We start from the raw sequence: 111,373 nt of genomic DNA on the forward strand, positions 1-111,373 counted from the left end.
AAATGGAAAGAAAACTTTGAGGAAAAACAAAAAAAAAACACTTTTTACAAAAAAAAGAGGAAAAAAAAGTGCTTAGGCTGCATCTTGTCGCCTATCTGCACAGCACCTCCTCAACATGCAGAAGAAGCATGCCTATAGGCCTGACAGTCATACAGCTTCAACTGTTTTGCTGCAAATAACTCTGAATTTGACTTCAATTCATCCTCCCTCTCACTCTTGTCCTCCCTGTACCTCTTCCTCTTGCTGCTATCCATATATCCATTGTTGTTGTAAAGAAAATAGCATTTTTAAAACAAGCAGTTTGGTGTTTACGGTCATTTGGCATGTGTATTTCTTAATTGGTTCAATTGTGTAGCATTTCCAATGCAGTGTATTGAAAATGTGTCTTACGTAAGTAGTGTCTTACTTAGAGAACCATGTGCAGTGTCTTGCAAAAACTGTCAAGATGAATTGCAAATTGGGCGCAGAGCTGAAAATGCGCTTAGAGTTTTGGAGATTTGAGCTGAGGTTTTGCTCTTTGGGTGTCAGTTTAAATAATGATGCTTTATGAGTCATTTTAGTGTGTTAGCAACTAAAAAAAATCTGTTGCAGCATGCACCTGACACTAAAATCATCTGGCTTGTGAGTGCTTAGGAGGAGCTGGAAAATGATGCTATGGAGAGGGGAAGGATGAAAATGGATGGATGGATTAACATAGATTTATACTGAATTAAATCATAATTCACCTTACAAATGTAAAGTGGTTTAGCTCTTTACTTTACTTCTTAGTTCTCTCATATGTTTATTCTGTACAGCATAACATGTAAGGCTCCATGATACTTCTGCAGTCCTGATACTATGAGGAACGTGACTCTTTGCAACAACCTTGATAAGATCTTGGCCAGCCAGTGTAACTGTTTTCGGTCATGCGGACGTTATCATTGCTATGAGTAAATATGGAGGTGGACTTTACTGTAAAGCACTTTTATAAATATGTAAACCTATTAAATCATACATTATATGGATTTAAACAATTTTATACACAAGATAAGTGCCTGAAGTGGATTTTACCGGAGCAATTTTCTAGTATGTTTTAGCTTCTGGATGAAAAACCTCAGGTTCACTTGTTTCCACTGCGTTTCTGTAGCTGTTTTTCTTTGTATTAACTTTGTATTGTTGCTGATGTTTGAGGACATTGAGATTAACTCAAATCATAATATGAATTCCTTGTACACCATTCGTGAAAGGAATCAGTTCTGAGCTTATGCATCACTCACTGTTAAATACCTCCAAACTAGAAGTTAAAGGTGTCAGTAAATCGTATGGTTTTGGGTATATATGTTTGTTTGACTGAAGGATCCCCATAGCTGATTGTTTTGTACTTTGGTCTCTGTTTAGGACTGTGTCTCTCTGGTTGGATCTCTGGTAATTTTACAGCAAAAGTCTCGCTCTCTTCAAAGGCATCCTTGGCACTGTCTACGGAAAGTCTTAAACTTTGTGGCACACAATTTTTGATGTCCTTTGTTGTTACATCTTCTCTTCCCTTTCCGGCCTCCTTGTCTTTTTCATGTGCTTTACTGTCTGTGAGTCTGTTTTCAGTTATAAGGGATTGTCCTTCAATTTTGCTAGGAGGAAACAAATAAGTTCTTATTGGCACAGATCCAGGGTCGAACGCAGTTATAGAACTATCAGACTTTGGTGTCCCTGTTCCATCCAAAGGAGTTATAGTTTCTGGGTGCAGTGCGGATTGAGTCTCATCCGCAGCATCTATTTCAAATCTGCGAACACATGGGATAACGTACTTGGGCGTCTTTCTTTGAATGTTCATAGCTATTGTTGGATCTTCCACTGCACATTCCTCCATTGGTTTAAGGCTTTCAAGTTCCTCAATCTTTGGCTTTATTTGACATTTCCCTGCAGGAACTGCAGTGTCACTTGGATCTTTCTCTGCTCCCTCCTCCATAGGGTTAAGGCTTCTATATGAAGAACGTTCCTCAATCTTTGACTTTATTTGACATTTCCCTGAAGGAGTTGCAGTATCACTTGGGCTCACATTTTGTAGAGCTCTGTGGCAAACTTCGATCTTCCTGTTTGGTATCTTTTCCAAGATTGGGCTTTCTGATTGTTCCAGGGAATATAGTTTTGGAGAAGAATCTACACAGGTGGACCACACAGGACAGCAGGTCACGATGGTCGCCACATGCAACATCACCTCGTCTTCTACCTGTTGAAGAAGCCTGCAAGGCTCTGTGAGCATCGTCTCAGTGACAGATGTTGAACAGAGCAGCTCTGGATGTCCATATTTTAACTTGATGGTGATGCTAGTTTCTTCAGCCGTAGTCTGAATTTCATCATCCGCTCTCCTCCAACCCTTACTATTGTTAGTTTGCTCTATAAGGTTCAATGAGCAATGGCCTTCAGAGTTTTGACCTGATTGGTGGCCCACTGTTTGCCTCATTTGCTCTGTTTTCAAGTTATCTTTTTCTTCCATGTTTGAGTCTACTTTTGTCAAAAGATCTATGGCCTGATCTGGTCTTTGCTGTTTGTTGTTTTGCCCATTTGAAGATTTATTTCCTTTCAATTGATGTCCAACAGATTTACTTTTCTTCTGTTTGTGTTGGTAGTGTTTGTGAACAGGCAGATCTGGTGCCTTACGGTGCTGTGTTTCATGAGAAGATACCCTCAGTTTTATATTACTTGTCACCTTCACTCCTGCAGAAGATTTTTCATGTGAACCTCTTAATTTTTCAGATCCCCTACATACAGTGGCAATGTTCTCAAACCTCTCCATTAATGAAGATAGGAGTATCCCTTTTCCAATGAGACTTGGTTTGATTGGCTGTTTCCGCATGTTTTCTCCCTTTTCTTTCTGCTCTGCTGCAGCAAACTTGGCCACAATATCTCTGACACTGCCCCCACATGTCTTCATTCCTTGTCCTCTTCTAGTCCGATTCCTCTTGTGGATGTCATACTCACTGTCTCGGCAGTGGTTCACATCAGCTGTCATTGCTCTGCCGGGGAACAGAGTTCCTACTTCCTTTTGGTGGGTGATGGGAGGTTTAGGTGTGGACCGTATGAATTTTGATTGGAGGAGCTGGAATGTGGTAAGATGTCGTTGTATCAAGCCTCCTGTTTTTTTATCTCCTCCATACTTGCTTGGCAATCTGTCTTTTTGTCGTTCTGTACAGCATTTGTCAGGAATTTTAAAGCTGGTCCCAGCACTCATTCGCTGGGCCATTGTATGCTCTTCAGAAGGCTGAAAAACGATGCAACTTATCTGAAGTTCACTTTGCTTCTTTGAAGCCCCAACTTCCTGATCTGGCACACCTGTGTAACTTTCAACTACAACATCAAACCCTGGCTTCTCTCCATATTTGTTTCTGGTGGTCCTCATGGGCAGATCCTTTGTAAGGTAATGCAGGAGACTCTCCAGAATCCCTCGGAGCACACGACGACAGTTGGGGTCTCTAATCAACTTCCTCAATTTAGTGGCATCAGGGCTGATACTGCTTTTCCCAGAATCTGGTCTATGGAGAATAAAGGACACGCAAAACTTAATCCTTGTAGCAATCTGGATTTCAGCATACCTGAATAGTTAGATAGCAAAGTTGAAGGATGATTGGCAAATCAATAAATTAGTGTCAGTGTTGTATGCATAACTGTAAGGAGGTGTGTAATTACATCAGTCAGGTCACTTATAACTAACAATGTGATGAATACCAAGCAAAGGGTTTTGAGTTTTTCAATATGTGTTTTAATCAAAATGATGTGGTCTGCAATTGTATACAGCTAAATTCCCACTGAGACTTTTAACAGAACTAAATAATTGTATAAAAAGGATTGTTTCAATAACGTTTGAATAAATTGTACCTTGGAAGAGCATTTTATTGGTCTGGCACTATTTTGAGAATGAGCGTAGTAAATAGCCATGGTTTTCAAATATTGCCCCATAAAACTGGTCTGGTCAGTGATCTCAAAATAGGTCGATGTTGTCTCTCACTTATTAATCTTCTAGCTCAGTGATATTTGAGTGAATAAACTTCAGCTGTAACTGGATATACCAGAAGTCCTCCCAACCCTGCAGCGAAGAAGAGCAGATGAAATGTTCAGACTTGACGTAAGGTGTTCAAGCAGCGTGAACTTGTTACTTGTTATTAGTGCAGGGGATTGCAGAAGAGGGTGGTGTAGCAATAGGATAATATCTGGTAGCAAATTAAGATAGGATACAAGCTGCTCATCAAAATTAATTTTGTAGTTAAGATTTTTAAAAAAGACAGGCACTTCATGCATGATAAATATCTGAGTCCAGTTTAATATTCACATCATATATTCACCATGTAATTGCTAGGAACTTTTACAATATAGTACACTAATATTATACCTGATAAGAGCATCACAGTGCAAATAATAGTTTATCACTGAATAAGATAAAGTTAATACTATTGCACAAATCAATAATGTTATGCATTCAAACAATACAAAAATGCATATGCAAAAACTACTGAAACCTACTGCAGAGCAATACCTCTAAAATCTGTTAGTTAATTAAAGGTTTGCACAATGTTTTGAAGGAATAGGTCCTCAATGACACGACATAACCATGTGCTTTATGTTAATGCAGGTTAGCTTTAGAAAAGAGAATATGACAGAGAAGGAAACTATTGCATATTCATTATGATAGGTTGATAAGTTTACTATTGTCTGTTAAAATAAAAGTTAAAAAAGCAAAATACTTTTCTTTTCCTCAATGTTCTGTCTTAATAATGTGGAGACCATTGAGTTATTCCTCCCTGCCATCAATTGAACATGAAAACTATGCAACTGAGGGTAGATGTAGCTCCAGAAAGATTATTAACCTGCGAAAAAGATAACTCAAAGGGTGGGGGGGACTCCGGGCAAGGAAAAGACATGGCGCCCCTATAGACTATTGGGATAATAAAGAAAGGGAAGTGTGGGACAAAGGGAAGCAGCCTTGTGCAGTTCCCCTGATAGCCAGTAGGGTTCAGGCCAGTGTAGAGAAGGATTACTTGTCTATGCACTTCTCTGCAGATGCTGCTTTGTAAAGCTTTTCTCCCAGCTCCTCCAGGCGCTCTCTTTTTTCCAAATCCTGGTACAGGCTTCTGGGAACCTGACTCAGGCCATGCATGAGGCCATAGAGACAACCTGCGATCAGGCCTGTGGCTTCACTTTCACCTACAAAACAAAGCATTTACACACAAGTCACTGTGAGCAGGCTCTCTATTTATCTATTTGTGTTTGGAAATGTCTTGCCGGCACTCACCTCCATGAAACATAGCTCTTTTACACAGTTCTGCCCAGTCACTCCCTGCTGCTAAGAGGGCATCGTAGGCTATCATGGGGGCATCATGACCTCTGCGGCCCGCACGGCCCTCTGAGCTCCAGCGCTTATAAATCTGTATGAATGAAGAAATTCAGTAACGACACAATGTTCCTGTAATGGTTTCTGTACGTTTAACTGTACCGGTATGTGTATTTTCTTGTCTGAGAGAAGGAGCATTTACCTTGTCTGTCTCCTCAGCATCATAGCGATCAGGGAAGGCGGGTTTGTTCTGTTCTTCGTTCTCTATCGCTCTCTCTTCAAGGTAAAACTGCCACTTGGCCTCAAAGTAAAACCAATTCTCCTGATACTCTGCACACAATCAGATATAACTAGTTTCAATTGATAGTAATGCTCTCTTAGTAACATGTAAGACAAATGAAAGTAAAATTCTACTTATAAAGAAGAAAGATATGTTCATAACTGCTTTTGCTATGTTTTTTACATAGAAGCCTCACTTACAATAAATCCACCAAGCTGCAAAATGTTGTCCTCATCCCTCACTTACAAAGACAGAAACAGAATCTAACCTGCCATGTGTCGAATGGTTTTCCTGCAGTAGTCCTCTGCTTGAGGGATGACCTTCATGAGCTCACGGCCCCAAGTCACAAGAGGTTTCCCCTGGATGGCATAGGATGCAAACAGTGCCGTTGTCAGGGAGCCTAGGAAACCTGAAGCCAAAATAGACACCAACGTGTCAATTGTTTCTACTGACATCTCCAACTCACCAAAGTATTAAATCAATGATCTTGTAGTTTGCAGCACAATAATCAGTCTGTCTGTAGTCTAATCAGAGTTTTTTGGAAAGGTTAAAACGAGCTGACATTGTCACCTGTGGGGTGGTTGTGGGTCATCCTTCCAATCTCAATGCTGACCTCAACCAGGCTGTCGATCCTCTCAGGTTGCCAGTATCTCATACCAACACACATTGCTTTGGCAGCTGCCCCAAATCCAGACCCTGGACATAAAGTAGACATAAATGCACACATCCAGAACGACATTTTCACATTGTATAGCTCTAGTGATTCAAATTAGACAGAAACAGAATAATAATCACCAACTATTTTCATAATCAATTAATTGTAAAATTAATTTGGACTTTTTTTGAGAAATTTTGAGAAAAGATGGACATTTCCATCCATTTTAGAACAACAAAAGAGGTATCAGGAAAATAATTAGCAAATATATTGATAATAAAAAAGTGTTAGTTGGGGCCCTACTGTTGTTATTTTAGGGGAAACAATCTCTACAATCTCCAATGACCTTTTTCATTGAAGGGTGTATGCCAGGCGAGCAGGAAGTTGTGAGGTTTGAGATGAACACATCCCTCCACTGTGCCCGGGTCAGGTGCTCTGCCCTGCAGTGAAACCATGGCTTCAACATAGAGGCGCACCAGCTCCCGGTACAGGTCCTCCAGACACCAATAATCTGGACACACAGACATATAGGCACACACACAGTGACTGAGAGTCAGTCAAGATTGGCATGCAAGGCGAGATGAGTGGCGCTGCAGAAGGCTAAGTTTAGCCTCAGCCTGCCACACCACAGATTAGGACCAGCATGCCTTCAGAGCGAGTGGAGTCACTTCCACACACCATGAGGTCAACAGGGATCCACGAGCAGAGCCTACAGCCATCCTGCTAGAAATTGTTTATGTGTGTGTGTGAGAGAGAGAGAGAGAGAGAGAGAGAGAGAGAGAGAGAGAGAGAGAGAGAGAGAGAGAGAGAGAGAGAGAGAGAGAGAGAGAGAGAGAGAGAGAGAGAGAGAGAGAGAGAGAGAGAGAGAGAGAGCCCATGATGACAAAATAGCATCAGGATTTTTGATGAAAGATGGGGACTATCACCCTCTTGACTAGATTTAGTAAATTCTGTTACATGGACATAGAGCAAAGACATAACAATGTATACATTTATCAATAAAGGTGTGTAAAGAGGCAGCTGAGAAATAATGATTATTTTTACACATTGTTTTTCTGGATGCTGGTAAGATATTTGGCAAAGCAAACACTCACATTTGCAACATTCATTCCACTCCATCATATATTGTCTGCTGATGTGTGAGTGCGTGTGCAGGCATGCTGGATTGTGGCTAAATAGGGCTTCCTAATCTCAATGGGTGTCATCACTATTTCACAGGACCACGGTCATTGACTTTGAAGCGAGTCTGCAGCCAAACTTGATACTGGTAGATTATGGAGGAGTCTGACCTGCTATTGTTCTGTTAAGGAGAGCCTTTTCCAAAGTAGTCTATTTTGGACTTTTCTGTCCTGGCAACACCCTGCGGGAGCTTGAAATGATGTTTGAGTGATATATAGTAAGGCTTCTACCGAGATTATTTCTTGGATGACCAGTTGGGTGATGGGTTATGGTATGTCGGCAGGTTTTGTCTTTCAAAAATGTCCTGCCAGTTAGTGATTAGCAGCTTCCATTGACTATACAGAAGAAGCTATTCTGGTCCTTAATGAAAACAGTTGTGATGTTAGGTCCGTATTTTATTGAACAGATAAAAAACTACAGGTTTCGGTTTTGTCTGTTTGTATTTGGGTTGATTCTGATTTGATATTTAAAATTTAAAAACAGAAGAGATTAGCAATTGAGTGTGTAGTCATGTTATGAGTTACACACCTTTATCTGCCTCTTAGATAATCATCAATCCTTTGTCATTAATTCTAAACATACCTGTTATTAATGCTTCTGCTGTGGTGATGTGCATCAGCGTTGCATCACTCAGGGGCCAGTTTTCTGTGTCCAATTTCTGGGCCCCCAGTCCCCCCAGAGATGCCAGCTCCTCTTGGATCTGCTTGCCTGAATGGCAGCTTTCCCAGCGGCCTTTTCTGTAGCCCAAAGCATCACCAACAGCTCCCAGAACCATGGCAGCCTTGAATTTCTCCATCATACTGGACAGCAATGGAGGGTGTTCTCTTGATCGAAGCGGTCACTGCTCCTGGGATTTAGACGGCTCCTGGCACAGACTAAAGCTGAAGTACTACCTCCTTTTAGCTGGACTTCTTCAGCACCTCAACAGACCTGCGTTCAAATTTGCTTGCCCCAAAACATCCTGAATAACAACCTCGTCGGCTCTCACAATATGAAGATTTTCGCTTGATGTGGAGCTACCACCTGTCTCCACTTCAATAAAAGCTCTCTTCCCACCCGTGGAGCTTTGTGCAGCTTCTCAGTACCAAGGGTGGACGTGAAAACAAACACACACGAAAGCATCAAGAGTTTCTTTGTGTTGGGCGGCCGGGAGTTTCAGCTGTGATCAGGTGTCTCCTAAAAAGGCAATCCCCCTAGCCCCAAAGCCTGAAAGCTGGAAGGCTGGGTGTGGAGTGGTAATGGGGGCTGGACGCACTGGAAGAGATGCTAATGTGCTGCTGGGCTGGAGAGCATGCTCGTCAGCTGGTGTGGACCTTGTTGACATCCCAGCTGTCCCAAGGGAGGAGGGAAAGAATGGAGCATCATCCCCGCTCCATTAGCTGGCCTTCTTTATTGTTGAAGCTCAACTCTCTTATCTTTATCAAACTAGTACAAAACTGACTAATTACTCGCCTCCTCTGCAGTTATGTGCAATGCATCCATGAGATCCCCTCCCGTGAGTTATTTTATTCTTCATCTTAACCTAACTAACCTTTTTTGTAACATCTGTCATTTCCAACCATCCATTTTTTAAAATGTTTAAGTTATTGAATGTCACCCTTAACATATTCAGAGAAACAGTAGACATTACCAGAGGGGACACTGATGATATTCTGCAGGAATGCAACCTGATAATGAAACTGTTACCAAGCTGACATATTACACTGTAAACACAAAATCAGGAGTACGGACATTATGTTTGAATTATTACTGCAACCTTCTACATATCACTAGTGGTATCATAACATTATTATTGTTTACATTTTACAGAATACTGCTTTTCAATGAATAACTAATTAAAAACTAACAATATACATTGCTGACATTCTTGCTTAACATTAGTAAAATGTTTTGTTGTTTCGACTTTTATATTTTAGCTTTATTTCTGCATATGCCATGTCCTGATTCTTCTTGATTTTCAGAAAAATATGAATCTGGGGATACTGATTTCAGCACAACACAACCCTGCTGACCTATGCAATATACTTACTTGGTTACTTTTGTACTTGGTAAAGAGAGGCACATCTTCACAAGGCTCTTTAAAAACAACATGCTTTATTCACAACTTTCTGAAAGAAAACAATGAACGATATGCTTCTGTGACAAAACATAATATTCTGTAAATACCTGTTTCCTTGCTGGCAACAATAATACTTTTTGTTTTGATAAGAATGATCTCCATGACTTGACACAATGGACCAGACATTTGACAAATAAACACGTACCAAATGTACCATGTGAGCAAACTGAACAACTTGAACGGTCAGAAAGTTATACAGGATATTTGATTCCACCAACACATTATGACACATGTACCAGCTGCTACAGTGACTGTTTTACAGTCATAATAAAGCTGTTTCCTTTGCCACTCAATTGTCAGGGTGTAAAATAATAAATTCCCATCCCGATCCACTCTGAAAGTCTACTTAAAGCACCCCACATTAGTTATGACCTGTGCCTACATATATGCAAACCTCAACACAAGTTTGTCTACTTGTGAAAAACAAAAGGCATTCATTAAAACTGTAGTTGGATTTGAAATTTGTTAACCGGTAATTTATCCTCATTTAACAACATGGAAAAAGTGTTCTTATGGGGACAATTGGTAGAACTAGATGGCATAATTAGATGGCAAATAGTGATGTAGGTGGAGGAAGCCACCTGTTGCTCACTGTTGGAGAGGACGACTGGTACCTGAGCTCTACCTTCTGCCACACTCTTTAGCCGAGGAAAGCATGGTGCATTTATCGTTTATAACTGCACTTAAAGAGCAACACTAGATCTTGTTTGGTGGAAAAGCATTGCACCCCTAGATGGCAGTGCAAGCACTGTTAAGCACTGTTCTCAAAGTGACACGTTTTTTTCTGTACTTAAACATGCCACCATTGCACTACAGTCACTAATTCATGAAAAAGAAAAACACTAAAACTCAATCAGTGTAAACTAACAGTTAAAATACCCTTAGCTTGGATGTAGATGTTTATTTTAAAAAGTCTAGTATGTTAGTGAAGCTACAGTCAAGTAAACTGAGTAGCTGTGTACAGTACTGCCTGATAAAGAAAATCCTACAACAGAAAAAGTGTAAATCAGTGCAGTTTGCACAGTTGGCAAATCACCTGGCTAATAGAAAACAGTCGATGTGCCAGTCAGTCTCTCTTTGTACAGCAGTTCACACACTGCAAAACAAAAGTCAAGTATTTAAAGCAGTAGCATTTAAAAAATGAGGATCTAAACGCTGTGTCTGTACCAATCATGATTATAAATGTCATTACCTGTTTTCTCAGATATACATTTTTATTTCTTTAAAACGGGATCTTTCTTATTTCTATTGGTATACAGCGTTTTACAACTGTAACAACATGATTCTGCTGGTGCTGAGCCTGAAAAGCATGCCGCTCTGTCCAATACTAAGTGTGAATACAAAATGTTGACTTGAACTTTTCCTCTCTGGCTAGTTAAGGTGAATCATAATTTCTTAACTTCTAATCATCATAAAACCAAATGAAAATATAAAGCATTGTATTGTAAAGGAGGCCATATGTTTACCTCCCTTAAAAATGGTCTCACACACACACACACACACACACACACACACACACACACACACACACACACACACACACACACACACACACACACACACACACACACACACACACACACACACACACACACACACACACACACACACACACACACACACACACACACACTTTCTCTCTTCTCTCAGTGTGATTGTTAGAGAGCTCCACACTCGCAATCTCAGTGAAAATAATGTACACTACTATGTTTTACCCCCCTCCTCAACATCCATGGCACTGTTTCACACTAGCTGACATAAACATGCAGATTTGAACGGACTGTCCCATTCACGATTGACAATGTAAGAGGCCACATCCTACTGCATCTATAGATTAATCTTCTGCGTGTGCTGAGGGTTCACCGTTACCTTCCCTCCTGACTGTGCCGAGGGTGCAGCTTAGTGAAAAAGTCAGCAGCAGTTCCAAGCCACACCCATTGTTGATGAGTTTCAGGGTACTCATCATTTCCATATTGCAATAACAAAGTCTGTCCTTGCCAAAAAAAAGAAACGTAATTAATATCTCTCCTGTTGATTCCCCTCCTGTTTTCCTCTTGCGCTGTTCCTGTTCAAGGCCTCTTATGCAGTTTTAGGAACAATCTTAACATCAAGCTGCAGACAGGCTTATTGAGAAGTACTCTCTTTTTGGCTCATTTGTATGAAAATCCTCATTCAAAAAAAGAAGAAAATTGGGAGAAACAAAAACTCCATTTGCTGCATGAAGCCGGGACAAACATTATGTCATGTTGCGCTTACTCATCACAATCGGCCGAGCAAACTCCACAAAGTCGTCTATGAGGACAGGCCACGCCCCTGAGAGAGAGAACAGAGTAGTTAGATCTCAAAGTACTTTTAGTCGTCAACATACACAATGATCATTTTAATGCAAGCAGTAAGATATATGGCTCTTGACAGGATGTTGGCTGTAGTCTGGGTTAATCATTGGGACTTACTGAATTATCGGTAATAAAAGTTTAGGTACCAGACTTCTTCTTCAGTGTTGAATTAACCACTAGACGTGTTCACATAACTTTATCCTGCTTTAACAAGCTTACCTTCCTCATCGTAGTTTGACATGTCGTCTGTGATCATATTGCCAAAGTCAAGGAGGAGGTTCCACGTGTCTTTAGGAATGGAGCGTTTGTGATGCTCCTGAATGCAGCACAGTGAAAGGAACAGTGAGAGATACACATTATTACAAAATCAGAAAAAGTGTACTCTTCAGCTTTTATGAACTTTAGTTGCTATTGGCAACCCAAAAATGTTTTGAATGTAATGGTTATCTTTGAGTCTGTTGTTGATGTGCTCTTCTTCATTTGTAAATGAGACGGACTGAATATGCTGAAAACTATTCCGAATCTATAAAATGTTCTTGCTTACCACCAGGAAGCGGTTCCAGAGATCCAAAAACTTGAAGCGACCAGTGAGAACTAGATTCCAGTAAGCGACAGCCATCTCCAGGTCTGAAACAAAAAGTAGAATAAGACTTTTAAACAATTTTTTTCAGATAAAATCTGTAAAACTAAGAGTAACACACTTTAATGTTTAATGTTTTGTTCTTAAACTTACCTAAACCTTTCTGGCCTGGGTTTTTGGCAAAATTGAAGGTAAACTGGTAGAAGTCTTTGAACTTCCCAGTGTCTTTCAGCTCCTGCTCTAGTCTGGGAAGGATCGCCTTGAGTTTTTCAGGACTGTCACAGCTAAATGAGACATGAGGAATCATTTAACATTTTAACAAGATTATATTATATTTCGGGCTCATAAAGACAACAGTTCTAAAAACGTCTTCCCATTTTTATTATCAAAGCATTGAAATGTTGAGAAAAGCGGTGACTTCTCTAATCAAATGTTGTAGATTTCAGTAGCAGTGTTGCTCACCCTAGCTCAGCCATGCCATCCAGGAACTCCTTTCTGCTGAACTCGCACTGCGTGGCCGCTCTGAACTTCCATGCCACCACAAGGATGCTCACGCTAGCTGGATCCAGGATCAGGTCGTCACAGAACTGCTGGACCCCATCAATGCCTATCTTGTTTTCATCCTGCGGGTCTGCAAACATAGATGCCAATGTGTAACAGACTAGCAATGAAAACAGTGCTAAAATGTACTTTAGTTTTGAAACACTTACCTTTGTATCTGTTGTAGAGCTGTTCCAGCTTCTTGCGGTCTACAGAGGTTTTCATGGATTCTTTGTAGTATAGGTCTGGATTTTGGAAGTAATTATCTGTGGCGACTTCTAGTTTCCAGTCATTCTGCGTCAGGCAGTACACGGCTGTCCTCTCCCCAGCCTGTGTGAAGGACATGAACTGCCGAACCTTGTCCTTCTGCGATGACTTCAACTTGTGCTGTAAAACAAGCAGGCACAAAAGGAACATTAAGTTGGGACAGAGACCGGCAAGCATTACAATTTTAACAGAGATATAATGTTTTGTTAAAAGGGAGCAGTCTTTATCATCTCAGTTCTTATTGTGTTTTAATGGCACATATTAACAAAAAAAATATTTTATGCTATACACACAACCTGGGGGCGGCAGGGACCTGACGTTGTAGACAGGTGGTAATCCAGTGGAATGGTAAATGGGATGCACAGATATGCATGTATAGTTGAGACTGCACTTCCACAACACTCAGCCTAAACTTTCTGTAATTAATCTGTGCACACACAGTCGGATGTGTATAAATAACACGTGCTATTGGACTATTACATCTGATCAGGACTCATATCATGCGTGCAACAGCCTATATTAGTAAATTACGGGAAACAAAAACGTCCACTTTATAGTCCACCGCAAGGTCCCGTTAGTTTACAAAAATACCTCCTCGGGTTCACTTAATCTCGACGGTCATCGTGAGGAGAGGACGTCTTTGCAGAACTGCAGCCCTGACCCACCCGATAATCAAAACAGCAGATTCACGGTGACAGAGCAGTGTATGGTGACCCTGGACGTTTTGCTCATGCATGCTCTCCTGACCCGGTGCACACTACAGGCGAGTTACTAAAAAGGGAAAGGTACGTGCGGCAAGTGCTGGAGTCCGGATCTCAAAATACCAACAACTGACCTTCCATTTCCCTCATATTCCCGACATACATCACCCTGGCTATGCGACACTTGGCAGAGGACACCCCGATCTCCCGTATCGGTGTGCCCCACTTAACGGTAGTGTCATACGCTATCGGGTTATGGACTTGTTTAACAGAGCTAGAGCATATCACTGTTTTCTTATTTTTATTCTACCTACCATTTTATCACACGCTGTTTTGGCCCACTTGATATCCAATTACCCTGGTGCGCATGCGTGAAAAGAACTGCGCTACTGTAGAGGCACCGTGTTCATGGGAAGTGTAGTTCCGTAGTGCTGTAATACCACAGGAGCCGTGTTTTTCAATACTTTAATGCATTGAAACACCCCTGTTTCGGCTGAATACGCCTTTATTCTCAAAATACTTCTAATAAATAGTATGTAAACAAAAACAAAGTCACGTTAAAACCTATTTTTACCTCTGTTTACCACCACATTAAAAATACAAGTTTTGAGCAGGACTGTCGATGAAACTCGTCTTTGAGCTTATGTAAACGGGTTTGTTGTTGTTGTTTGAAAAGTTATTGTATAATGTTAAGCGAGAGGTAAGACCAATACAAGTAGAATTGACCAGCTGTCACAATGCACTTGATCGAATAAGAAAACATAACATCTTAAAAACTACAACTCCCATATTAACACTGATCAAGATGTTTCGGAAGTAACTTAATCTTAAAATAAATCAAAGTTGAATCAGAAAACAATGCAGCAGCTGTTTAGTTTCGGTTAACGTTAAAAATATACACTGACACGTCTTGATCAGCTGTATCTCATAAAAGTTGCTGAGACGCGTAGCTAACTTAATCAGCTAACGTTAGCATTGTGTGTTAGCCTTAGCCTCGGTGTCATGGGAGTGTGTGGACTCAGCTGGCTGGAGCTGGTCTGACAGCTTTAAGGAATCTGACATTGCTTAACTTAGAGCTCCAGAAGAGAACACAGTTTGAACTTTGTATACATCTTTTTTTAAATGGTCCAACTTTAACAGGGATTTTGTCGAACCTACCTGGATGAAGTTACGCTAGCATCCAGTTTGCTAGCACGAATATTGTTACAAACTGCTTGAGGTCGAAGTAAACATGAAGTTGGTCGCAAGCCGGTGAACGCCTGCACCGACGCTGGCTTCAGCTATGTGGCAGCAGGGGAGGAGGAGGGGTGTCGATGGTGGTGGATGTGGTGCGGTACAACAGCATGATTGTTCCCTTCTCCTTCTCCAGCTTCTCCTTCAGTCATGGAATACAGCTGAACACCCGGAAAGTGCACATATTTCACAGGTAGTTACTGGCTTTTCTTCTTTCTTTCTTCTTTCTTTCACTTTAAGATGTGTTTGGGACATGGAGCTAATTCTTAATTTCACCTCCCTATGGCGTTTCCTGAAACATCAGTCATGTCTGGGCTGTGTGTTCTGGTTTGTATGATTTGACGCTTGACTGCCATGATTTCTATGATTTTCGTTGAAGGGAACTGATGATATAGTATTTACCATTTGGCATGCAGGTGTTTGTCTTTATATTTTTGAATATGTACATGCATCTTCCAGTATTAACCTCCAGTTATCAAAACTCGACCACCATTCAAAACTTCAGTGACGATCTGTGGTGGAAAGTTAGTGTAGAAGCATTGATGTAATGTAATCAGATGTTTTATTTAAGTAAAAGTAGCAGTACTACAGTGAACAAATACTGTGACAGTACAACCCCTATTCAAAATGATACTCAAGTAAAAGAGCAAAAGTTTTGGCATGAAAGTACCAAAAGACAAAGATATCATAATGTTCAATTTCAGATTAATATATTTTTTGGATTACCCAATTATAAGATATTGATGCCTTTGTGCTCCATTACGTTATTATTGTAGTTGGCAAATGTGTAGGTACTTTTAACTAGTTTTAATACTGTGGGGTATCTCAACATATTAATTATCTTTTCATCGATTAATAATATCCAAATTGTCAAGATTACTTAATGTGTAGACCCCACCACTGCTGAAAAGTACTATACTTTTTTTTGGTTTTAAGTTCTTATACGAAGCTTGATTTAAAGATTTCCTGCCTATTCCTTTAACCACCTTACTTTTCAGATTACGTTTTTATCCACAAACCAGTTTTATTATCACTACATTGTAATGCATTATCATAGATTAATCTATAACAGTATGTGAATTGTGCTGTTGTTTTCTAGAAACTGTAGCAGGGTGGATGCAGTCCTGTTGAAGAAAGGAGCAGTTAGGAGAGTAAATATCCGTCAACTTGACACATGCTCTCAAAGGTTGGGACCAGTATACGTGCATACAGTCAATTAATTAGTTAGCATGTTGTCAGATAAAGGCAGGGTGTGTTTCCTAAAATAGGCTTTTGTATTTAAAGCTTGGATAGGAATGCATTGTCATATTAAAGGATGTGGAATAACACAGGAATTTATATCATGTGACATTATCATTATCAAATCTACAGTGAACTACAATGTGCTAATAGCTACTTTAACGCATTTAGTAGTACAGGCTATAGATCAAAATCTTTAGCTGTCTCTTGAGAAAGAAAGAAAGAAAGAAAAAAAGAAAGAAAGACAGAAAGAAGCACAGAGTACACAAAAGCTCAGAGTAACACACAAAAAGATGATCTATTTCACATAAAAATACTTTTCAGACTTTCAGACCCTTTTTATGGCAGCTTTAGTTCAGTCTGAGGCTGCCTCATGGCTTTTCGTCAGACTCAAGTCCCTTCTTCAACACATCCCATAAATGCCAAAAGAAGCTGTTTGTTCTTCTCTCAATAATTCCGCCTTAATTTACTTAACCTTAAGAATGATCCTGACATCGCCATTACACTTTTTTAATTATAGTAGTCTCCTCCGGAGGATTTTTCCTGGTCATCATTGTAGCATACATTCTTTTTCTTTTCTCTTCCGCAGATCTCTTTTTCTTCATCGATCTTCACATACAGGTGAAGACATAGGTACAGTTTTGGATGCAGCTTGTATGTTGGCTGCTGTGCGTTGGCACGGCGGGGGCGCTCGCTGTGTTGCACAAGGACCAGGTGGCCAAGAATGCCATTAAGCTTTATCTGGGCAAAGGAGGGACACACGGCCACAGCTGGGTGAACAACAACTGCAAACGGCTTGTGGGGCTCCTGAGGCAGAAGAATGTGGCTGTCAGGAAGCTGGCGGCTGCTGCTGATGCTGTTAGACGTGATCGGACCCTTTCAGAACCAGAGAGGCTCTTCCAGGTACCAGACTGAGAAAAAATACCAGATGAAACAGAGCATTTTGCAAGCTCACTGCTAAATGCCACTTAAATCTCTAACACTGGTACTTAAAACAATCAATTTATTGATCAATCAATTTATTGATTGTTTTAAGCTAAATCAAATGCATTTGTTTCTCACAGTTAACACAATTCATGCCATTTCAACCCAAGTTATCTGGATCTATTTAGAAAAATATTTCTCTTAGCCAACCTGATGAAGACACCTTAATTTCTCTCGTCTTTCTAATAAAGACCTTATTTCAGTACAGAGAATGCCAGATATATAATATTAATTTAAATGACTGACCGGTGTCTCCCTATCTGCATGCAGGTTCACACCCTGGAGGTTTTCCAGAAGGAGCTGAATGAGAGCGAACACCTGGTGTTCCAGGCGGTGCACAGCCTGCAGAGGGCGCTGCAGGGAGACTACAGGGATGTGGTCAATATGAAGGAGAGCAGCAGACAGAGGCTGGCCGCCCTCAGGGAGGCAGCCATAAAGGTGAGGCTGCATGCATTGTTTCAACACTAGATAAAACATTTTCCGTCAAAATTATGATTTTAATGCAAATTGTTATTTAAGTTATTAAGTTATTTAAGTATTTGTAATCCATTTGTCATATCATGATGATTTAAAAAATGTCCCAGTTTGGGATAAATAAAATATTTCTGATTCTGATTCTGATATAGCCTACTGTATAACAATACCAGACAAATATTATGATATTGCTGCCAAGCACATTGCCCAACCCTGAAAGGCAGAGTTATATCATGTGTAATTGTATCCTTTATGTCCTATGAGTGTCTTCTGTTTTGTGTAAACAGGTTTGTATAGTTTTTGTTTTTACACACCCATCTTTTTAGGAAGAGCAGGAGTATGTGGAGCTGGTTGCTGCTGAGAAACACCAGCAGGAAGCTGTAAAGAGTGCATTAGCTCAAAATAAAACTCTATCCATGCTGGATGAGATCCTTGAGGATGTCAGGAAGGCAGCAGACCGGCTGGAAGAGGAGATCGAGGAGCACGCCTTTGACAATAACAAGGAGGTCAGAAAACAAGTTTAGTTGCATGATATAATTCAGACATCTGGAGATTGAATGGTCATGATTCCATCTTCAGAATTTAAGTAATGTGTAAACAATGAAGGGTAGTTTGTAATCTGTGACTCATTTAATACTCTCTGTTTGTGTAGATGAAAGGAGTAAACGTGGAAGCAGTGTTGAGGGTGGAAGACGAGGAGAACGGAGGGAAGAGGAAGAACAAGTCCAAACAGAAGGACGTGGAGGATGACCTGGGACTGAGCATGCTCATTGACTCTCAGAACAACCAGTACGTCCTCACCAAACCACGAGACTCCACGATGCCAAGAGCAGACCATCACTTCATCAAGGTCAGGGCCTGTACCAACATTTTATTGCCATGTTTTTATTAGTGATACTGCATTCTGCCTTGACCAATATAAAACAATTACAAATGTGGTTTGTTGAAAAAAAAAACATTTTTCTGGAAAATCTGTGACCCCTCATTCAATTCCTGGAAAGTGCTTAGGCCGGATTTTATGGGTTAGGTTAATAAATATGAATAAAATATATATATTTATATTAAAATATTATTTGTGTGTTGATGTCTATTCCATTTATTTATTTTTTATTGAAATTATTATATTTTCCTTTAAATTATTTCAATGTTAAAAGCTTTGTGGTGGGGAAAGCAGGGTGTTTAAACAAAAACTGAACTGTGTGTGCAGGACTTGGTGTCGGTGGTGATGCTGTCGCTCCCCTGTGGCTGGATCTGCTCTCTGGTCGGTCTTCCTCCCATGTTTGGATACATCATCTGTGGGGTCCTGCTCGGCCCCTCGGGCCTCAACAGCATCAAGGTGTGTGTGTGTGTGTGTGTGTGTGTGTGTGTGTGTGTGTGTGTGTGTGTGTGTGTGTGTGTGTGTGTGTGTGTGTGTGTGTGTGTGTGTGTGTGTGTGTGTGTGTGTGTGTGTGTGTGTGTGTGTGTGTGTGTGTGTGTGTGTGTGTGTGTGTGTGTGTGTGTGTGTGTGCTGGATGTTGATGTCACTGTTTGTTTTGCAGTCTATGGTCCAAGTGGAGACTCTGGGGGAGCTGGGTGTGTTCTTCACTCTTTTTGTGGTCGGTCTGGAGTTCTCACCTGAGCGATTACGGAAGGTAAACCCAAGGCTTTTAAATCTAGGATTGATAAAAGTTAGATTCAATTTAAATGTCAACCTATTGTGGTTAAAGGATATTGTTTGGCATTTGATCCACATGTGTCTCTAAACATGTGAAACTGTCTTTACCTTGCATTAAGGGACTTTATACGTAATGTTTATTCCCACTACCATCATTTTTTCCTAATATTCTGATGTTACTTGAAATTGGCATTATGCCTATTGTGTAAGTCAAGGTACATGAGAAAGCACCTAAGCATGACGTTTATGCCCTCAGATGTTTAGTTAGATCTTTCTGTTAGGAGTTTAAATTGTTAAATATATTTGTGTAGTAAGCTGCTTCATAAGGTGTGCTGATATATACTCTATGTGTGTGCTTGTGCTTGTAGGTATGGAAGACATCAGTCCAGGGGTCCTGTTACCTCAGTCTGCTGATGGTGGCAGCCGGTTTGTTGTGGGGTCAAGTCCTAAATATTCGACCCACCCAGACTGTTTTCATTTCCACCTGCCTGTCCCTATCAAGCACTCCATTAGTGTCCCGCTTCCTGGCGGGGGGGAGTAGGGGGGAAAGAGAAAAAGAAGGTAGGTGTCTTTGTGCACGTAGATAAATGTAGAGTACTGCAAGATTGGTTGTAAACCAACCTGCAAATTCACATTGCCCTTAACCTTGGTGGTTCCCTCGGAAAACAACTAATGGGATATTTTTTGTCTGGTTTTGAATTTGAGCAGAAAATACGCTTTGATGATTATTAAAGCAAAACCCCATGACATCATATCATCATAGTGTCAGGCGTGACTTTCGACCTGTTTTGCTCTGTAGGCAGCTGTGTTTGTCCAATAAGCCTAAATACAGAAATAATTGAAGAAGAGATCTCACCTAAAGCAGATGTGGAACGGAATTTAGTCACACTACATAAAAGTACAGTACACACACTTTAACAATCGACATAACGTATTTAAAGAAATTCTTGAACACAGTGATCATTAATGTGTGTCTGTGAGAAAGGTGAACTGGACTACAGCAGCGTTCTACTCGGGATGTTAGTGATGCAAGACGTTCAGCTTGGCCTCTTCATCGCCGCCATGCCAACGCTGATCCAGGCACAGAGTGGAGACGTGGAAAGGTCAGATTTTTCATAAATGTTTTTCTGCATGTGCCCTCTCCTCAACAAGAAACACAAACCGCTTACTTAAATTTGCCTTCTCTTTTGTGAAACACAGCTTCCTTTTGGGGAGTCTGCGGGTGTTTTACCTCCTGGCCCAGATCCTGGTGTCTCTGGCTGCTGTGCTGCTGCTGTGCTTGTTACTCAAATCATTCCTGATTGGCCCCTTTTACAAGAAACTGCATGCTGAGAGCAAAGGCAACAAGGAGATCCTCGTGTTGGGAATGGCAGCTTTTGTCTTTTTCATGCTGACGGTAGGCACTTTGTTTTTGATATGTGTTATTATCTGGCCTTCATTTCTCTACAAATGTTTGATATTCCTCTTACACTACATCATTATTTAACTCTTTTGGAAGATACTGTTTGATTTTTTCTCTCTGATTGATACTGTAGGTGACAGAGTTGTTTGATGTATCTATGGAGCTGGGCTGTTTCCTGGCTGGAGCTCTGCTGTCCACACAAGGTCACATGGTCACCACGGAGGTCATGGGATGCATCGAGCCAATCAGAGATTTCCTCGCCATCATCTTCTTTGCCTCCATAGGTCAGATCCAACATGACAATTTAAGACAGATCTCAGCTTTATTATCATGTAACACTTTTAGTCAGACTTTGACTGCATCATCGCATGTGTTTGCCGCAGGTCTCCACGTGTTCCCGACATTTGTGCTGTATGAACTCACCATCCTGCTGGTGTTAACTTTCACGCTCGTCATTATGAAGGTGCAGCACTTTTCTTTCCGTTTGCTAATTTTCTTCTCCGGTTATTTGCCACACTCTCAATCCTCCTTCTTTCCACTGACTCCTCTCATAATCTTTCATCCCAGTTCATGATGGCCGTACTGGTGCTCTCAGCCATCCTTCCTCCAGGCTCTCGACACATACGGTGGATCGTGTCAGCCGGTCTGGCTCAGGTCAGCGAGTTCTCCTTTGTCCTGGGCAGCCGTGCTCGCCGTGCTGGCATCATCTCCAGAGAGGTCAGTGATGACTGAATTTAGATCCGTTATATAGCTTTCAGACAAAAAGAGCTCAGGTGATTGTAGCCCTGTGCATTTTCATATTTACTGCTGGAATTTTTTATTTGCTGTAATTATTGTTGATATGTAATTTCCTGATGTGTTAAGCTATATATGTATTTAGTTATAAATACACAACAGTTGGAAAACAAACAACATTTGTTTTCGAATGTAATATTCTTTTCAATATTCCTTTAAAATACATATAACATTAAAATACTCAGAGGCTGAAACATGATGATATTTTCCATTTTATCTGATTTTCACAAATGCTCCAGGCACGTTTTAAAAAAATGTTTATCTAAAGGATGTTTTGGTTTATATATTCAGATTTTTAGATATGTCCACTGAGGTTTCTATGTTGTTGAACGCTGAGCTGATCAAATTGATTTCATAATGTATGAATGTTTATCTCAAAATAAGGGTTAATCAATCCTCAGCTGTCCATATACGTATATACCACATGTAATATAAGAAAATAGACAATCTAAAGTTTTTTTTCGTGTCTCTGCTCAGGTGTACCTGCTGGTTCTCAGTGTCACCACCCTCAGTCTGCTGCTGGCCCCAGTGCTGTGGAAGGTCACCACACATAAATGGGTTCCCCGGGTCGAGCGCAAAACAATCACATGACCACATCGGCTTCTGGGAAAAAAAGTTCCTGTGCAACTCCTGCAAAACTGACAGCGAGGAGCAAGAGTTAAGTCTTATTTGGCCTTTCAGAAAGGCTGGACCAAATCCTCGTCTTCCTCTTCATCTTCTTCTTTATTAAACAGACACTGATTCCTTCATGCCACAAACATAAAACCTGGACCATCCAAGTACTATAACCTTAAAGTGTTTGAAGGCTTGTTTCATTGCAGAGGCAAAACATATTTCCAAACATATTTATAAAATAGAAACACCTCTGAAACCATCCTCTCTCCGTAAAAGCTCAACATCATCTGTGACTTTAAACAACCGCTCATAGAATCAGTTCAGTGGAGAAGCACAAGTCCTCGATATCCTTCCTAATGGTTTGAATTGTTTTAATGTACTTCTCAAGCATTATGAAGAACAAACTGAAACTTTCCCTCTCTACTGTCCCGAAATTCCACTGAACTCCCATCTATCTCAGTTGTTTTTGCACTTTCAGCTTTAAGTTTTTCTAATTCCTTGTAACAATCAATGGCTCTTTTTACATTGAGTGAAATGTTTGCTTAAATAGGGAAACGTTTTTGTATAATTTATTTAACCTCAATGTTTTCTACATATGACCTTCTGAAGTATCCTTCTCTGACTTTTAGATTATTCAAATGAAAGCTTCAAATCCTTACTGAAGTGTTTCTGCTGTAATAGATGGTACTTGTAATTTATTGTAATCATTGTACTACTGTGAATTTAGCTGTGAGGAAACTCTTAGTGTTACCTAAAAACGACATCAATTAATTTTTACAAAGACCATAACGGCCATTATTCATTCTTCTTTTAGGCTCTCCATTTTGGTCAAATCTATGTAAACTATGATATAATTCTGATTAGTACAAAGTAGGAAATGGAGATAATTGATTATTAGAGAGCGGATCACAATAATAGAACATGCTCACCAGTATTTATGTACTGATGTTGCATTAAAGGAACGTCTTGCACTGGTTACCATTGAATGTCAAACGTGTGTGCCTGCTCAACAGTGCTCTGCACTAAAAGCAAGCATTCATGCTGTAAGTGTCTGTGTCTTATCCTTCATAATGTGCAATGTGTAAGTGTCTGTTTTTATGAGCTAGATACATTTTATATTTTGTTATATATTTAACATTTTCCCACAGTGTGTCAAATCAGAGGGGTCTTTTTGTCTTTTCTTTGTGTAGTGGATGGGGTTTACATTCCTGTGTTGTTGCTCATGACTGACTGAGCATTTATTTATTAAAAATAAGAACACATGTATTTATTTCATTGATTTTAGTCTGTATTCACCCTGTTGTCAGATTGCATTACTTTCTCTGAAGAACATTTTAAAAATCCTGATTTTGGTCTATTCTTCGATATCCTAATGTACCTTGATATGAAGTAGTTCCTTATTTGTTGGTGATCTTGATACCCGTGTTTCCTTACCTTTTGGTTTTTATTTCTTTGTTTGAAGTTTTTAACTCTGTCCAATTAGTCAGTGAGCTGAGCTGATACACAGTCTTTGGTCCATGTATCGTGCATGTCACCAAGGTCTCTGGAATTTCTAGACTTCCCTCCGTCCGGCCATAAAGCTGTAATCTTCTAAATCTTTCTTTTACCTCCTTACTCTGCCGCCAATACTCACATACATTACCTCCCTCTCTTAACTCCCTGTTGGATTTTTATTGTTCAAGTGCCTTCATTTTTTCTTCTTTATTCATGACATATTTTATAAATGCTGCAGACATATACTTTGCAGCATTTAAATATATGGCAACTTTCAAAGACAAGACAATTTAAATTGCATTTGTGACATAAAAAAAAACAAATCTAGTAGAAAGCTAGACTTAATGACTATATAAATAAATGTCACTTCAGTATGTGTCTTCTATTCCAGTGTATCCCAACCTTTTTTCTGGCTTGTGTTGTGACCCATTCATAATAAAAACAAGGTATCTTTAAGAGTCATGGCTGTAAAGTAGACTTCTTTAGAGTGTTTTGAATCCCAAAGATGTCAAAAATTAGCATCCAATAATCTGAAGAACCTTTTTAGGTAGTTTATTTATTTAAAAATATATTAATAACTGGTAGTTTTGGTTTTGGTGATGCAGACTGGTGTCCTACTTATGTTTACTCAAGTACTCCGATTTTTTGATTGTGTTCTTGAATATGAAGCGAAGAGGACGAGCAGACAGATTGTTAAATTGGTACGCCTTCATCAGGTTACATGACAATCTGAAGATTTAAAGATTTTTATTTTTATCATGTGAAATCATAAGACAAAGAGTGTCATGAATCACTCAGCAAATAACAATCATGTTCATAAAAGCACCACAGAAATGTAACAATGGGCCTACAATGTTTAACAGAAGGGGTTTGAAGTTTGTTATAAAAAGGATATTTCCGGTGCTTGATTATTATTGAACGTGTTGTTAAATACAACACACAGCTGACCACATTACAATAGTTACACCGCAACCTTTTGGTATATGAGTCTAAAATAAGTTGTTTAATAATAGAACCTATGAGTTTCCTATGAGTCTGTAGTCAGCTGCTCTATCTCTGATACTGAAAGGTTAGTTGTTACTTATTTCTCGGAATCTTCTCATCTGTTTCTCATTTTAATGCCTTGAGGTAGAAGATAACTTTTCCCTCGTAGGGGTCGTGGAAGTTTTCGTAGCTGATCTTCTTTGAGACCACTCTGCACTGGATCTTAGCGTGCTTCCCTCCGACCAGGCTAAACCGAACAGCCACCAACGGGTTGACGTAGGAAGGCTGAAGGAAAAAGAGACAATGCTTACCATTCATTTATGCTCATGTGCTTGAGTGATGTATTAAAGTATTCAATTCTGAGGACATCTACAGTCAGAGTTAGATGAGATAATCAAAACAACAAGCTATGCTATAATCTAGTTAGCTTGAAGAAAGGAAAACGGGAAACAACATTCCCTAAAATAATCTTCAAGTAGCAAATTACAATGCCAGTTTGTTCATATATTCTTTACCATTAGTGTTATAACAACAATTTGTTATGAGTTGTGTCAGGCTATCCATGTCCCCCTGTTTCCAGTCTTTGTGCTAAGCTAACCACCTGTTGTCTGCAAATACTAATGTAGTGCTTCTTCCTCCCAACTACAACATTTGAAGATTGTACTCCTATTTTTCCTGTCAAATTGACACATGAGTGACGAACTGTTGCCTAAAACCTTTGAGAGAAAACATTTGTTATTTGAATAATCAGATTTAACTCACCTGTGCCAGTCTCCCGTAGTAAGGGAAGAAAGAGGGATCCATATTTCCATTTTCAGGGAAATACTCCATATTGGCCACGTTTTCTTCCCCTTCCTAAACACACATAGACACAGATACAGATACAGATTTAGTCATATTTAATGGGGCATCACCAGAGGACTACTACTCAGCCTGGGCTCACTGTTGTATAATGTCTGAAGTGACCCTGGAGAAGCTTTGCCAACTATGAGAAAATAACCCTGAAAATATAACAGAAGGTCCGTTATAAACTAGGTTTGTTAAGTTTGAAAATAAAGAAAACAAAACTTGAAGGTTTTTAGGAACATAATTGCATGATGGGAAAGGTAGGATCAAATGTTTTTTTATGGCTTGGCTCACACTGGGACTTAGCAGTCAGCATATCTGTGCCTCTGCTGCATTGATTATGATTATAATTTGTCTCTCAGGAAGTCTTCCAACTTTATGGAAGTGTAATTGTAAATCACTGGAGTACCCCTGGAAATGAAACATATTTAATGCTTGCTGTTAAAATCAGTACATAGAGTTGTTGCTCACCAGTACAGTGCAGTTGACATAAGGGGGACCGTCAGTGCAATTAGTAGGCAAAAAGTTGATGATCTGCGAAGACAAACATTAACCATTTTAACATTTTTAATGTACTGCAAGATTCAGGTTTTCCCAGAAGGGCTCAGAAAGTGTTGAATGTATTAAACTTACCCTGTTCATCTTAATGATGACACAAGGCATGGAGCAGTTGTAGCCAAAGGTTGGGTCCTCAAGTCCTGAGCAGGGTCCCAGCATACTTTGAAGGAAGGGACATGAGAACTTGGTATGGTGAGGGCCGTTGAAGGTTTTCTGGATGAAGTACTTTCCCTTTGTGCAGTTAAAATTGTTACACTCAAGCTGCTTGGTGTCATTGTAGGCTGAAAGAGCGAGACAAAGAGAACGATTAAGATGTCTTGTTTGTGTGTTAAAATGTATGTAACTTTATAGAAGCTTTCACAGAGTAAATACTAACGCTCCAGGAACTCATTGAGGATTTTTGTCATCTTCATCCAGCTGGCTTTGTCTGATGTGTTGTAGGTGATTTCAACATTTTCCTCCCCATAAGTGTCCGGCCACACCATCACCCCTGAACAGAGAAGCAAAAAGAGAGATCGTTATTGACGTTTCATTTAAGTTGTTGTCATTGTCTAACTCCTTATTGATTATTTTTTACCCGGAGATTTTAGTCGGTCTTGGTAGTCCGGTGTGTACGGATCCAGGGTGTACATGAGTGTCCAGATGGCCAGACAGAAAAGGGAGGTCATCACCACATAGAAGGCCACATAATACAGACTGATGTACACTGTGGAGGACAGAGGAATTTTGAAATTGTGGTTATGAGAATTTGACCAAGTGTTTTGGTGCAAATATAGTAAGAGAACTTCAAAAGCACTGCAAAGTCACGAAACACAACAATAGAAATACTGAATGTACAAAATATGCAATGTGCTCTACGAGACAGGAGGAGAGTTACATGTTCATGGCAGTGTTGCGTTTCTTTTCTCCATATCCCTTTTTATTTTGTAAAATTTCCCATTTCAAAGCCCTTTTTTGATGTTTTTTCAGTGTGTACATTAAGATAAAAGAGAAGAAAATCCTTGTATTTACAGTAGCACTAGTTAAATGTGATAACACTTGTGACACAGACTAAGTTAAAATTAGCAGAAGTCAAGGTGTCCTCTGTCTACGGTATGAGCACATTCAATCTGATTGTGAAATAAAACAGAGGGGGGAAAGACTCTGACAAAAGAAAAGAAATAAAGCTTATCACCGTAGCAGGCTTATCTCTCTGTGCACACTTGCTGAAAACATACACCTCGCTGTGGTGATATTGGAAGGACAGAAAATGTCAAACTGAACTGTACACACAAGTATAATTGTCTCTGTTTAACTGTGTTACCCATTATGCTGCAGAATGCATACTTTCATCATAAATTTGGCTAACATTAAAAGCTATAGTATTGCCATGTCCACCACACTGCACATCTATATGCACATAGAAATGGGTTTCAGTAATCTTTCCTTTTTATCTTGCCCATGAAGGTATCTCTTCCAAATATGAAAAGAGAATAAATAACTTTGGTTAAAAGCTGCTTTAAATGCGTAATAATACGGTTAAAAGTTAGCCACTCATTATATTAAACTAAAACAACACAATACACATATGAACACAGTATTATTATCATAGTTTTGTTATATTATATTGTATTCCTACCTTTTAGCTGAGCCTGAAATGTAACATGTCATTGCCAACAATTATTTTACTGTAATTGTGGTAAATCTGACAAAACATAACTAATTATAACAGTTTGGCAAAGTTAACAATATATATATATTTTTTTTTACATTGTCTTCAACTTGAATGACTTTCTTGTGTTTAAAGTGATATTAAGCAAAAAAGAGTTTTCAAAAAAAGCTGTTTTTCAGTCATCGTTGTTGAGATAAATGATTTCCTAAATGTTTGGAGTCATTGGTCAACAGCTATGCAAAGTTATAAAATATGGCAAAAAGACAAGTAGACTGAATGAATGACACTTATGGGCAGTGGTGAAACTACAGCGTTATAAATGATACTTCCCTACCTTGTATGTAATACTGAGCCATTGCACTGTTTTATAAATGGTGTTTCAGCCACATACAGTTTATTTTGGATAACAATCTCATAATTACCCCATTTCTCTGGTGTTCTGCCCATTAACTTCCCTTCATCTGAGTTCCAGACAAAATGGCCAAAGTCTTCACATCGTTGCCCACAAGTCCTCTTCTCCTTCAAGGCGGCCATGATGAAGCTCTGTGCTGACCAGGATCCACAGCAGACTTCTCCTTTCCTTCACACTGATTTTAACTTTTTTCTCACTTACAGTAATATGTGTTTCTCCTCTCTCCTTCCTGTTCCTCCCCAAAGATTTTGAGGCACCTTTGTGCTAATGTGTTGTTTTTTTTCCCTTTTCTATTCCTCTTTTACAGTAGTTTCAGCTAAAACTGACTCCATGGACGCTGCTTCAGATTGTGATGATGAATGTGTTATCTGTTATTCCCTATTTATAAGGCCGAGATAAGGTGGGCATGATGCTTGTAGGGAGGCTGAGGTGGGCCAACGAAGAAACAGGTGAACTTCCTCTGACGTCCTTCACTCCTCACAGAAACCTAAGGATCACTTTGAACACCAAACTGGTAAGAAAGTCAAAAACCAAGGTGAACAACTGCATTTTGATTTGCTAATATTTCAAATGAATGACAGACATGAAGAAAAACCTGCGTCTGATTGATTCCGTACAATGTAAAAAAGAAGACATTTTAAAGGAGTAGCTGCAGTCTGTGTTTCACAATATTAGATAATCTGTAATATAATCAACAAAAAAAAATCAGCCCATCACCAAAATATTTGATTTGAGTTAGATTTGATTTTACTTTATTTATCACAGGGTTTTATTTTTAGTGGGGTGTTACAGAGAAACACCAAGAGGGCGGGGAGGCTACTTTGAGTGAGACCATGAATGTAATGTAACTTGTTTAAGAAGGTGCATGACACTTTTCTCTTACAGGAGGGGTGTTTGTCTATAAAAGTTTCTGCAGTGAAGAGAATTAAGCCACAGCTCATGGGGAAGGAGATTTGTGGGCCTTTTCGTATATTGGGAAAAAGGAATTTTTGCAAGAAATATCTGTGAATAAAGGTGGCAAACCTGCACCATACACAGTTTTAAATGCAGCCATTGTAGCTGTATTTATGCTAATGTAAATGAGAGTGGTGTCAAATTAAGATCCGTCACGTTTTTCTTTTAAAATGATGTCCCATTCTTGGCCTTCTGAGGTCAAAATACATCCTCCAGGCTGTATGAACACACTTTACCACACACATGTCACACATGCAGTACACACTGAGTCTTTGCTCTTAACACAAGGACGTCTTTCAGTTAACATGCCTCTACAGGTTTACGACTCAGAGACGTAGTGCCGCAGGTCAACATTGGTATCTGTGACGTGCACAGCTCTTGACATTACCCTTGTATGTGTTTGTTTTCACAGGTAGCGTTCGTTTATCTGACCTTGGTCTGGCTGTGAACCTTAGGCCATGATCAGTTTAAAATCAAGAGTTACGTTGGGACTCCAGGTAGGCTACAGATGACGCAAAACCCAGAAAACTGGTCATAGTTGCTCTTATAGATCTGTGACGAGACACACACCCCAAATGTTTTTTTGTAATTAATATATGACATTAACCTTCACAGTATGGATGCCATTAGCCCAACGAAGTATGCTGCCATTTTCAAAAGAGCTCAGTGGTTCGATATAGGAAATATACCTCAAATATATTAACATTAATTCATAGTATATACAAAAATAGTTATTATCTTCCATTTTTTTAAAGACACTCCATATTGGGATTTTCTTTTGTTTTTCTAGATTGATTGGCTATTGGTGTACGGCTCAGAGCAGCTTTATGCTCTGGTTTCAGGTGCATCAATTTGAATGTTTGGGAGAAACTAGTTAGAGTTACGTAAATGAATACCAAAATACATGTTGTTGTATTTAGTTAGAGTTGCCATTAAAAAGCTTTTACTCAGATTTAAGCAGTAGCAGCTGTACTGTTCATGAAGGAGCATCAACATAATTGTAATTTTGCAGGGGATTTTTATCCGAGCATTTTAATTTGAATAGATCAGTAGTTTTAGAAAGTTCTTTAATCTCACCTACAGGTTTCACACTTCTGGGCTGCTGAGAGGAGGGTTACTGCTCAGATTACTCTGTAGATTACTCCATTTTGAAGGTCAATCTGTATGAGTGCATGGCTGCCAAAAGACCATTCATAACCCAAGGAGAGAAGGTAAATATACTGACAGGTTTTTTATATTCTCAGTGAAACATTGAAACTTGTTTTATAGCTTAAGTAAGATGTGTCATTCAACAATTGCAGGCATTCTTATATATTTAACTTAATTCAAGCCATTAAAGACACCAGATGTGTAGATGTAATGTGGATAGTTGTTATAAAAGACACTCAATTAAGGCTAAGTGTTTACAAGGTTTGTATTTACAAGTAAGTACCAGTGGAGGGCGCTGTACACTCACATACCATCCACTGTGCAGCATCATGACCAGTCACATTACAGCCTGTAGACATTAAACACACCAAAAACTCACTTTAACCACCATTTTCATTATTATTATTATAACACATAATATAAATAGTATAGCACAGCCCGTAGACTGGATCCTGTTTTAAAAGCTGTACTCAACTTATGTAAGACAGATAATTTAATAATTTATCAATGAGGTGAATACAGGAAGCTGATTGGTCTGTCTCGCTCCCTCTCTCTCTCTTGCTCTCCCCCTCTGTGTCTCTCACTATCAGACATCAGGAAAAGTTGAACTCGCCTGTGCTCAGAGTCAGCTGTAAACATTTATATGAAGTCGTACCTATTTATCATACAGATGTTAAAATTATAAGAAGTGTGTTTTTTGTGCAGTATGAAGAATCTGTTTTGATTCAACCCCACCTTGACCAAAACAGAGGGTCTCCTCAGCTGTCTCTTCTGCTTTTTATTCATTTTTACGGACACTTCATCAGGATTGAGTCAAAATGCAGCAACCTGAACCCCAGCAGACAGCTCAGCAGACAACAGAAATACTGGATCCAGCAGGTAGAAACACATCTTCTAACCTGAAACTCAGTTACAGTGTCATCTTGTGTCAACACTATTTATGTTCTTTAATTCAACGCATATGTTTGTTATATGTCTACAAAACAACAACACAGGCTGAATACATTTAATTGGCTCATTAGTTGTGTTAGAAATACGTTTAATGCTTCTTCTCGGATCAGACACTCATACTGTACTTGAATTTATCATTGAGTTGACTTTTTACTCCACTTCATTTATTTGACAATCTTTTTATATATAAAAAAAATGTAATACAGTAAAAGATGCAGTAGTAACGCTTTTCTGTAGTATATAAACTATCTCAAATTGTTTTCATGTTGACAGATTACAACATTATGATGCTCTTACATGTTATATTTATAGAGAGGAACCATTCTGCATTATCTTTACTTTTACCTTTAATAGTTTAAGTATAGATTTTGCTACTAATGGTCTACTACTGTATTTTAACTTAAGTAATTTTGAATTCAGGACTTTTCCCTATAATGGAGTACAGATGGAGTAATGAGATATATTTAACCCATGTTGTTGTTTCTTGTTGAGTATTTCTACCACTGATTACTGATTACCACATAGTTCCTGCAAATATGAAACATTACTGGTGCCACAAAATAAAATAAAGCCCCCACAAAAAATCATGCAAACCTTAATTATAAAAAGCAATGATAAGAATATTATGATGTAAATCAGACCACACAACAGCATATAAAGAAGGTTCAACACAACCAGCTATGAGTACTTTTACTTCTGACACTTTTAGTATATTTTTCAAAATGACTTAAATAGGATTTTGAACGAAGACCTGAATATTTCTTTAACCACTTGTCGAAAAACGTCATCAACAGAGGAGTATAGGGAAATCATTTCAATATGTGCATGATGTCGTGAGCAAAAGGAGGTTTGCATTTTACAATCAGAATATGGTTGAGAAAGGCATGTTTTTAGAGAGCTCTTCTGTTGTCCATCCCCAGTTCACTACCTGCGTCGGAGGAAGACGGCCCTGTGGGTGACGGTGTCTCTGCTGGCTCTGGCTCTGGTGGTGCTGACTGTGGGTCTGGTCTCTGCCACGCGCACCGATAACGTGCCTGTGGCTGGATATTACTCCGGCATCACCGTGAGTCTTTTCACCTTCACGATCTCTAAATTGTCCTGACACTGTAAATGCATTCATGTCTAAAACCTTGTAAAAGCGGTATGATTTTGAGATAAGGTGCTGTCCTTTTTGTAAACGTTGTTTATTAGTTTAACATTGAACTGAGTTTTGGAACAAACCCTGCTCCCGCTCCCCCTACCTTACTTTCCTAGACCCTTCCTTATAAAAACAATAACAAATCATTACAACAACTGATTAATCACAAAAAAATGAACAGATGACATCAAGCCAAACACACACACATACACACAACAACATAGCCCATGCTAAATAAATATACAAACAACAAAACATTATAAAGCCTTGACTCTTGTACTCGCAATGCCAGCTGTGTCTCAATCGTGATATTTTAAAAGAAATAAATAATGTAATTTTAAGATTGTTGCTTTATGTTAGGGGATGCGTTGTCTTTTTAATCGTGTAGATGTCCCTCTCTCTTTGCATCTCCAGCTGAGTTTTGGAGCGTTTTTGGGCATTGTTGGCATTCACCTGGTTGAAAACCGCCGTCCTATGGTGAGTCTGTTCCTCTGTCTCTCATGTCACTTTTGCAACACATTTAAAATCAAACTATTATTAGGACTGCATTCATTGCATCCGTTTGACACATTCATATTCTTAGAACCCTTAACTATACAATGTTCAATTCAGACTTCAGAAAATGGCTTATTGTTCGATGCACGGTTGGTATTATATTTATTAGCAATTCTTATTACATTTCTATTTCCTTTAAAGACAGCTGGCCGCTTTGAAAGAAAAGCATGGATGACAAAAGAGGTCTACATTTGTTACATCTCACTATTTGCAGAGCAGTAATGTTCTTACCTTGACTCTTCTCTGCTCAGCACCAAACAACTGCTACTAGCTGGTGAAAAAAAGTGGAGCATTTAGCAGCTTAAATTGAATTAGTACCGTCCAAACAGAGAAATGTTTGCTAAAAGCTTGTGTAGCTGCACCAAAGTGGCCAAAAACTGATTCAGAAGATCGTTAATGAGTGAATTCAATGTGATTGTTTACAATGACAGCTGGAGTTGTGTATAGCTTTCTGGTTTTGCTCTCAAGGTGACTTGTGTCAGCTTTTTTGGCTTCATGACATTCATCTTCTAAAAATGAGGCATTGTTCCTGGAACACAGGACATATATACACAATAAATTAGGGATAATGTTACAGACTTTATGAATTCACTAAATTGTTTAACGGGAAATTGCTCTATTATGAGCAAGAAGCAAATCCGATTACTCGATGGCGGCCATAATGTGTTCTTGTTCCTTGTGCCCGGTTCAGAGGATGTGACTGGATTTGTGGACGGGGGAAGTGGATGTGATTGGCTCTGCACTTCTATGACAAGTGGGCAAATTGCATTAGTATTGGTCTGTTCTGACAGGGCTGCTTTATTTCAGATGGGGACACAGAGTACAGACACTTACTGTATAGGTTAACCAAAGACCTGGCCCCAAGGATTATTGACTCTTTGAAAATCCTACATTTTCTTAAATAACTAAAACCGAATTAAAAAACAAACAAAATCTGCATAAACAGACTTCCAACTGGCAATAGTCAAGAGGTCGACAAATGCAAATGATTGTTTAGAGCCAGCGGAAACCGGTACCTGGAACTGTTCCTCTGTGTCATTAAAGTATAGTCAGTATCACATTCGCAGGACATGAAACCCAGCATGAGACTCACCGATTTCCTGAGAGGGCTGAAGAGGACACCAGTGATACAGAAACTTTAGCAGATTGCGAGTCCTTGTTAGCCACCTCTGAATTATTATGTGGTACACATCTAATTGTGTTAAAAAAAGGAGTTGAGACTAGAGTGCAATATGGAAGTTTCTTGATGATTCATGTCTCATTTGATCCTCAGTAGGAATAATTAATTTGTCATTTTACAAAACCAATTAGCAATCATCATATACTAAACACTATTTAAATGTTGATGAAAATGAGGCAGGGAAAAAGAAAAAGAAACCAAAGATTCAGTTCAAGTTTGAGGAAATAACAAAGTGTTTACCAGGAAAATACTCTAAGAGAAGCTTAAAGAAGAATTTGTAAGGTGTACTAAGTCCTTCCATAAAAGGTGCAACAAAGCTAACAGGAGACTCAGGAAGATGTCTATCAATGTTCTAAAAAGAGGTCTAATCAGCCGGATTAACTCTAACACCTCTGTGGGTGTAAATGGCTTTTAAACTCAATGCCTCCCCCCTCAGAATTGTATAGTTTATTTTTTCAGTGTATTTAACTGAATGTTGTTTCAACATGACCAGGACTTTGAGGATGGGGATTGATAATTTGCTATTCCATTGACCTTATAGTAGTCCAAGTGAAAGCTAACATTAGCAGCTCTGTTCTGCTCCATTGGTTTTGATCTAGTTTAACCTTTAGACTACACTTACAGTAGGACTAGTTACTTTAACCAAACTTTTAACATAGTTCAGCAAATACAATTTCCATAAAGGTTATTTTGCCAACTTGAATACTGTTACACAGAATACAAAGCAATCTAAACTGATCTCTGTCTGCGCTTATAAGCTAAGCAGCAAATGAAATAGTAAAAGTAAATCTGCCTCTGTTACTATTGTAGACATTAGTATTAGCATTATACCGTGTGAGAATGGAAAGTGTAGCATCAGTAAGGGGGACTAAACTGGTCAATGAAATATATTAAGCCGAGAAATATTAAACATTAGCTAAAATATAGATTTTAAGATTGATGAAGCCTTGAAATTCAGAAACAACTATTGATTATTATCACCTCTGGGCACTGCTCAATGAATTAAAGCAAACAAAAGGAAAGAAATGTGAACTCTCTTCTAAAGAATGCCATTTTCAAGACACTTTTCATGCGTATAACAACACGGAGAAAGAAAATGATAGAACCCGCAACCATGACTGGTATATCAGCGTGAGTTGTGAATTTTTCATGTGGCGTGCAGGGTGTCGTTGTCTTACGTTTCGCTACAGTGAACCGAATCTACTCGTCCTGCACAGATACACTCCTCAGAGATGTTTACACCTGTGGAGAGGCAGTGTCTGTGTGCATACAGCTGACCTAGCTCAGAATAAAGCATCAATATGACAGGTTTAATGTTTAGGAATATTTTCTGCCGGCTCTCACTCCTTCTTGCCGTTGTTTCATTTCTTGTACTGGGAGCTGTGGTTGTAAATGTGAGAGGGGAAGACATTTACTACCAGCTGTTTCTGTCTGCCTCTCCGGCATCGCTCCCAGGTCTGTGCTTTAAACTTTAATGGTGAGATCGTTGGTATACGGTGTCTCCTATGAGGCACATGTGGCACAACGTTCCTCTCACACAGGTGTCTTCTTCCCATCCTGTGTCCGAGGCTCAGCGCTGTAACACGAGAGCAGGCTGGCAGAGCGAGGCTGCTCATTAAAGAAGAACTAACCACCCTGCCATTAATGCCCCGACATCTGAGAGCTCTTCTTTTACTTCCCGCATCTCACAGGCCTTCTCTCCCCTGACATCACAAAGCGGCAGATGGAGGGTTTGATGTTGTTTAAACTGTAAACACTCAGAAGGGTGACAACTTTAAATACTGCAGCCAGACAGAGATTACAGAAATGAACAACTTTAAATCTGTGCCTTCTGTTGAAATGGACTACATCAGGTTAAAATGTATTGGTTAAACACCTTTGATACAGTCTAAAGTGCTCTACAGGTGACCAACGGAAAACAAAGATAAACTAGTGCACAGTAAACAACTAAATAACAAATAGTACAATTGTCAAATATCTACAATATTGTTTAGTGGATCTTGGTTTTTTTTTATTTTTTAGGATAAATGCTTGTTTGTGTTTTAAGGTAAATGGGAAAAAAATGACATAAACAGCCAAAATGTGTGGTTTGTGGTCAAAACTAAGCTAAAGATTCAGTCATTGAGTAATATACATACAGTAGACAATGACAATGTATTTTTAACTGAGTGAGAAAAGAAAACATTAAGACATATTTCACCTTTAATGTTCCAGCACATGAATCAGTATTTAAAAATAGTCTAGTTGTCACTATTTGCTTAGAGGGAATCTCTAGATTTGAATGTAATGTGAAACTGTGCTCACATCACATAGTATATTCCCATAGACCCCTCCTCTTAATGAAGGTGAGGTGTGTTGCAGTTTAAACACATGAGACATTTGTCATTTTGTCTCGTGTTGTCCTCCACCATGTTTAAAAGGATGCTAGAGATCCTTTCAGTAAACTCTCCTCTATTCTGCTTCTCCTAAAACAGGCCATGTCTAAACACTGATAGATATATTTTATGACTAAATGCTTCATGTAGCTCATGTTCTTTGTTCTATAGTCACTGCCTGTGTCTCACAGACGTCCTCTTGATCACCTTCAGGGAGCAGAACAGCCTAACCTTTGAAGGGCCGTATTTTACCCAACAAGTTTCTTATTACCATGGTGTCCAGCTGAGGTGTGATTGGTCACTGGACCACTGAACAGGGAAGAAGACCTTGCAGCGGTCAGCGACTTTAGTTACATTACCTGATAGATATCTTAACTGAAGTCATAAAACTCCTCTTGCCTCTTCATCACTGATAGATCTCCTTCTCTAAAACTAAAACATCTTTGTCTTATTGGTATTTCGCTCTGTTTTTCTGTTCTTAAAGTGGCTTTACTGGACATTTTTATAACAACGCATCAATAAAATCATCTAAATCTGCAGCTATTAGCTTATTAACAAATCTCAGCGCATTACTTTTCTGTTTGTCCCACAATTTGACTGTTTTGGCTCACTCTCACAGCTCTCATAGCCTTGTTTTCAGCATTGGTACAGCAGGTCGCTGTTTTAGATAACAAAATCATACTGAAATCCACACCTTCTCAGCACCAAGCAGCAGACAGACACAGATACTAGCTGCTCGACAAAGTGGAGCATTTAGCAACTAAAGATATATTTCCATTACGAGTATGTAGAAAACAGAGCTTAAAAAATAGTTAATATTGGACTGAGACTCATCTGGTGGACGCAAACACAAGTGTAATTAATTTCTAATATGGCGCCATAACCTCTCAATTTGTAAATAAGCAACTGTTTGCTAACAATTTTGCAATATTAAAGGTTAAGATATGTCTGTTATAAATGTAAGTTTAAATAAAACTGTATTCATCCTGAGGGAGATTAATTTAAGACAATTAAAAGTACTTATTCTTTAAATCTGACTGATCTAAAATTACAGAAGACAGACACTAAGTATTAAAGTACCACAAAGTAGCGTTTAACTGTTGTAATTATATTGTTTTTTTATTTTGGAATATAAAGACAGATACATTGGAAATAACCAAACAAGATACGCTGTAAATACACCACAGCTGAGACAATTTTTCAGTACTTGAGGAAATGTAAAATGTTACTTCACACGCTTCCTCTTAAACATTTCCTCAATGAAAGACTCCCGAGAGCAGTCAACCCTCTACAGTGTGGCTGTGAGTGTTCATCATTCACAGTTTTAGATTTTTCTCTCTGCTTCAGTTGTGTCAGGGGAGATTCTGGGTTTGGACGGCAGTGTGTGTGTCGAGGTGTTTTATGTGCTGGCAGCTGGTGCTAGGGTAATGTGAAGTAATGCAGTTGTCAGGCTCTATTGTCTCTGCTGCTGGCCTCATCTCTCCCTCGCAGCCCATAAAAGCAGAGTCATTTAAACCGCTAATGAAGTGGAGAGTCTGGGCCAGGGGCAGATAAAACCCACCCTGAGAAAAGCTTATATCCTCAACCTGGCTCTTATTTCACTTTGTTCAGGGAAATTCATTTTTAATACCCGTTTCACCACGCCTTGTGTTTTCCTGCTATGTATTGCGAGACACTTGATGATTAAACAGTAAGAAAAATGTTGGAAAATGTAGGGCTTCTGATCGATTAAATCATCTGATTATCACCTTCTCTTCACGACCATCAGCTGTTAAATGTTTTAAACAATCCCACCAGGAAATGTCTTCTGGAGGAAAAGGATTTTTTGAAAACTTATAAGAAAAACTGTAGACTTTAAATGAGAAGTGTCATTTCAGGAAAAGCCTCCAATTAATCAAAACGGCAAACATGTCATTGCAGGATTGTTACGTAAACTGTACATTATAAAAAACTAAAATTGTTTTGGAGCCAACTGCTGTATCTCATATCCCACCTTAGAAAGAAATAAGGACAGAAAGGGTATGTTTAATCTCCTGCCTTAGTGCAGCAGGTTGCATCCTGAAGGAGTGATTGAACAGACATCTGACCATGCTCAGTGATAGAGTTCATGATCAGACATCTGTGATCAGCCAGCTGTGTGTGTGTGTGTGTGTGTGTGTGTGTGTGTGTGTGTGTGTGTGTGTGTGTGTGTGTGTGTGTGTGTGTGTGTGTGTGTGTGTGTGTGTGTGAGAGAGAGAGAACTTTAGCAAAATTGCTGTTTCTTACAGTAATAGCTACATGGAATCACAGGTGTGTGTCACAGATTTGAGGCTGTTGATCAGTGATCAGATTGTGTGTGTGTGTGTGTGTGTGTGTGTGTGTGTGTGTGTGTGTGTGTGTGTGTGTGTGTGTGTGTGTGTGTGTGTGTGTGTGTGTGTGTGTGTGTGTGTGTGTCAGATTGGGAGAATTAAATTGACCTTGCTGGTACAAAAGGCCATCTCTCTGTCCTGTACGTCGCCTCTGTGATCATAAATTACCCACAAAGCACCTCTACTTTGGCAGAGCAAGACGCCGTACATTTCTTTTATCGTCCTGAAGCCCAGACGCTGCAGACGACCAATCAGGACACACACATGTAGAAAGCTTACATCAGGGAAAGACACTGAAGAAAAGGAAATTAAACTGTGAGAAGAAAAAGTTATACATGCAGAAAGGATATATAGTATTATTTATACTTATATAATTGTTTTATTATTCACTCTATTTTTACCGCTGATCTCTGTGAACACTAGGCTACTTTCATGGCTATTTACTTTGAAGTAAAGAACAATTAAAAATATTTTTTATATTTTTATAAATGATAGATGTTTGTTGTTTCAACTTGGGATTCCCAACTTATTTATGGACCTATTTTCCTTGTTTTCACATTAACCTAGTCATATTGTTTGTTCATTATGAATGCTCATTCTTTTACTTTGAAATATGCGAGTGTTTCTTTCCATTCCATATAGTTATGTATTCAACACAACCAAAATCTGATAATGTCACACATGTATACTGACTCGTGATGAAACTGACGTAAGTTTTCAGTCTTTGTTCCAAAAAACTCCTCCTGATGTCCCTCTCTTCATATCTTATAGCTGGTGGCAGCGATCATATTCATCAGTATCGGAGTGGTCGCCTCTTTCTTCTGTGCCATTGTGGACGGGATCATCGCGTCAGAGTTCATTGTAAGTAAAAGATTCATTTAGCTGCCTGAACCGAAAAGAAAGAAATACAACAAACACATACACATGCCCAATCAACACATCCTAAAATGAACAGAGAGAAACACATGCTGAAACCGGTACACGCACAACAGGGAGATCCAGAGTTTTGCCGACACATGAGAGAGATCTGTCAGTACCAACACGACACCGGACTGAACTCAGGATTACCCAGAGAGCAGCCAGGGAAATATTCAGTATAACAGGGCTGATTAAATGTATCCAAGTCAGCAACATTTATCTCAGTCACCGAGAACCCTGAATAAAGTTTAAAAAAAGTGAATTCTCATCCTCTCATTTGTCCCACTGCAAACATGTTACATAATATCTGCATTTAATTATTTCTATTCATATGAGGAGGTTTCAGTTACTCCCGAACATTTTATCGTTCAGTACAACATAATTTGTTTCCCCCATGGCATCAGACAGGAGACGATTTCAAACTGCCTACATCTTAAATAACTCCTAAACTTAATGAATGTTCTTAAAATGTTGAAATTTTATGGGAATACACGAGAATGCAGAGAGGTCAAATAAGCTCCCTACTAGATATCTTAGATTGCTCTCGGTGTTTGGACCTGAACACCTCAGTTTATCATATCAACACCCAGCATTTGAATGAGCATCTTAATGACTGTGGACCAGAGCATTGAAAAAGCTGGCATAGTCACTGATATTGATCAACAGTGCTATCAAAACCACTGCAGATATTTTATTTTTTGCTCATGGGACAGTAAAAGTCATATTTATTGCACCTTCAAGGTTTGGACAATGAAAAAAAGATTATATTACCGTTCATATTATACAAAGCCAGTGAGGTTTAGTGCTGTAGTACTGTGGTTGGGTGCTGCTGAGGGCTCCGAGCCGCCAGATGTTGTAAACCCTCAGTGCTGCAGTCACACAGAAACTACACAAGGATGGAAAGAATAACACAAACCAGGGTTCTGGCAGAGTGCTTCATTGAAACCTTTAAGTCACAGTGTGTGTTCTACAGTTGATATTGGCGTCTAATCTTGTTTTTGTCTTTTCTCTCTTTTTAATATATCTAACAAACAGGACACAAGACCCTTGCAGGAGGACATGTGTGACTTTTATGCCAGTGGAGCAGGTTACGCCTACGACAGCTACTATACTGAGGTGATTTATACACTGTATACATACTCATTTTATCACGTGCCATTGTCTGGTGTGTACAAACATACCAAGATATCTCCCAGTTAAATTAACAATCTAAGTACCTATCCTTATCTAGCCGGCTGTGTGTTTTCATTATTCCTCACACACACTGCTTTATCTTCAAAGATGCTTTAAATGCATTTTAAGCTGACATTATTCCGCAGCCTTTTGATTCTCACCAAAATCATTAACAAAGTGAGTAGTGGCATCTAGTGGTCTAATAAGGTTACTGCACTGAAGTCAGACATCAAATTAAAAGTTCTGAAAATAGTTTAAACATACGTTGAGTAAAACGTTTCTTACAAATGATTAACGCATAAATCCTCTGACGCTGCAGGTGACGTGTCGTTCCTTTGACAAAGCGTGCAAACTGAAGCTGAGGAGCAACACATGCTACTGCTGCTACCTTTACAACTGTGCCAGGTGAGACACACCTGCTGCATCTGCGTGTGCTCGTGTGTGTGTGTGTGTGTGTGTGTGTGTGTGTGTGTGTGTGTGCACACTTATCCACTTTGCACAGGAACAAGTACAAACTGACTGATTCTGACAGGGTGTCCTCCACAGTGTACATGTTTGACACTTTTTAATACTCGTGGTTATACAGAAGAGAGCAGTTAAAACAAAACCCCAGATTTCACTGCTGACTGCATTTACAGGCGCCACTGTTTGATAATCAGTCTTAGAGTATGTAATTGTGACACTTTTTTGGGGCATTAAGGATGTTCCTATTCTGCAGCCAACCAGATATTGAGTTTTCCATGAGCTCTTCAACACACCAAAAAGGTCTAGCTTGTCTAAACGAGTCCCTGCCTTATTAGCTAGAATGCTGCCTGGAAGTTTAAATGAAATGGGAAAATGCGATGGACATTGCGAGGAATTCTCAAAAGGCAAAATGTCTGCTGTGGAAAAACACCTCTGCATATTAAAAACACCTGCTTGGTGATCCATAACAAAAACATCCTCTTCTCTCTGCCTCTTGCAGCACGGAGTTCCACAACCAGTACTACGAGTTCACCGGGGTCAGCAGCTGCTGGGATGTGATCCACCTGCAGCGCCTGCTCTGGGCCACCGTGGTGCTAAACATCATCTGCCTGTTCCTGGGCATCATCACCGCCGCCGTGCTCGGAGCGTACAAGGACATGGTAAGCAGGAGAGTAAAAAAATAGTACTATTCAAAGTAAGGGGCTAAGAAAATGATTAGAAAGAACATCTGATGCACAAAAGTGATTATTTATACTGGAATGGTTTAACTTTTGACTCTTACTTTACCAATGCTTGTTTTTTTAAATACTGTTATGTGAGTTAAGTGTGCAGGTATCTATTTGAGTCGCTACTTCCCTCACTACCATTTCATTATGCAGTTTTACCGCTATGATGTTTCAGAGACATGAAAATCTCTGATCTGATTTAATTTATTTAATGGTCCTGGTGTTAGGATTGATGTCCTTACAGAACATTGAGTAGCAATCATAGTTCATTACTTCCTTTATAATGTGTGCATTTCATGAGTAACTGGTGCACACTCACTCACGTTTGCCTTTGAGCTTCATTTGATAATTTGCCATCTCATCCAAATCATTTTTACTGTTTCCTGCAGCAGAAGCCTACTCCTCAGATGGCTCCCAGCCCCGCACCACCCCCCCACATCCTGTACAACCCAACGCAGCACATGCTGACCTACGCTGGCTACTGCCCATCAGGACAAACTCTACCCACTTACCCCAACTATCCAATACCCATGCAGGTAGGAGCCCAAAACAAGATTTAACAATTGTTATGCCCTTTTTTTTTTAAACAGAAGGTATAACATGGATTTGATTTCAATTAAATAAAGCTGCTTCAGTTTAACGGGTTCTTGCATGCAGCCTCAGTGTCATTGGGACATGTTAATACTGAGCCATTGTTGATGTTATTATTGCTTTTGACAAGTCAACATTTCTGCTGTAAAAATGCAGGCGTACATTTTTTACACAAACTGTAGTTTTAAACAATCGCTTCAAATCAGCAGATACAATGTCATTTAATAATATCATGGTTATTTTGTTTGAAATTAAAGTCACAGATTTATGGATACATTGCATTTCTGTGTCTGCTATTAAATAAATGAAACTACACAAAGAATAAAAGCCACACCTCACATTAAAGTGAACTAGGGTATTTTTGGCTCTAATTCCACATAGCGATGCAGGCTACCATTCCCTATCTTCCCCTGTCCCACAGCATAACAGCAGCTATCAGCCCCCTGCCACTCCTCAGATAATCCCTGAGGGGGGGCATGCCTCCAATCCTTGCCCATCTGAGGAGAACCAGAGCCAGCCACCCTCTCAGACCCCAAACCAGCCCCAGCCTCAGGGAGCCACCCAGGAACCAGGGGGCTACATGCTGACACCCAACGCTCCGGCCCTCTATGGCTCCGCCTACAACCCCTTTGAAAAACCTCCACCTTATGCTTGCTGAGCCCCTAGCCAAACACCTAGGGCATGTTGAAGAAGAAATATGTAGACCTTGTCGGACTGAAAGTAGCACAAGACATTTGAGAGATGACCTTGGAGAGCAGACAGTGGGCTTCACTCTGTACTGATACATGCTATGTTTTCCATGTTTGCACTGAGGAGATACAGATGTATAGCTATGAAGTGTGAATATACAGACATGATACATACAGTATTTCATGTGTTTTAAGGGAACTCTTGGGAAATAAACAAATTTGCTTTCTTGAAGAGAGTAATAAGATTGGTACACATTTTTATCTCTAGCTAAAAGGAATCTATGGCTACAATATCAAACGGTGCAAATGTTGGGAAACAGTTTGTCTGGATATAATGGAACAAAATCGACCAAACAGCACCTCTTAACCTCACCAACTATTACTCATATTAGTTTCATCTTTACAAAAACATTATTGTAAATTGGTGATGTGATTATTTTGGGGCAGTCGTTGAAATTAAATAAGCATATTTCCCAAAATGTCACTCTTCTTTAAGTTTAGAGCTGGCCCTCCCATGCTAACCTGTTTCATAAATAATAATTGTATCGTGGTACACTTGAATGCGATCTGATCTTGATAACTTGTGTAGATTGGACAAAAGGTCTTATTGTGTATCGTCTCACTAAACTACTGTATTAGTAATTCAAAGGGCTTTCTTGAAACGTGAACTGGAGTGTAAATGTTGACACTGATGTTGCTGTTATTTATGTTTGTGTGAATTGTGTAATGTGCACTTTAAAGTCAGTATAATGTATTTATCATTGATTATGCATGATGTTAAACTGCTGTGGGATGGGATTGTGTAGCTGCTATAAATACATAATGTATTAAAGAGGTACCTTTAAGAAATATGTATTCACTGATGCATAATAAATGTGTAGTAAGGGCATCATTGAAATCTCTCATATAAAGTTAGTGTTACACAGTTTGGGAAGTATGATTATTAGTTTGCTTTCCAAGAGTTAAATAAGACGTTAAAGTGAATAATTGTAACTATTCATTTTAACTGTCACATTTTTAAGAATTATCAGCACTACTTTTAATAGCAAAACCAGATGTTGTAATTCACCGTAAAGAGACTATATATGTAAATCAAACTATTCTTCCTCAAATAAAGTTTAAACCTTTGTTCGCATTAAATAAACATGTTTCAATTGTTTGTTTTTGTTTAAAAACCACATTGCAAACGTTTTTTTGAAAATACAATTTTACTCTATGATGTTCATACAACTGCTTTTATTTTTGTTTAAATAGCATTTTCACTGTAGAGGAAGGTTGAAACTCAAAAGGCAGACACCTCTCACCATTGTACACATACTGGCAGTTAGTGAAAGTGAAAAATGAAAACTAAAGACAAGTTCAATATACAACACATGATAAAAAATACAATAAGTCCTGAAGCTCTATATTCTGGCATTCATTCTTCAGAAATCTGGAAAATGATACATTACAGAGGGAAGTAAAATAACACTGGAGCCCTTTTGGCATTCTCAGACAATGCTCCTGACATTCTCTCTTTTAATTGTGTTTTCATTTGCTCAGCACCTATCAAATCAAATTAAAAATTGAGTCCCCAAAGATGTACGACCCTTGGATCCATGGATATTGCTCTGGCAGACTCCCCCTTCCGTTTTCAAGATAAGAATTGTGTCTTTGTTACCCAAATGTTTTTAGGAAGCAGATGAAGTGAAGAGAAGTGCAGAGCCTCAGATTACTGGATCAAATTAAATGTGCAGGAAACCTCAGTGAGCAGAAGGTAGTGTTTTTCTGTCTTCTATAAAGCATTGTACAGTCACATTATTTACATACTCAGTATATTACAGCGCACTCTTTTTACTCTCAGTAGCTTGTGTCGTGCGTTCAATTCAGTGCTCACTCTCTCCTAATGGAGAGGGCACTTTCCCGTCTGTGCTTCTGAGACTAATCTATCATCATGTGAGGATTATTGAGAATCAGGGTGTCAGTCAAATCTTTAAAAGACTGTCGTACTGCAGAATGCACAGGTGGAAATGCATAGTGTTTTAACTGCAATGCAAAGCATTATCTGTTTGTGTGTTACAGTACTGCACCTGTGTGATATGATTCACCTATTTGGAGGGAAGCTGCTGTGAAGTTTGGGTTGGTTGTTCTTTGTAGGCACACGGTTGATTTTTAAGGTTGCAGGCAGACATGGAGTGCTGCTTTGGTGGGGAGGAAATTGGCTTCACGCGCAGTCCATTGCTACCTGCAACAATGTGCAAAGTTTTCTACAGAACACAAAGTTGTGCCTAACACCAGGCCGCCCTGCGGGGGTGACAGAGGGGGCTGATCTTGTAAGGAACAAATAAGGTGGATTTAGTCCCCAATCAACCCCTAAAATCATGATGAATCAAACACTCTCGGAGATCTGAGCAATGTTCAGTGATTTCCTTTGAATAAGGGAAGCCGATGAAACGCTTATGATCTGGTCCCCATTTTTTTTCTACATGAGCGGGGTCGTTGTGTAGAGTGGAAGTAAGCAACATGACCGCAGCTCTATCAGCGGAGTTGCCGCAGCAAAGAGTCACTGTGCCTACAAAGTTCCCGTCAAACCTGCATTAAGCACAGGACGCCAGACGTAGTATGCTGACCCCAGACCAACCATTGGACATAGCTTTAGATAAGGCCCTGTGTGTTCTTATGGGCTTACAGGCTGTGATGCATGGGCAGTATTTCAGGCAATGTTGTACAGGGGACATAGATGATTGGCTTATTAACTCCTTATGGAGTCATTAGACGGAGAATACTGTGAAAATCCCTGCCAGTGCCTGTAGGCAGCAGTGTCGTCACAGTAAAGGGACATGGGGGATCCTGGTCTAAGGCTTTAGCTGAACCACGAAACCTGGCATAGCTTTTATGTGTGTTTTACCTTCCAATCAAAATCATCTCCCCACTGGTCAAAGCTTTTATAAATATATTGGAAATAATCCCCACTGCCTCTATGAACTGCTAATGCATCATTTGCTCTGGTCACTGGCGAGAGTCCAGCAGGGGGCAGGAGTGCGAGCGGATGTCATTGTGTTTGTGGATGGCCTGGTCCAAGTCCAGAGGGTGTCCGTTAACACTGACCTCCATGCAGCCGCTGTAGGGCGCCGACACCAGCGTGGTCACCAGAGGAACATCTGAGGGGAGAAACAACAACATGTCATCCAGCAGAAAACAAGATGCACTGTGTAGGACACGTAACTTTCCAGTGTGTGGACAGTATTAGTCAGCATGTTGAATCAGACTCAGTAAACCCTAACACGTAGCGCTTTCATCAAGTATAGAAGTATAGATCCATACGAGGCTTATTTTTTGTCGATTTATAAATGGCACACATTTGCATAATGATGCATAATTACCAGTCATGATTTATGCGTATTTTTATTAACTGAACAAGACGGTCTGACAGAGATTTTAATCTTTACCTCATTCAACTGATCTGGTTAATTAAAACTGGATATTACAAGGGTTGTGTGCCTGTGGAATTAAGAAATCTAAATGTGCAAAATGTTATCTTGCCTAGTTCTAGACCACAATGTACTGACTTCAAAAGCATGAATAACCTACACTAGAGTGCATATGTGTGTTCTTGCTATAAGACGGTATTCTTACATACTGAAAAGAGAAACATTTCCGAGTATTATTATTATATTTCACTGTGCCAATTTTGAACCCTCCACTGTAAGTGTGTAGCATCTGTACAACACTTTCCGCAAATAAATTGCTACATACTGCATGAATAACATCCTGTTAAATGTGTTTATAGTATGCGTGTATCCTCACCAGGAAGGCCTCCTACAAAGATGCTGGACTGTGAAAAGATGTCAAAAGGAATATCAGCGTCTTCACTACGTCCAGACTTGCTGTCGACCAGCAGCAGGGTTTGGTTTCCTGAGATCGTCACCTGGATGTCATGACTGTCCCCGTCACACAGGGGTGCAGGAGAGTTGGCAACAATGACATCACCTATAGACACCAGAATATACTGAAGACACATAAAAGGTTGGTTAACAGATCAAACACAGACAACAATCATACACAAGTTGAGCTTTTAAATACTTACATCTCGCCATTCATCGGTGCCGGGATGGTAGTCGGCCAGCACGATGGAGAGAGGGACTCTGTCCTGGTGAACAAGTGCAAACAGGACTCCGATGGCTGAGGTTGGACGCAGGGTCAACTGTATGCTAAGGTTCTGGGATTCTGTAGTGAAGATAACAGGAAGTAGGAGAAAAGCAGGCCATGGACTTTATCAACAGAAGTATGGCAATGATGGGAACCGACAAACACTCCCCCATTCAAATTAAACATCAACTACTTAAATAAAAAGCAATTAAGCTCGGACGTGCGGAACACTCCCATACCTTCATACACTGCACCACAGCTGATGTTGAAGAGAGCGAAGCCTGTGCCGGGGTAATACGCTCCAGGAACCTCGGTGCTGAAACACTGCATGTTGTCATTGGACCGAACGGTTTCTTGTATGGAAGTATCTTCGCCTGTCAACCACTTCCACTCCTTCATACAGCCGTCCATACGGGGGTTCACCTACGCAAATGTAGTCAAAACAATCTGTCAGTATATATCACTTTAGCAATCAAAACAATCTCAATTTCAGCCCTAATGGGTGTTTCAAACTTGGATTTTCTTCAAATGCTAAGGATTCAAAGAGAAAGATGTACTTTTATTAATCGAGAATTCTGCATTTGACCCATCCTAGCATTAGGAGCAGTGGGCTGCCATATGTACGGCGCCCGGGGAGCAGTGTAGGGAACGGTGCCTTGCTCAGGGACAACACAGTTGCACTTGGTCTTTTGGGGACTTGGACCTTCCAGTTCCCAGGCCAAGCCCCGAACCACTTTGCCACCACTGCCCACATTCTTTCTCTTTCATGAAAACTTGGCTACTTTCCTATCATCATGCTGACAGAAAGACAAATTGAGCAGATTGCCTCACTCCTTCCACCGAAGTGAAAATATACAAGCACATAGAAATAAACACCTGATTGAAGAGGCCGTCCTCTCTGAATGGGACTCCTCCCACGGTGAGGTTGAGTTCATGCATGCCTTTCTTCAGCGTAAACAGATCACCATTTACTGCAATCTTCATGACGGCTTCCCTGTCAATCTTAATCACCAGACTCCGCCCCTGCTCCTCCACCGAGATCTGAAGAGAAAAACAAGACATTCAAAGAAGCGTTCGGCTGTTGAAGCTAATGTAGAAGCATGTTACTGTTCAGAAACGTCTTACCTTTCTCCACTGGCCGTCACTGACGATGGGTCCGCTGCTGGTGACCCTGCTGACTGTGCCGTATTTCAGCTGAAGCTCCAGCCGCCCATTGTGCATTGCCAGCACGATCCAGGAGCTGTTAAGGTGACCCCCGGCGAAGAAGATCACCCCTTCAGGGTCGTAGGTGCGGAAGTCAAACTCTGCAGAAAAGCTGGAAGGTGGGGAACAGTTTATTTCAATTATTTTTTGTACGACAAATATAATCAAGAATAAAAATGAAAAAAGAAGAAAGACCAAATCTGAAGAAAAACCTTTGAGTGACCAAAATAATTGTATCTGCTATCCACTTGGCGCAGAAACAAGTGGGCGGCAGATACAATTAGACCTTTATTTCTAGCTGTAACAACTTTTCAGGAACTCCTTTCCCTAAAAGACATTAAAACAAGAGACTGTTCAGCCCACTGTTGACTTTATTACAAACATGCCCATTAAATAACAAAAATATCATCAAAAACTTAATGATAGGCCAAATCTCCAATTAGTTCATCTTCTAATGCATATAAATCATCAAATATGCAAAAAGTTAGGCAACAGGTTTGGAGTTTAATGCAGTCTTGGGCAGCATTGAGATGCCAGAGAAATACTTTAAGGAATAAATAAATCACCCATAAAATCTTGTAATACTTGAAGTCAATTCTTTAGGACCTCCTTAGACTGGTCTTCTCAGGACTTACCAGCAGGTTACAAGAAGTGTATTTTTAACCACTTATCTGTTTTCAAACTTACGGTAACTAAGGCATGAGTGCAGAGCTGATTTTTGTTAGGAGACAACTGTTGACAGTGTTGAGCATCGTTCTTACCCAGTTTGAATCCGGCGGCGGAAACGCAGCCTCACCACTGGCACGCCGCTGAACATGCGGCCCAGGTAGAGCGAGCGAGAGTTCCTCTTCAGAGACGGCGACATGCAGGGGGTTATCGGCTGTGAAAACACAAACAGAAAACTGTGGATAACGCATGCTGCTACATCATGACAACCATTGGATTCTTCAATTACTTAACAAATCAGGAATGGAGTAAATGGTTCATATTGAACAACATAAGTTGATGAAATAGCTGGTTAATATTGGCCACAGATCATGTGTTTCACCTTACAGCTCCTGAGGTCCTGGCCCAGCTTCATGCCCTGACGACCATCACAGAAGCAACGGAAACTCCCCGGCGTGTTCAGACACTCCTCTGCACACACACCCGCCTCACACTCATCCACATCTGATGGGGGCAGAGCAGGTTGATGAAGTTTAGTAGAGGTGAGATAAAATATGTGTGAGGTATATAAGCTACAACAACAGAGAGAGTTTATGTGTTTTCAGTTCAATTTGTGAAGGAAGTCAAAACACTTAAAGAGCCAAAAAGCATTGAGCGTTAAAAAAACATCAATGTCTTTTCTGTCAACATATCAAGGAATGCAAACAACATTTGAGTTAAGTGGTGTTGGACGTTGACTGGGTGGTATCTCCCCGCTCCATGTACAACCGTACATGGCCATGAGCGAGTTAGCTAAAAAAACATTAGGTCTCAAGAGGAGGGACAAAGAGGTTATGAAAAGTCTGGTTTCCACAGCCAAGCAAAACTGAGCAGGAGTGGAAAATGACTTTGCTTTAAGTCAGTGAGTTCTTATTTAATATTTACCAACAGACATAATGTTGTGGTTATTTATCTTAGAATGTCATCTTATCGAATAACAGACAGTATGGCATTGGTCTTGAATATTCTTCCATTCTTGAGTATGATAGTGTAGCGAGCAGTGAGTCTTTGCTGCTCGGGACAAGGTGAGAGTAAACTTGTTTGACATACAGGACAGTATCATATTTGTACATGGTGGGCTCTTAAAATCACATTTACTAAGGTAAGTTGAATTCGAGGATTGGGAATGTTGCTCAATGCATATAAAGCCAGACTTAGTGAGTCAAAGGTGAACACTTGTCTCACCTATGGCATATCTATTGTGTTGGTTAATTCTGATTGTTGTCCTTTAAATAACCTCATTCATTTCTGCCCTGACCACATTTGAAATGAAAAAGGTAGTCTGAAAAGGTCTGTGTACCAGACATAGGTGAATCAGAGTGGTCACTGTATTTTCCTGGGAAAAAAACTGTTTTCTAAGGCAGGGAGAGCATGACCTGTTACCCAGTTAAACAGAATGTCTCCAGATATCTTTGCATTCCTTTCGTGACCCCACAACACAGCTGCATCAAGTCCTGCTGCGGCTGAAGCTGCTCCTCAGTCAGTTATCATGAAACTATGTGTGTTTGTTTGTATACACACTTACCAACACAGCTTTTGGTTTCGTTGTCGTAGACATATCCGATATCACACAAGCAATCATAGCTGCCCTCCTTATTCTCACATCGCGCTGTTCCACACACACCTGGGTCCTCACACTCATCCACATCTGAAGGAAACAAAATGAATGTCAGTTGGCGGTTAGAGTCTTCTTGGAATCAGGACCAAAAACACTATACAGTCGACTCCTCAGCTGGAACGATAATCTGAGCTGGTTATTTGTGCCTTTATTCATTAGTGTCAGAAATATAATTTGTCAGAAAACGGGAAAGTGGGAAAATAGAATCAGCCAAAAAAAGATTGCTGGTAAATTCTCGTTGTGATTTGTTAAAGGCAAATGGCTTGTAGCGTTGGAATGTGGCAGTTTGGCTCCTCTTTGTGTTTCCTGCACCCGGTGATCCCTGCCGCTGATGCTGAGAAATATGTCATTTATTTTGCAAGTTTGTACACAGCACCCAAACCGTAACAATACAAACCCGGAAGAACATTGGCAAACTTTCCCCTTTAGCTATACTTGAATCAAAATGACCTTATTAAAACACTTAACCCAAAGCCGCTTTAAAATTAGGCCAACAGATTCATTTGTTTCAAACTGTGGTAAGTACACTATTTATAACAAACAAATGATATACTTGTTAAAGCAATATGTATACAGTAAAATACAGAATCTGTCACAGTAAAATGAATATTTACATTAAAGACACAATTTTAAAAGCAATTAAATGCAAATGTCAATGTGTCTTAATCATGGTTCATGGGTTTAATAATGATTCCTTGCAAAACGTGAGTTTGTAATACTAGACCTGGTGAAAATATATTATCTAAACCATGTATTCTTTATGGAAATAAAATTATAATTATGTCACGGGAGAGAAAAACACTGCCATTGGATTACTAAAGGGGCCGCAGCCACAGACATTTTCCAAATTAGAAACTGGATTCAAAAAGATTGAAAGATAGACTGATTTGAACAAAGTGTTGTTTCCATCCATCTTCTCCCGCTTTTCCGCCAGGGTCGCGGAGGTAACAGCTCCAGCAGAGAGCCCCAAACTTTCCTTTCCCTGGCCACATCCACCAGCTCTGACTGGGGGATTCCAAGGCGCTCCCAGGCCAGTGAAGAGATATAATCCCTCCACCTGGTCCTAGGTCTACCCCTCGGTCTCTTCACAGCTGGACGTGCCTGGAACACCTCCCTAGGGAGGCGCCCAGGTGGCATCCTCACTAGGTGCCCGAACCACCTCAACTGGCTCCTTTCAACGCGAAGGAGCAGTGGTTCTACTCCGAGTCCCTCCCGGATGACTGAACTTCTCACCTTATCCCTAAGGGAGATGCCAGCCACCCTGCGGAGAAATCCCATTTCGGCCGCTTGTATCCGCGATCTCGTTCTTTCGGACATGACCCATCCTTCATGACCATAGGTGAGGGTAGGAACGAAGATGGCCCGGTAGACAGAGAGCTTTGCCTTCTGGCTCAGCTCTCTTTTCGTCACAACGGTGCGGTAAAGCGACTGCAGTACCGCTCCCGCTGCTCCGATTCTCCGGCCCATCTCACGCTCCATTGTTCCCTCACTCGAGAACAAGACCCCGAGATACTTGAACTCCTTCACTTGGGGTAAGGCTTCATTCCCTACCTGGAGTGGACAATCCATCGGTTTCCTGCTGAGAACCATGGCCTCAGATTTGGAGGTGCTGATCCTCATCCCAGCCGCTTCACACTCGGCCGCGAACCGATCCAGTGAGTGCTGAAGGTCACAGACCGATGAAGCCATTAGAACCACATCATCTGCAAAAAGCAGTGGTGCAATCCTTAGCCCACCGAACTGCAAACCCCCTCCCCCACGACTACGCCTCGAAATCCTGTCCATGAATATCACAAACAGGATTGGTGACAAAGCGCAGCCCTGGCGGAGGCCAACCCTCACCGGAAAACGGTCCGACGTGCTGCCGAGGACCCGGACACAGCTCTCGCTTTGGGAGTACAGAGATACTGGATCAGGATGGCCCTGAGTAAAGACCCCCTCACCCCATACTCCCGCAGCACCTCCCACAGTATCTCCCTGGGAACCCGGTCATACGCCTTCTCCAAATCCACAAAGCACATGTAGACCGGATGAGCGTACTCCCAGGCCCCCTCCAGGATCCTTGCGAGAGTGAAAAGCTGGTCCGTCGTTCCACGACCAGGACGAAAACCGCATTGTTCCTCTTCAATCTGAGGTTCGACAATCGGCCGGACCCTCCTTTCCAGCACCTTAGAGTAAACTTTCCCGGGGAGGCTGAGTAATGTGATGCCTCTGTAATTGGCACACACCCTCTGATCCCCCTTTTTAAAGAGAGGAACCACCACCCCGGTCTGCCACTCCTTCGGTACTGTTTCCGACTTCCACGCAATGTTGACGAGACGTGTCAACCATGACAGTCCCTCAACACCCAGAGCCTTCAGCATTTCTGGGCGGATCTCATCCACCCCCGGGGCTTTGCCACTGTGGAGCTGTTTAACTACCTCAGTGACTTCCCCCCGTGAGATTGGAATTGATCCCCCTTCATACTCCAGCTCCGCCTCTAACATAGAGTGCGGAGTTGTCGGATTCAGGAGTTCCTCAAAGTGTTCCTTCCACCGCCCTAACACACTATCAGTTGAGGTCAACAGCGCCCCATCCTTACTGTACACAGCTTGGATGGTACCCTGCTTCCCCCTCCTGAGGTGCCGGACGGTTTTCCAGAACAACTTTGGTGCCGACTGAAAGTCCTTCTCCATGGCTTCTCCGAACTTCTCCCACACCCGCTGCTTTGCGTCGGCCACGGCTGAGGCTGCTGCCCTTCGGGCCTGTCGATACCTTGCAACTGCGTCAGGAGTACCCAGGGATAACATATCCCGGAAGGCCTCCTTCTTCAGTCGGACGGCTTCAATAACCACCGGTGTCCACCAGGAGGTTCGAGGGTTACCACCCCTTGAGGCACCTAAGACCTTGAGACCACAGCTCCCCGCCGCAGCTTCGGCAATAGAAGCTTTGAACACCGCCCACTCTGGTTCAATGTCCCCAGCCTCCACAGGGATGCCTGAAAAGCTCCGCCGGAGGTGTGAGTTGAAGGCTTCCTGGACATGGGACTCCTCCAGACGTTCCCAGTTCACCCGCACTACACGTTTGGGCTTACCAGGTCTGTCCAGAGGCTTCCCCCGCCACTCGACCCAACTCACCACCAGATGGTGATCAGTTGACAACTCCGCCCCTCTCTTCACCCGAGTGTCCAAAACATGCGGCCTCAGATCCAATGATACGATTACAAAATCGATCATGGACCTTCTGCCTAGGGTGCTCTGGTACCACGTACACTTATGAGCATCCTTATGTTCGAACATGGTGTTTGATATGGCCAATCCATGACTAGCACAGAAGTCCAGTAACAAACCACCACTCCGGTTCAGATCAGGGGGGCCGTTCCTCCCAATCACGCCCCTCCAAGTGTCTCCATCATTGCCCACGTGTGCGTTGAAGTCTCCCAGCAAGACTAAGGAGTCCCCTTCAGGAGCCCCATACAGGACTTCTTTCAGGGTCTCCAAGAAGGCCGAATACTCTGAACTGCTGTTTGGTGCATAAGCACACACAACAGTCAGAGTTTCCCCCCCATGACCCGCAGGCGTAGGGAGGCGACCCTCTCGTCCACTGGGGTAAACTCCAACAAAGCGGCACTCAACCGGGGGCTTGTGAGTATCCCCACACCCGCTCGGCGCCTCACACCTTGGGCAACTCCGGAGAAGAATAGAGTCCAACCCTTATCCAGAAGTAACGTTCCAGAGCCGACGCTGTGCGTAGAGGTGAGCCCCACCAGATCCAACTGGTAACGCTCCACCTCCCGCACAAGCTCCGGCTCCTTCCCCCCCAGAGAGGTGACATTCCACGTCCCCAAAGCCAACTTCTGTCGCCTGAGTCTGGTCCGTCGAGACCCTCTGCTTTCACTGCCACCCTTCTGGCAGCGCACCCGACCCCATCGTTGTTTCCCGTAGGTGGTGGGCCCGCGGGACGGAGAAGCGGAGGTGTTGCCCACGTTGCTTTTTCGGGCTGTGCCCGGCCGGGCTCCGTGGCAAGCCCGGCCACCAGACGCTCGCTGACGAGTCCTCCTTCTGGGCCTGGCTCCAGAAGGGGACCCCGGGCTTCCTCCGGGCCGGGTATCCTCGCTTCCAATTATGTTCATTCATGAAGTCTTTTTGAACCAATCTTAGTCTGGCCCCTTACCTGAGACCAATTTGCCATGGGAGACCCTACCAGGAACACAAGGTTCCAGACAACACAGCCCCCAGGTTCATCGGGGCACACAAACCTCTCCACCACGATAAGGTGCTGGTTCTCGGAAACCAGCACCTTATCAAAGTGTTGTTTGCAGCGACATATTGACATGAACAATGGAAGACATGCTCACCATTACACATGTGGCGTCCGACCAACATGTAGCCTCCGTGACAGGAGCAGCGGTAACTGCCCATAGTGTTGTTGCATATGTGGTCACACCCTACGTTTGTCTTGCTGCACTCATCGACATCTGCAAAAAAGACCATACAGTACAGTCAATGCAGGAAAAACATCATCATGGGCTGTGAAAACATTAGCTTATTTGGCTTCTGTTCAGCTTTTTCAGGACCATGGTGTGTTTAAACGGTTTTGAAGTTTACTTTTGAAATACTGACCAGGAGCACACAGGGTAAAGTTTGATACGGTTTGAAAAGCTCACCTAAATATTCTATTTGTACTTTGTTAAACACTTCACAAATAACTTACACCCTATGTCATAGTGGCTGTGTAGCAGCTGAGTGTTTAGGAAGAGTGCGGTCGTCAAGTGGAAAGGCTTAGCCCGAGTCAAACTGAATCTGTCGGGGTTTCCTCTCGCAGTAAGGTGGCAGGATGAGTCACAGTGGAAATGATGCTGTGCCATAAACCAACAAGTCTTCCTCTCCCTCAGTGTTTCTTTTTGTAGTTCCTGCATGTAAACTTCATATTTGTCAGCTCAGAGTCCTTGCTGTGACATTCAATGTAAGCCTGTTCTCATATCCATACACAGTGACTAGCTTTGACCTCTAATGAGACAAATAGATTGCTGTTTTGAGTTCCCGCACACGCAGCTCATATTGACCTGACACACAATTCACACATCATTATTAGCTGCAGCAGTAACAGTTGATATTAAAGAGGCTTGTCAACAACAGCAGCTGCAATTGCAAGATAAGAGTGAAAGATAACACTAGGTTAGAGTTCTAAAAGGTCAAAATAAAAACGTTCACATCAACAGAATTAGAAACAATGAAATTATTTGACGGTAAATGACTATTAGAAGCGACGGGAAGCCAGATCTTTCTATCAGTATACAGGACAGGCTGTCAGAAGCAAGGTTATGAAATGTATTGAGTGAGGCTGGAGATGACACAGAGTGACAGTGCAAGAATTCAACCTTGGCCGAACTATAGCACAGAGTGTCCAAATGTTTATAGCGATGTCAGTACCTTTCTCACATCTGGCTCCTGCCCAGCCTGTGAAACAGTGACAGAGGAAGTCGCCCTTTTTGTCCTCGCAGCGCACTGTACCTCTGGGATTACAGGGAGAAGGAGAGCACTGATCCGGTATATCTTCAAGTGAGAGAAAAACATAAACAAGAACACACAGAGAGAGAAAGGGTTATTTCTGCTTTAAAATTGAGTCTAGACAAACCAGATGCATACAGGCATTATAACAGACTGGATATTGATACCAGACAGAGGAAGGGCGTCTCTTAGGTTCTGCACATCAGGAGTTCAATATAAATAGCTTTAAGCTGGCTAAGCCTTCCAGCCTGATATGCACTGATTCCGTCCTTCCCAGCATACCTGTCCTCTAGCTAAAAACAAACACATGGATATTCAACTCTTTTGAATGTCCTTTTTTTCCAAAACATATTTTCACTTGAGCCCTCTCTTTCATGCCAAGGTTGTGTAAGTGAATTTTTTCTCTCCCAAATGCAATTTTGTTTTCCTAGCAGCCGAGTGTGACAGCTCGACATGTCTGGGCATGTTCGCTGGATATCATAGAGAGCAAAGGACAGTGTGTGGAGAGGATTAGGGGAACAGGGCGGAAATAAGCTCACATGTGAAATACAAAGGCACAACTTTACCAATGAATGATTCACAACACTGTATAATACATGCCCTTACTGTAATTAGTTACTGACATTTATTAACAATTCACATGTGTTCTTTCAGAGCCCATTGACAGCAGGCTCAGTCTACTAACATGAGTGCTACACATAGTGGCAAAATAAAACCATTATAAATTGCATGCTCCTGCTGTGAGATGTTCTGGAGATACATTCTAATGACTAGTGGATAACAACACAAACAAGAGGTGGACCTAACAAAAGGAGAAGAAAAAAGGAAGGCGATCACCAATTAGAAACAAAGAAATAGGAGAAAAAAAAATCTGTATATATGTCACCTTCTAAGGGGAGGGTAACCGCAGGACTCTCACTAGTTTTGTAGGCGTAAAAATGTAAAGATCCAAACAGTGCGACTACATTTTATTATATTTAATAAAGCAGACACTTTGGGCTACCACAATGGCAATTTCAATAAGGCCCTGAAGGTTTACAGGAGCAATTCTTGTCACTTTCAGTAAATGCGAGGCCATGGGAATATTTGTGTTTGATGATTGTATTTTCCGCAAAAGACCCCGAAAACATTCAAGTGTGTAAACCGCAGGCTAAGGGAACAGGGAGGAGGAGAAGGAGAATAAACATTGTCTGCTGTGCTTTTGGTATGTGCAAATATGAAGCTGATACTGTGTGTTTCCATAACATGACATCTAGATGAAGTATTCCATAAAACGAATAAGTGGAATGTCATGATTACTTTAAAACCAGTGTACCACCCACCATGAGTCTGCAGTGAGGCGAGAGACAGATGGGAAGAGAGCTGCAGTGAGAGAAAGAAAAGGGATGGGAGAGAGATAGCTGCTGAGCTGTCGTTTCATGATGCTGCAGTTGAGTCATGAAACCCCCCCTCGAGGTTCTTCAGCCAATAGCAAAGAAACCGGTTGCTCTCTCGTATCCTCATGCAGCAGAAACCCCGTGCTCCATTCACGTCAGTCCTTTCTTTTCACGTCACTGCTCCACTAAGCAAGCTCAGGAAGACGCTGGTGCAGTCACGCAGAGAGAGGGAGTATGTGACGACAAAAGGGGTGTGTCACCCATTCACCAATCTGCAGCATCACTGTAGCAAAGTGCTGCAATATTACTCACCGACACCTATACATCACACAGTTCACTCAGGCTACTTCAAAGTCACATACTCAGGTGTCACGCTGCAAGAACTGACCTGGAGTTGCCTAAGAAATTCAGCATTTCTTTTCAGCTGCGTCCTTTTCTTTTTCTGCCTAAAGAGTGTGCCTCAGTGTGATGCAGAGAGGTGATACTGCAGTGCAGCCCAACCCCACACTGGAACTAGGTGCCTCTCTCTATACATAATACTACTTACACAGCACAGAGAAAAGACAGACTGAAAGGTGAGAAAAAAAGACTCCCCTCCAAAATACATTGGTAGACAGATAAGACGGCATAAAACTTACTATGGACACACGTTATCAGATCCTGTTTCTTCTTTTCAGCATCTCCAAACTTCTCCATACAGGCTAGACAGAAACAACAATTAAAACCAAAGGATTACAGATATAGTCTATCAGACCAGATGTTTTAGATATAGTAGATATGAAAAGATTTATGCAACTTTAGATAACTTACCTAAATACTTGGGATAGAAGTAGTCCTAAATCAGGGGGAACATGTGGAAAGAGAAGAGGATAAAGTGACACAGGCGTATAAAACAAAAATCTAAACAGAACAAAAATATTTAAATAAATGAATACGGTTAGTACGGGAAGTTCTGCTAATACTTGACATAATCTAGGATTTGGTTTTGCCTCATGCCTCATCTCTGTGCTTACACTCAGGGGAGTGCAAAAAGACTCATAAACAATCATTAATTCTGACATGTGTATGTGTTTAATGTCTAGAGAAAGATTACAGTATGATTTATCTGTAATCTGTGTGTGTGTGAGCTATCTCTAACGGGTGCAGCCCTTTGCCAAAGGCTCCCTGAGAATTCTCTGCATTCCTGATAGTAGTAGCATCCCTCCCTCCTCCTGGCTGCAGTACTTCTCTACATGTAGGTCAAAACTTGGGGATGGTCTACCAATGGCAAAAATGGCTATGGAGGCACAGAGACTTTGGTGACCCGTTGCTGTAGAAGGAGCCAGACGCAGCAGGATCCTGTGAATGAGTTATTAGACACAAGTCATATGAAGCTAGGAGCCTTTTACACAAGTCTGATTCTAACTCAGAATGCATTAACAAATTATTTGCAGAAGGCAGTCATATTACCAGTTTGGGGCAATTAGTAAACTTGATCCTGACATAATAAAGCAGTTCTTTCGTCTAAAACATGAGAGCCCAGAAACACTGCATGCTCGCGTGTGTAGCTAAAAATAATCATGAGTATCAGGAACACCCTCTCCCTGCAGAGCCAGAAAGCTGCAGCAGTAGAAGAAAATGCAGAGTCAGAGACAGGCACTCTCAGAATGAATAATGCAGTTATGAATGAGACTGCAGCTTTGTGGCACGACATGGTATAAGACCACAGGCACATAATCACAACTCTGATAGTGATGTGCGTCCAGCTGACTCAAACTCACCTGACTTCCCCCTTTCCCCTGAACCCAGCTCAACTTTGCTTTAATCCTCCCTCCCTCAGCTTCCATGTCAGTCCACTGTGCTAATCTTATGATTAATCTCACATTCATCGATTGCCTCATTCACTCTTTCGCCGCAATTCACAACACTTCCTGAGTGCCGCCCTAATTACTGGAACACCAGCACATTGCTCACAAACAGGTAACGTTTTTTTTTTAATCCCTCACTTATAAATCAAGTAGTCAGAAAATAATAGATTCAACACTGTCAGGATACACTTGTTGACCTTATGTCTTAAAAGCTAACAATTCAAAGTGGTTTGGGCAAGAATAACATAATATAACTACTCAGTAAATACAGAATGTCTGTAGTGAACTTGAAGTACATGTTTTCTTTCACATTACATCATTTCTATCTCTGGGCCAGTATGCATATTCAGCATATGTTTCACATATTCAATTGGCTGCCGTCTTCACATCAAGGTTTCAAGGTTTCAAGGTTTTATTTGTCATATGCACAGCAGATACAACGTATATGTTGGCAATGAAAATCTTATGTCACATGGATGGAGAGGCAACTCTTTGCATTTATTAAAATGGAATAGAAACTAATCTGCAATATAGGGCTGTACATACTGTGCAAGTATAAAGAGAAGTGCAGTGTATTCACTGAAATTGTATTTCATAAACTAAGGCTTAGCCACGCTGATTCAGTGTCTGTCACAAGAGCAAACAAAATGAAGAGGAAAACATGCCAAGTCTTTGACATGTGAATAGTATGTGCACTGACAAGTATCAGGACTCATTGGAGCATGAACACCACGGGGCCAGACAATGAATCATTCTGCTGTTGCATTACACGTCATGAATTGACTGTCATTATCAACTTCCTGTCAATAATCAACATTGCAAAGTGACATTACGGTTCCATTTCAATTGGTAATAGTGTAGTCCAGACCTTCACCGACGACCTTTTAGGACTGACTAAATGCAGAGGTTGGACGTTATGGTGCTATAATTGTGTTTTGTTTTCTGCATGCAACCTAAGACTAAATACAATAACTTTGTAGTGGCGGTGTGGTGCAACAAACACATAATATACTCACAGTCTCCGGGTCGTTCTCAAACACTTCTCTGGCCTCCTCTTTGGAGCACTTTTCTTCCACACATTCCCTCTCCAAGTGACCCTGCTTCGTCTCCTCGAAAACTTGATTTGCTCTCCTGTGTCTGCTCAGAAACTGGTTTGCCTCTTGGGAAGACAACGAAACTAAAAAAAGAGACCCCAAAAGAACATATTAATTAACCTACAAGAGCATGAGAAGGTCAAACAACTCTGGATTTAAGCTTTATATTAGCCCTCAAAAACAAAAACATTTGAGAAAGGTTGCGAAACATCTACCGTTAATAACATCATCATCAGCCACACATGTCAAAGGGGACTTAGCGAGCTAGCTAGCCACCTAGCATGTGAGTGTTTACTTACTGCTGTCGGACCAGCGGACAAACAGCAGGATTAGCAGGGCTGCCGATGCAACGCACTTTGTCGGGGTCAGCAGCATTGTTTCGCCGCTGTGTCTGCTCCAAGCTTGAGAAACTTTCCTCCTGCTCCCTTTTAAAGTCCCACTATCCCCCTCTGTGTGTCTCTCAATGTCACCGAACCAAGGCTAAGAGCGAAACACACTGCAGGTATTCAGGTACTTCCGAACGTTGCTGCTTAACGTTTTGATGCAAAATCACCTAAACTGTCGTGTGATCCACCCGCATGTTCTTCATTAAACATGTGAACTAATCGATCGTTTTCGTTTCTCTGCGGTGCAGTGCGTCCCCCATAGCGGTCTGTACTTTATTTAGTGACCCTCCTCTCTTGTGTGAGCCCTCTCTGGCCGGGCTGAGTCCCCACTCTGCGGAGAAAGACAGCAGCAGCACGCCTCTTCTGCTTCAGGAGGGGGAGCAGCTCTGAAAAGTGCAGTCGGAGTTTGTAACCATGCCTCCCTCACTCCTTCAGAGTGTGTGTGTGTGTGTGTGTGTGTGTGTGTGTGTGTGTGTGTGTGTGCGTGTGCGTGTGCGTGCGCATGGGTTGTGCGTGCGAGTGGGTGTGTGTGTATAATCTCTGCTGCACAATGTTCAAACATTTTCTTAAATTTGTCGTGTCGATTAAAAACTCATAGATCAAAAATCATACTTGAGTAAAAGCACAAAAGTAACTTAAAGTGCCAACAGTAAAATTACTCATTACACAGATAATACATTTCAGAATCAAATATATTTTATATACCTGGATTAAAATTAGTTATAGATGATTTTGTACATCTTTAATTTTGTTGCAATAAATGTGGGATTCATTTCAATTGCTTGACACACAATAACTCATATCTATATTAAACTACCCAAAATAATGTAAAGTTGTTCAACTGAAACGCTGCTTACACATTAATGCATCAATAATTTATCTAGCAATACATATAATGACAAGGGGCTTGCAAGGGGCCATTCTGCTTATTGAATATTGTTAATTTAACTGATGCTCTCAGTACGAAACTTTCAGTGCAGTCATTTCACACAGATTACTTCCTTTTCCAAGTAACTGTTCTTTCAGTTTTGTTTCCCCTGAATCTTTTTTGACTAACAAATCAGACTCGAGTGCACTTTTCATTTGACTAATTTCTTTACAATTCAGCCCTCATCAGTCCTCATTGCTAATCTGCTTGCTTCTCTTCTGTATTCCCACTCCACTCTCTGTCAAGAGGACATATAGATGCAACTTTAAAATAAACACTATCCAATTACTTTGACTAATTTTATTAAAACAAAAATTAAACAAACACAACACTGAACATCTACATTCAAGTTATATTAAAAAGATGGCTTGTTTTAAATAAGTCTGATCACAGGGGCAAACCAGGAGAAACCTGTATATGAGGACAGAGATGGTTGAAGTTATAGATTGTCTTGTAAGACCTAAAGTGATGCAGGAATAAGTCATAATAGGTTAAGATGTACTTCATTGAGTACATCTTATTCTTATTAATACCTGGAAACAAGTAAGCATTCTCTGCATAACACTAGCTTAAGGTATTTTCAGGTTTTTTTCCAAATGATATATTACATCAGTTTGTACACAATACTAACCCAAAGCAACACCTCAGGAAGTCAGATAAATGCTGAAAACGGAAAATGAAAAGGCATAAGGCTTAGCTTCTCCTCTGTGGTTTCATCGCCACAACCAACAACCACAATTTGTAGTTGTCTCCAGACGTTTGCCTCCACAAGGGAAAAATTAAAGGGAATTTAGAGTCAGTACCGATACAACAAGGGAAAAGATGCAGGTGGTCTCAAAGCCTGGTCAAAAGTGACCATTTGTTTATTTTTCTACACAAAACATAACCATCTCTTTTGCTCAACAAATGGTAAGCATGCCTCAGAGCTCAGCACTTTTCAAGCGTTTCTTGGAAAGCATTTAATTCATTGCAACAAACTGCTACAACTATGTCATCCAGCCATCCAGCTTCCCACTAGCAAGACAGCTTTCGTTGTGCCTCACAAAAAGAAAAAAAAACTCCCAAGACAGGACTATAACACTGTATGGATGAAAAGCACAAGACAAAGCTTAAAATGAACCCATCAGAGAAAGTCGACAAAAATGACTATAACTGTCTACCTCTGTGTCCCTCACTTCTTTCTCTTCTCCTTTCTCCCTCCCTTCTCCTCTCCTCTTCTATATCTCTCTTTCCAAAATATCCCGAGAAGTGGCTGCTGTGGGATGATTAAAAAGTGAGGTCTTTTCAAAGTGATGTTAATTTAGGTCTCTTTCAGTGCTGGTCTTGCGCGTCAGGGTGACTCTCAGGAGCAGACACAGGGGGACAGGAATGGGATTTAATGCTGTTATGTTTACTGAGAGCGTTGTCAAAGTCCAGCTGCTTGCCGTTGATAGTGATCTCCATGCAGCCATGATAGAAAGCCGTCACAGGGGTGGCAAGTAATGGGACATCGACTGAAAGAGAGGGAGAGAGTGGGACAGTTAGTGAGAATGACATTAAGGTGGTTTATATAGCCATTTTTAATACCCAGGTTATAACATGCTACACAAACACATTCACAGGTCAACGAGAGATTAAACTGCATTCATGTAGTTTTATTTTAACAACATGGACCATCATACTGGATGGAGATGAGTCCTAACTTTTTGACTTTAGTTAACAATTCTTAAACAATCTTACAATGGAAATTAAAATATTGTAGCCCACATCAGGAGGGAATTACTAGGCTGGAGTCATATTGTGTCATACATATAAAAATAAATCAGAACTAGAAGGAGGAAGGCATTCCAGTATTGGTTTGCTTGTTGCTTTTTGCTTCCCAGAAAAAAGTGAAATACCTCCAAAACCATTTGCCATGAAACAGCTTTTGGCTGCATTGCAACCACTTTGAACACTTAACTTTTAATCTAGTGCCATCATCTGGTCAAAAATGTAAATTGTGCAATATGTATATTTATCTAGCAACAGTAGTAGTACTCTGCGCATCGAAGTTGCTCGATGCCAAACTGGAGGAAACATATAGCTTGATGGCCCACTTCAGTAGTGAAAACGAAATGAAATTTTAAAAGTTGCCTTTCTTTGATTAGGTAATCAAATAAAAAGATTTCTTAATACATTTTTAACAAGTTATCTGTAACCTATTGCATTTCAAAACTCACCTTCCCAACATTGGTTAGCATTGTTCCTGTGAGTATGACACAATGATGACATCAGCATTTATCTAAAAGCCCCACAGCGCCTGAGAACAGCCTCATTTAGCTGCTGGGAAGAGAAACCCGCAGTAGTTTTGCTTTTTCAGCACAATTGAGATGATATTCCTTTGAAGCTTTAACTTCTTTTCTGGTATAAGCACATCTATGAGAAAGCTTCCTTAGAAAAAGATGAGGACTAGTTAGAAATCATTCTAAAATTATTTTAGAAAAGCCACAATGACCCTTGGTGACCATATATAGGTAAAAACTGATGTTCTTAGTTCTTCTTATACTTTAACAAACCTGGTATCCCACCAACATATGTACTGACGGGGTCCTGCATGGTGCTGTTGAGGCGCTGCAGTGCCTCTAGCAGGGCCTCAGACTTCATGTAGGTAACAGTGGAGGAGTTGGCTGTCATCTGGATGTCTGTTGGAGTCACGTTCAGCTGCAGCGTCAGACGGTCGGGATAACACAACATCAGTGAGTCCAGTGTTGCCACTGAGACGCCGTACAAGAACACTTGCAGGTTCTGTAGAAGGGGGGCAGTGAAAAACATCGGCACGTTTAGTCACGGGTGCTTGTGTTCCTATGTGTGTGAAGACACGCAGACATACACAGATGTGCCTTTTAACACCTAAAGAGTGAATGAACTCACAGCATCTTCATCTCCCTGCGTTACCACAGCGACCGACAGGGGGACTGTGTTGTTCTTGACAAGAGCAAAGATGACACCTGTGCTGCTGGACGGACGGATATTCATCCTTAAATCCACACTCCAGCTGTCAGAATCACCTAGACACACACACACACACACACACACACACACACACACACACACACACACACACACACACACACACACACACACACACACACACACACACACACACACACACACACACACACACACACACACACACACACACACACATACACATCTCTTTTGTCAGGTTGGACTTTGAGGGACATTGGGCATTTCCAAGTTTTCTTATGTGAATTGAAGGACCTTTAAGTATTTTTACTACACTTTTATGACTATCTTCAAAAAAACATGGGCCCTTAGAGAAAGTGCCACCTTATAACAGGATGACCTATCAGTGTCACTTTTACATGTCGTTTTTTGAAGCAATTAATACATGTGTTTATGTGTATGGGGTCAGATCAGACTCATAATACACAAATGAACACAGAAGGATTCACACTTGTATTTCAGGATCCACACAAATGTTTTTCAATGCACACACAAAAGTTTTCAGTTTCATATACATGAAAATAAAATCCAAGTACGGAAAAAAGTTTTACATGTGTATTTTTGACCCACAAATATTTGTTTTCCGTTTGAAACCGCTGAACCTGCATGTAAAGAGCGCTCTGTGCATGGATCGCTGTGCATTCGTGTGTGGGTTTTTTGAGACTCCCCTGACGGGCACCCGATTCGTACTTGTAATGTTTTCTATCTATAGCCAATCAGATGTCTCCTCCATTCTAAACCAATCACATGAGCGCGCCCCCATGAGGGTATGATTTCTTGCGTTCATGACGTAGCGCTTCATAGTGATAAGTGTCTCTGCGTGAATGATTAAATATGTTTTAGGTATGAATTCTTGTGACGTTAGTGATGTGTTACTTTTAGCATGTTGGTAATATACAGTAGGTGGCAAGTTAGCTATATAATGCTAATAGACTACCTAGGACCTTAACCGGCTAATCCTATTTAAGCTCAGCTCTAAATGTTCAATTTCACTCCATCATTAAACACAATGGAATATATTTTTGAATAATAATTTGAGCAGGAAACTTTGGATTCATTCTTGCTAAGCTGGCCCTAAAAAAGAAAACAAAAGAACGAAAGAAGTTAAAGATATTTATGGCTAAAGTTAGCTATTTAAGGTAATACTCCTAGGTAGTCTATTAGCATTATATAGCTAACTTGCCAGCAAACGCATTACATGCCACCCATATTACTTCCATGCTAACAGTAACGGATCACTAACGTCACAAGAATTCATACCTAAAACATATTTAATCATTCACGCAGAGACACTTATCACTTACACTTGTGCTAGACGCCATGTTGAAGTTGACCTGTCGGCTCTGGACAGCGCAAAATGCGTATATAAAGCACAGCTTGTATTTCTCTCAGGTGCCATGAGGGCAAACTGTAGATGGTGTTCTCAAATAAAACGTTATTTTTGTCTTTGCCTGTTTTCCAATGTGCTGTGGCTGCTTAATGCTCCTAAAACATAAGATTAATAAAGTATAACTTAACTTACTCACTGTAGTCAATGTTGAATTGTGCCAGTCCTGCCCCCGTGAAGAAAGACCCTCGTTCAACATACACAAAGCAATGTTTACTCTTCTTCTCCTGGATGACCTCCTTTACCCCAGATGCTCCCTGATTCATCAGGTTCCAGCCCCGGATGCATCCGTCAAGGCGAGGGTTGATCTGGTGGATCATTGCATACACACTGAGTTAAACAGGAGCAGGTTTGATGTGAACCCTGATATATTAATTTCAATATGTCATTAAAGGTGTATTATGTAACATGTCTGCATTAAAATGACTAAAAGGATACAATATCTAAAACAATAAAACATATTGTGTGTTCAAGTTGAGTAGATGTGGTTCCAAGAGAAAAGGTCCATGTTTGCTGTGTGATTCATTGTGCATGCGTGTGTGCTGTTATATGTGCTGCTCACAGGTTTGATGACGTTGTCAGTGCGGTTGGGCAGACCAGCGATGTAAACCTTGGTCTCCAGTTTGCCATTAACTGAAGTGAAGAGACTGTCAGGGCTGTTGATGCTCATCACAGCTTCCTTGCTGATCTTCACACTGATGCTGCTCTCCAGTTCATCCACAGAGATCTGCATGTTCCAGACAGGTTGTATCATTATAACTCTCTTACTTTACAATCCAAACAGTTAAGCACCAGAGCACACAGTTAGACAAAACACACACCACCTTCCATAAATTCAGTTTGTCAATTAGCACAACAACTACCACTTAAACTTTGCCACTAAGCCACTTTCTTACCACATGCCACTGTCCGTCATTGATGGCTTTTCCTCCACTGGTGACTTTGAAAGTGTGCTGGTTTTTGAACTGGACTTCAATGCGTCCGCCTCTTAGTCCCAACATAAACCAGGAGTCCTGTGAGGACTCGGCATACAGCACCACTCCCTCTGGGTCAAATGTGCGGAAATCAAACTCTGCTGCGAACCTGCCAGCAACATAAGGACAGAAATAAGAGTTTGAAGAGAATGTAATTGCATTGACTATACAATGATGTATCACTTTTCCAGGCGATTCCTGATTTCGTCAATTTTAACTGTATAAAAATGTGTTTTTAAAAGCCTGGAATTTACTTGAGATATGTTTGTTGTTGATAAAATAGGCTGAAATGGAGCTTTGAGCTGAATGTTTAGGTCTTCAGAATTTAAAACTCAGCAACTCAATTTTGAAAAAAACTGAAAAAGTTCTGTGTTTTTTCAGAATTACTTCTATGCTCATGCTTAAACGGGGCAAATATCACTTATAATCCTGACAAGACAAAAGTAAACTACATTTGTGTGTGTGTTTGTGGTAGCCCCTCACTTGGTGTTCTCTGGCAGACGAAAGCGCAGATAGATGACAGGAAGTCCTGCAAACTGCTCCCCCAGGTACAGCATCTCAGGGTGTCTGTGGTCGTACAGGTCCACACAAACAGGGATACTCAAACAGTACCGCTGACCCTCAGCCAGACGAAGACCCTGACGACCATCACAGTGGCACGCATAGCTGCCCTCTGTGTTGATACAAGTCCCGTCACACACATTTAACTGGCACTCATCAATATCTGCAAAAACAGGAAGAGAAAAAACATATGAGCAGTGATCATTTGTACATTGGCTTCGGTAACTTTATTGTACTTTGTGGGCTTTCTGACAAAATGACTCATGGCAAGAAGATAGGAACAACAGATTGAAGTCTCACCGTTGCAAGTTTTTGATGTAAAGTTATATTTGAAACCAAGAGGACAGCTGCACTCATACATGCCCGGCGTGTTGACACATTTAGCTGGTTCTTCACAGATACTGTGGTACAGCAGGCATTCATCGATATCTGGAAAAGAGTGACAATGGGAGTATATTCTTGTGAGAATTTGTAATATGAGCCATGTGAGTCGTTGCTACAAAATAAAATTGCATCTAAATGAAATGGACTTGCATTGTGATAATTACCTTATTGCGATTGCTAATTATAAACAAAATAAAAAGCCATTCACTCCTTCTAGTTTCTCACCAGAAAATGCTTCTGCTCTGTTAACACTGTTTATCCAACAAAATAAGACATTTGGAGAAATAACATTGTGATTGAGGAAGATGTAAGGGGCATATTCGATATGTCGGGAAAAAAACAATTAACTGTAATTAATTAATTGCAAATGTGTTTGATTTGCAACTAACTTGTATGCTCCTAAATTAAATATTGTTTACTTGCAACTTATAAAACAATATATCTACATCAATTCTTCTGTATGGTCTCCTTAGTCTGCGCAGCCCATCAAAAAAATAGAGATCAAAACAAGTTTACCAAAATGAGTCAGACCATGTTTGTGAAGACTTTGTACTCAACAAGCCCTTACACACACAAAGATAAACACTTTGTGAGCATCCCAATCTAAATGGACGGATGAAAATGTGCCAGAAATGAGAAAACAAGCATCTACAATATGTTAGCATGTCGTAACAGTTCAGAGATGCAGGACTGGTGGGCTTTTTACAGAAAAAAAGGATGGACCCTCTTTTGTGATGTTCAAAGCTTTTTTTTATTCAGTTACATAAGAGTTCACCTCAGGTCACCTTTAGAAATAACAAATTCAGGCCCTGAGGACGACAGCTGGACAACAGAGGTTTTGTTATGAAGTGCGTAGGGTTCCACTGTCCATATGAATAAATAAAAAGGAAGTTATCAAAAGGAATGACACACCCTGGAGAAACATGTGTTTGCCCAGCTGCTTAGTAGCACTATAGCACTATGTTCCTCTTCCATAAGGACAGTAAAATAGCTGGGGGTCCTACATATGTGTGAGGTAAGAGCAAACATTACACACACAAACATTACCTTTAGATCTTTATTGCAGTTTAGGAGCACAAATTGCATCTTAAATGAATGGAAACTTACCAATGCAGTTGACCTTGTCATTGATGAAGTAGCCATCTTCACAAATGCAGTGGAAACTACCGGGTATGTTGTAACATTTTTGGTTGCATCCCGCAGGAAATTCAGGATCCGAACACTCATCGATGTCTGTCCAGGGGGTCACATCCCGCAACATTATTTATCAGCAGCAAATGAAGATAAATAGGATCAGCTTAATTCAATTTCTAAGTTGAAAAAGTGTTATTTTTATGTCTGCCAAAAGGCACAGAGACGTGCAAATATTTAAAAGCTGAACAAAAATATTTAAAATGAAACATCACAACTCACCGTCCTCACAGCGCGGCCCCTTCCATCCAGGTTTACACTCACAGGTGAAGGAGGCCCATCCGTCCACACATCGCACTGAACCCTCCTTGTAGCATGGAGGCGGCGTGCACTGGTCACTGATCTCTGTCATGCAACAGACACAAAAAGGATGTTAACGAAAGCATTGCAAAAAAAAACTTTCACAGGTATGAATAAGCTTTAAAGACTAACTGACATCAAAATGTATGTTCAACTAAAAGATCCCTCACCCTTCACACAGGTGCGGAGGTCTGATGGGATGGCGTCTGAGTTTGGGTTGTTGATGCCGACACGATGTGAACCCAGGCATGCTGCAACAAATGTTTTTCTTTATCAGAACATTTCGCTACTGCAAATTAAAGCTGCTATTAAAACATATTAAGAGAGAAAAGGAGCAGACTTACCAACATATTTGGGGTAGAAGTATTCCTGGAAAAAAACACGTTTAAAATTTACATTTATTTGACAAAAAGGAATGAGAGATAAAGAAAGAAGACAGGTTGCAGCCAACTTATAGCTTGCATTTATTTATTTTCACTGCTTAATTTATCTGTGAACTTTCAATTTGTTCTAGATCCTTTGGAATACATCTGCAAGGATAAGAGCTGCAGAAAGTAACGGCAAACAAATTGACACATATTCAAGGTAATTCGTTATGTAAATATGCTGTTTTCACTCCCTCATTTATGAAAATGTGCTATTTTGTTTTATAAGTGGACATCTTTAGGTTAAAGACTGACAGAAAACATCACATTTGGCTTTGAGAAACTAGGATGGACATGTTTCAGTATTTTCTGACATAAATAGACCAAAGAAAATAATGCAGATTATTCTATAATGAAAACAATGGAGCAAGGTTCCCTGCCCTTAGAACACTTATGAGGGAGGGGTTTGCTGCTCCTCTCTCTCACCGTCTCTGGCTGGTTCTCAAAGATCTCCCTGGCCTCCTCCTTGTTGCACAGCTCCTCAATGCACTCCCTCTCAAGGTTGCCCTTCTTGCTCTCCTCAAACAGAGAGTTGGCTCTCCGGTGCCTGCTAAGGAACTGCGAGGCTGTGCTCTGGCTCAGGACTAGGGAAAGATATGAGTACATATGACAACACACTCATAAAGATACACAGTCTGCAGCTATAACAACATTAAAATACACAATGTGCAGCTATATTTCCTGTGTCGGTGCTTGCCATCACATCAGTCAGAACTGAACACAGCTATTTACAGAGCAGTGATACTTTCACTGATTAATACCAGCAGGCTCTACAACATAATAACTCATGACTGATCCCAGCAGGAATTACTGTCCTCATAGCAGATGGCTGATATGGCTGCTGCCTGCTTGCACAAAGTGGACTACCTCATTCTTTGAAAAGGCTTGAAATAAAAAAGAATAATAAGGCCATTGCGAAACCGTTATTTCCCAGAAATGACCCCGAGTTGTTGTTACGAGCAGCTCATGTTGTCCAAACGTTGTTTCATAGTAGGCTAATGAGACATGCCCCCTCACACTTTTTTTGTCTGTTACATTGAAAAGTTACACAAAATCCTGAACTGGTACCATCCAGAATGCAATTTGCTGACAGTAGATCACTGCAAAACGCTATTCCGTTCTCTGCTCTCCATGTACGCAGAGTTGAAAACTGCACACCGCAAAAGCCCAACACTCACATACTTACATCGATAAGCATCGACTAGCGTCACGAGAAATACGAGACACGCCAGGGATTCCCAAAGGTCCCGTTTCTTTCTCAACATAGTCGAGCTGTTCTTCCTGCTAGGCCACGGCTTGGCTCCGACTAAAGACTGGCTGAGAGCAGGAAAAACTTTATTCTTCCCGAAAGTGTTTCCGTAGAGAGAGGGGGAGAGGAGGAGGCTGCCAGGAGAGTAAGCTAGGGAGCGCTGCTAACACACGCGCGCGCGCGCACACATACACATACACACACACACACACACACACACACACACACACACACACACACACACACACACACACACACACACACACACACACACACACACACACAGTCATCAGCTGCCTGTGTATAACCAACTTCTATGACTTGAAAAACTGGGTCATTGTTTCTGAAGTATTGCATATGCACTTGCAAACTGTTTTTGGCAATTTATTTTAAGGTGATTGACTGTTCATGATAGTTCACAAAAAAGCCAATGGGCAACAGTGCATGGGAAAATAGCTTGACATCATCTGGGAGGCTTGTTCTCAAATGTATTGTAGTTGTTTGGCTTTTCATGGTGGGAAAAAAACACAGGTGGAAGTAATAACGCTATTAAAGCTGTAATCCACTTGTTCCACTAAACTATACCAAGAACATGCATATACACTGCCCGGCCAAAAAAAAGGGCAGTGCTAACATCTGGGGTTGCTGCAGTTGGTCTGGTCTAGGTTCAGCAACGTCATGTGCCCAAAGAATGAGGTCAGCTGACTACCTGAATATACTGAATGACCAGGTTATTCCATCAATGGATTTTTTCTTCCCTGATGGCACGGGCATGTTCCAAGATGATAATGCCAGGATCCATCGGGCTCAAATTGTGAAAGAGTGGTTCAGGGAGCGTGACTGGATCCTGAGCTTCCTGACGGGCAGATCCCAGGCAGTGCGGATGGGGAACATCACATCCTCCACCTTGACCCTCAACACCGGAGCCCCTCAGGGTTGTGTGCTCAGCCCTCTCCTCTACTCCCTGTTCACGCACGACTGCATGGCCACACACAGCTCCAACACCATCATCAAGTTTGCTGACGACACGGCCGTCATCGGCCTGATCACAGACGGCGACAAGACGGCGTACAGAGAGGAGGTCAGAGCCCTGACATCTTGGTGCCAGGACAACAACCTCCATCTCAACGTCAGCAAAACAAAGGAGCTGATTGTGGACTACAGGAAGTGGCAGAGAGAGGCACACACACCCATCACCATCGACGGGACTCCTGTGGAGAGAGTCCGCAGCTTCAGGTTCCTCGGGGTAAACATCAGTGAGGACCTGACATGGACACATCACACCAGGGTCATATCCAAGACGGCTCGACAGCGGCTCTTCTTCCTCCGCAGGCTGCGGAAGTTCAACATGGACTCCAGGATACTCTGCAACTTCTACAGGTGCACCATCGAGAGTATCCTGACTGGCTGCATCACCGCCTGGTATGGCAGTTGCACCGCCCTCAACCGTAAGACTCTACAGAGGGTGGTGAAAACTGCTCAGCACATCACTAGGACGGAGCTGCCATTTATGGAGGACCTCTACACCCAGCGGTGTTGGAAAAAGGCCGGTAGGATAATAAAGGACCCCCATCACCCCAGCAACAATCTGTTCTGTCTGCTGCCGTGTGGCACACGGTACCACAGCATCCGGACCAAGACCACCAGACTCAAGGACAGTTTTATCCCACAGGCTATAAGACTGCTGAACTCCTGAGCTCTGTGAATGTCTACTCACATCTGTTTATAGTACATATATATATATATATATATTATACACATCTGCCATATACATCTGTTTATACGTAATATATGCATCTGTCCATACCTCCTCATTCAACAGTGTAAAGTATTTAAATTACCCTACAGTGTATTTAAATACTTTCAATGTATTCCACATATGTAAATATATCACATCTTTACATCTCTATTGTTGTTATTGTAAATATTCTTCTCTCTTTTTGCACTATTTTATTTATCTTATTTGCACCATGTATGTTGAGTTGTTGGAGGAGCCTGGGATATAAGATTTTCATTGCCAACATATACGTTGTATATGCTGTGCATATGACCAATAAAACCTTTGAAACCTTGAAATGAGACATCATTTTCACACATGGATTGGCCCCCACAGAGTCCGGACCTGAATCCGATTGAGAATCTTTGGGATGTGCTGGAGAAGACTTTGGCATTGGTCCGAATCTCCCGTCGTCAATACAAAATCAAAAAATAAATAATGCAACTCTGGACAGAAATAAATGTGACATTGCAGAAGCTTGTGGAAACGAAGCCACAGCGAATGCTTTCCATAATCAAAGCTAAAGGTGGTCCAACGAATATTAGAGTGTGTGACCTTTTTTTGGGCCGGGCAGTGTATATTCATGCTATAGTTTATATCCATGTACATTAGCTGTTATGTCAAGTTTTCTGTGAATATGTTTAAGAATAATCCATTCATAAAAGGCAAAACCTGTACCCAAATAATGGACAAATAATCATCCCCATTATCTGACTTATTTTATCTAAATAGCTATACTTGTTCAATCAAAATGAAAAGTTACATTTTAGTTTAGAGTTCGAACTGCACGACAAATGACACAGACACCATGTTTGCATTAATATTGGTTTCATTTTGTTATTCAGGGAAAAAACACATCACATTTTCACCATTCATTCAACTATTTTATGTACATATAACAGGCTTATTTTAATACTTTGAAAATATTTTTATAAAATACACTGTTCTCCCTTAAAGAAGGTGTTTATTCGAGGAGGAATTTCACTGCAAAATATTAGCAGATGTGCGTTCATAATTTCTGATAATTTGATGGGCTTTTTGAGGGGTTGTTACTATTATTGCATGCTGAAACACCATTATTGCATAATAAGTAATTCCTTTGTGGGGTTTCAGGGTAGAGGGGTTGCCGTTACTTTAACTGACATTAACCCCCCCTCCCCTCCACTCAGCAGATGTTTCTGGGAAGGTTTTTCAGAAATGATAACAAATATGATTACCAAATTAGTGATGAGAGACAGAAATGTTTGGTTGTTTATACTTCAGTTGCAAAAACACATGCAGTGCTAAGATTCATACACCTGAGGAGAGTTTGTAACACTCACCAAAGTTTAGAGGTTACAGCTGCTCTCTTAATGTGTCATCGATATGAATAACTGTTACATACATAACATGAGAGTAGAGAATATATTGGCAAAGGTTCTTTGAGATGGAACAGTGGTTCTATACAAGAGGAAAGAGGAGATATCAGGCCAGAGTAACAGTGTTTCCACACTCTTCAGTATAATTACAGGCAGTGATTTTCTCTTTTTAAGAATTGGGACTCTCTCCACCTGTAACACTGGGGTAAATCAATTGGCAATACAACCCGTCGTGTCAGTCACCTATGCACATACCGACAAATGCACGCTCACAAACACACATGTACACACATGTGTACACACACACACACACAGCAAATATTTCTGTATGAAGACAAAGATAGAAAACAGAGTCAAAGTGTTGAGAACCTTCCCTTCAGTTCAGAGATTAACACCTTTCACAAAGAAAAAAAATGTCATTGGAATAATTGCTTTACTGTTTTTAAAACAGTATCGGTTTTGAGATATATATAAAAAAAACATCTCTAACAATGATTTTTTTGTCTGTTTTTAAAAAAAGATAATTTTATAAAAGTGATGACTGGCACTGTTTAGGATCCTGTGATCACTAGAGCACCCATGAGGCTATTTAACCAGGTACTTTTTTGGGGGAAAATACAAAATTCGTTGTGGTTTGTAGTGACCTGGTTGCACAGAAGTGACTGTGCAGGCTAAATACACTGTGACTACAACTATTTTTCACATGCACTGGTTTTGGCAAGAGTGAGTGCTGATGAACATCAATGCCAAAGAGAGTGGTTGCCTTTGGGAAGCGTAGAACATAACACGACTGGTTAACAACGATAAATCCCGTACCTTCAACAAATGTTGCGGTGCTGAGTGCTAAGATTCACAGCAGGCAGTTTCTCAGAGGAATGCATATAAATAGACGTTAAAAAACAGGGTGCAGCTTTTCCAAAGTAAGACAGAGCTAACTCACTAAACAGAAAATAAAAAACGACATTATTAGGCAGCCAACCGGGCAACACAACCAGTAACACACTATCCAATTCACAATCATAACTTGAGACAAAACTGGTTAAAAAGTTAGTATATCAGTGAATTAGATGTAAAGCTAAAAGCTGTCTGTGTTAATGAGCTGTGCAAACATATAGTTTCTGTTTTGTGATGGATGAAGGGATTGTTTGGCTTTAACATTTTACTAACACAAACAAACATATTGTGTCTGCAGTTAGTGTGTTGAATGAATGCTGATCTTAACCAAGGCTCAATTACTGGACAGCGGGAACAAATATCAGCACCTCTTAAAAGCAGCAAAATACACTGTTTTTATGAACCTAAAAATCGCTTTTATGTATCCACCATAAATGTGTGTGCATATCCATCAAGTTCAAGCTACCAACTGGGAAAAACAGGCAACTGGTCAAGGTGGCAAATAGTTACTGGTAAATCAAGTTATTTTATACACTTTTTAATTTTATGTAGTCAAGAAACACCACCAATAACTTTGACTTCTGTAATAAACAATTGTCAGTAACAATGTTACCAAAAATGTAACATTATAAACTGAATAAAGGTTGAATTTTTAGCACTGTCAAGACGATGTATTTAATTTATGACTAATAAAGTGGCCACTGAGTGTACAATGTATTATTCTTTCATTGTATATTTGTACTTAGACACAAACTTACAATTCACAGATTGTAAACAGGGACCCACAGCACGCACATCTTTACCATGAGCCTCTGGTGGGTGATCTGGCCCTGAAATCAACCGAAAAAGGGGCCTACATTTGGACATTATTTAATTTCTTTGGTCATAGAAGGATTATATAACTTAACAGCTATCCAGTGTATTTTGTGTTTCTTAAAAGAGAAGCTTCATTTTGACACCCTCAAGGATACAAAATTACAAAGATCCATGGACTTGTTTACAGCTACAGGTTACTGTTAAACAGGAGCATGACAAGGCTTCAAATTTAACGTTAAAAGGTGAGCCCTTAACTCCTGTTAGCACGTTGATAATGAGAATTTAAAAAGAGGGATAAAAGTGATTGCTAACATTGACAAAATCATGCTGCTCTATGCTGTGCTTGGTCCCAACAATCCCTTGTGTGCCCTCGACCTTCACAGCCTTCCTGAGGATGATGGGGACAAAAATTAAACACCACTCAAAAAGGGAAAAATGACAGTCCTTCCTCACTCCCATCCTTCTGGAGTGAAATACAACGGAACATTTCAACATATCAACCATTAAAATAACAAAATAAAAATCGGATAAAATAAGCTTTTGAAAGTGTGCTGCGAGGCTTGTTCATCCATAGATTTGGAGGCGATTAAAGTGCGTGCTGGTCACTGTCAAAACTGTCCAGTGAAAGCGTTTGTTCTCTCGTCACATCACAGACAGGAGACCCTTACATATGTATGATTATGTCTTCATCATATACCTCCTTTCCTCCAAAACCCTTTCCTTTTGATGCTGATCTGAGGTCTGTTCTCCAAATTTGGAGTGATGCATCTTGAGACATTGGCCAAAAACAAAGTCCATCTACAGAGCTCTCTCAGTCTCATATTGATTTTTAAAAATAACTTTCCTTAAAGCTGATCAAATAAATGTTTCAGTTGACACATGTTTCCAAAACAGCATTACGTGCTTCCAGAAAAGTCTTTAAAAAAGTGAAATATTCTCCTTCAAGCACGGAGGCATTAAAACCTTATTTTAAGGAAAAGTAAAGTTTTAAAACGGAATACTTGACAAGGAGCATTATTTAGATGTTTCGCAGAGAAGAAAAATATGCTGGTTCTGGGCATCATAGAAACAGTGCGGTTAGATGGAGTAGGTGGAACTCTCTGACTGCTGGCGGATGTAGCACTGAAAACTCTTGTCTCCAATCGGATGCTCCCTGAAGACACAAAAAATAACATGTTTTATATTTGGTGTCAGGAGGTATGGGGCTGAAAATAGAACAGAAATAACCAAATTTCCCTGTCAAGATAATCAGGTGCTTGAGGCCAAAATTACGATGCCAATATCGTGTTATTTAGAAATGTTAGAAGTGCTTTATATCATATCTGACCCACTTTGTACATGTTAATAACAGGCCCTTGTGATTGCCCCATCTACTGGCCCAAAGGGGGAAATTATTGAACTACAGTTTACACTTAACATGTTCTCCACAGTTCCCAGCCTCCGTTCCATTTCATTTACAAAAACAGTAGTTGTTAAATCTGAGTCACATGCATGAACAAACAAAAAAGCACTTACTGGCTGCCTATCTTTGTCTTCTTGAACTTGTCGCGTTTGTACTTGGTGTGCTGCTGCTCCAACGTCTGCACGGCTGAAACAATCAGTTTCAGAGTTTTGTACGTCTCCTGGGGGTCATCGATGACAAAGGTGGAGTACTCCTCCAGTTCGGGCCCGTCATACACAGACTTACTGCCGCAGGCCTCTGCAGGGGAAGACGGCAGCGTCAGGATAAAGATGGCATATATGCAACCAAACACATATTCACTAACACTTAACAACACTGAATCATCGACTGACCTTGCATCTTGATCAGTTTGGTCATGTATGTGCTGAATAGAGAATAAATCCTCTCCGTCTCCCTGTCTCCATCTACGTCCAGCTGGATGTTTGCTGGAAGGCCTCTGAAAACAGATGCATACTGGAGGATGAGAGCGTGCAAACACGGGAAAAGTGCATGATGCTGGATGGAGTTTTGACAGCTTTACGTACCCGGTGCAAGGCGTACACCCGGGCGCTGTGTCTGCAGAGAGCTTGCAGCAGAGCCAGTGGCTGTTGAGGTAGGCTGAAGGATGGTAGGTGCTTAGGCGTTTGCGGTTGCACTGGCTGACTTTGGTCAGTATGTCGATCCAGTCTCGTGCTTCTACGCAGTTGTTGGCCTGGATGTAGAGCGCTCGCTCTGGCTGAATAACCTGGAACATCTGGAGGAGGGAAAAAGGGACAGCAAGTGAGGAAATAACCTAAATACATGTAGGAATGATTTGGGCCAAATGCACTAAGCTCCTGAGATTTCATGGCTGTGTGTGGTCCTTACATTTTTCATCTTGAAAGACTCCTCCTCGAGTCTCTCTACAGCCAGAATGTTCTCTATGGGAATGCTGCACAGAGCGCCCTCACCTGGACATAAAAGGAAATATACATCAGATGTGAAAAAAGTAAAGTAGGGAGGATGTGTGAAATGATAATTACATTGATTAACTTTAATAAATAAAAATGAATGCTTTGTTTGTCTGCCATTTATTTGTGAAAGGTATTAAATAACAACAGGGTTTATCAACAGCACAATAACATGTCTTTTAAAGTTGCTTAAGTCGGTACACTGACTAATTTGAGTACATTTGATTTCAGCACTTTCTGATAACCTCTTTTTTTACTTTTATGTAGCGTAGGATTTAGCAAACAGCCTGTACGACTGTTTTGGCCTGACATTGTTTGGATGCAGCACAAACGTATTTCCTGCAGTAACCTAATCGTCACCACATGTGTTGAACGCACATTTTTCTTTCAGACTAACTGTACATTCAGCAGATTCTCTCCCTTCTGCTTACACAAGCACACACAACGACAGACGTGGAAACAATGGGAGTGAAAGACGATCCCGGGAAAGATTGGAGCTCACCTTTTGTCTTGTGGTAGGTACACTCGTGATTGGTGAGGCGAAACCATCTCTTCTTGAAGTTCTTCATTCCAAACCGGTTCCTCCCTTGTGCCCTCTTTATCATAAATCTGAGAAAATGAGCGAGAGACATACCAATGAAAGACTTGACAGGCGAGCTCATGGTTCACAGGAATTTTAAATATATCACAATATCAATATTGTTATTAATCTGGCACAATGCATCCTATATATTTATCTAAAGTGCTAAAATAGTGCAGTACCTTGATGATAGCAGTTAAAATGATTGACTTTTGATACCATGGTTTAATTATTGTTAAAGGAATCCTGTGCAGTCTAAATATATCATTCAGTTTACATACTTGCAGTTACTGTCACTGTAAATCATTTCAGGAAAACACTTTTAACGGTCTATGAGTCAAAAAGGAGATCAGTCAGCAGATCAAAGATCCCTGTGTCTTTGCATATTTTACCCGATTACCTACAAATTGTGTACACATCAATACTTTTTTACCAAATAATGACACACAGTTTTGAACATGTTTCCTTACAAACAGCTACTGGTTACCAATTAGTTTCAGTTTCAGTACCTTATAACAGACTGACTTGCATAGACTTGAAAGATAATCTGCAACCGTTTTTTTTATATTGATTGATTTTTTGAAGTCATAAAAAAAATCTGATGTGAGATTTACACTATTTGTTGGTAATACGCTAAAACATGTAAAACCACCACTAAGGTCTTTTAAGGGAGAGAAAACACCAGGATGCTTTTTTTTAACAGTTTGAGGCCCATATTATACATGAATACAAAGCACCGGGGTCATAATAACCAAAGTGACTAGTCTCACACGAGAGACTTTTCAAATTCTAATCTGCTGGTTTCACATCTTGAGATGTGCTGGAACTCTGTGTGTATGGTAGCGATAGGAAAAAGACTGAAAAAAAGATAACAAAGCTTCCATGAACATACAGTAATATTACCACCAGTGACATTTCCAGTACAAAGCTTATATTGGTTTGCTCAAAACGTCACTCCTACAGACTCCATTTTTCTGGTCTTTGATATATTTTTCTGCCAAGCACTATAGCATGGATCTGCATGCATGCTTTTGTCAAAAAGTTGTTATGGCATCTATATGGTCACAGTCTGGACAAAAGGTATAAACGGTCAGGATGCGGGCAGATATGAGATCCCAGAAATGTTTGAATAGCAACCAACCCCTGCTGTCTCTGTCACACCAAGCATGTCTGGCACGTCAAGGACCGAGGTGGGCTGCCAGCACTAGTGATGGCTGAAGGCTTTAAGGTTAACACTTTACTTTGTACAGTCACTGAACGCACCAGTCCACTGCCATTGTAATGCAGAAAGACTAAGATCCATTACACAGTGTCAAACAGTGTAACAGATAGTTGCTTACAGGTCAGATATAAAGTAAAGTGCAGCAGCGTATGATGTTGGGGGGAGAGAAAACGGCCGGCTTGGTCTGGGGGTGGGGGGGGTTTACAGTGCAAACACAGGGGGTCACAAGGGCAAAGCCTTTATATTGAGAAGCTCTTACCTGCCCTTCGTGCTTTTTGACCCTTTCCCATCAATCCTCTTTATAGTGAGTTTTACACTCCTATGCCCGGTAGCAGAAACAAAAGAGGGTGGAGGATGTTGATAAACGAGGCCCAGCACACCTACTGTCAACTGGAAACTCTCCTTCCCTTTACACCCTCATTAGGAATATCATCAAAACAACCACCCATGTGTTGCTGGAGAAGTGTACGGCCACGGGTTTGTCTTTACTGTAACTGTTCACTTTGTCATGCATAAGAGCATGAGGGCTCAAACATGTGAAGGTAAAATATACCTTAGGAATGGTTAGACAATTTGGGAAATACACCTTTGGAATTGGATGAGAAGATTGACACCACTCTCTCTTATGTTCTTACAGAAATCATCCAGCTATGTTTGGTTAACAAAAATACTGGAAGCAGCTAGTGTAGCTTAAGTTTCCAGGTGCCAGCATAATTTATTTTGCAAAATGACAGACACACCACAGTTACTAGTTTTAGATCAGTCAAGTAAATGGCTTAAATCACAGAGGGTACAGTAACCATTTTTGCAGTTTGGTTTTGGCACTATGTAAACAAATAATACAAAATCTGTGTCATTAATTACCCTTGTGCCTTCCATAGATACTTACAGTACATACAACATACTGACATTTCCCAAAATGTTGAACTATTCCTTCTTGGAGCATTAATAGTCAACATAACTCTCTAAAGCTATAAACAAGTGCCGGGACAACCTTAATTGGATGGTGAAAAGACAAAAATTAAAGCTGCTTAATTAGCAGTGAAAAGGAAATTGCCACAGTTCATAATACAGTTTTAATACAAACACAAAAATCCCAAATTACTGCTTCATAAACTCTCTAAATAATTCCAAAATCACAAATAAAGGTCTTCTGAGCGATATTGTGGGAGCTGTTTGTATGAATCTTACTTCATTAATAGGTTGGCTACTCACCCCTCTTTGAGCATGATTGGTGTTTCAATACTCTTCTGATCCCATTTGCCAGAGGTGGAGATCAGGTCCAGGAACTGAGTAGGAAAGTAAAGGATGTCCTATAACAACATGTGAACTGTGGTAATAACCCTTGTTACATTTCATGCAAATTGTACTGTACTTCCAAATGTCTAAAGTGAGCCAGCATATCTTTATCTGACATACAAGACAAAGAGAATATTTCATGTGTATGCAAAGTGGTGGAGATATATTGCATGAAACAAAGGAGGAAGTTGAACACTTACATTCTTCACAGCGTCCGAATATTTCTGCTCATTGAAGTACTCGTAAAATGCGGCCATGTAAGACTCTTTGAAATTGGCCTTGAAAGGAATTAGAGGCAGGGAAAGAAAGAGACAGTGAGAGGAAGATTAGTAAGTTTGAATTTCACTTTTTATACAAATGAAACGTAGTTCACTCACAGCAGTGAAAAAATGAAAATACTCTTTACTCAGAGAAACGTACAGATTTAGACTTGGCAAGACTTCCCAGGGTCTGGATCGTCTTGGAGATGAGGGTAAGGGTTCGAGAGGTGGCAGGATCCTAGGGAGACAAATCAAATTTTGAGTATTTCACACTTGAACTCATCACAAAAAACACTAGATGGGCCAGATAATGTCTACAAAGTCAAGAGTAACTTTGAACTTCAGAGGAAAAAAATCTGACTCACTGGATGGTGCGGCCGTAGATGGAACAAGTTGGGGGAGAGGATGGCTGGAGCGAAGAAACGCAGGAAAATAAAACTGCTTACTGCTGTGTATCGGACATCTTGGTCAACTAGAGAGCCGAAATAAAAAAAAACATAACAGGGATTTATCACACACACTGTACTTGCTCAAATTATACCCAATACATGATATGTATAGTAAATCTGGAATAGAAAAAGTCGGATTTGTTCAATGAGATGTCTGAATTCAATAGATAACGAGGTTATTTTTGTAATCTTATAATTAACCAACTATAGGTTTGTATCACAACAGCATGTTCCTCCTAGAACTGCAGATCCCTATGTTGGCCAACAGGAGGCAGCACAGTATGTGACACTGGGTTGAAACACTCCATAGCACATATAACCATACTGATTGTGTGGGAGGCTTAAGTGTTTTCAGGTTTGACACGAAAAGCACAAAAAAACAGAGAGTGTCCTTGAACATCTTGCACATAATGTTCTTTATTGTATATTAGCTGTTTCTCAATAGCATTTATTTTCTGTCCTACATCTCTTATAGGCCATTAGCAGGCAGAGTTACCTTGGAAACGGGTGGCCGCGGACTCTCTCAAAGAGAAGAAGATATCACACATGACAGTGGGACAGCGAACGCCCGATGTGGTGATAACGTTGAAGATACGGTCCACATAGTGGCGAAGATTTTCCTGGAGATGGGGGCCAGGGAAGATATGTCAGATAACACACACACACACACACGCAGACGCAGACGCAGACGCAGACGCAGACACAGACACAGACACAGACACAGACACAGACACAGACACACACACACACACACACACACACACACACACACACACACACACACACACACACACACACTTTCTCCGCAGAGTGGGGACTCAGCCCAGCCAGAGAGGGCTCACACAAGAGAGGAGGGTCACTAAATAAAGTACAGACCGCTATGGAGGACGCACCGCACCGCAGAGAAACAAAAATGAAACACAGTACAAACAAAGAAAACACACTCTTCTTCTTACCCTGTTAGTCTCCAGGTTCTCCGACTCTTTGAGCTTGACCGGGTCGATTTCACAGGGTTTGTGTTCTGCGCAGATCTGTACAAAAGTAGTGAAATATCCATTGATGACTGATTAAGCAAAATATTCTTAGAGGTGCTACAGAAAAAAAATTGTGACATGAAGGAAATCAATAAATAAGAGCAGAAATGAGCAAACAAAATGTTACGTTTGGCAGTGTCGTACCTCGTCTATGATGGGTTTGAGCGTGACTTGCAGATAATGCATTCCTGCCAGCTTCATGGTCTCATCAATGCACTTGGATGTCAACGAGTTTCCCCGGAAAATGGTGTTAGGATCTCTACGTAGAGAGACAGGGTGTTTTTTTCCATACAAATCAAAACAGCAGCTTCGTAAAAAAACATGATGTTTGAAAGGTTATTAAATACATACAAAACAAGACCATAAATTGGAATACAATAATAAAGGAAAGAGTCTTTTAAACAATATAAGAGAAAACAGGAAGAAGGATAAGGAGCACTAAAGAGCAAACTTAAACTAGTATTTGTTTAATATCTATAATAAATGGCAATACTAATGCACATCTGGACAGTCAGGTATAACTCTATTACCTTAATAGTAAATGTTATGAGTATTAGTTGTTCAGCCTTGTTTCAAGGACCCTTACTGTGTGCGGTTGACTTCAGCGTGAGCGATGGAGCTGATGAAAGGCACAATCTTGCCGTAGTGAAGAAACAGACGCACGAGGGGAATGGCAGCTTCTTGTTTTTCTCGACACACCTCCCCCAGAGTGTGCGCTGTGGACGCTGACACAGGCTGGACAGAAAGGCGCAGAGTCAACATACAAACAACAAGGTGTGAAGATGCTGCAGGAAACCGGAAAACACTCATTTAAGCTCACCTCTACATTAGCGGAATACAGCAGCAAATCTCTGAGGGGGGTGTAGTGTTCGGAGGGGAAGACGTGGTCCTCGGTGTAAACGATGTTCAGACGCAGAGAGCCAAGCTCTTCCACTTTCACCGGCTTCCCTCCGTTTTCCCTGGGCTGAAGAAAGTACCTGAAGGAGAAAACGTACAAAAGATCAGACCAATCCCTTCTGCTCCCTGATGGAATTGTGATTGATCGATGACAATTGTCTTATGTCCTACAGACAATAAATAGTGCCTACAGATCTAACAAGCTACGCAAATCAACATGTTTATATGAGCAATGATGAAATGGTGTAAACAGTGTTGGTAGTAGCAAAAAACCCACTAAGAATATCACACTAGTCTGCAGTTTCAGTCAGCTCTAAAGAGCTTTTAGACATCTTTAAATGGCAACCAACTTAATCGTTGTGGTACTTTTATTTCCGGCAGTTGGTGGAGAACAAATCTGAGCAACGAGAATGAATATTACATTTGTTGGGTAACTCCAAGTGAAGGCTAATGGTTTCCATGTTTACGGGACTTGCTAATAGGCAACTGTTTCTTTCTCATCTTAAAAGACCTTAATGTGTTCAGAGCTTGGCCGAAAAAAATAAATAAAGCAGTTCTAATGTGACTGTCTTTCACATAGGTTAGAAAATTGTATTACTAAATAAATGGACAATGGACAATGATCATTCAATCAAACACACCCAGCCCCAGCAGGGTACAGTGGAACAAAACCATAAAACACACCAAAATGATTGACGGAGTGTGTGTATGAGACGATGTAACGTGTGTGATGTTCCGCTCACCATGCGTCATGGACCCCAGCCTGACCCAGCGCGCGCAGAGGAACTCGCACACCTCCCAGGAACTCATCCCCGAACTTCAAGTTGCTGGCGTTCCACAGATCCACCCTGAACAAAAACCAACGTGTACAATTCAAGCGTGGGTACAATTTTAACAAACCAAACTATTCAAATCCCTTTAAGCTCGCCAATAGCTCACCTTAGTGCCAACTTGTCAACATCCTCTTCTTCTACATCAAACTGACGCTTTGTGTAGCTTAATGGCCGAGTCACCTGGAAATGGAGACAGAATAAACAATTAAAAGTCAAATTTTCCTTTAGGTAAAAAAAACAATATGGTAAAAGCACAAACAGTATTGTTTCAGTCATGATTTTGAGCTTCTCAAATGTGAGGTTTCACATATTTATTTTTCATATACCAGTATATTTATTGAGCCAAAAAAAACTGACAGTACGTTTTGGCATCCAGTTAAAGCATGCAATAAAAGGAAACATTGGAATTTCTGATTTCCTGTAATTAGTTTATTTTCTTTCTGTCACTGTTTGGGTTTCAGGGGAGGGGACAGGGAGAGCGTGATTTACATAATGTGCATAGTGAGAGAAACAAGAGAGTCACTCTTCTGGACCCATATCATGCTTACATACTTTTTAATATGAACTGTTTCCTATTTTTCAATGCCAAATGTAAGTGTTCATTTTGATTGAAATTATAAGTTGAAAAACATATTTTGAAATGGCCCAAATCGAACTCTAAACTGAGTATCTGACAGATTTGGATCCAAATGGTAGCCATCAGAGATCAGAATGTGGCAGTGTCTATGTCAGTATGGAGCAATGAGAAGATACAATTTGAAACATTAAAAACAGGGACAACCGAATGACAGAAGCATGACAGAAGTATGATAGATGGCCTCTGTTTGCGTGTGGACAGGCCCTGAAAGGGCTCCGCAGGCAAAATGCTCCACAGGGTATGAGTCCTGTTCCTGTGGTGGTCGAGAATAAATGAGACACTCTTGTCGGATGGAAATCAATGGGCTAGATTGTTTGGTGGTTTGTCCGAATCAATCATACTCTTGTCCTGCTGTCTTCCAGCACTGCAGCAGGGGCCACAGGGAGGAGCGACACAAAAATGTCAGAGCAGTGTAGCTGGGGAGCGAGGGTTAATGGGGGCACTGTGACAGGGAGTGTGTGTGTGTGTGTGTGTGTGTGTGTGTGTGTGTGTGTGTGTGTGTATACACAAAATAGACAGCTTTTTACACATTCAGGGAAGGAAATTACTGCGTTGATTTATGTTTTTCCTGTTGATTTTCCTTATCACTTGAGTTTTTTTCCCATTCATTTCAACAATTTAAGAACTAATGACATGAAAAGGAGATTTTAAGTGTATGCATGTGTGTAAAATACATATATAAATATTGACTAATGATAGAAATATGAATTGTGACACTTTTTAACAAAGACAAAAAAATAATAAAAATATGCAGTGTTTCCAGTTAACTTTTTTTAACATAAACACCTGGCATGGTTCAAATACCTACACAACCTTTCTATATATATATATATATACACACGTTTATTTGGGATGTATGATTTGACTTATCAAAGAAAGCTTTACTGCAATATAAAAACCTTTTCATCTAACTTTATCAAAATGACTCCACCAGTTCTTTGGTTATATTATATACTTCATAGGTCTGTTCGGCGGTTATTGAAGGCTCTGTGCATCAACACCGGAGTATTTCGCACCTAGGCTCATCATTTTGACCATTGCAAGTTGAAGTTGGGTGGGGCTCTGGTAGAATTTTATAAAAATAACTCAACAACTAAATATGGTTGTATAGTTCAGCTTTCACATACCCTTGAACCCTCAGTGTACCTCTACTTGGACTGATACCCAACATGAAGACACACATAAGACACACAGAAATATTTACCTCAAAATAGAAAACCTCGTCAAACTGTGGATTGTTGGTTTTCCTCTTCACTTTGGTCTTCTTGGCTTCCGACCTGAGAGAAGCAGAGAGGCAGAAAAAAACTATTTTTTATTAGAAATCAAACATGTGAGTACGGTAAATTGACATCCAATTGTGTAAGAGATCTTACCTTGATGGTCCGAGTAAGGATACAGCAGCGTACGGATCACATTGGCCGTTGACGATAGGAAGACCTTGGCACTCCAACACTCTGTGGAAACACACAAAAACCATGAATGAATCACACATTACTGTACAAATATAGACACACAGACATAGACACACTCATGTATCATATCAGGCAATCCATTAAAACGCCCCCTTTTCACAGACATAAAACATCTGGTCCATTCACACTGCAGCTCCCTCCTACGCTGGAAGTCCTTGTTAATACATTTTGGGCCAAGTATATTGCTCTCTGAGAGTTTTCTCAGCAAGTGAAAATGGTCCCTGGTGTTAGTTTGAGGTGTGTCTGTGTGTATGTAAGAAAGGACGAAACTGAAAGAGGGACAGATGAAAAGAGATTGAGGGAAGTAATTCCCTTTGAGCTGTTGGCGATGAGTTGTGCCAACTGTAAATCCAGTGTGATCCAGCAACTACACACACAGAACAAAGACCACTTGAGAGAGGCCGAAGAGAAACTAAAGGAAAAAGCAGGAGAGACCATATCCTCAGACTTCTGACTCTATGACAGACAGAGTCGACTGTGCAAGAGGGAGATAAAGCTCAGGTAGGATGTAATCCTAAATGTGGTTTCAGACTTAGATTCAAACAACTCTGATCAACAAAAAAATAAAAAACAGCAAAAGGTTTTTCTTTCTGGTTCTGCAGAAATTAGTTTATGTAAATTACATCCATAGATTCCTGCATGTTTTTTGTGCACAACCATACTTTAAAATTAAAACAATATGCTACTTCAACTTTTAATTTGACACTGTCTTGACACTCTTAATGTATGACAAAGTATGCCTACAGAAAACATACATTTCTAATATGGTGTATCTAATAAGGAATTGCAGATCAGAGGTGGTAAAACGGATATTTCCCTGTCACACTGTAAACTGATGAATACACTGAATGGAGGAACATCAGTGTTCGAGTTTACTTTCACATGCTGATTTAAAAACAGATAAAAGTAGAGAATTAGGGTGACATCAATGCATTCCTTTGGCGGATGACATCATGCTGTAAGGGGATTAGCACCCAAACAGGCCAGGACACCAGCGGGGCGAATCACTTCCTGTGTGCCAGGGTGATGCACAACTACTCACACCAGCTCCCACCGTATGATGAATTACACATCAAATCAACGCACTGCCCCCAGCTGAACTGACTACACAAGCAACAGCTTGCACCATGCTGCTGATACACACCCACACACAGGTTCCTAATAAGGAATAACGAGAGGGCTGGGTTAAGCATCACTAATGCCAGAGCGCTTCCTGTCCAATAAGCTTGTTTATATAACCCCTGCTTGGCCTACTCTCCAGCCCCCCCCCCCCCCACACTCTCTCTCATCACCACTGTGAGCTCTGACAGGCAAGACAGCGGTGGTGAAGCAGACTTTGTTTTTTTTAGTCCACATTACTCATATTAGGTTAATGTGTTTCTATTCTGTGCCCACGTAACCTGTCAAAAACATTTTGACTTGAATAAGAGGGCAATGAATGACCTCATAGGGCCAAAACCACACACAAAAAAGCGGATGTTATTATGAGTTTGTGTCACTGACGGGTGCAAGTTGAATATAAATCAGAACAAAGAACTAAATATCTTCCAAAAGTAAATAATATGTTAAGGTAAAACATTTTTCTTGTTTCCAGGTTGTCATTCAAGGTCACAAAATAACCTATTTTTCTGCCTGTCAGTATTTTTTAAATACTGGAGGAAGTATTTAAATGTTTAAGTGACTCTAAGCTATATTGTAAAAATGCTAAATACCAAGTTAGAAACTTACATTCAAATATTCGAGTGGCAATAAACAAGTTCCTGATAGCAATATATAATAACTACTCCTTCTGTGTTTAGATTGGTTGTATAAAGATATTGTTATTGCTATAAACCAGAGAATAAGAAGATTGGATTAACAGCACATGGGAGATGAGTTAACCTTTGTTTAACCAAAGGGAAGAGGTTAGCTCTTTTCTCTGCAGCTATCAGTAGCTAACCCCAGTTACTGAAGAGCTATATGAAGGTCATTTGCAGTTACTATCCACAAAATCGATAAAGCTTATTGTGGCTCCTGAGGGAGCTGTCTGAAATCTGATAAATTGCCTGACATGATGTCACTTGAGTAGCTTAAAACTACAAGTTTGATTTATGAAAAATGAGGAAGTTTGGAGTAAAGAACCAGCCAAATATCGACCCAACTCTCTGCGATATGGTTACATTGTGATTGGTTGAGGTAATGTGTTTTGACAAGGAAAAAGGAAGAAGACGATTTCTCAGGTTCCGCCTCATCAATTGTGTCATTATTAAGTTAAAGGTCAGTAAACGATCATTGGGAACATAAACTTGCTGTAACAGTAGAGAAAGAGAACTTACTTTTTATGTAAAAACTGACATCTGGGAGTGACATCATTTTACATATTATTTAATGTTTTTTTTATTTTATTTTTACAATAATCAGATAAATGAACAGACATAATCAATTGTTTTCCTCTTCAATGTGCCGGAGTATCAGTATTAATATGTATATCATTTTTAAAAGGTGGGTTTATTTTTAATCTTGTATTTGTATTCATGTTGTGTTTTCTTCTCTTTTGTTGCTGTTGTCGTTTAGTATTTTATTTATTATACTCTTAAGTACACGTCATTTTAAGATGAATGTATTTTAAACAACACTTAACACAGTATATTTAAAAAACATGCTTCAATACATGACATTTATTCTCCTGCATAAAGATTTCTATTGATTGGTTAGTTTGAGCTGTAGAGCTGAATGGACGCACTCTCTCTCTCTCTCTCTCTCTCCCTCGTACACGTGTCTTTCTAGAGAAATCTGACTAGATGACCTCCTGCTCTAAGCTCCTTAACCAATATGCGCTCTGGGAACAGGGACATGCTGGCTCATCATCAGACTTTCCTACTGCATGTTGCAGAAGAAGAGCTGGAGAGCAAACAAACACACACAAACACCAACTCATAATAATCCATCCAGACTATAAGCGTATCAAACACTGAAGATCAAAAATCACATGCGTGTGCTATGTCGTTTTATAGATAGCAACATGCACACTGAAACAATTTAGTAAGTGCAGATTTATGAGTCATAAAATGCTAATGCTAAGGTTAGTTATGTTTACCACTTCAGTTTATTCTGTTTCCAACATGCTATCACTTGCTAATTAGCGCTAAACACAAATGCAGATGCCACTGATGGTAATGTTTTGTCTTCGGTTTTGGCAGGAATTTGGTCATAAAAATGACATTTTGGCCACATTAAAAGGCTACAGGGATAAATGATCACCAATCAGCAGGATAAATCCTCTAAGTTCAACGTTTTTTTTTAAGCTATTAAAGGCAAGAGCAATGTACGCACAGAGGTTGCAGTTATTGTGGACATGACTGGATGTCCTGACTTGGAAGTTTTATAAAGATGTGAATACTCTTCTACAGAAAATGTGTATTTTTCAGAGGAAATGAGTGTGAGCGTGCATCTGTGTGTGTGTGTGTGTGTGTGTGTGTGTGTGTTTGCAGTCTCACCGTGTGGCTAGTTTATGGTTGATGGCGCCGCTGTCGGTGATGACTTCACTCAGACGCAGCTCCAGGTGTACTTTTCCCTGCAGCACACAAACACACAAATAGTCACATTCAATGTTCAACTTTCTGCAGGGGTCTTATGAACACTTCAGCACTGCCCAGACACAGGTGAGAAATCTATGCATTCATCAATGTGTTTGTGTGTTGAGCTGGACACCATGACATATTTCTGCGGACAACTATGTGCAACTTAAACAAATGTAAGAAGTGCCAGCTTTTAAACTGGCTTGGCTTCAATCCATATCTTATAATAATATTATATAAAAAGGTTTAATCATGTATCTCATCTCATAAAAACATGTTAAACTATCTCCTGGAAACACATTATTGGAAATCCCTTGTTTTTATTGGACCGAATAGAGTCCATGTGCTCTACTCTAAGATAGTGCAAAAATAGAAACTCCATATGTATCGTGATAAACATATCTATTTATATACTCTATCTTTATTGTTAATGGTTAAAACTGTTTAAGAGGAAAGAACTGATCCATGGAAAGCCCAAAATACACAATTATTCCTCGACAAATCCCAGTACACAACAAAAAAATACACAAACAACAAAAAAGAGGCATTCCTCCGCCATCAGAGACACTGTATGTAAATAGCTGCGAGGCTGAGCGTCATGCTTAAGTTATGTTCCCTCTGAAGTGATTGGATTAATGACATAATGACAGTGCAGTGGTGCAGCTGTCTAGAAAAGCTCCATTAATTAACAGCATCAGTATGCAAACTCACAGGCGTTGCTCTTTCTGGCCGATTCAAGCAGAAGGAACAAACACACGCACTTACACATGTGCGCACAGGCCAAACAATGTGTCCTCTATTGAAAAGAGAAAAGAGACACTCTATCTTCCTACTTCATTTGATCCATCTCCCTCGCTTTCTCTCTTTTCTCTCAATCTCTCACACATCCTTCCTCTCCCCGGCTCCTTCGGATGAATGTGTCTCTGTTTCAGATCCCTGCTCCAGGGCTGCTCACACCCATCTGTCTGCAGATGTTACTGTTCACTGTGTCTCAGACTCTGTGTGTGTGTGTGTGTGTGTGTGTGTGTGTGTGTGTGTGTGTGTGTGTGTGTGTGTGTGTGTGTGTGTGTGTGTGTGTGTGTGTGTGTGTGTGTGTGTGTGTGTGTGTGTGACTGCTGATCACAGAATAGCAGAACATCTTGTGTTGTTAAATATGCATGTAGGACAAGTGAGGTAAAATGCAACAGCTCCAGACTGGATTACTAGAAGATTGAATGAATTACAGATAATTCAATGGAAAAATTACAAATTTGGTCACAAATGAATTTACATTATGTGCACAATTATATTATATATGTACTTTATAGCTTGTTTACAACTTGGTGAACAACAAATGAGATGTGCTAACTGCATGGCAGAAAAAACAACTGTCAACCAAAAAAAGCTAATAGATTCACTTTTACAAAAACTATGTGTCTGCAATACAACACATTTCAGCCAGGAAGGACGGTCTCTCAACATTGCCAAAACATTTTCTCCTTTTAACTCCATTAAATCAGAACCAGTGATCTCATTATTCCCAACAGGCAATCTAAAAAACAACCTGTGATCCAAACACACACTGTTTGCTTTTATTTCACAGCCAGCCATCCTTCACTAATGACAATTGAGAATGTGGAAAAAAATAAAACCTGTGTGTTCACTCTTTCACCAGCTGATCACAAACAGAGCTGGGATGGAGGTAGACTGATGGGATCTAGAGTATACAGGGAGGGCCAGGTGACTTTGACCCTGCAGGCTCACATGTTTTTGGTGCACACACGCTGTGTTTGTTTGGGTTCTGCCTTGCTTCAAACATTAAAATGCAGACACACTTTTCACACATCAATGCATATTCTGAATAGGACAATTGTCTAAGGCAGTGGTTCTCAACTGGTGTCGACTCAAAAGTGGGTCGTGGACCCATTTTGAGTGGGTCGTAGATATGCAAGTAAAAAGAAAACGGAAAAAAGTCAAACTTTTATTTTGAAGGCCACTTTTATTTTGGAAGTCGAAATTTCTAATGCTGCTCGTGCAGTAGCCGTTTGACTGGAAATGTCGAAAGACCAGAAACGGTTTTGAAAACTGCTGTCACATAGTGATCCAGGATTGGCTCGAAGTCTGTCTTTTATTTAACACAAAAAATATGTGCCATATCTATATATATATATATATATATATATATATATATATATATATATATAGATATATTACTGCAGTGGTTCAAAACTGTGGGTCGTGATTTATTGACAAAGGAAAAAGTGGGTCCTGAGGCTTGACCAGTTGAGAACCACTGGTCTAAGGCTTGGTGTCTTTTTGAACAAAAATAATAATTTGTTCATACTTTTGTAAAGGAGAACATGTTTGTCTACGTAGACCTTTCTTTTATACAAAAAAGCCAAACTTGTATAATTTCAAAGCAAGTTCAGGTTTCTTTTGCATACAGAAACTATTGTGGCCACAAATTACAGTTAGAGTTAAAATTATAAGAAAAGCGAGGTCATAATGTAATTTTGATCAACACCAAAGAGTAACCAGATCAATAAGTGTCAAGTGGTTTCAGTGAAGAAACTGAGAAACAAAAGAACTAGAGGATCTGCAAGATAAGAATAATAAGAGATCAGTGCATAGTGCTTCGTTATTACAGTGTGTGTGTGTGTGTGTGTGTGTGTGTGTGTGTGTGTGTGTGTGTGTGTGTGTGTGTGTGTGTGTGTGTGTGTGTGTGTGTGTGTATGTGTTTTCCCTCTGTGCTGACCTGCACTTCTGAGTCAGCGCTGACAGGTTGGAGCTGGAACCAGGTGTCTTTTCCGTGATATTTCTGCAGGTCCTCTTTCTTCACGGCTACCTTGCCTACACACACATTGACACACAGGCAAAATCAGGTGAGTTCAAAACACAAGTCACTTTTCGAAAAAAAAAAACCTACGTGTTCAGGTGCAAGCTTCAACAAACACTCAAAACACCCACACACCTGCTCACACACTGTCAAGCCACGATCTAGTCTCTCTTTAATACGTGTTGGCACCTGGTGCTCACACATAGCTTTGACCTGGAAATGACCCAGTCAACTCAACCCTGAAACTAACACTTTACTTTTCTGTTTACAACACCCACAAACACACCCACAAGTAAACACACACTAATACACACACACATTAACGGGAGCTGTTGATGATACAAATCCCACACTGAGTCAGATTTTTCAGTTAGTGGTTTGTGGTCACAAATCCCCCAATTCGCACAATGACACACCCAATGACACTGATAAAGCCATCCTCTCACACACACACCGACACAGTGATTCTTAAAGGGGACTGAGTGATATTAACCGTAATCTTTATTTGACAAATACGCATTACAACAATAGTTTGCTTAAAAATGTGATGTTAAACCTTCATACTTTTGGATCTAAATGTTTGGTAAACATAAATATTTAACAGGGTTATCACTTAGCAGACACAATTAAAGAACGACTACTTAAATGTATTAAACATATCAATTACTCTACCGATTTTCCTGGATAAAAGTTGAAAAGCGTTTCAACCAATTTTAAAGCGGATGTTACAGTAATACATAAAATAGGGACACAACACATTGTTCCAGACAAATGTTTCAATATTTATTCAACTTATTGTTGAATTATTTCTCTTTATTGTGTACTGTTATGTATAACACAACAGTGTGTAAATAGTGCTGTTTACTTACCGATACTGGAGTCCCTCCTGAAGACGTCCCTGTCGAAGATGTAGAAGGAGAGGTGTCTGAAGCTGCGTGGGATCTCACAGTAAAAGTCCTCGCCATAGAATGGGCTGAAGGTGAAAGCAGACACAAGGCAAACTGTGATTAGAGACTTCCCTTGTTTGTTTAAGCATGTTTTAGCACAAACACATGTAGATTTAAATATTTAGTTTTCAAGTGATGGGTAGAAGGCATAATATGCAGGGAAAAAGAGGAAGTTACATCTGGAACATTTCTTGAAAAAAATAGGGTGGCTGAGTGAGTCAATAATGACTAGAATATGAAATACATTTTTGAGAAACAAGGAGAAGCCTTTGTCCAACCAGCTAGGTCAAGTATAATAATCACTTCTGTGATTAACCTCTTTATCTATAGCTTCAACATTTCATTAGTTGACCTACTAAGTAATTGGATCATCTTGAAACACTCCCTTTCTCTACCATTATGTTTTGCGGGTGTTACTTTGGGTATCCTGGTTGGTAAAGTTGCTTTCATGCTAACATCACAGACATTCTTCTGTTGTCATTCTTGCCCAAAGATGATTGATTTTGTCCCTGGGGCAGTCAACAAATAAACATCCCATGCATTTACATCTTGCCACGAGTCATTTGGTCTACAACAATACTCCTGTTTGTGAAGACTGGCTGGAAGGTACATCCACCGCCAGGCTCTGCCTCACCTAAACAACAGCCATAGAGACATTACACAAATGTGAGTCTCGTGAGCGTAGCCCTCAGGGCCGCTGCTAACAATTACTGACTTCTTATGTAACGGAGCAGACAAAAAGAGAAAGAAGGGAGGTTGGATGGATGTATAAGCAGGCATGACTGCATTTATAAACAGACAGCATTAAGTTTGATTCAGTCTACTATGTGTGTCGAGAGGATTTGACTTGTTTCCTCATCAGCCAGATGAAAAATGTGAATGTGTGCTTGGGGCTGTGTAATCAAAGCGGAAGGGAACTGTAATCTCTTCAGCCACCCATGATCTTTAAATTAAACTGTGGTACAGTATGCGGTATCTGCTAAGCATCTGGGTGAAATAGGTTTTATGTTTTTAATGTTTTGTAAATAAATTCCTTTTGTGATACATTTACACTAGTATAAATTAATATATCATCTATTTCCTCTACTTATAAATTCTGCTGTGTTTATAAAAACGCACCATGAAACAGATTAAGTAGTATTTATATTTTTTATAAAAAGCATTTAATTTCATGAGAGATGCAAATAGTAAAGTCTTCTTTAATACTATAGAATTGTAATAGTTGTAATAAATATGTCTTGGAAGTGTATTCTTTAAATTCATGATGTCAGGGATTAACTATATGGGGAAACGTGTTTACATTTTTATAGTCTCAACTTTAAGTTTTGCCCGAGGAAGAAGTGGATATAATTTGGCTTTCATGTTTGCAGGTTTCTGTAACTACGGATGGAAAGGATGACAAACAAATAAGAGTGGAGGGCCCCTCAATGTACCAAAGTGACTTCTCGATGATCTTGGTCCTGAACACTTCTTCCTGGTCCAGATTGACGGTGCAGTAGCAGTCTCTCATCCTGTTTGGTCCAGGGTACGGAGGGATGTTTTTTGCTTCTCCTGCACAAAGCAAAGGGAGGAGAGAGAACAGTTTACTTAGGAACGCTGTTGTAAGCAGTAACAATGCGTTTATTCAGGCACACTGCGGTAGGTGATTACTTATTTAAGAACCCTGAAAGCACGCCACGTTTAAAGAGACATAGCATTATGTAAGTTCACACCTGTTTGAGCTTTGAGTAATCTGACAGCAGGCCTAACAAGCTTAACTCTGCAAAGGGGACTACCTTAACACCGGAAACACAGCTCTCAGACACCATTAACAAATAACATATGTGCGCTTAAATGTATGTGTTTGTGTGTATGTGTGCGTTATCAGATCTGTGATTAATAGAATCTGTGGGGGAAATTTCCTGACTCCTGCTGAAGAAAATCTGTTAATGAGACATGGGTGGCAGATAGCACTCCCTTTTAAAAGAATGTGGTCAAACCACCCACCAAGATCCGAGTCTCTCTCACACACACACACACGCACACGCACAAATCACAAAGGTGATATTCCAGTCCCTCAGGAGCAATACCATCTCCTTTAGAAAGCAATGCGGCTCCCTGTTACTTAGTACTATGTTCACTGATTGTGTTTCTCTCCCCCTGAGGGCCCACAGGACTGTGTGGTCTATAGTTACACGTGTATTAGTGCAACTTTGTCATTGTTCACTCCATTATCTGTATGTGAATCTGATGCTGCCAATCAGTCGACATCCCACTGTTATTTCTGGCCTTAAAGGAGAAACTTCTTCACAATGTCATCATGAGTCTGCGGCAGGGTGCTGCTGCTGCAAGCTGAATCTTTCTTTTGTAAATGTGATCCTACAGTGGATGCCAACAGTTTTGGATTTGACCCAATACAACATAAGCACGGTCTATTTGTGTTTTTGCCTTCTGAAATAGTTTTATTTTAAGAATTTTTTTTAAGACCTTAAAAGGTGCGGTTTGAGAAAAATGTTATTTGTTGACAGCTTGTGTTTATGTTGCAGTATAACCGTCCCTTACAAGTGCTGTAGAATAACAGATCTACAACTTACATTGCAAAAGATAACTGGCAATCATGATTTCTAATGTTTGTTTAAAGAGAAAAGTTGATGTTGCTGCACACGGTAACTAGTTCTTCAACTATACTACGTAGTATAGTTGTAGTAGAGCTACACACAATGTAGTGATTTTGACCCTGGCATGGTGTTTGGGTAAGGCAGATAGGTGACATTTTATCCTTAGACTGCTTGCTAAATTTGCACTATTGAGTCCAACAATTAGTCAAACATTTTTTACTGACACCTCAAAATTGGATGTAACAGAAAACGGCATCCATTCAGCTCTACAACCTCCAGTTGAGGATTTCATTAAAATGTAATCTTAGCAAACAATCCATTTCATACTTGAGAAGAAAAGTTGGTATTGAAATATTGCAATGCAGGAGGAAGAAAAAGGATGTCAATAATGACACTAGTCATGAAGTGCACATGCAACAACATGCGATTGCACTGTTTGAATATCACCTGTGATTTGTGTATACTTGGGTTGACTTAATCAGTTAACCAATGTAGTGAAATGTTGCTATTTCAAGGATACGTTTGATGATTCTATATTGGTCTTATTTCAATTTCATGACAATGAACAGTGGCATGGTAAACCACACACAAACACATCAACCTGCAACCATCAATACCATTAAGTGCATTGAGTAAGCCTGCAGCTAAAAGAAGCCCCACCAAATGCTCTATTTACTCCCGTTTAATTAAAATGTGCCTAAAATTACAGTCTACAGCTGTTGAGAAAAGTTGATTGGACACGTTTCTTTTGGAAAGCTTTATCCATTTCCAAAGTGTGTATATGTTTTGTTTTAGAGTGGGCCTTCCCTATTTTCTACAGTAGGAAAGGGTTGGAGGGGTCAGACGTAGTTCAATCATAAAACTAGCAATCCTACTGGAAGCTTACATGGTTTGTTTGGTTAATTTCATAGGATTTGTCAAAACAATATCAGGAGTATATTTAGCTCAAAATACCTTTGCTTCTTGAAAATCTTTGTCAAATACATAATTAAGACTGGCAATAAGATGAAAACGAATTGCCAGGGACAAATATAGCTGGTTCATCCATACCCTTGGTCCATAACTCTGCAAGGAGGATAAATAAAACCCAGAGTGATAAATAGTGGTGAGTAAGTGTCTCACTGTGGGTTTAGTAACACAACACAGTGTTATGGCTGCATCACTGGAGGCTGATTCATACAGAACGTACCCAACTATTTTACAATAACAACATTCATTCATAAATTAGGAAGACACCTGAGCTGTAAGACACAACACGTGCTCTTCTGCTTTGTTTTGTTGTTTCAGAATCTGACCTACGCTGTCTGTGTTTACGTGAGAGATGACGCATTTCTCTCTTATCTCTTTCTTTATCCCTTTCACCTCCTACTGTTATTACATCTCCCTCCTGTCTCCTATCCTCCCATACTCTCTTGTTAATTTTATCTCCCTCCTTTAATCCTCTTCTTTCACCTCTCCTGCTCCAGACTGTTCTTCAATCTCTGTTTTCCTCCAGCTTTCACTCATGACCTGTGAGGTCTCTGTACGTTTGCAGCATCCAAGTTCTCTTAGTAATCAAAACATCATGGGATTACCACAGCTTTCTCAGCAGTGTGTGTTTGTTTGTGTGTGTGTTTAAAGACTCAACTCCCAGCGTTTTCGCCAAAATTGCAGCAACTGGAAAGGCAAAAACACACAATTTATATATTTTAAGCATCAGTTTAAGTACTGTACCAAATCTAAGGACAGTTCAAGCAGTTTGGTATATCTTATTGCATCTTTTACTCCAACTGTGTAATTTGTACATTACTGCTGCTGACCTTTCTCATATGTTGATTTCTCTGTGTTTTTCCAGCAGCCAGAGGTTTCTATTCAAGCCTATATTACATGAAAATCAACTTGCAGAGACTTGATACTTGCCTGAGATAAGTAATCAATCACAATGAACATCTAAATGTCCTCAATTTGCTGTTTTTGTTTAATTGATGTATGGTAGTGCAGGTGAAAAGTTCGCTGCGTAGGTGGATCCAAGTGCAACCTCCTAGGGTTACAGACCAGAAATTGGCAGATTGGCATCAGTGTATACACTGACACATAAAGTAAGTAATAAAAAAAAAGAGGATAAACTGATATCAAACAGCCATCTAACTCCCAGTAAGACTGCCATCAAGGCGACAAAATCATTTCAAACTGCAATCCCCTTTACTACTGGTTACTGGAAAAAATAATCATGTTTACCAGGCATAATGCCAACTCTTTGTTTTAGCAAGTGACTGCATCACCTGGGTATATGCAGAATAACTGTTTCTTCCAACTTTAGTATCATGCAATTAAGAGTTCATTTTGACTAGCACTGAAATCTGTAGATATATAGCTGATATGATGCATCCCCACCAGTAAATACCATTGATACAGAGATATCCTTCCACTTCTTGTTTATGGGGTAACTGAGACCTGAACGAGCTGATGAACAGCAATGTTTTTTCATTTTCGGGGGGGTTTACTACAACAGTGAGGGTTGAGTAAACAAGTTTTTTGTATGTATGTGCGGATGGTCAATGGAGGTGATTCTTTTACAAAAGAAAGGATAAGCCTCTCCACTAACCTGCCATTCAACACGTGAGATTAAAGACTTTATTATGAAACCAGAGCGTGTAATCCTCTGTCTCAGCATGTCTATCGTTCTCTTATACTTTCTTTGTATTCTTCTTTCCCTTTTCTTACGAACCCTCACCCTTTTTTGATTTTCATCTATGTAGGGCTCATGTTGAATTGTTTTTTTTTCCTTTTCCAAATTAGCTTTAACCTGATTTTACTTTCCTCTATATATGGTTGCTTCCCCTTTTTTCATCTCTCCCTCTCTAACGGTCTGTATTTTCTCCAAACAGGGTGTTTATCTCCCTCAAGATTCAAAATAAACAACAACAACAACAACAAACAAAGAACAGCAGTTTCCTCTTTTCATCAACAATCACTGCAGCTGCCCTTGGAGAATATCTTGCCCTAGTATCTGAGCAAAGACACTACTGCCGTGTTTGTGTGTGTGTGTGTGTGTGTGTGTGTGTGTGTGTGTGTGTGTGTGTGTGTGTGTGTGTGTGTGTGTGTGTGTGTGTGTGTGTGTGTGTGTGTGTGTGTGTGCTTGGGTGGTGGGCATGCAAAACATGGAGGCGTTGAGCAGAGCTGCAGAGAATCACAGAACAAACCAAAGACGGCAAAATTGAATGGGATAGCATCAAAAATGTTTGACTACACACTTCATTCCTGTAGAGGCAAGAGAAGAAGTAAGGGAGCCAGAGTGATTTGTAGCTTTGTTTCTCTTCCTCCTCTGTTCACTAGTTTCCAGTCCGCCACCCTTGTGTGTACAGTTACAGAAGCACCACTCCACTCGTTATTCTAATCTTCTCTGACATGAACACATTCAAGGATACACAGGCGTGAATGCTTTCAGTGGCTAAGAGCTTGACTAGCAGGCCTGGGAAACACAGGCTTTAGGAAAGGAAGGAGGGAGGGGGGTGGTTAGTGAGAAAAATACAAGCAGTGTACTCAATAAAGGGTGAGAGGGGAGGAAGACTGCAGAGTGAGGGAGAGCGGGAGGGAGAGAGAGAGAGAGAGAGAGAGAGAGAGAGAGAGAGAGAGAGAGAGAGAGAGAGAGAGAGAAGTCAGTCAGATAGAAAACTTGAGAGTGGTTGGCTTCGGAGAAAGCTACAACAGGAAATGAGATGAGGAGAAAGGAATTTCAACTGGATACAAGATGTAGTTTAAAAGCAGTGAACAACCCAGTTACCCCTGAGAGTGTGTGTGTGTGTGTGTGTGTGTGTGTGTGTGTGTGTGTGTGTGTGTGTGTGTGTGTGTGTGTGTGTGTGTGTGTGTGTGTGTGTGTGTGTGTGTGTGTGTGTGTGTGTGCATGCGTAAATAAGACACCGTGAGAATGGAAAGAAAACCTGATACTTGTAAGAGGACAATTTCTTATGCCAGTTATTATTCATTTCCTTTGATAGTCTTAAGTAGAGTCTAAACAACTGAAGAAAACTGAGTCATTCTGTCTTTCTGAAAATGATGTAACATAAAAACACGACACACAGACACAGACACAGACACAGACACAGACACACACACACACACACACACACACACACACACACACACACACACACACACACACACACACACACACACACACACACACACACACACACACACACACACACACAGCAATGATCCCACAGCAAGATATTTATTATCACTCAATCAATCAAGGGCTGCAACTTGCATTTAGTTTAATAATCCGCTAATTTCTCACGCAATCATTCTTCAAAATATCAAAAAAAGACAGACAACACTTAACAATATGGGGATCCAAACATCAATTTAAAGGGTTTCTCCTGTGATTTAGTAGTATTGTACTAAAGTTACTACACTTCCCATGATAAATGATAAATTGTGTTTTTGTTAAGCCCCCACAGCCAACATCTTTTAAACGCAGTGTTAGACCCTGTTGTGCAATTTTGGCGTAATGACCACATGAGTTTGTATTTTCAAAGTAATTTTTCGAGCCATTAGTAACAATAACAATGTGAGAGTCTGGAACTATGAAGAACTAATTTAGCATGATAATTGCTTGCTTGGCACAACAACAAATAAAAGCTTTGGGTTAACTTTCTGAATATGCGCCCCACTTAATAAGCCAACCGTGTTTTCCACGTGGCTGCCCGCTTGGTACAGAGACTTTAAATGGAGATGACTTCATAAATTAAAAAAATGGTTTTCCTCAACTTAAGGAACGTTTTTTAAAAGTTCCTTAGACGCCTCTTCAATAATGGTGGCATATGGGATGAATGTGTTTTGAATTAACTGCAATAATTTCAGGTTAGCACTTATAAACATGAAAACACTAAAACAACAACAGGCATTCAAATTGACTACTTTGGATACCCTCTTGCGAACTTGAAAACAACTATCAATGAAAACCTGCTAACCTTTTAAACCCTGTGATCACCCTTATATTTCCACCTGTTTATATTCATTAACAAACCCTCATCCACTTGAAGGCTTTAAAAGCTCAGTTTTCTGTGGTCCGTTTTTAATATCCTCTAAAAAGATGTCCGATATTGATATTGTTAACCAATGCGGAATTAATTTATCACTGTCCAAATTTGTTCCTGACAATCACAGTTTTGCCAAAAGCAGCTTTACGCTTAAAGATGCAACTTTAGGAAGAGCTTAAGACCTTAGGAGGATAACAGCAGGACCAGCTAATAAACATTTTAAACATTTAAAAGATTTTACAGATACATTTTTGATACAAAATTGGGGAACATTTTAAATGCAGCCTGACATTTTTAGTGTCTACAATGGAACAAACTTCCTTGATTGTAACATTTTGTAATAATTTCTGGGGTTGAATGACTATAATCTGCAGAAAATATAGTAAAGTGTAATAGAAACTGTGAGTGAGCAGCTTAAGTGTCAGTGCCAATAGTGGCATTTCTCTTAAGTATCAGCTGGTTTGGTTTATAAGCTGGGCATAGCAGCACCTACTGCTGTGTCAAACTACACTTTACATGCAATGCTGCTGGACAAAAATTTGTTCAGCAGCATGAGGAAGATAATAAAAAAAAAGAGGTGTTTAAACACTGGCCGTGCTGAACACCACGGTCTCTTTGATAAACCAGCGTTCAGTTACTGATCAAACTCCCTCTCCATCTAGCGCGTCCTGGAGCTAATGTTCAAACAGATCAGTTAGTCTCTATGGAAAACTTTTTTTTTTTTAAACTGAGTAAAACTAAATTACACAAACATGCTAACAAAAGGGCACATGCTGTTAAGTAACACAGTGTGGAGAAAGCTCTGTGATCAGCACGTCAGATATCAGGGTCAAAATCTGGTATACAGGATGTGAGTGTACTCTTTCAGACCAGTGTGGTGTCATGATGGAGTAAGAGGTAGGCCTACACGTAGCTAGTCTCACTACTTTACATGGCCTTGTGTTCTGGTCCGTTAAACCTCAAAACTCCCTCCAGCCTCCTCAAACATTTACAGATTTATAAGAATACTCTGTTTGTATTTTTAAACTTCCGGGAAACTGTGGAATTGGAACGACTCTCCCCTACACAAACAGGCTTGACACACACAATGCTGAGAAGATATGAAATCTTTTGTATGCACAGGAAAGGCAGAACAGGTTGTTTGTAAGTCCCTGTATGTGGCAAGCTGACATTGCGTGTACTGCCAGAGGAGAGTAGTCACACTGTTGCAATATCTGATATATTCTGTGTGTGTGTGTGACATTAACACAATTTCTCTTTTTCACTACATGGAAACAATATAGTAACTTTCTTCTAACACTTCTCTTCCTCTAACAGCGTAGTGAATGTTGCATGCTCATGTCATTGCAGGTAGAGGTCGTTGCAAGAGGGATTGCGTCGACTTCAGGGCAATTGAAAGACATGCTGAAGGAGCGACAGCAACCCTTTATTTACCCCACTGACCCTGCATGCGGGGTCCACAGCGTTACTTCCCCTGTATTCCTGGTACTGTGTTCTCGAGGATGGCACATAACCGTGTGATTTGAGAGCTGCTGTACCCGACCCGGATTATTACACCAGGCTAAAGCTGCGTGGACCGAAACATAGCCTTGGTCTCAACAGTCAACACTCATGTTTACAGCAAACAACTTGCCAGAGAGCTGCCTTCCAGGACAAAATAGAGAACTTCAAACATATAAGCCCATACGAACACATGAGGGTTGGAATGCAAGATATACTGTATATTTCAATCAAATTGTGCTTGTTATTTACTCTTAACCCAAGTAAGAGCGGGAGTTCTCCACAGACAAAATCTTCCTCCCCTCCCTCTCCCTGTTGCTCCATGTCTCCTCTTTACGCTGGCCAGGAGGTAGTTTGGGAACCTCTGTTGGCCAGCTGTCAAAGGAAGGAGGGGGGGCTCTGTCACTGTAGACCTTTCCCTCTCAGCCTCGCCCAGGCCAAGCCACCTAGCCCAAGCTGCTGAATTCAGTTGCCCAATCGTGTTTGGCCATCTTTCACCTACAAAACTTTGTCTCGTCTACACAATATATAATGTAGTGTTTCTTCCACTGTGTGGTTCACTCACACTACTGTCACTTCATCTAAAATGACTCTTGTACTTTTATAGCACAGTGCTGTGCAAACACTACAAGACCTCAGCAGTGCATGTTGAGTAGCTTAAGAGGAGACCTGATGCCATGTTGAATGGAAATCTACTCTCAGGCCAATCCAATAACTTATATCCACTGACTGGCACAACACCTGCTACCTGGCACCTGCTGAACTCTTGTTACTCTAAACACTCAACCTGGAATTAAACAGAAAATGCACCAACAATCATTTGTTTCATTATGTACTGTAACTCACTGACATATACAGGCAGTGGGGTTTAAGATGTTAAAGGGGAACAACACCAACATCAAAGAATCCAGTAAGTCATTTCCATGGCATAAAAGCATCAATCAAAATGTGTGACAAGCCAGGAACTAGTGAGGTAAGTCTCAAACATGTGATGTAATCAAGTCTGGAGCTGCTCCATAGCCATAAACAGGAGACTGAACCGACAAATGATTAATTTTATTTTTCATAAGAAAATGAGTTGAAGTGTTCTCGGTTATATTACAGGAAACGTTCACACATCACAAATTGCCATGGTTGCTCTTAATGTCATCAATAGCATTCTACTTTTTGGGATTTAGATAAATGTGTTCATGTTCACTTACGTTTTTGACAGTCTTAGATCATTGAATTAACATGTATTGGTATTGAAAATGGGCCAAGGTTCCCTTTTGAAGTTATTCAATTTTTACATATTTAATCAAACCAATACTGTAAATTGTTTGATGTGTTTTGCATTCCACCCAAGGTTTGTCAAATGGTGTTTCTAGTGATGACAGAGAAGTCAAATGCACATATGTTGTTGTTAATTAGTGCAAAGTCCCGACTCCAGCTGTGCCACTGAGACCCCCGCTCTGTCAGAGCACTGACGGAGACACAGCCGTTGACAGAAGAAGCACAGCCTGCCCCTGCAAGAGAGACGCCACCTCTGTCCCTCACTCTGTGTCTCCGTACATCTGCTTTGCATTAGCTTGTTGCCATGCAGGAAAAAACACAATTCTTTTGTAGTCTAATCCAGCCAATCAGGAAGTGAATTGGGGGTAGTTTCCTGTTTCCTGTGTTTGCCAGACAGAACTTACTCGGGCCCAGTAGCCCTGTTCGGTTTCCGATGATCGTGTGCGCCTCCAGGAAACCAAGGAGTCATCCCCTTCTGGAGAACAACATTAATAAATCCTCTATCTCTCTGTGTCTTCTACTAATATCTGGCAGGTTTTTAGCTCTGAGTCAACAGCCAGAGACTGTAATGAAAACAATGTGATGCAAGGGTTACACCGACATAAGCAGGAGCAGAGTGCCGTGGGGATGGGACTGACAGCGAGTATTACTGCTGCTAGGTAACTAGACAGTGTAAACTCTGCCGTCATCAGTGTACGACGTTACAGAAGAACTGCGGAAACTCGAGTCCAGGCTTGGAAGTGACGACAATATAAATGTTATTCATTGGTTAACAGTAAAGAACAAGTCCAGACATATTTATAAGGATTGTAAACTTTTTTTTCTTTGGTAAGATAATGTAATTTTGCTTGAGAAGGAGTGGAAGAAAGTACTTAGGTATTTCCATTTAAGGACACTACAAAAGGACAATTTATAATGCTCTGCCTTTTTATTATTTATTTTAAGGGTTCTGCATTTATTATTATTAATGCAAATATCGTTCATTCTATCATCTAGTCTATAAAATCTTCAACTGTCTTGATTTGTCTGACTTTTCCAAGACCAACATATATTCAATTTACAATATTAGGGTAAAAGGAATACTCCTACATAAGAAGCTGGAACAGCATTTATTTTGCATTTAAAAATATATATAACATCTGCCTTCCATAACTGCAAAATGCTATTTACATATTGATGCATCACTTTTAAATAAAATTGTAATTGTAAGATAACTTACAGGGAACATTTTTTTCTACATCAGTTGACCTTTGAAATAAAAGTACATTTCTGTTGTGAAACCTCTTGACTTCACAATTTTAGTATTGTGGCAACCTTTACTTATGAAAAGGATCTGAGTACTTCATACCTATCCCCAGCACTTTGTGTCTGTGATCAGTAAGCAGGCTTGTATCAAAGAAAGGCGTAGGTTCTCCATGCATTCAGTTTTCATTCACAGGAACTGACTGCCGCTGGCACATTGTAATTTCATTGAGAAAGTGCAATCTAACGAGGCCTTTGTGATTCAAAATGACACGTGTAGCTGCAGATCTGGGCATTTCTACTCACCGTGGCTCAACTATTTGATCAAATCGTGTCAGGGTGGTTCTCCCCCAAGCTGTTTACAGACTATTTTAATAGGAGGTAAGGAGATTAAAAACACAGCCGATCAACTGAATAAAGGTTTTTGTCAGTCAGCTTGTATATATGTTTTTGTTTTTTCTGCCCATCCCTCCTGTCTGTAGTCAACATAAAGTGGGACAACACAGCCAGAATGAATGGCTAGCCAGATGTCAGTGAAACTACAGCAGACGTTAACAATGTCTCATGTTGACCCAAGACAACAGTAGACAAAGGAAATGACTGTTTGTTTTGATTATTATAAGGTTGAAAAGTGTGTTTATCAAGTCTGGCATTTTAAATACTTTCTGACCAAATAAACACTTACTATGAATGCACCTGAGACAGTTGATCAAGTAAAGAATTAGTTGTTTGACAGAAAAATCATTACGATCATCAATTTATCATTTAAATACTTTTTCCAACAACAAATGATCTGATCTCAGCTCTTAAACAATCACTAAAGATGTTGAGATTTGACTGTTAGACAAAATCAAACTATTTGAAGTCTCCAAATAAATTACTATATGTTGGAAATTAGGTAGTGTAACCATAACTTCAAGTCAACAGTGTATCTTAAAAGTAAACCTAAGGGAGACTTTTCTATTCAGTTTGAAGAATACTATTGTTATTATTATTATACTATAATAACAATAACAATAATAATAATACATTTTTATAATAGTAATAATCTGTGTCTTGTAATTAATGTAGTTTTAAGAAAGGGTACTTTTTTAACTGACCTGAACATTTCTGTTCTCATAGCTCCATTCACAATATATGCATGCACCACATGTCTCCCACAAACCAGTGGTAGGCAGCTCACTGGAGACCAGCTACACATCTAAAAATAGATATCTGGGCTAACAATCAATAGCTAGACAGTTAAGCATAAAGCTGCATGTTTGGAGGGGAGGCCGGAAAGACAGAGGGGTTTGCAACTACGGTAATAAAGGTTTATTTGATTTGAAGGGTCCACAAAACATATCTGGGTATGTGCAGCTGTGGAGCCTTTATGTCGCACAGCATTATTATCACCCAGCAGTCAAAGTATCTATGTTTGCCACACTTTAACACACGATTCTCCTGCCAGTTGCCAAATTTCCACAAGCTATCACTCGTTTTGTTTCCCTTTTTCATGTTTACAGTTTGCGGTTAACAGCGTGAGAGGGACGCGTGTGATTTGAATTACAATGGCAGCAGGAACAGGACAGATCTGTCCAGCCTCCAACCCTCACTGACTGCCTGGCCCGTTAGCATGGAGCCATCCATTGAGGCGCTCAGACTGGGGGTAGGGATTTCTCTCCTTACCTATTTTTATTTTAACGCTCTGAAAAACCCGGAGACCTTCTTCTTCTACCGCCATGCTTTCCCAGAGGCTCTTTCCTTTTTGACGGTTAGATAAAGACAGTCCTCCACGATGGTCGGTAATGGCTCCAGCGCGCAGATAATCCAGGGGTTTTGCACATCTATGCTCGCCGGGCAGCGATCACACGCCGGTCCCAATCGCTGCTTCTGCTGGTTGCTTGTGAACAAGCCGACAGACTATGCTCCAGTCCCTCAGCAGCAGCAGCAGCAGCAGCAGCAGCAGCAACGCCAGTGGAGGTGTGGCTCCACACCACACCGCCCACACAAGGTTATGGAGGGTAATCCGTGCCACTAACACAAGAAAGGAAGTGTCAATAGGGAAACTGGAGAGAGTCCAAGTCCCGCCCACTGTTTAAACATGACTTTAAAAGATACAAAAACACATACTGTGGAAACGAATACCTTTGCAACTTAGCATCAAGTCGAACATTGCTCATTTGCACATTCCAACACTAAATAAGCAAAACTTCTCTTTAAACAACATCCAGATATAACCAGAGTTGCACATGTGTTCAGGTTAGAAAGAAAATCAAAGTGCAAAAAACAAAACAAATAAAATATCAGAAGGTTCACATCTAACAATATTGCTAAAATATAAACTGGTCAAGGTAAAAATCCAAGGTTTGACATTGCACAACAGTTATCAGAAATATTCCCATAACAAAAATATGCTCTGAATGGATTACTCATGATTTCTGCATGTGGTAATATCCTGGAATGGATTAGGTCAAATCTTGTCTCACAATGCATTGCAGCAAGTTTTTTCAAACAGGATGTCTTGTCTAGCGTCAAAGTCCCATGGTGTGGTTTATTCTTAAGTTAAAAGTGAATCTCCTCTGTTAATAACCAGAGCAATGGGTTAACAAGCTAACTTTACATTATGCTACTTTGGAAGCGTCTACCAGACACATCAAATAGGTGACAGTTAAAAACCAACAGAAATGTCTTTATGGTGTCATGATGGCATCAATCATCCCTCATACAGGGTAACAATGTCATGAATTGAAAAAAAAAAACTAGCTCATAATGTTGCATTGTATGAAATACATAATTGTAGCTGCTAGCAGAGATAGATGTCCATACTCGTATAATATTCATCACATTTTATGTTTACCTCTCTTCTCTGAGAACTGGCAATGCACCATCAGTGGCTGTTCAGTGTCTCTCCCCCTCCATGGGCCCCACATGCAGCCGCATTGGGTCCTCCTTTACTGGATATCACCAGATTGTTTCTACATCAAATACTGCAGATTCACAAAGCAACAAAACAGCTTTAGACTGGTATTTCTGTGGAGCAAATATTCTAATACTGTTTCAATGATCTGAGCTTTATAGGCTGTACACGACTAAGGATTAGCCTCGCTTCCATTTCAAGAACTGCCTTGACTCTGCCATCTCAGGACATTGTGTGGAACATAAACTAAATTAACCGTAATGTTTCATTCAGTAGAATGTTCATTTAGGTTGGATCAGGGTAATTTTATTATACAACATGGCCTTAAGTGATGTGTGAGATGCACAAAGCAAAAAAAAAGTCCCTCACCACTAAAGGGCAGCTTGATTTTAAGTTTAAATGATGGGCTCTGCTTTTAATACAGCCCAAATTTCTTCTATAACAGTGTACATCAATACTGACTCAAGGGAGGAATCATTTTCAAACAAGCAGCTTAACATCATCTGAATTTCAGGGTCAATCCCTTCTTGAATGGTCAAAGGCCACCAGGATAAGACGATTGGGGTTTTCTCTTATCACAGATCAAATTAAAATATCTTAAATGTATCTATGTGACCACCAAACTGTTACAAAACTATACTTGTGTCGGGGAAAAAAAGAGCAAATGCAAACAAAATATTTGTAGGGACAATGGAGAAATGTTCTTAATTAAAGTCAGTCTCAAACAAAACAACAATAACTTGTAAATTATGAATGTGTCCCTGTTTTCCTGTTGACTCAGACCTTGAGCCAATTTGAACAGATGGGTGAACAGACAAAGGTGCTGGCTTGCTGTGTTGGAGGGATGTCTGGAAAAAGTTTAACATCCATTCAGGTGAAATACACATGGTCATCATCAGCGCACACTTGAGCCTATTGGGCCACGCCTCTGGGATCACCATGACCACATTGCTCAGAATAGCCTGACTCTGGTCTGGAGGACTCTGCAACCAGCTGGCCAAGCCCAACCCAGCAGAGATGTGGGACTAAAAGCACAGTCGGACAGTCTTACTATCAATAACGACGGTTAGCTGCAGTGTTTTTGCTGCAAGCTGAGGTGTTGGGATTAGCCGTGACTCCTTTAGAACAGCTCTAAATCTAATTAGGCTATATGTCTCATTGCTACCGTCAGCCAGGAGAGTAATGACATACAGGAACAATCCTGCCATGCACTAAAGCTAATTGAATGCAGTAGTAGAAAGTACATCCAGTGGTGAGATATAAGTAACTACATGTACTGCTAAATACCGTGCGTACAATTTTGAGATAATGTTCAGTGGTTGAATCTAGTTCTTCCTAATCTTTTTATGGCTTTTGACCAAAAAGGCTGTCTCCCATTTAAGCCTCTTGCCTTCCAGTCTAAACTTCTCACATGGTTTGATTCAAGGTCTAAAGTTATGCAATACAAAACTATGTTTTTCTCTTTACCTCATAGTGATGCTGGAGGGGCCTCAACCTTAGTTTTGGAGCCACTGGACTGAACTGTAAATACTAAAAATGAGTTCCACCTCAACCAACTTTTCAGTTCTTTTAATAAGCATGTTTTATTTATCAGTGTATTTTGATTACATGTTACATGAACATTTTGTATCTGAGCACTTTACCACCACTGACTAAATGGGCAGATCTTGCCTGTGTGTGTACATCAGTGACACATTTTGCAACATGTTTTTTGTGCCTTTGACTTGCTCCAATAAAACTCTTTGGCTATATAATAACCATGGTATTAGCTAGCTGTATAACCTCTCAAGACAAGTTTTAAACAAACAGCACAGCGGATAACAGCAAAAATGTAGGTCTTTTATGTTGGCCACATCCTGTCAG

The 111,373-nt window shown here is 40.4% G+C and overlaps 8 protein-coding genes across 14 annotated transcripts; 2 read left to right on the forward strand and 6 right to left on the reverse strand.

Annotated features, from left to right (window-relative positions):
- Positions 1-4,273: 4,273 nt before the first annotated feature.
- On the reverse strand, positions 4,274-8,642 carry adprhl1 (ADP-ribosylhydrolase like 1). Its single transcript, XM_063880660.1, has 7 exons — positions 7,996-8,642; positions 6,581-6,745; positions 6,150-6,275; positions 5,848-5,988; positions 5,502-5,629; positions 5,261-5,393; positions 4,274-5,172 (listed from the first exon to the last, which is right to left on the reverse strand). Exons 1-7 carry the CDS (start codon positions 8,210-8,212, stop codon positions 5,003-5,005), a joined length of 1,080 nt encoding a protein of 359 aa, XP_063736730.1. The 5' UTR covers positions 8,213-8,642; the 3' UTR covers positions 4,274-5,002.
- An 846-nt stretch (positions 8,643-9,488) lies between these two features.
- On the reverse strand, positions 9,489-15,334 carry dcun1d2b (DCN1, defective in cullin neddylation 1, domain containing 2b). 3 transcript variants are annotated; one of them, XM_063881112.1, is made up of 7 exons: positions 15,115-15,334; positions 13,159-13,375; positions 12,911-13,079; positions 12,602-12,732; positions 12,413-12,495; positions 12,088-12,184; positions 9,489-11,845 (listed from the first exon to the last, which is right to left on the reverse strand). In XM_063881112.1, the coding sequence occupies exons 2-7, from the start codon at positions 13,331-13,333 to the stop codon at positions 11,769-11,771; spliced, it is 732 nt and encodes a 243-aa protein (XP_063737182.1). In that variant the 5' UTR covers positions 13,334-13,375; positions 15,115-15,334; the 3' UTR covers positions 9,489-11,768. The 3 variants fall into 3 exon arrangements, with proteins under 3 accessions (XP_063737182.1, XP_063737181.1, XP_063737183.1); XM_063881111.1 differs by lacking the exon at positions 15,115-15,334 and adding an exon at positions 14,271-14,556; XM_063881113.1 differs by lacking the exon at positions 15,115-15,334 and adding an exon at positions 13,552-14,253.
- On the forward strand, positions 14,776-24,304 carry tmco3 (transmembrane and coiled-coil domains 3). 3 transcript variants are annotated; one of them, XM_063881108.1, is made up of 16 exons: positions 14,777-15,382; positions 16,289-16,375; positions 17,018-17,331; positions 17,683-17,850; positions 18,213-18,392; positions 18,539-18,736; positions 19,094-19,222; positions 19,425-19,517; positions 19,909-20,101; positions 20,340-20,438; positions 20,526-20,643; positions 20,741-20,936; positions 21,076-21,226; positions 21,326-21,405; positions 21,510-21,659; positions 22,215-24,304. In XM_063881108.1, the coding sequence occupies exons 3-16, from the start codon at positions 17,074-17,076 to the stop codon at positions 22,326-22,328; spliced, it is 2,127 nt and encodes a 708-aa protein (XP_063737178.1). In that variant the 5' UTR covers positions 14,777-15,382; positions 16,289-16,375; positions 17,018-17,073; the 3' UTR covers positions 22,329-24,304. The 3 variants fall into 3 exon arrangements, with proteins under 3 accessions (XP_063737179.1, XP_063737178.1, XP_063737180.1); XM_063881109.1 differs by lacking the exon at positions 16,289-16,375 and having other exon boundaries at positions 14,776-15,382; XM_063881110.1 differs by lacking the exon at positions 20,340-20,438 and having other exon boundaries at positions 14,781-15,382.
- Positions 24,305-24,578: 274 nt separating this feature from the next.
- LOC134863525 (potassium-transporting ATPase subunit beta-like) lies at positions 24,579-28,633 on the reverse strand. Its single transcript, XM_063882080.1, has 7 exons — positions 28,308-28,633; positions 26,812-26,940; positions 26,611-26,724; positions 26,310-26,515; positions 26,148-26,210; positions 25,593-25,685; positions 24,579-25,115 (listed from the first exon to the last, which is right to left on the reverse strand). The coding sequence occupies exons 1-7, from the start codon at positions 28,417-28,419 to the stop codon at positions 24,957-24,959; spliced, it is 876 nt and encodes a 291-aa protein (XP_063738150.1). The 5' UTR covers positions 28,420-28,633; the 3' UTR covers positions 24,579-24,956.
- Positions 28,634-31,013: 2,380 nt separating this feature from the next.
- LOC134863023 (transmembrane protein 255B) lies at positions 31,014-44,678 on the forward strand. The gene is made up of 9 exons (XM_063881242.1): positions 31,014-31,279; positions 32,272-32,414; positions 32,904-32,966; positions 39,719-39,808; positions 40,901-40,981; positions 41,358-41,443; positions 42,003-42,162; positions 42,618-42,764; positions 43,241-44,678. The coding sequence occupies exons 1-9, from the start codon at positions 31,219-31,221 to the stop codon at positions 43,475-43,477; spliced, it is 1,068 nt and encodes a 355-aa protein (XP_063737312.1). The 5' UTR covers positions 31,014-31,218; the 3' UTR covers positions 43,478-44,678.
- Positions 44,679-44,729: 51 nt separating this feature from the next.
- gas6 (growth arrest-specific 6) lies at positions 44,730-61,745 on the reverse strand. 2 transcript variants are annotated; one of them, XM_063881240.1, is made up of 15 exons: positions 61,268-61,745; positions 60,891-61,051; positions 58,838-58,862; positions 58,666-58,728; positions 56,574-56,696; positions 55,499-55,618; positions 51,070-51,192; positions 49,888-50,009; positions 49,601-49,719; positions 48,762-48,951; positions 48,513-48,677; positions 47,876-48,059; positions 47,575-47,714; positions 47,295-47,496; positions 44,730-46,648 (listed from the first exon to the last, which is right to left on the reverse strand). In XM_063881240.1, the coding sequence occupies exons 1-15, from the start codon at positions 61,341-61,343 to the stop codon at positions 46,497-46,499; spliced, it is 1,965 nt and encodes a 654-aa protein (XP_063737310.1). In that variant the 5' UTR covers positions 61,344-61,745; the 3' UTR covers positions 44,730-46,496. The 2 variants fall into 2 exon arrangements, with proteins under 2 accessions (XP_063737310.1, XP_063737311.1); XM_063881241.1 differs by lacking the exons at positions 56,574-56,696; positions 58,666-58,728; positions 58,838-58,862; positions 60,891-61,051; positions 61,268-61,745 and adding an exon at positions 55,855-56,345.
- Positions 61,746-62,567: 822 nt separating this feature from the next.
- Positions 62,568-71,886, reverse strand: pros1 (protein S). Its single transcript, XM_063882107.1, has 14 exons — positions 71,676-71,886; positions 70,916-71,073; positions 70,409-70,433; positions 70,235-70,315; positions 69,987-70,109; positions 69,681-69,806; positions 68,490-68,618; positions 68,112-68,352; positions 67,551-67,737; positions 67,217-67,381; positions 66,794-66,962; positions 65,172-65,308; positions 64,817-65,045; positions 62,568-63,775 (listed from the first exon to the last, which is right to left on the reverse strand). Exons 1-14 carry the CDS (start codon positions 71,752-71,754, stop codon positions 63,594-63,596), a joined length of 2,031 nt encoding a protein of 676 aa, XP_063738177.1. The 5' UTR covers positions 71,755-71,886; the 3' UTR covers positions 62,568-63,593.
- A 2,440-nt stretch (positions 71,887-74,326) lies between these two features.
- Positions 74,327-108,541, reverse strand: rasa3 (RAS p21 protein activator 3). 2 transcript variants are annotated; one of them, XM_063881180.1, is made up of 24 exons: positions 108,280-108,541; positions 96,410-96,527; positions 94,899-95,002; positions 93,949-94,043; positions 91,134-91,210; positions 87,559-87,639; positions 87,390-87,462; positions 85,655-85,728; positions 85,459-85,563; positions 84,639-84,795; positions 84,405-84,553; positions 83,963-84,077; positions 83,741-83,815; positions 83,281-83,404; positions 82,701-82,807; positions 82,496-82,573; positions 82,276-82,353; positions 81,992-82,089; positions 79,477-79,583; positions 78,892-78,974; positions 78,570-78,778; positions 78,378-78,481; positions 78,099-78,282; positions 74,327-77,736 (listed from the first exon to the last, which is right to left on the reverse strand). In XM_063881180.1, the coding sequence occupies exons 1-24, from the start codon at positions 108,332-108,334 to the stop codon at positions 77,661-77,663; spliced, it is 2,526 nt and encodes an 841-aa protein (XP_063737250.1). In that variant the 5' UTR covers positions 108,335-108,541; the 3' UTR covers positions 74,327-77,660. The 2 variants fall into 2 exon arrangements, with proteins under 2 accessions (XP_063737250.1, XP_063737251.1); XM_063881181.1 differs by having other exon boundaries at positions 81,992-82,065; positions 108,280-108,540.
- Positions 108,542-111,373: the final 2,832 nt, after the last annotated feature.

Source organism: Eleginops maclovinus, chromosome 4 (assembly GCF_036324505.1).
Source record: "Eleginops maclovinus isolate JMC-PN-2008 ecotype Puerto Natales chromosome 4, JC_Emac_rtc_rv5, whole genome shotgun sequence".
Taxonomy (NCBI): Eukaryota; Metazoa; Chordata; class Actinopteri; order Perciformes; family Eleginopidae; genus Eleginops; species Eleginops maclovinus.

Bases quoted from the DNA above. Each gene is read 5' to 3' on its own strand.
- adprhl1 (XM_063880660.1), bottom strand. From the start codon at position 8,212: ATGATGGAGAAATTCAAGGCTGCCATGGTTCTGGGAGCTGTTGGTGAT. The intron at 5,989-6,149 runs GTGACAATGTCA...TTTTGGCTTCAG, and splicing joins GACCCACAACCACCCCACAG to GTTTCCTAGGCTCCCTGACA. The intron at 5,630-5,847 runs GTTAGATTCTGT...GATTGTGTGCAG, and splicing joins AACCATTCGACACATGGCAG to AGTATCAGGAGAATTGGTTT.
- dcun1d2b (XM_063881111.1), bottom strand. The intron at 12,733-12,910 runs GTGAGCAACACT...TGTCTCATTTAG, and splicing joins GATGGCATGGCTGAGCTAGG to CTGTGACAGTCCTGAAAAAC. The intron at 11,846-12,087 runs GTAAGCTTGTTA...TCTCTCTCTCAG, and splicing joins GTCAAACTACGATGAGGAAG to GGGCGTGGCCTGTCCTCATA.
- tmco3 (XM_063881109.1), top strand. From the start codon at position 17,074: ATGCAGCTTGTATGTTGGCTGCTGTGCGTTGGCACGGCGGGGGCGCTC. The intron at 17,332-17,682 runs GTACCAGACTGA...ATCTGCATGCAG, and splicing joins AACCAGAGAGGCTCTTCCAG to GTTCACACCCTGGAGGTTTT. The intron at 21,660-22,214 runs GTCAGTGATGAC...GTCTCTGCTCAG, and splicing joins CTGGCATCATCTCCAGAGAG to GTGTACCTGCTGGTTCTCAG.
- LOC134863525 (XM_063882080.1), bottom strand. From the start codon at position 28,419: ATGGCCGCCTTGAAGGAGAAGAGGACTTGTGGGCAACGATGTGAAGAC. The intron at 26,211-26,309 runs GTAAGTTTAATA...TTGTCTTCGCAG, and splicing joins TCATCATTAAGATGAACAGG to ATCATCAACTTTTTGCCTAC. The intron at 25,116-25,592 runs GTGAGTTAAATC...TTTTTCCTTCAG, and splicing joins ACTACGGGAGACTGGCACAG to CCTTCCTACGTCAACCCGTT.
- LOC134863023 (XM_063881242.1), top strand. From the start codon at position 31,219: ATGCAGCAACCTGAACCCCAGCAGACAGCTCAGCAGACAACAGAAATA. The intron at 31,280-32,271 runs GTAGAAACACAT...GTCCATCCCCAG, and splicing joins AGAAATACTGGATCCAGCAG to TTCACTACCTGCGTCGGAGG. The intron at 41,444-42,002 runs GTGAGACACACC...TGCCTCTTGCAG, and splicing joins TACCTTTACAACTGTGCCAG to CACGGAGTTCCACAACCAGT.
- gas6 (XM_063881240.1), bottom strand. From the start codon at position 61,343: ATGCTGCTGACCCCGACAAAGTGCGTTGCATCGGCAGCCCTGCTAATC. The intron at 58,863-60,890 runs GTGAGTATATTA...CCCCTGATTTAG, and splicing joins TTGAGAACGACCCGGAGACT to GACTACTTCTATCCCAAGTA. The intron at 51,193-55,498 runs GTGAGCATGTCT...TGTTTCCTTCAG, and splicing joins CGGACGCCACATGTGTAATG to ATGTGGATGAGTGTGAGGAC.
- pros1 (XM_063882107.1), bottom strand. From the start codon at position 71,754: ATGTTGAGAAAGAAACGGGACCTTTGGGAATCCCTGGCGTGTCTCGTA. The intron at 69,807-69,986 runs GTGAGTTGTGAT...CCCCCTGGACAG, and splicing joins GGGGCCGCGCTGTGAGGACG to ACATCGATGAGTGTTCGGAT. The intron at 65,046-65,171 runs GTGAGTTCATTC...CCCCTTCTACAG, and splicing joins CGCAGGGAGATGAAGATGCT to AACCTGCAAGTGTTCTTGTA.
- rasa3 (XM_063881180.1), bottom strand. From the start codon at position 108,334: ATGGCGGTAGAAGAAGAAGGTCTCCGGGTTTTTCAGAGCGTTAAAATA. The intron at 84,554-84,638 runs GTGAGCTTAAAT...CTTTCTGTCCAG, and splicing joins TGTATTCCGCTAATGTAGAG to CCTGTGTCAGCGTCCACAGC. The intron at 82,574-82,700 runs GTGAGTCAGATT...TTGTCTCCCTAG, and splicing joins ATCTACGGCCGCACCATCCA to GATCCTGCCACCTCTCGAAC.